The 133479-nt window shown below is 38.1% G+C and overlaps 6 protein-coding genes and 2 long non-coding RNA genes across 32 annotated transcripts; 7 read left to right on the forward strand and 1 right to left on the reverse strand.

Moving 5' to 3' along the window:
* Positions 1-13738: 13738 nt before the first annotated feature.
* Positions 13739-29662, forward strand: LOC139115944 (monocarboxylate transporter 13-like). 8 transcript variants are annotated; one of them, XM_070678402.1, is made up of 9 exons: positions 13755-14281; positions 14471-14675; positions 19848-20004; positions 21142-21327; positions 22086-22641; positions 23538-23742; positions 24194-24358; positions 26149-27982; positions 29025-29662. In XM_070678402.1, the coding sequence occupies exons 5-8, from the start codon at positions 22456-22458 to the stop codon at positions 26253-26255; spliced, it is 663 nt and encodes a 220-aa protein (XP_070534503.1). In that variant the 5' UTR covers positions 13755-14281; positions 14471-14675; positions 19848-20004; positions 21142-21327; positions 22086-22455; the 3' UTR covers positions 26256-27982; positions 29025-29662. The 8 variants fall into 8 exon arrangements, with proteins under 8 accessions (XP_070534501.1, XP_070534503.1, XP_070534507.1 ...); XM_070678399.1 differs by lacking the exons at positions 13755-14281; positions 14471-14675 and adding exons at positions 14953-15260; positions 16638-17192 and having other exon boundaries at positions 29025-29523; XM_070678400.1 differs by lacking the exon at positions 29025-29662 and having other exon boundaries at positions 13739-14281; positions 26149-28228.
* A 634-nt stretch (positions 29663-30296) lies between these two features.
* On the forward strand, positions 30297-42099 carry LOC139115942 (monocarboxylate transporter 3-like). 4 transcript variants are annotated; one of them, XM_070678394.1, is made up of 9 exons: positions 32413-33264; positions 34109-34326; positions 34780-34934; positions 35476-35648; positions 36050-36235; positions 36802-37361; positions 38832-39036; positions 40273-40437; positions 41073-42099. In XM_070678394.1, the coding sequence occupies exons 4-9, from the start codon at positions 35489-35491 to the stop codon at positions 41279-41281; spliced, it is 1485 nt and encodes a 494-aa protein (XP_070534495.1). In that variant the 5' UTR covers positions 32413-33264; positions 34109-34326; positions 34780-34934; positions 35476-35488; the 3' UTR covers positions 41282-42099. The 4 variants fall into 4 exon arrangements, with proteins under 4 accessions (XP_070534496.1, XP_070534495.1, XP_070534494.1 ...); XM_070678395.1 differs by lacking the exons at positions 32413-33264; positions 34109-34326 and adding an exon at positions 30297-30518; XM_070678393.1 differs by lacking the exon at positions 34109-34326 and having other exon boundaries at positions 32413-33260.
* A 115-nt stretch (positions 42100-42214) lies between these two features.
* Positions 42215-82509, forward strand: LOC139115940 (monocarboxylate transporter 13-like). Of its 11 annotated transcripts, none has more exons than XM_070678381.1 (8): positions 72734-72967; positions 73625-74022; positions 74782-76096; positions 76496-76681; positions 77269-77828; positions 79278-79482; positions 80692-80856; positions 81514-82509. In XM_070678381.1, the coding sequence occupies exons 3-8, from the start codon at positions 75937-75939 to the stop codon at positions 81720-81722; spliced, it is 1485 nt and encodes a 494-aa protein (XP_070534482.1). In that variant the 5' UTR covers positions 72734-72967; positions 73625-74022; positions 74782-75936; the 3' UTR covers positions 81723-82509. The 11 variants fall into 11 exon arrangements, with proteins under 11 accessions (XP_070534481.1, XP_070534482.1, XP_070534491.1 ...); XM_070678390.1 differs by having other exon boundaries at positions 73625-73867; positions 75916-76096; XM_070678387.1 differs by lacking the exon at positions 73625-74022 and having other exon boundaries at positions 74975-75015; positions 75916-76096.
* LOC139116517 (uncharacterized) lies at positions 48422-50079 on the forward strand. Its single transcript, XR_011548323.1, has 3 exons — positions 48422-49000; positions 49190-49394; positions 49919-50079. It is a non-coding gene; the product is annotated as an uncharacterized lncRNA (long non-coding RNA).
* LOC139115939 (monocarboxylate transporter 12-B-like) lies at positions 58589-69870 on the forward strand. 5 transcript variants are annotated; one of them, XM_070678375.1, is made up of 8 exons: positions 58589-59163; positions 59353-59557; positions 62269-62425; positions 63581-63766; positions 64524-65080; positions 65969-66173; positions 66626-66790; positions 68567-69870. In XM_070678375.1, exons 3-8 carry the CDS (start codon positions 62278-62280, stop codon positions 68671-68673), a joined length of 1368 nt encoding a protein of 455 aa, XP_070534476.1. In that variant the 5' UTR covers positions 58589-59163; positions 59353-59557; positions 62269-62277; the 3' UTR covers positions 68674-69870. The 5 variants fall into 5 exon arrangements, with proteins under 5 accessions (XP_070534476.1, XP_070534478.1, XP_070534480.1 ...); XM_070678377.1 differs by lacking the exon at positions 59353-59557; XM_070678379.1 differs by lacking the exon at positions 64524-65080 and having other exon boundaries at positions 58590-59163; positions 66000-66173.
* Positions 82510-85443: 2934 nt separating the features above from the next.
* On the forward strand, positions 85444-87589 carry LOC139115946 (uncharacterized). The gene is made up of 3 exons (XR_011548207.1): positions 85444-85626; positions 86246-86807; positions 87294-87589. It is a non-coding gene; the product is annotated as an uncharacterized lncRNA (long non-coding RNA).
* An 8473-nt stretch (positions 87590-96062) lies between these two features.
* On the forward strand, positions 96063-110081 carry LOC139115943 (monocarboxylate transporter 12-B-like). The gene is made up of 7 exons (XM_070678397.1): positions 96063-96386; positions 99574-99746; positions 100281-100466; positions 101538-102091; positions 107853-108057; positions 108314-108478; positions 109160-110081. The coding sequence occupies exons 2-7, from the start codon at positions 99587-99589 to the stop codon at positions 109366-109368; spliced, it is 1479 nt and encodes a 492-aa protein (XP_070534498.1). The 5' UTR covers positions 96063-96386; positions 99574-99586; the 3' UTR covers positions 109369-110081.
* Positions 110082-115145: 5064 nt separating this feature from the next.
* LOC139115947 (E3 ubiquitin-protein ligase TRIM71-like) lies at positions 115146-119588 on the reverse strand. Its single transcript, XM_070678407.1, has 2 exons — positions 119321-119588; positions 115146-118544 (listed from the first exon to the last, which is right to left on the reverse strand). Exon 2 carries the CDS (start codon positions 118499-118501, stop codon positions 116279-116281), a length of 2223 nt encoding a protein of 740 aa, XP_070534508.1. The 5' UTR covers positions 118502-118544; positions 119321-119588; the 3' UTR covers positions 115146-116278.
* Between the last annotated feature and the right edge of the window lie 13891 nt (positions 119589-133479).

Genomic DNA, 133479 nt, shown 5'->3' on the forward strand with positions numbered 1-133479 from the left:
CTTTTAGGGTTCCTGACCGTCAATTGATTAAATTTTTGTTTGTTTAGGTTAATGCAGTTAATATGAGAACTTTATCATTTTCGAGAAAATGTCTGTAGTTTTCACGAAGTAGCCATATTGATCGACTATTCGTGCTCCTTTCAGTTTGGAAGCTTGTAACTATTCGTGGTAGGGGTATCTGTGTTTCAATAATGTTTCATGTCAAAAACGAATGTCATGTATATGATAAACCAAGGTCGTTTAGCGAGGATATTCCATTTTCAAGGTGGTATCGCATTTCCACATTTCGGTATGTTCAAAATCTACCCTTTGTTGCTCTTCAAGAAAAATTTGGTTAATAGTGACACAAATTTACTCTACCTACGCCTAAAAATGGTGGCGCAGTTGATGTAACTGATCAAAATATCGCCAGTTGAGCGATGACATTCTTTCCGTCAATCCACTTGCTTTACCATCGAAACCCCTATCAGAAAATTAACAAATCTTGATGGTCATGAACTCACAACTTGTCAGTTGCAGAGCTTGAAGTAATCCATTGGTCGCATCTGTTTCAACTAATCGTCTAATGCATCTAGGTAGGCAAACGTTATTTTTCTTTCCAAGTCAAACATCGGAACATTACAATTGCAAATTAACCCAAGTGGGAATGAGCGTTCAGAGTCATACCGTAAGTTTTCAGACCGGCAGGAATTCACAGCATACGGCAGCCAGTCACCTAATGGAGAAGTAAAAGACAAAACTTCTCGGCGAAATCACAACTCAAAAAAGAATGGTTCTACAACCGAGCTAAATTGTTAGAATTTTTGTGACTGCGACCCCTCCACACAAACTGAGTCGTAAACAAAGCGTCAGTTTCTTTGTACTAGTGCTTCGAACTGTACTCAGTTTGACAGGCTAGGTGGGTTTGATAAGATGTGACATTTTTTCTTTGACGCATGAGATAAGCTGACCTTCAAGAGATTGGTTTGTTTATAAGTTGATGTATAAAGTGATAAACTCAATAAACATTATGGGAGTTCTTTTTGTACGGGAGTTTTAGTACGTTTAGCAAATACTGCGAATTGAAATGAGTTTGCAATGAAAACATAATAGGGCTTTTGGTCAGAAACTTTCTATCCACAACTAGTTTAAATAGAGCCTTTGGAACGCTACACGACTTGCAGACTTTAAAAAACTATTAAAGAGGCTAAAATTTCATTGGTAAAGCGTTGGAAAGTTTGTTGGATTTAGATCCATAGATGAGTCCATTCGATTCTTGTTGGTCAGGGGTACTTTATCTCTTCTTCCGTCCCCGCACCACCCCATAAGAACAGGATACTTTCTAAAAGTCTTAACGCATATCAAGACTTTATCGGCATCATTCGAGTGTTGGGAGGGGGAGAAAAGAAATATTTTTATTTTGACTGGGCCTCCAGACTAGACCAAACTTTAAGTGGTCGCAGCAGGTACCAAATTGTTCCATACGCTCATATTGGCATGATGTATATCATCTATTTCTATATCTCTCTATCTATCTCTCTATCTATATATCTGTCCCAAATGCACATATTGGCATGATGTATATCATCTATTTCTATATCTCTCTATCTATCTCTCTATCTATATATCTATCTAGCTATCTATCTATCTATCTATCTATCTATCTATCTATCTATCTATCTATCTATCTATAACTCTCTCTCTCTATATATATAATATATATATATATATATATATATATATATATATATATATATATATATATATATATATATATATATCATTATCATTATCATTTTATTGCCATATTATTATGCATCAAGTACACAACTTATGCCATAAATAGGCAAGGAGAAAAAAAAGAAGTTGCAAATAGTACATTTGCAATATGGAGCTAGAAATATAGCTTTACGCTAGTCAAGTCAGCCCCACTTCCTCAGTAACATATTACGCATGTTAAGCTACTGTCTGGTGAATGGTGAAAACTCTAGTATAAAGCAAGAAGGAAAAACTAATACATTGTCTGTCATACTATACGACATGCATGTACAGGGTCATTTATGCTTGTAGGTCTCATAAACACTTGGTTGAAATATTAAACTTAATTTGGACCAAGGTATTCTTGTAGAAGATGATCTTTCAGGTGTCTTATGAACTTCCACCTGGAAGTTATGAATTTGATACGATTAGGTAAAGTGTTCCATACTTTTGCACCTGTGTAGGATATTAAGGATTGACCTGCAGAAGTATATTCTAGGGAGTACTAAAGTCATGGTTGACTGTTGACGTGTATCATAGCAGTGATCTACAACTTGGAAGTATTGATAGTGGATGGAGTACATTTTGATGATGTAAATCAAAAATGAAAGTACACACAAGTAATTTGTAAAGCTTATTAACATCTAAAATACGTAGTTCATAAAACAAAGGTGAAGATGGCGCTCGGAATTCAGAAAATGTTATACATCTCATACACACTTTTTTGCGTTATGTAAATTGTTTTAGATAGGATGAAAACTTATTTCCCCATACTTCTAAGCCATACGTAATATATGGTTGGATAAATGACTTGTACAACAACAATAAAATTCTTTTTGGTACAAAAGTTCTTAATTTAAACATTATACCAGCTTTCTTCTTTATTAGTTCATTTACCTCGGTAATATGTGGTTTCCATGTAAGGTATTCATCAATAATTACCCCAACAAATGATGCTTGATGACACTGATTCAAAGGTTGATTTTTCACACTCAATTCATCGTGTAAATACACAGTTCTACGTTTTTGATGGAAAACTACATAGTTAGTCTTATTGATATTTATAGTAAGCCTATTTGCATCGCACCAACGTGTGACATTGTTTAAGTGATGTCCTACTAGTAACAGGTCAATGTGATCAATGTCTTTACGATAACTATGAAAAAGGTTTGAGTCATCTGCATGAAGCAAAAAAACGAAAAAATCAGATGAATTCGGAAGGTCATTAATATAAATAAGAAAAAGTGTGGGACCAAGTATTGACCCTGAGGAACTCCACAGGTGACAGTCAACTTGCCAGAATTGATACCATCAACACACAGATATATATATATATATATATATATATATATATATATATATATATATATATATATATATAATATATATATATATAATAATATAATATATATATATATATATATATATATATATATATATATATATATATATATATATATAATATTATATATATATATTATATATATATATAGTATCCGTTACTTACGTTTACGTTCATGCTTCCTGCAATTTTCAGACATTCAGTCAGAACTAAAGATCCTTAGCTGTACGCTCTCATTTACATTTTTGGGACGTACCATTTTTTGTTTGTAGTGGTGTTAAAATATGATAAAAAATTTTCTTTTAGTAGTGACATTTTGAACCAACTCAGAGCGTTCGGTTAACAGCTTAGATTTATCAGCATTGATAAGTGAATGTTTTCTGATATACAAAGATTACATCGCATTCTTATACTAAAGGAAGTCACTGCTCAAAAATTGACCACGACACGTCAAAGACTCGGTCCTGGTTCTTCAGAGACCAAATAAAATTTGAGAGTACTCGTTACGGAACGATTGCATATGATTTACGAACCACGTCTTTAAGGTATTGTCAGTGAGATCGATGGGAACATCTTATTGATTCCTGTTGATAAAATGGCCTTGTAACGACATCTTTGGCTTGATAGTCACCTTTTTAATATAGAATTTTCTGTACGTAATTAGGCGAAGGACAAACATTTTTAGTGCAGATACGTGTGGGACAGTATCACCAGCCTATTCTTTTATGAAAATATCGTTCTTCATTGTATTTTTCACTGACAACATTATCTTTGGCTCTATATTGCTCCATCTGATGCTGCGCTGATAGCTTTGCCCTTCGCGAAATTATTGAGTGAAAATGCTATCTTCATCCAATTACATATTTCCTTCACCACAGCTCTAATTAAAATAGTGTCCTTAACCATATTATTTACTGATAATGCTGTCCTTTAATCTTTGTAATTGACATGTTATCATTTGGCATGATGACATCAGTCAGATGTCTACAGGTGCATGGTTGAAATTACCATACACAAGCATGAAAAGTTAACTTAACTTCAAGAATCGACCATGTTTTATTTTGATTTGTACCATCTCATCAGCTGATTCTCGATTTAATATTTCGGTAGACATTGAAGTAAAATATTTTGATTCATGATTATTTTTCATTACACGTGAGCACACATGTATTTATTGACGAACTGATAGGCATAAAATAATTAATATCAAGCAAGACTCGATTACGACATAAACTCATTGCATTTAACATTTCTTGTCTGAATAGTCTAACATTACTAACTATCCGTATTAACTACTGACGTTCGAAAATTTGTTGAATGTAACACCTTGCAAATAATTTGAAAACCATGAAATTGTGTTTCAACGGGTTTTCCAGAGACAAAACAAGTACTTCATATTGCAGAAGTATTCTGGGTATAGTTAAGCACATTTTGTTGCTATCTCAGTTGCTTGTATCTATTGCATTGCAATTGAAAGTATAAACAACTGTCTTGAACAAGAAGCAAACATGTGTAATGTCACATACATGAGTACAAATCTGGAAGAGTTTGAGTTAATTTTACATATTGTGCTGAAGTTACTTGAATTCTTTGCACACGAGAGAGAGACTGTGTGTTTGTATTGCATACTTTAATATTATGTTTTTCCTATGACTGTGACTGAATAATTAATAGCAGGCTAGCCACAGACTCTGTGTATTACTCTTCATATCATTCCATCTTTTCAATGTATTATTGAAGTTTAGAAAGGAGTGGTGCCTCTCTATGGTATGACCTCATGATAAGGCTTTTGTACACAGCATACGGTCATGATTTTAATCTCTCGAACTTTTGAACATAAATTGATATGTCGGTTGAGAATGTGTAAGCTTCGCCTGTATTTCACTTGGACGATTGGAAGAAAGACGGTCAATAGCACGTTGATTGGTTCCCGCAACTGAACAGAGGCTGATTATTTTGTCTTTCAAGAAAACATGCATAATCTCAAACCTTGTTGATTTCATTGGAGTTACTGGAAACATTGCATCAACCGCCATCGCTTTATTGAATGAATTTGACCGTTTAGGTACGTACTTCAATTTCGAACCAAGAAAATCAGAGCTTAAGAAATTCTGATCGATCCAACAGAGCCGTTAACATTTGGAACGTCAAAATCTGATATCAACGTACCGTCTATAGGATTACACTGAGCACACAGGTCCATATTCATGTACAGACACCATATAGGTAAGTTTACTCCTGAATAATATGCGAATATAATCGACATCACACGTGTACCTAATCAAATCAAAATAAGATGTAGATATGGAGACACGCCCACTTCTACTTGTCCTTTGTTGCTCTCGTCAGCTGTCTGTCACTTCATTGCACGCATGCGTAGCCCATCATTCACGCAAGATTTAATAGGTTTGACGTCTACCCTTTCCGTGACGAGTTCAAAAAGGTGATAGGAGACTGGATAGGTGTGTACTGAGAACTTAGTATGCCATGCTAATAATACTTTCATGACGTATGCAAAATATTTTTGCGGGTGAATAGAATAATCAAACGAAACTTAAGATCATGGATTCAGGTCTTTATACTCTAATTAGTGGAATAACTATTCTTGGCACTGTAAATTGTTAATAGCAGATAATCATAATAATTACAAAAAATTGACTCAACGACGATATGTGTACTGTGCCATATTGTTTCGAGTGAGTACTGAGTTCATGAGAAATTAGAAACTTGCATATGGATTGCAAATGATTTGAAAAGAATAACACAAATAAATTGCAGTGACCCGATATCACCAGGCAGCCGTTTAGCCATTTCGTATTTTTGATATTTGTTTCAAAGGTTGTACAGCAATGCTATATTGATTTCTTTTCTATTAAATATTGATCTCACACCGATCCTAATATACAGTCTTTCTACATTTTCCTCTTCGACCAATATAATCGGGCTCTTTTGATGTTTCAGTGGGCTTGGATATCTTGATATCGAGCACAACCTATACTTCTACATGAACGTAACATACACTATTAGCCAAAAATTGGATGTTACCGGTAAAACACCGTTTTCATATTTTATATTATATTTTACTTGACACATCTATTGTGACGTGTTTAAAGCTTGGAAGAAATGGAAGCGGCCGAAGGAGATACCCCAGACGGTGGATGGGGATGGGTGATTGTCTTTGCATCATTCATAGGATTTGTCATCAGTGCAGGGTTAATGAATTCGTTTTAGGTGCTGTATGTAGCGTTTTTGGACGCATTTGGAGAATCAAAACCTGTTACAGGTAAGTTTCGATATGGCAATATCTAAAGCGTCTTTACCGACATAGCTCATCGTGTTATATATATATATATATATATATATATATATATATTATATATATATATATATATATATATATATATATATATATATATATATATATATATATATATATATATATATATATATAATATATATATATATATATATATATATATATATATATATATGACAAAATGTATACAATGTGCCCTCCCGTTATCACCATAATGGCTTTAATGGCAATCTCTGAACTTGGGCACAGAGAGTACGGTTACACATTGTTGAGGTTTGAAAATATGGAATATATATATATATATATATATATATATATATATATATATATATATATATATATATATATATATATATATATATATATATATATATATATATATGTATGTATGTATGTATGTATGTATGTATGTATGTTTATACGTATGTACGTACGTACGTAGAATAATAAATGCGTAATTAAAGTCGGTAAAAAATCCGGTATGCCTGGGTATTTTCGTGACTGCTGTCAGATTTCACTTTAATATTTCTATTCTATACGTATGAACCATTTGCGGCATGGATCTCAGGGATATCTGATGTCGCATTTGTAATATTGACAAGTTATGGAGTGGCCTTTTCAAAAAGATTTGGACATAGAAAAACTGTTATGGCTGCTGGTGTTTTAACATCACTAGGGATTCTTAAAAGTGGTTTACAACACATGTATACCAGTTGTACTTCACTTACGGAGTCGTAACAGGTAACATTGAATATTCATGTCTCCAAAAAGGGTACTTATGGTGTTTGCGGAATAGTTTTGCACTTTTGTACCTTGCCTTGCCTGAACATATCGGATTCAGTTACGAGTCATTTCCTGTTTAAAAATGGAAATACAATACCATTGGTTATTTTAATTCAATTTTATTTGATAGCTGAAGTTACGATTACCTGTCGTGCAGGAAGTAAATATCCCTCGCCCGCGAAATATATGTGTAATGTAGTGGACAGCTGTAAAGCAATGGTACCATTCTCGTTGTCGCTCTCAATTCAAAACAAAACGTTTATTTATCTGTTAATATTGAATTGCCTGGTTAAATTAACAAAATGGCACCATTACTAGCGAAAAAACTGAATTTAACGCGCCAGTTTATGGACACATTAACATGTTTACTTATTACAGTTACTTACTATAGCAAGATATTGCAGATTTAGTAAGACAAAAAGGAAAGATTACAATTCAAAAGAAAAACGATATCACACTCTGTCCTCTTGCCTGTCAAGGAGGGAAGTAAATGCTACGGATAATTACATTTGATGGCGTACAGAGTGCCGTTTCTTCGTTCGATCTGCTAATTAATATAAACAACTTGTTCACACCTTATTTTTGCATATATCTTGAATTATCAGTATGCCCACTTTATCAATTTGTAATAATAAACTATATAAGGCACATTATATTCACGTTGGCAATACTTTGAACCTAAATAATGCAGACTGAAGTTGTCATGTGTTTTGGCTTTATTTCGACCCTTACATAATTGCACGGTCCTTACACGTACATAAGAACGTTCAGTTATCCAAAGCCCTTGTATAAAAAGTAATGGAAGCCTCGAAACACAGAATAAATGCAGCATGCTTATGGTCACTGGTTATAAAATGACATTCACCTGTCGTCTTCGTATAGATCAGCAAAATACCATTGAAGAAGAATAGATCTGTGTATTTAACGCTGCCATAAACATGAAGTCCTGCAACGCTTAAGTAGGGCCACTACAAGAATGTGCAAGCTCATTTCAGGGAAGGAACAACTTCGCCCTTGTACTCAATAGAGTGCATGAAACACTCACGCTTGTATGAAAATTATTCAAATTTTGATTTAACGGTTGAAGATTTGCCTCACCTATTTTCGAGACAATACATTTCCTAGCGCAGTGGCACAGTTAGGCTTTAGGGAGGCGTATTACATTACACGCACAGTCAGTAATTTTCCTTGATCCTTTTGTCAGGAGACTACTTCCTGTCTTGCCGTCCTACACCGAATTTAAGAGGTAAAGGATTTTACTACCCTCGGACATTTAGTTCCTGCACATTTGCCACTTAACAATACCCCCCGGCTATTTACCACCGGACACTTACCACTCTGACTCTTTCTTGAAAATTAAGTTTACAGGACGTATGATTATCTTTATTTTCAAACAATTCAATATTTGTTTTGCCATAGCATAGACACTGTCTGTGATATTCCAAGTACATGGTAAGATTATTTGACACTCCCTTGATACATGTTCTTATTTCTTTATTTTTGATAATCATTGGCAATGGTCTTTATGTGCTCATTAACTACTTTGTATTCTTTTGTTACAGTATGTGGGCGCTTGTCCCGCTCTAATTTGTCCTATGGTGATATACGTAGTCGAATGCTCCTTTCTAATAAAATCTATAAGTTTCCATATTAATGTATGAACTGACCCGATAGTACGGGCAAAACCGTTGTGTCATTCTTCAATGGCATTGTTGGGTATTCTGTACTTGGAGTTTCATTGCAGCTCTGCATTTTAGAATCTCAATATTTTCTAGGTCTGGCGGGTGAGAGTGTTCGTTGACATATTCCCATATTAGCTAGCACCTGTTTTGACAAACTCTACCTTTGTACAACTACAAAATATCTACTGAATAAAATCTAGCAGTTCAAACGTTGATGACGACAGTTGCGCGCAAGTCACGGATCAAAGTGAGTCTTCATTGTCCCGTTTGTTTGAATTTGAAAAAGAATCAGGGTCACACACTGTTGATAGGAAGACAGATACATACATGCATTCTATAGTGAAAATATTGTCCTTCATGTACCCTACTCTGCAGTGAAAATTGTGTCATTAACCAAAATCTGCACTAATAATGTAGTCCCTTAATCTTTGTAATTGACATCTTATCATTTGGTATGATGACAGCAATCTCCCTAGATGTCTACCGGTGCATGGTGAAAATTATCTCACATTGGCATGAAAAGTGGACTTAACTTCATGAATCGTTCGTGTTTGATTTTGATTGGAATTATCTAATCAGCTTATTCACCTATTTAAAGTTTCGGTAGACATTGATGTAAAATTTGTTGATCCGTGATGAACTATTCATTACTAACAAATATGTGTGTTTATTAACGAGCAGATAGACTTAAAGTAAAAGTGTCAAGGAAATTCGATTATGACATAAACTCATTGTACTTTCTATTTCTTGTATCGGTGGTCCAAGCACTGTCCCTCTAGAGGGACTGTGGTGTAAGCAATATCAACAGTATGCCTCGACTGCCTGTGCAAATAATTGGAGAAAATTACATACGATTTGACAGGTTTTGCCAGAGAAAAAGCAAATATTATTTTCGATTTATATTGCAGAAGAATTTCAGGTATGTGTATATGAACATTTCGTTCCTCTCTCAGTTTAGCACAGCACAACTCGCCTACATAACTATTAGCGTGTAGACATGTTCTACTTGATCCTAGATATGTCGCTTTCCCGTAAAGCTGTAGTTACTTTGTAAATGTTCATGTGGCGTGGCACTTCAAGGTTCAAACGACAACAACAGTCTTTAATGAAAACGAAATTTGTGTACATTCAGGTACATGAGTACAAGGCAGAGGTGTACTTAGTTTTACATGCTGTACTGAAATTACTTGAATTCTCTGCAAAGTAGAGAGAGAGAGAGAGAGAGAGAGAGAGAGAGAGAGAGAGAGAGAGAGAGAGAGAGAGACTAGTTACAGACTCAGTATATCACTCTATTTATCATTATATTATTGACGTTTACCAGAGGGGGTGGTGCCTAACAATTACATGACCTCGTGATACGGGTTTTGTACATAGCATGAGGTCATGATTCTGATCTCTCGACTTTTTGGACATATGTTGGTATGCTGGTCGGAAATATGAAAGCTTTACCATCTGTATTCCATTTGAACGATTAGAAAACAGTCTGTTACTATCACGCTAACTTGTGGTTTTATAGGGGTGGTAAATTTCGATAAATAATATTTGTTTTTGCTAGCGACATTTTGAAACCAAATAAGAGCGTTTGTTTAACAGCGCAAGTTTATCAGTATTGATAATGAGTAGTTTTTCTGATAGACAAAGATTACATTGCTTGTTTATATTAGAGGAAGTCGGTGATACATCAAAGTCCTGGTCTTTGGTCTTTAGAGACCAAATGAACTTTGAACTTTGTTAGTTTAGTATGTTCCCAAAGTTTTGTTACGGAACGATTGCATACGCTAGAAACTTGAAAAGCTTCCACCTGAAATGCGTATTGCCTTTTATTGGTAGCGAGTATTCGACGCGCACAATGCTCATATTGGGTGCGACTTTTTCTACCTTTTAAGGCATCCGTTCTCTCTCTGTCTGCATATATCTGTCTGTCTGTCTGTCTGCCTGCCTGTATGTATGTATGTATGTATGTATGTATGTATGTATGTATGTATGTATGTATGTATGTATGTATGTATGTATGTATGTATGTATGTATGTATGTATGTATGTATGTATGTATGTATGTATGTATGTATGTATGTATGTATGTATGTATGTATGTATGTATGTATGTATGTATGTATGTATGTATGTAAATATGTAAATATGTATGTATGTATGTATGCAGTAGTATGTATGTATGTATGTATGTATGTATGTATGTATGTATGTATGTATGTACGTATGTACGCAGGGAGGCAGGGAGGCAGGTATGTAGGTAGGTAGGTAGTAGGTAGGTAGGTAGGTAGTTAGTTAGTTAGGTAAGTAGGCAGGTAGGTAAGTACGTACGTCGGTAGTCAGGTAGGTAAGTACGTAGGTAGGTAGGTGGGCATTATAAATGCATATCATCGTGAAGACTATAAGATTTCAAGTTTAGATTTCTATTCAACACCCAACATTATTCAATACGTATAAACTATTTGCAGCGTGGATCTCAGGGATATTTGAAGTCGCCTTTACGTTTTCTATAAGCTACGGAGTGGCCTTTTCAAAAAGATTTGGACACAGAAAAACTGTCATGGCTGCTGGCGTTTTAGCATCACTGGGGATTCTTACGAGTGGTTTCGCAACACATGTACACCAGTTGTACTTCACATACGGAGTCTTGACAGGTAACATCAATTCATATCTCAAAAAGGGCACTTATAGTTTTACCTCAAATAGTTATTCTCTTGTTTACCTTGCATCGCTTGAATAACAGTTTAAGCAATGACCCCCACCGCAGGCGGTTATACCCGAGATTTTGGCATAATGCGCGACATACAGAACGAACCTATAGGCGAGTGCAATATGGAGCGAATTGTATCAAACTATAGTGTAAACCTGCCTGCGGCGGGGTGTTATTGCAATTATATTATATCAACTTGTTTGTCTTTGTTGTCTTATTTGGGTATTTTCCTCACTTTAAGCCTACGGCGGGTCAAATGTTTCCAAAATATTTATATAGAATAGCAGTACATACAGTGGAGAGAAATGTTGAGTTGTAAAATTGAATTCAGAATAGAATGTGAGTTGTAAAGTTGAATTCGGAATAGAATGTTGAGTTGCAAAATTGAACTCAGAACAGTAAACTAGAAACTAGTAATTTTGGCACGGATTGGACACCATAGAACATCCTGGTCTATTAAAGTCCAAACTTTTGGGAAAGAATATCTGATATACATTATTCTGAGTAACTGCCAATTTATTACTTTATGAACGAATACAAGCTTCGTTTTAAAGAGCGGTATGTCGAGTCTCGACTCCCGATGAATCAAACTAGGATATTTCACGCTGTTGCCCTAATGCAATGATATGCGTACATCATATCAAAATGTACTGCTTAAGATTCCGTGATCATGGACCCCAACTTATTTTCATCAAAAGGAGAGTTAGAGAGCCATACTTTATCTATGTATCGAAAGTAGGACTTTGGTCTTTGCAACAAAGTGATTAGTTTTGGATTAAATTTAAATAGGTACGTTCAAATGTACCGACTGGGCTCATTTGAATATGCAGGTTTTAGCACTGCTATCAGTGGTAAAACAATATTTTAGCATCGGTGAAATAAGCTCTTGTCCAATTAGGTTGGCGCATGGCTGCACAATATAATATAATACTAGTCAATTCCTCTTGTAAAGCAAATACCAATGGCATGAGTGAATTTTGTTCTATTTCATTTTCGTAATTGAAGTTAGAGTTATATGTCATGCTGGAAGTAGATGTCCCTAACCTGATAATATCATATTTCTGGTTAAATTCAGTAAAATGACATCATGAATAGCACACCATCAAAATTGAGCGTAACGGTTTTGGACATATGGTCCTTAAGTTTACATAAATTCGGTTACTTGTATAGCTAGAAATTATACATTTAATAATACCAAGCCAAACCATATCATACAATCTTCTTTTGCTTGTTAAGGGAAGAAAGTAAATGCTATAGCTGACGTGTATTTGATGATGTACAGAGTAATTTTTCTTCCTTCATTCTCTTAATTGACGTAAACAACTTGTTCAGCTTTACGTCTATGCTTGCATCATCAGCACGCCGACTTTATTGAAACTGAATATGGCACAGCCTATTCACTTCAACATTTACTTTAAATACAAATAATGCAGATTGTGAAGTTATCATTAGTTTGGGCTTAATTTCGACCCTGCCACGAGACGTGCATATAAAAGTTTAGCTATATCCAAAACAGTTGTATAAAAGCAATATGTGCTTGTAAACACAAGATTGTAAACTTGTGCACGACCTTTTCTCGGGAGAACTTCATACCATGAATGCAACATACTTACGGTCGCTGGTTATAAGATGAAATTCAGTTATCTTCTTCGCATAGAACCATAATATGTGTGTGGATTTTATACTACCCTAGAAATAGAATCCTACTCGAGTTCAGTAGGGCCACTTAATGCATGTGCAAGCTCATTAGCGAAGCAGCCTTTTTGTCCTTGTACTCATACAGTATATATGGAACACCCATGTTTGATGAAACTAACATCACATTTAGACTTAAACCGTTAAGATTTGCTTCACAGATTTTCAATACACCACATTTCAAAGCAACGTGGCACAGGTAGGCTGTAGAGAGGAGTGTTATGTGTATTACATTAAAAAACACAGACTTCAAAGTCAGTAATTTCCCTTAAGTCAGGAAATTACTTGCTGTCTTTCCCCCCTGATAATGGCCATCCACCTCTAAATATCAATGTTTAAGTCTGTATAACAACAATAGTCACGGCTTCTCTCACATGTCTCCTACATTCTACCAATTCAGTCACATAACACCATGTTTGCGAAATACGTATATGGAAATCAATGACTGTCTACAGTTTTTTATAAAATGTAGGAGCCGGGATGGGTGTCGTTTATGTGACCTGTATTGAAATCGTCAGCATATATTTCAAGAAGCGATTTCCCATCGCTATTGGACTGGCCTCGGCGGAGCCGGTGCTGGTCAGTTTGTCTTATCAATCGCGACTCAAATGATGGTGGATCGATATGGCTGGAGGGGAATGCTTCTAATTATGTCAGCGTTCACTTTACACCTGTGTGTGGCAGGAGCCCTCATGAGACCTATAAGAGCGAGTAAGCTACCTGCAAAGCACAAATCACCTGGCAATGATTTACAAAGGTCACTGAAGGACGATGAATGCAACAAGGAAATTTGCAGCAATGAAGAAAGCGACTCAAAGGCTGAAGAATCTGCAGAATCGTATGGTATGATAAGAGTGAAGGACAAGACTGTCGATCACAAACCGAAATAAACATTTCCTCGGCGTTGTAGATCGTACCTTTTATCCATATATGACGTCACTTTGTTTCAAGAACCCGTTTTCATAACAATTTGTATTATTGGCGTTGGACAAGTGTTTGGAATCAATTCAGCTCCAATACATCTTGTAAGTATGAAGCAGACAAACGAATTTGCGTATTTTATGCTGCAATAATATTTCCTCCAACCGCAGTTACCTTGTGTTACTGATACCTTCACATACAACAAGGATTCATAACTGAAGTATGATATCTGCCTAATATATCGTAAATCTATTATGTAGCAATATTACAACTTACAATGTACTTTCCTTCAGGTGAGACGTGCTCGTGACTTTGGCATATCATACCAATTTGGCGCATACATACCGGCCGTCGTGGGATTGGTGCAGCTGATTGCACGACCATGTTTCGGTGCTGCAGGCCATATACGATGTCTTGATCCGTCGGTAACTTTTGCAGTCGCCATGCTTGTCTGTGGGATTTCGCTAATTATCAGTATTTACGCGATATCCTTTACATGTAAGTATTCGTAGACCCTTAAATTCTAACCAAATGTAAATATCATGGTCTCGAAGATTACTTTGCCGACAGAATACATGCAGCGGTAACAACACATTGTCAAAACACACATAAGGCTAATAATTTTATTTGTTCGCCCTAAGATGCGATTCGTCTGTGGTGACAACATAATTTTGAAGTTGATATGCATGCTCCATTGTGCAACATGTAGAGTGTAAGCTTATCAAGCGGGATGAGTGTGCAGCGTGCTCAGAAGGTCGATTTTCACTATTCACAACAACTTGGGGAGTCTTTTTGTATTATTTAATTTTAACGGCAAGATTCAGCCACCAAATTGGATAACAGCTTCTGAGACGCTGCACATCAGCAGAGCGGGATCTCTAGATTCCGTTGACGCAATGTCGCGTATTGCGAGATTGCGCCACATATTGCCCCGAATGCTAAAAGCTGGAATGAGCTCTCGTCCAATCATATTGGCGCATGGTAGCGTGATAAGATGCTATTTATTCTCAGTAACGCAGACGTCAAACATATGGACATGTATCGTACAAGAATTGATTCTGGAGCGTTATCCGGGTCACGTCCGTAAGTCGTATATGTTTTTGGCTTGTTATTGTAAGATACTCTATCACTGTTTTGTTACATTTGATTTCTTATTGTCGGCGTAAGTAAGTACACTGAGCCATTCTTCGACCCCGTATGCATCTTCCGGTCTGCACAGCTTGGTTAGGTCATGGACGCACACACCTGGGGTACATTCTTGGTTAGGTCGGTGTCGTTTCCTTGGAAGGTCCCTGCCCAAGTAAACACTATTGGCCAGTGAAGTAGCTGTAGAAACGCAGCTATCGGGGCATGCAGGGGTAGGCTGCATCTATGTGGTTCATCAAAGGTTAACCCTGGCCGCCACGGTTGGCTCGTAGGGAAGATGGGTCAGGGGTAAATTACTATGACCTAACTTGGGTCAGTATTTTGAACGGCAAAATACACCAGTGAGCGTAATTTAATGAAATTACCTATACTTGCATGAATTCTGATTATTGGTCATTCCCTAAATCCTTTTGTGAACAAAATCTCTGGTTCGTTTACGTATTTCAGCTGATTTTTACTTCGGCAGCGCACCTTGACTTCCATTGATATGCAAATAACGACGTCTCACGTTCAAATGCGAATAGAGTGAGACCAGGGCCGGTCAGCGAAGTTGCAGCCTGGACTGTCCACCATTCAAAGCAAAATACTTTGCTTTGCGCAGCGGCATCAATGAATAATCAGGCCATATGTTTACTTGGGCATGGACATACGTCCATGATTAGGAGCCCTAATTTGTCAACGTACCCGGATACAGAAATCCTTTGTAGCCTTCAGATTGACATGTAAAGGTCACAACTGACTCTATCAACACAAGCAGGTGCCTGTGTAGTTGCTCTCTTGGCAGCAAGCTACATGTTGACAGAGTAATTCATGTTCTTGTTGTTGGTTTGTTTGTTGTTTGTTTTTGCTTTAGGAGTTGTGTGCAATCGTGAACATTCTATAGAGTACCATAACTCGCCTTTCTTTGAAGATTGGTGTTCGCAGCGCCTTCGCCTTTTAGAAGGCCGATGGCCCGCGGTAGTCTGGTTCCCTGACCCATTTCTGCCGCTGGCTGGCGCTGCTACCATTGCCAGTGCGCTGATAATGAAAATGGGGTCCCTATTTTCCTTAGAGACCAGCGGTAGAAATGGGTCAGGGAACCAGACAAGCGGACTTGAACCTAATATATAATATGTATTGTCTGAATCCAGCGATCTGATCGGCCGAACCCGGTACATCCACCTCTAAATATTAATGTTTAAGTCTATATAACAACAATAGTCACGGCTTCTCTCACATGTCTCCTACATTCTACCAATTCAGTCACATAACACCATGTTTGCGAAATACGTATATGGAAATCAATGACTGTCTACAGTTTTTTATAAAATGTAGGAGCCGGGATGGGTGTCGTTTATGTGACCTGTATTGAAATCGTCAGCATATATTTCAAGAAGCGATTTCCCATCGCTATTGGACTGGCCTCGGCGGGAGCCGGTGCTGGTCAGTTTGTCTTATCAATCGCGACTCAAATGATGGTGGATCGATATGGCTGGAGGGGAATGCTTCTAATTATGTCAGCGTTCACTTTACACCTGTGTGTGGCAGGAGCCCTCATGAGACCTATAAGAGCGAGTAAGCTACCTGCAAAGCACAGATCACCTGACAAAGATTTACAAAGGTCGCAGAAGGACGAAGAAGGAAACAAGAAAATTTACAGCAAATGAAGAAAGCGACTGAAAGGCTGAAGAATCTGCAGAATCACATGACATGATAAGAGTGAAGGGCAAGCCTGTCGATCCCAAACCGAAAACAACATTTGCTCGGCGTTGCAAATCGTATTTTTTATCAATATACGACGTTACTTTGTTTCAAGAACCCGTTTTCATAACAATTTGTATTATTGGCGTTGGACAAGTGTTTGGAATCAATTCAGCTCCAATACATCTTGTAAGTATTAAATAGACAAACGAATTTGCGTATTTTATGCTGCAACAACATTTCCCCAACCGCAGTTACCCTGCATATCAATGGAAAACACACATAAGGCTAATAATTTTATTTGTTCGCCCTAAGATGCGATTCGTCTGTAGTGACAGCATAATTTTGAAGTTGATATGCATGCTCCATTGTGCAACATGTAGAGTGTAAGCTTATCAAGCGGGATGAGTGTGCAGCGTGCTCAGAAGGTCGATTTTCACTATTCACAACAACTTGGGGAGTCTTTTTGTATTATTTAATTTTAACGGCAAGATTCAGCCACCAAATTGGATAACAGCTTCTGAGACGCTGCACATCAGCAGAGCGGGATCTCTAGATTCCGTTGACGCAATGTCGCGTATTGCGAGATTGCGCCACATATTGCCCCGAATGCTAAAAGCTGGAATGAGCTCTCGTCCAATCATATTGGCGCATGGTAGCGTGATAAGATGCTATTTATTCTCAGTAACGCAGACGTCACAACATATCGACATGTATCGTACAAGAATTGATTCTGGAGCGTTATCCGGGTCACGTCCGTAAGTCGTATATGTTTTTGGCTTGTTATTGTAAGATACTCTATCACTGTTTTGTTACATTTGATTTCTTATTGTCGGCGTAAGTAAGTACACTGAGCCATTCTTCGACCCCGTATGCATCTTCCGGTCTGCACAGCTTGGTTAGGTCATGGACGCACACACCTGGGGTACATTCTTGGTTAGGTCGGTGTCGTTTCCTTGGAAGGTCCCTGCCAAGTAAACACTATTGGCCAGTGAAGTAGCTGTAGAAACGCAGCTATCGGGGCAGGGGTAGGCTGCATCTATGTGGTTCATCAAAGGTTAACCCTGGCCGCCACGGTTGGCTCGTAGGGAAGATGGGTCAGGGGTAAATACTATGACCTAACTTAGGTCAGTATTTGAACGGCAAAATACACCAGTGAGCGTAATTTAATGAAATTACCTATACTTGCATGAATTCTGATTATTGCTCATTCCATAAATCCTTTGTGAACAAAATCTCTGGTTCGTTTACGTATTTCAGCTGATTTTTACTTCGGCAGCGCACCTTGACTTCCATTGATATGCAAATAACGACGTCTCCACGTTCAAATGCGAATAGAGTTAGACCAGGGCCGGTCAGCGAAGTTGCAGCCTGGACTGTCCACCATTCAAAGCAAAATACTTTGCTTTGCGCAGCGGCATCAATGAATAATCAGGCCATATGTTTACTTGGGCATGGACATACGTCCATGATTAGGAGCCCTAATTTGTCAACGTACCCGGATACAGAAATCCTTTGTAGCCTTCAGATTGACATGTAAAGGTCACAACTGACTCTATCAACACAAGCAGGTGCCTGAGTGTGTAGTTGCTCTCTTGGCAGCAAGCTACATGTTGACAGAGTAATTCATGTTCTTGTTGTTGGTTTGTTTGTTGTTTGTTTTTGCTTTAGGAGTTGTGTGCAATCGTGAACATTCTATAGAGTACCGTAACTCGCCTTTCTTTGAAGATTGGTGTTCGCAGCGCCTTCGCCTTTTAGAAGGCCGATGGCCCGCGGTAGTCTGGTTCCCTGACCCATTTCTGCCGCTGGCTGCGCTGCTACCATTGGCAGTGCGCTGATAATGAAAATAGGGTCCCTATTTTCCTTAGAGACCAGCGGTAGGAATGGGTCAGGGAACCAGACAAAAAGACTTGAACCTAATATATAATATGTATTGTCTGAATCCAGCGATCTGATCGGCCGAACCCGGTACATTAAAATTGATGACAACTCAGGCGTTAAAAATGGAGTATAAAAATCTGAAAATAGGATAAGCGGGCCTTCAGTTATTACGAAAGGAGCGGACAGGAGGAAATTGAGGTCTGTCCACCATGTAAAATATGACCCTACCCTGAAGCCCCTTTCTAAAATGTGACTTGGACCCTCCCCCTCCTCCCTCGACTCCAAACTCAAACATTAGTGTATAACCTTGATAGAAATGCTGACTTTGTTATATAACAAGCGAAGGTTTTGAAGGGAAATTTACTCTAACGTTTGCTCATACTTTTAGTTTTCTTGTTCTGTGTATCAAATGCTGTTTCCTGCCCAATTCCCTATAGCATGTCAGTATGGCAAATATTCTGTTTGTCAACAAAGCCCATACACGTGTAATGAATATTGTTATTGTTGACAAATGAATTTTTGTCCGGACTTGAATTCAATTTTCAACAATAACAATGCCGACTGTACAAATATAGGATGTGTTAATCAGTTAGGAGACTGGAAAGAAATAAAGTCGCTAAATTTTATGCACATCTTTAGGGAGGGTCATCATTTTCTCGGAAACTATTAGGAGCTAAAATGTTGCTGATATATAGTGCTACATCCATACATATCAAATCATAATATGTGGAAGTCTATTGGGCAAACAATTAACAATTTCCCTACAAACGAAGCTTTACCTGTGCTTTTATATATGTTGATAATTTATGTAAATGTACTTGAAGTGGGAGGGAAAAAGTGCATATCGGTACACGAAACTTTAATTTTTTTGATTTCATTCCTTCAGTGACTTAGAGACGTACTTTTAAATGTATTTCAAACTCTCATTTTCTATTGGTTTTCCCTTCTTTACACCTGTCAAAGGTTGAAGTGATGAAGGCCACTCCTGACGGCGGATGGGGATGGATGGTTGTCTTGGCAACGTTCATGTCATGTTTCTTGTCCGCCGGAAGTGGATACGCATTCGGGGTACTCTATGTGGCGTTTTTAGGTGCATTTGGCAAATCGAAGGCAGAAACAGGTAATCCTTGTTTAGGGGCCACCTCAGCGAAGAAAAAAATGATTACCTTCAGTCGCGACATCGGGTTGATAGTGTTGGCGTCGAAAACATATCAATAATTTGTTTTGAATTTGCCACAGCATGCTCAATTCAAAGGATAGAGCTTGAGTGAGTGGAAATAAGACATAAAAATGTAAAAACAAATTATCAGACAAGAAAAATTGAATTATTCCTAGTTTGTCTATTCAAATCTAACACGTATTAGCATTTTGTAAAAGCAGAATGACAGATATTTGAAATCTCAATCAAACTTTCGATTCCTCACTGCACTTGAACTTGTTCGATTCTTTCGAGTGATACATTTTTTGACAAAATTAAATGTCCATAAGATAATATAATGTTTGATAGAGTGCCACTCTGTAGAGAGACACTCAGCTGGAAATTGTAACTCTTTTGAATTTTAAATATCGACAAATTCGAGGTGTTTTCATTTCTTAACAAAAATCCATTGTAGCCACCTGCTTTTAAATTTGATTGTGAGGGAAAATTAAAGATATATGAGATCGTCGAAACTGCGCCTACGCGACTCTCTTGTTTACAAACAATGTATTTCATGCACGATATCTAGATGTGTCACGTCAAATAGCTGCAGCATTTAAAATTTACAACGAACATTATGATAAACATGTTTCAATTTTCATCAACCGCCTATTTACCTTGGATACTGGGTTTACATTGGTCATATGGGTCACATATGACCTTTGAGCACACTTCCGACGATCCCATTCCTCCAAGTTTTCTTAAGCAAAGTATGAACTAAAGATTATACAACTTTTTGATTGCTTTAGTGAAGTTGCCTTAAAAGGTGCCTTGCTCACTCTCGACGAACTTAAGCTTGACATTTAGAAAGAACGTTTACTTCGTTACAGACTGAGTTTAGAATCTTGTAAGACCGGAAAGTACTTGGCCCATGCCGTATAGTGTTTCAATAATTCATCTTTATGTCAGCGGACGTGTTTGTATGACTCTGTGAAACCCACCTTGAGACAGGCATTAAATTCTCTCATTAACAACATATGACCCAGTTTCTTCAGGTACTGACTGCGAATAAGAGAAATATGAATTTCTCTTGAAACTTTCTACGTCATTTTTTTAAAGCTTGGATCGCTGGTATTAACGCTATCGTATCAGTGGTCACTTCGAGTTATGGCGTGGCTCTGTCCAAGAGATTCGGTCACAGAAAAATAGTCATGGCGGGAGGCGTATTGGCATCAGCTGGAGTTTGTACCAGTGCGTTCACGACACAGTTACACCAGGTTTACATCACGTTTGGCGTTATAACGGGTAAGTCTGTCTGTCTGTCTGCCGTCTCTCTGTCTGTCTCTCTGAACACTGGTGATTTTACTTAGCACCAGTGTTCATTGAGCAACTCAAAGCTCGAAGAATTCGTTTATTCACTGGCAGTGAACACTGAACGATTACATTCAAATAATAGTGTGTGTTATTTAGACGTTTCATCCGGAATTAAATGACAATTGTTTTGCGAACAATTTTGCAATGAGCAATTAGGCTAGAAAAACTCTTCAATGACGCTCTAATTGTTGTCTATTAAGCCTTCAATGATCATAGTAATCGACTAAATGCACCTCACACTTTTTGAAAACATATGAAAATCCAATCATCTCAAATTAGTTCCAATCGTATAGAAGAATAATTACAGTATAAAATTGTTAAAGGACATCTGGACCAGCGAATTTCACCGAGAAACTGACGTGGAGTAAAGTATTGATTTCCTTGTCATATTCAGTGAGCGATTAAAATCGAGAAATCTGTTCATTTGCTGTCGGTATTGATTCGCGATAAATGTGATTAAATGGTTGCGAGGGATAACAGACATCACTTTTTATACATAACAGAATCATGTTCTCCCTACATGCCGCACATCATTTTTGATGTAGACTTACATGCTCTTGTGTGGCTTATTAAGTGTTCTCACCCTGTAGAAGCAAACATTCTTGGTTTAAATCTCGCGATTCAATGATCGTGTCGGGCACGGCCAAATGTCTGTTGTATCACTAAAAAGCATCGTCTCTCACCTGTAGGAATAGGAATGGGCCTGTCATATGTACCCTGCATCGACGTTCTTGGTTTGTACTTCGACACACGTTTCTCAATTGCTTGTGGACTAGCCATGGCAGGAACCGGTGCCGGCCAGTTTGTTCTGTCGGTTGTTACAAAAGCGTTGGAGGATAAGTATGGCTGGAGAGGGACATTATTGATTTTGTCAGGCATATTTCTGCACCTCTGCCTGGCAGGAGCTGTTTTGAGACCTTTACCCGTGCACGAACCTCGCGCAATTATACAGCTGTCAATAATGAAACCACAAGCACAGCACGAGCTTTGGATTCCGTTTGTAGCAGCTCTACTGCAGACATCGATACATCAAAAGTCAAAAATGAAGAACTGACAGAAATGTCTGACGAGTCAGCAACAAGGCATGAAAGAAATGAAAAATCGTACAGAAGGTGTTTGGCATTTGCAAAATTGTACTGTCTTAATATATACGATTTACCATTATTCAAGAAACCAGTCTTTGTCGCTCTCGTGATAATTTGCGTCGGCCAGTCCTTGGCAATCGCCACAATACAAGTTCATATCGTAAGTAATCAAGAATGAGAGTTTTATTCTTGTATGTTCTCCTGTTTCCCTCGATCAGTTATTTTTGATTGCTTGTAAATGGTAAAACCTTTCCTGTAATTGTTGTCGTCAAACACAATATGCTCATAAAATCGCGATATTGTATTCTTCTTGGAGCATGAAACCCATGTACAAGCAGGAAATCTAATATCGATTTTATTGGATATTATCAGATAAAACCGCAGTGTTTGTCCCCTTTGACCATCCCGACCCCTCCCTGGAAGTTGTACACTATTATCGCCATTATCAGATATTGTCCTATAAGCCAGCATGTACTACCCGTCAAATGTGAGACTCAAACTTAGAAGCTAGGGATATTATCGACTTTTCCATCACATTATCCGTTGCAAAAGCATGTTGGACCTGTAAGGACCTCTCCTAATATTTGTGTCTGACTTCGAAGGTTGATATGACGATATTATCGATATTATCCAAAATTATACGATAAAACAGCGTGTCATCAGGTACATGTATCACTACCCAACTTTGAAGTTATTATTGGTATCTTATTAAAAGAGAGAGGCAGTGACAGATGGCCAACAAGCTATTTAATTTGATAAAAAGGGATAAACCGATGATATCTTCTAATTTCTGAGTTCTAGTCTAGCATTAGAATGATGAGGTGGCAAATGGCCCACAAAGTTTTGTATCGGGTTGTCGGAAACATCGAAATCTCAAACCGCTTATCCTAATATCTTAGACCACCTTATGTTAGACCCTAACTCAGAAACAAGTCGATGTTATCGATTTTGTCCGATATTATCCGATGAAAGAACATTTCGGGCGTTTGCAGTTACCCCCTTCTAATAATAAACTCTTACTTACAAGTCAACTTTGTTGTTTGTACCTTACTATAGGTGAGGCGTGCACGTGACTTTCATATTTCAGACGCGGAAAGTGCCTACCTGCCGGCTGTCATGGGATTGGCGCAGATCATCGGACGGCCTCTTTTCGGAACACTAGGTAACCAGAAGAAACTGACCCCAAATGTACCTTTTGCGCTCGCTTTGTTCTTGGTTGGCATCTCTATGATCGTGAGCACCTATACGAGAACCCTTGCAGGTAATCATAAATATTTATTAATTCTGCAAAATATTTGGTTATTAATCTTATACTGATTTTTTTGCAATTCTGTACTTTATCGCATGCACATGCTAGAACACCGAATCTTTGCCTCTGTGCATGAGAGCGAAACCAAAGAAAATGCAAATTATGCATACAATAAATTGATACCTTTCATGAGAGCTCAGCTAAATAACACTAGGCGACAACCTCCTTGTGGTAGAAGTCAGTGCTGTATGAAGCAGCCTTCACTGTTCCGATATAAATACAAAAAATCGATAATGTTGAATTGAACAGCTCAACACGTTTATTGGCTGTTCTCACGTCTTGCCTTCAGTACAGTGCCCAGTCTTAATTTAAATGAACATTTTCTGTCTTAGACAGAATAATTATGTTGTCAAGTATACGTTACCTCTCAGTGGTACCTGTTTGTTCTATTCCTTCATTACAGGACAATTGGTCTTCGTTGCTATCATGGGCGCTTGTGTCGGCGGCAGCGTAGTATGCGTTGCAATAGTTGTGAAGTACTTTCTCGGCAGTGAAAAGCTAGGACACGCTCTTTCGCTCCTTGTACACTTACTTGGAATATGTACATTACTGTTTGCGCCGTTTGGAGGTATTGTTTTTTATTTCTTTTGGGTCAACAGACAAAGTATGACTGTACATTAATCTTTCGGGTCAACAGACAAAGTATGACTGTACATTATGAAGAGGAAATTCTTCACACTTTAATCGTAATTATCGTTCTTCTTTAGCAGTTCTTTCTTAAGTCTCAGATCTATATTCTAAGTATTCCTTGCTGTACTCATTCATTGTTAAAGCTACGCATGCTCACGGTCACAGGTCTGAAAGTTTCAATTGACAGGAATAGATATAATCACTAATGCATGTGGGCGTGCCTCCTGCTTGTCCTATAAGAGTTTACTTCGCATATAATGCACCACTTGACCTTTCTTGTGACATTGATTCGTCTTCATTCATGGAAGCGTCAGATAACGTTAGCATGCTCATTCTCAGATAACACAGATAATTATATTTCGTGAATTTCTCTCATATTTAACGACTGAAAGGAAAAATAGTGTTGCAAAAACGATCATGCGCTATGAATGACGACAGATAAAGGACGATGCAGTGCACAAACCTAGCCGATAAACTTGTAAACTTAACAATGAACACCTACTGTACTAACTTACACCTGAACGCTGAGTTGCCCACAAATCTCTCTCTTTGTGTGACTTGGCCAAGAGGTGTGTATATAATGCTGTATTTATTTATATACACCAATTGGCGATTCTGTTTAGAGAGTATTACCACTTTATATTCAATATATAATACTTTCATCGATGTACCGTTGTATGTATACACAATTATTAGCTACGTTACCCTTTGACTAATATCAACAGTTCGGTAAAAAAATACGACGAACTTTATCTCCTATTTCCTGTAATACAGCAAGAGACAATTTGACACTTTCCCATGGAGCAAAAAATATACAGCTCAAATCACTACATTTTAAAACAATCTGCTGCCGACCAATTTAGTTTCTCGTAGCTTGATTTAATCTACACGTGATTGTATTAGCATGCATCGTCTTCACAGATGCCGTGACCATTATGTCCAGTTTGATAAACTAAAATAAGAGGGAAAAGAGCGATTGGTCTACACAATATGTACACAATATTCAGGCACTGTATCGTCAGCCTTAGTAATGCCGCGATAATCATTTGCATACAGAAACCCACAGGCATACAGATCACAGCGACAGAATTGGCTCCGTATAGTAAAGCAGCTGTGTCCCACAAATATATTATGGAATATTCATGGCAAAAAGTATGGCATGCGCAGTTTCAACTCTGCAAGAATACATTTGAGAATATCCAACAAAAAGCTTACAACTACCATCACAATATATCAAATGTAAGAGAATAATGAGGAACTCTGTCGATAATTCGCGGTCTTTTGTACAAATTGCAGGGAAAACGTCCGCCACTTTGTGAACGGTTTAGTTCTTTTATCCAAGAATTTGTACGACGATCGCCCCTAAATGTTTGTCTAGGTCGGAAAACAAAGCTTCTAAGTGTGTTTGAGAAATACTACGATGGAAATATCTGAAGAGCAACCGGGCAAACGTTTAAATTTACAAAGTTTGCTTTATTTACCATGATCAAGGTTAATTCTAAAGAGATGAGAATATCACATAAATCAAAGAAACATCTGCGTTGGTTGAACTATATAAAGCTGCGGACGCAGATATACAATAAAGAACTAATTGCCCATCACTGAAACTGCAACATTTGCTTGCGAAAGTGCCAGTGCTTACATTACTCAAATACAATCATTATGTCTATGTAAGACATCTTTAGCAGATATGATCGTATGATGAATGTGTTCTTACTCCTTTTTTAGGTTGGATCCGTGATGTCTCAAACACTTATGATGGTACTTTCTGGATGGCTGGAGTGGCTGTGTTACTGTCATCTGCGTTAGCTCTTGTACTTCCTTTGGTCGATTGACTTGTCAAGCGTAAAAACCAAAATAAGAGCTTTAAGTCGGAACAGATCGTTGAACTCAATGAACAATCAGTCTCTTCCGGAAGGGCTGCCATAGTTACTGATCAAAGACAATCAGGCAATTTAACTTAAGTTGATTAAGAACACAAGAACAAAATCTCTATCCACAAGAGTAACACTTAATACAGAATGCACATAAATGGCCCAGTAAATCGATTCATGGAATTAGAATTAGCTAAAGGTATGACATTGACTGACGTATGATGAAACTGATACGATGAATATGACAAGAAGCGGCAAATTTCTTATCCTAGCAAGCAAAATCCCGTGTAAATTTAAGTCGTTTTGTTTAAATTTGTGAAATATTTACGGGACCCAAGATAGCCTTACAAAACCCACAATTTTGCTGACCGGTGAACTGCAAACACTTCCTTTTTGAAGCAAAGTCTTCCCTTTCCGAGTCATTTGATGTCAGATGAGAACCTTATAGGCATTTGCCCGCAGAGGGGTGTTCTTATAAAAGTGGACTTTCACTTGTTCCTTACGATAGAAAGTGACACCAGTATCACTGAAAAGAGTATGCTTAGATTATGATAGCAATTAGTGAGAGATTTGTAATATGTCGCTAGTCTTTAACTTCTATTGAGCATTCCAAGTACTGTTGTTTCATACAGAGAAATGGATTATACTGATATTTAAATATTTATGACAGCTTACAGTTTCGTTAGACCTTCACCTTCGTTTATTTATGCATGCTTATACAATAGCATCGCTCAGCCGTTCTGGATGGTTTTAAAACCAAATCGATCTAAATAAGTATGTCATTGTAGTTGGTCTTGTGCCAAAGTTTGAATGAAAATACGATGAGGATGTTACAGTATTGGCTTCGGCCATCTGTGCTATACAAGTAGTCCTATGAATAATTTCCCCCTTATATTTACAACATTTATCCAGACAGCTTTTCATTCACACAAGAAACACACACCAAACTGTAATCACTTCTGATCAGTACCATAGTACCTTTGCTGATAATTGAAATATAATTCATCGTTGTTGAGGAAGTATGCAAGTCTTTATTCTTTTTATGAAAGACAGTCAGGATATCAACGCGACTTCTACTTTTTCGATCTGTAATATCCGAAAGTAAACTTGTGTTTGCGAACTGTTGTCTCCTATTCCTTTACTCTGAAGAAAAATCCGTGTTTGAAAGGAATGAACATACTTGCAATGAGTGGTCACATATTAACGCTCTGCTGAGGATTTCATTGATCTTTAAACATCACATGAACTAATATTGCTCTTAATTTTTGTCACAGGAACTATCATATTTACTTGTTAACTTCGAAACAAAAGCCATCTATTATTACATCAGTTTATTAAAGCATTCGCAGCATGGATTGCAAGCGATAAATACTGAAGTTTTTGTAACAAACTGTGTTGTTTTAACCAAACATTCGGAAATATGTAAACGTTTTGTGGTTAGAGGCGTGTTTAGCATCGGTTAACGTAGGAATTTTATAAGTGAGTCTACGACAAATATATGCCGGCTTTACTCCATGTGTACAAATTTGACTGCAAGGTGTGCAAAGAAGTCTTCTAACAGTGTTACGTTAGAAACAAACAGGTGAAGTCAGTGATTTTCTTGAAAAAAAATTATTACAAAATATAAATCTAATCACTAAGTCGGGTATAAAGAACCAAGTGTAAAAGTTTACAGGCTACATATTTCAGCTTGGACGGCACAAAGGTCCAGAAATTAGTCAGACAAGCCGATGAGTGAGCACTCCTTTGGCTTGCGGGCTTGAGGTTGGCCCGTGCAAAGTCAACAGAATAAATATAGCGAGTGAGCTTGAAGTTCTTGGAAAGTCTTGAATTAACACTGCTGAATATTGATCCCAAAGTCTTGAAGTAAACACATCAGTGAAACTATCCTCAAATGTCTGACTAAAAAACTGTGCCCCCTATTTATACTCAATGATTCTATCTAGAGAATATAAGAACACTCTAGAAGTTCTATTGATAGGCTAATTACTGCTCTAAAAATATCTTCACTTGTAGTAACCACGACTAATTGAATTTCCAGAAAGTTCTAAACACGACAAATTGAATTCAATGTCATGGATGAGAATTACCTTAAAAATGTTGCAGACTATTAATTAAACTCAGGTCATGGTTGGAGGATAATGCCTATATAACAACAGGTATAGATCATGTTTTCGAAAACCAACTCAAGAACTACAACGTTTTTGTTCACACCATGTCATAAATATATATATTATTTAAGACATGGTTTTATGTGCCCAAGAGCAGGTGACAATTTGCCCGATGCCACTAGGGCAAATTGTCTCCTGCTGCGAAGGTACAATAAACGCATGTATTCGAGCAATGATATTTGTATTTTATGTCTCTTCACAGTTAACACTATGACATATAGTTAAGTGCGTGGCATTGTCAAACAATTTTACCATTATCGATTAGCATCAAATAGATTTTAACCAAAGTCAAAATAGCAGTGCGCGCATGGATATTTTACAGCTGGCGTTAGACGTCTACCTTGACGTCGAAGGTATTTCTATTATCATACTGTAGCAGACGATCACAATGGTGAAATGACCAAGAGTAGCCAATGTCACTTAGAGAGAATTGTACCTTGCTTTTTTCACTCTGTCAACAATTCAGTGAAATAAATATCGACATTCCAAAACTGTTAAAAGACGACGCCCAGTTTATTTTTTTTATTGAAATCATGACTATTCGAATGCGATTCCTGAGAAAATCCCACCAGTTCCACAACAAAGTAATTCGGACTGCTTTTTTTTTCTGTTGGCTTCACCGAACCAGCAACTATGGACGTTTCCTACGTCAACGTAGACGTTTAATCCCTGATGTAAAAGATCCGCTCAGGTTTATGAGCCTATGTCAGAAAAAGGTAATGTTGTGATATTACCTTTGGTAATCTAGATCACGATCTCACGAAACTTATTAACAATTTACGCTGACTTATCGACATGATTTCTCTGACAGGAATAAAATTTCACGAAGCATTTATACTCAATATGGCATTTATGCCACATACAAATGTCTAAGACAGTACATGGATTTTAGGTGCCTTGAATTGTGCGAGGCCCAGGATGGGCGAATGAATTTACTTAAAGATTTTCAATGATGAAAATGTCATTTTGCTATCAAAGTTCAAAAGGGTCGAAACCTTTTTGACACTCGCGACTTTTATTTTAAATCATTAAACATGACTTCGAGCAAATCTACTGTCTTGTCTGCCTCCTACAGTTTGGCTAGGTTGCATTCTTTTCAACGTGGAAAGTATTGTACTTGCAGGGTATAAGGAGCTTTACGTTTCCTTGAAGTTATAAATTGTCCTTATAAATAAAATCGATAGAAATACAGTCATATTATTTAATTTTCAACGTACTGAATAAATTACTTCATTGTCTTTTCCCTTCTGACACACGACCTTAAATTACCCTCGACCTTCCAAGTATAAAAGGTATGGTCAAAGTTGTTTTACCTCTGTCAGAATCGGGTAGCAAACGATATATGTTGACATAAGTTATTGAGATCCGAACAGAAAAATCTGACGTGTAACCCTAGACTGCAAAGAGAAACAATGTCTGTGTCAAGTAATTGGCCTTCCCTACTCTGTTCAAGCGCCGCCATCAACATGTGGTTCGTCCCACTTTCTTCCCTCGACAAGAAAGTAAGAAGACACTCTCAATGAGAGGTTCGCAATCAGTGACTAAAGTACATACCATTCTCTTTACTGTATTATTTAATCTTATTGAAAGGTGAAAGCCTTGGATTATTGCGCTATTTTCTGACATGGTGGATCTACACAACATACGTGTTCAAGTCACGTGCGTGACTAATTTTGTGAAGGGGGAGGTCACTTTAACGAGACTTCGTTACAATTAAACTGTTACGGCAATACAGCTCCTGAACCTATGTCCATGGTCAACATACTATACATCACAGGTGACTCCTGTTTGAAATACAGCAACGCCTATCATGACGTCATAAGGTCAAGCCTGTTGGATCAGGAAACTAGAGGCCATATGGCGTTACGTCTTTTGTATAGGTCTTTGTTTTGATGACCTCAGGTACGCAAGAGCATTTACCGAGGACGTACCGATTGAGACATTGAAAGTTACGGATGAGTTCAATCGGTTTAGCTGCCCAGATGCCACTGAGCCACTCCTGTTCATTACAAGCAAAGCACCAGGTTTTGGGATAAGTGCCCGTTGATACACGGTAAGGTTCAAGGTCTACCTTCGCGTCCAAAGTTCCGGTGTACTACAATGTGATATGGTTGATCTCTAATATGTTGATTTTCTTTGTTTGAGCCAACAAATATATGCTGGTGTGCGTATGTGTATAAACGTCAAAATGTACCCACCTGGTTAAGACAGAGCTTGAATATGAGATGGTTATGCATTCCCCGTAATTAAAAATCGGTCGTTTGTGTACTTTCAAATTCAGCAAATTCAATGTAGGGAGCATGACACTATCCACATTACTAATCTTGCATTCGGTAATTGTCCGATTATCGGGTAATTCTTTACGTACGATTAAGAGGTCGAAAATGTCCCTTCATGATACAAAATCCGGGCGAAGTCGTTGTTGGAACATAACTGCATATGCCTGTGTATATGCGTGGTGACCTATTGACACAATTGTTGTTCGAGTCGTTATTCCAGCATAAAATCACATGTCACTGACATGTAACTCACCTTTGTTATGTTCATTGGCGACATCGTCATGTAAACAGTGTACAATTACACCTGCGATCGAGCAATATGAAATTGAACTTTGGCGTTCACGTTTCATTCGTCGTTTGCCTTCCATTCATTTAATTCGTTCTGTTACTCTTGTCAACTTCTGTTATGTTGTTCGAGTGTGCCGGAAGTATAAGCTGTGTCCCAAGTCGCATTTTTGTTGGAAAATAAATGTATTACGTCGATTCGTTGATCGGTTTGGTTTTTTTATATCATTGTATGGACAAATACCGACACTTTTTTGGCAGTTTGGCTCGTCAATCCAAGAATGTGTGGCATGATTAGTCCAAAAACTGTAAAGGCAATAATAGTAAGTAGATGTTTTAGCACCTTTCATAACGGGAAATTAACATGCTTACTACCTTGTGTACTGAGGCTTATGTTGCTGACATACGAGATACAAAATAATTGTCCACAACAGAGACAACATATTACGTATTGACCAAATGTTCACCAGTATATGTTACCTTTGTTCTGATTTTCTTTCGAGTTTAAGGAAATAGATCTCTAATTCTCAAATCGTCAAAGCCAATACAATATCGAAGAAACGATCAATTTATTTAATAGTCAGTGGAGGGTGTAGAAAAAGATGCCGTCTGGCAACACTAGTACTGAGTCACATATATATTACGCACATGCAAAAACCAAAATCAGATATATAATAGCTGGCCAGGGGTATATCAGGAAAGTTGTGACAGCATTTTAAAGCCCGTATACTGAAAACGGCAATTTAATATTGGAATCGTTTAAAATCATCCTAAACGCCAATCGTATTGCGTTCAGACTACTGCATTCAACCTATCTTACCATGTTACATATAGGGTTTGTGTGAACTGACATTTTCTCCAACCAAACCACACATATTTGAATTAAAAATTAATAAGTTGCGCATGATGAGTTGTTACAAATTCAAACGATTTGGATCACATGACTGAAAATTACCGGAAGAAGTAAGGATCAAAGTTACATTAAGTAAAATACAATCACGTTAACGAGCCTACGTCTCAACAGGTTGTCTTGTGAGATTACCTTTGGCAGTTCTAGATCACGATCTCGCGCGGACGTATTTACAGTTTACGCTGATCTATCAACATGATTTCTGTGGCGGGGTTAAAATTCCTAGCAGCATTTATACTCAATATGGCATTTATGCCACATACAAGTGCGTAAGACAGTATATGGATTGGAAGCGCACTGAAGCCCAGGATGGGCGAATGAAGTTACTCATAGATTTTCAATGATGAAAATGCTACTTTGCTTTCAAAGTTAAAAAAGGTAGAAACCTTTTCTACGCTCATGACTTCTATTTAAAATCATAAAACATGACTTCCTTCGAATCTGCTGTCTTGTCTACAGCCCTGTCATCGTGCAAAGTCTTGTACTTGCAGAGTATAAGGAACTTTACGTTTCCTGTAAAGATATCGTTATAAATAAAATCGATAGAAACACAATCCTATTGATCAATTTAAACGTGTTGGAGTCATAAATTCAGAGTCTTTTCGATTATGACATATGACCTTAAATTTGCCCTTGACCTTTCAAGAATTAAATAAATATTAACAGTTGTTTTACATGTCAGAATCGGGTAACAAATAATACATGTTGAAAAACGTTGTCCAAATCTTAACCTGGAAATCTGACGAGTGACCCAGAACTGAGAAGAGAAACAATGCTTGTGTCAAGAAATCAGCCACCTCTACTCTGTTCAAGCGCCCTTATCAACAAGTAGTTCGTCCCACTTTCTTATCTTGACAGGACAGTAGGTACACTCTCCCAGCGAGAAGTTCACACCCGTGTCTCTATCTGTGTCTACAGTATGTATAATTGAACAGGGGTGAAAGGTGATGACCTTGAATAATTGCGCGATTTTCTGGCATGACGGATCTTACACAACAGCTCATGAACTCATGTGCATGGTCCTTTAATCAACATACCGTACATCACATGTGACTCCCATTTGAAATGCAGCAACTCTTATCTTGACGTTATAACGCCTGGATCTGGAAACTGGAGACCATTGTGTTATTTGTATTGGTTTGTTTACATGACCTCAGCGAGATACGTACAGTACCTAAGAGCATACCGCGAGCATTGTCAATAGAACATTGACATTTCCGTATGACCTCAATATAGGTTTAGCTGCCAAGATGCAACCGAACCACTCATGTACAATACAAACAAAGCACCAGGTTGAAGGATTAGCGCCCCCTAAAACACGGTAAGTTTCAAGTTTCACTTTCGCGTCCAAAGTCGCAACGTGATATGGTTGATCTAAATTAGTTTTCTGAGGTTGAACCAACAAATGTATATGCGAAAGGTATGGGTGAAAGGTGATGACCTTGAATAATTGCGCGATTTTCTGGCATGACGGATCTCTACACAACAGCTCATGAACTCATGTGCATGGTCCTTTAATCAACATATCCGACTGTTCAAAACGTCAAAGGTGTTCCGATTTCGTCATAACATAGTTTGAATATGCGATGATTACACATGACACATCTGTCATTATTAATTTTCGGTTGTTTGTGTCCTTTTGAATGCAGTAAAATTCAATGTTGGTAGCACGACACTAGCCACCATACTTTCACTCGGTAATTGTAACTATTGTTGTGTGGTTTTCTACTCACGATTACAGAGGTAGTAAACAAAACAAAGGTACCGGAATGAAACTTCCGTTGAGTGTGGGATTCAAAATGTCTATTAATTTTTAAGAAACAGGCAATAGATTGATGTTATCAAATTAAACTTTCAAAGGCAGGGCTCATGGCTAAGCATGACTCATCGGTGTCCTGATATGACATGACATCCGGGCGGTTTCGTTGGTTGAACTCAGCTGTTAATCTGGTTCCCTGACCCATTTCTACCGCTGGCTGCGCTGCCAACGAAAACAGGGGCAGGCCATGGGCTACTGTTTCAGTCAGAATTTTGACTGCATATTAATGAGCACAGCCACCTGAAAAGATCAGGTGATCAGCACATCTGTACAGTGGCAAGCTCGGAAATTAGATGACGAAACATCGAACGTTGAAGTTGTTTGCATGGCTTCATTTTTCATCATTTCAGTAGTGTACAATTAAGCCGGAGGTTGGTATTCGCATGACTAGACCCGACAGCCCCAGCTTTCCACGTTATCGAGAGTACTTTCATGCCATGCACGTACTTTTCCGCTTCAACAGTAGTCCATTGTAATGTCACGGCGGCATATTTAGCCAACAACAGTCATCGTGACATAATTATTTTTGCAGACTGAGAAGAAAATAGTACGGCAGTGAAACAAAGGGGTAACGCAAGTATTTAAAAATATATGCGTGTAAATTTCGGAAATAGCTTTTATTGCTGTTATCATCTCACTTATTTCAAGAGGGTAGTCTGAGTGAAAAATATTGCAATTCACATCAGAGCCCTCAAAGAATAAAAGTATATATATATATATATATATATATATATATATATATATATATATATATATATATATATAATATATATAGATAGATAGATATAGATAGATAGATAGATAGATAGATAGATAGATAGATAGATTGATTGATAGATAGATAGATAGATAGATAGATTGATTGATTGATAGATAGACAGATAGATAGATATGAACAAAAAATCCGAAAATACGAAAGTGAACATAAACTTATGAAACTTAACCCTATCGAGTGAATGACCTTCATTCTTAGCCTTAGCATGTAAAATCTGCGTAACTGCGTTTTGAACTTTTCTTACAGATGAACGACTATTTATTCCATTTCAAGAACGGCATAAAAATGATGTCTGCCCAGTTGCTGTCTTACAAGTTGGAACATACAGATCAGCAATGCTAGAACTTCAAATATTGAAATGATACATCTCAGAAACATAGGAAAACTTCTGTAAAAATCAGGTGCAAAACCATTTAGTATTTTAAATGTCTGAACTGCAACAAAATAATCAATTCGAAAATAGGTAACCAATGGCGACTTGAAAGAAAAGGGCGGGAAGAAACTGTGGCATTTATCCTCAATATAACCCTACCAGCTCTTTTTTCGAACTTTGTAAAGTCGTTGTAGATTTGTCTGCGAGGTATTACCCCATACAGTACAACAATAATCAAGTACAGCACAAATGTTGCACTTTACACTAATGAAAAAATATTGATTGGGGCCAAGGGTTGCAGTTTCCTGAGAAACCCAATCCGTATCGACCGTTCTCGTTACCCTTGTTATCAATATGAGCTTACTCCCAGCTTGTCACATTCTTACTGTTGGTACCACATTTTCACTTGTGCCATTTCCTTTAGACAAGTTGGAAGGTAGGATAAACATTTTCGACCTATATTCTCGTTTTCTAAGAAATATAAGCTAAAAGAATCTTCTAGTTTTGCCGAATTAAGCGATCGTGATATTCATGCTAGTATTTTGGGAAAAATTATTTCACCCACACAGGTTTTCAAAGAAAATGGAAGAAGCCAAAGGAGAACCTCCAGACGGTGGATGGGGATGGGTGATTGTCTTTGCGTCTTTCGTGGGATTCTTCATAAGTACAGGAAATGTACATTCCTTTTCGGTACTGTACGTTGCGTTTTTGGATGCGTTTGGAGAATCAAAGGCTGTCACAGGTAAGCTTAGGGTACAGAAAAGGGCTACACATTGATTCGATGTCTCTGTTATTGTGGCTATTTGAATATGTTTGTCGCCACATTACCCTCAAATGACGAAATAATGAAAATTTCCTTGAGCATTGATATTGCCTTTGAATCTCCCATCAGAGTATAGAAATAGAAATTTCAGCATCAACTGAAGATTTTCCAAGGCTGTTGAAATTCATGTAGACTTCATTACACGCATGTGATGGTGTCACCTTGCATAGGGGGATATCACCTCATCTATCAAGTTTCTATTGAACGTCATTTTGAACAGACACGGCTATTATACAGTCTACTTAGATATCAGATATCCTTTGGATTTTAAATTGCATTTTGTACATCAATATTTTGTCATTTTTTTTCCCCACCGGCAGCATGGATCGGTGGAATCTTTACCTTAGTATTAACATTTTCCACAAGTTATGGCGTGGCTTTGGCTAAAAGATTTGGACACAGAAAAACCGTAATGGCTGCAGGCGTTTTAGCATCGGTAGGAATCCTTACCAGTGGATTCACAACAAATGTATACCAACTGTACTTCACTTTTGGAGTTTTATCAGGTAAGATAGCTCATAAATCGGCATATCCCAAAGGTTATACAGCTTTTTTGTCCTTGTTCTGACAATACACCTCGTCGTCCGTGGACTGTATACCTCTGAAAGAATCTATTTTTGTACCAGATGCCAAATAATACGTAAAATACTGTTTTGAGAATATGTATTTAAATTTATGTCTATGACAAGAATGAAAGTTGTGAAAGGCTCATCATGACAAGTTGTTACCTTTTCTTGGAACACTGAAGGATTTTAAACCGATAAAAATGTGACTGCTTCAAGCATGTATGTTACATATATTGAAAATGAAGCGCCCCATAGTTGTCAATCGAAACTTATTCACTGCTAGGTTAACAGTCTCACTGAAAACTACTATTCCACTGACACGTGACTTGAGCGAATTCACTGATTGGTTTAAATGCGTCAAAGGGTAAAATCAACGAATCTGTCAGTAAATTCTGTCAACTTTGGTCTTACTACACCTCATTGCTCTGACACGTACGTTATCACTTCGCAGCAATTCATTGCCACAGGACACTGACCCTTCTACAAATATTCTTATTTACATACAGGAGTAGGGATGGGCTTAGCTTATGTGTCCTGTTTTGAAATCGTCAGCATATATTTCAAGAAGCGATTCCCCATCGCTATTGGACTGGCTATGGCGGGGTCTGGTGCTGGTCAGTTTGTCTTATCAATCGTGACTCAATTGATGGTAGATTGGTATGGCTGGAGAGGAATGCTACTAATAATGTCAGCTTTCACTTCGCATTTGTGCCTGGCAGGGGCTCTTATGAGACCTTTGAAAACGAGTCAGCCATCACAAATATACGAGTCATCTGATAAGATCGTTAAGACATCAGAGACAGAGAGTGGATGCGTAAACACAATTCATGGCATTGAAGACAAAGACTTAAAACTTATTGGTGACGAATCTGCAGAATCAGCTTTTATGATTAAAGTGGAGAGTAAAACTGTACCTCAGAAACCGAGCAGGACACGTTCGCGACGTTTGAAGTCGTATTTATTAACCATATACGACTTCACATTGTTTAAGGAGCCTGTGTACATAATATTGTGCATCATTAGCCTTGGACAAGTCTTTGGAACCATTTCAACTACAGTGCATCTAGTAAGTATTAAACGGATAAACGGGTATAACTGTATGATTAATAGTCGCGCCAGCTGCTAACTGACTACGCACGCGCAGGTTCAATACACTTTGCGAGTAACCGGATATGGACACCGCCATGATTTTTGAGAGCTTGCATAGAAACAAATATAAACCATACAATGTATTATTTGTAAACTCGCCACTAACAAAATATATCGCTGCGATAAACCCGTAAGCATTATTCTCTACCTCGTCACTGATGCAAGATATCGTTATAAATACGCCATAAATAGAAAAAGAGTACAGTAGTGCATATGCACAAGGACACACGCTTAGAATGCTGGGACTAAACTTGCAGACGACTGCATTTACATACACAAGAACACCTTCTGTGTCATTAACAAGATGCAAAAATTGCAAGTTTTTAGACCGAAAGGTTTTCAGTTTGCGATTGGAAGTTGAGCAGTACAGTTGCTATTGCAACGACAATGATGGCACAATATGACCCTCGTTTTAACACATTGGGTTGTTACTTGTATCATGGTAAACGCAAAATGTTGTGTAGACAAATTGACATCTATGTCCAACTTTTTGTCAAATTAACAGAAAATCTATTCCTGCCAATACCTGACAAAGCGACTGCGTATGTGAACTGTGCGCACCACTGTGTGACCAAATAAACTGGATGTTTAAATTTATAGTCGACACAATATATAGCACGTAACAATAAATTCTATTTAATTCTTACTTATTACTTATCATGAATCAATGTTATTGTTGACCATGTAAACATCCACTGTGAATCTTCAGACGGAAATAAGGGAGCAGTCATTATTTACGGCCTGGGGGTCGGATAAATTGCTTTAGAAACTCCAAATTTTCGAGTAACCCCTGCCAACCATGACGTGTTTGAGTAACCCCCTCTCTGCTACAGAAATTTTGAGTGACCCCCTCAAAAATAATGGAAAAGTTAAATATCTATACAGTAAAATGGGTGGTGCTGCGACGGGCCCTGTACAGACCCTGATTAAACCCTGTGATACAGGTCTGTGTTGGAAAGAGGTTCCATTGCTGTGACAGGGGCTGATGTACAGGTCTGTATCCAGTGCTCTCATGGCATGGCTGCATACAGTGCTATGGACAAAGTGATGTGACAGGACCTTACATTTCTGCCTGTCCCAGCACTGTATATACAGGACTGTACACTGTACGTGATGTGAATACAACGTTTTAACGTTCACAAGAGTGAGATACATTTTATATCAAAATCATTTATCTATATAATGCATTTTATGCATTTCATTAATTTATTGCATCAAAACGTTGTTTCTACTATACTATGTTTATCAAGAGATCGCCAGTACTTGTTTGTACGTGCAATAGCGCATATTTGGTGCACTGCTGAAAATCTACAAGATCGCATTATGTCGCCGACGGTACAAAATGGGATCCATCACCGACCGATAACAATATCGCACTTTTCTGCAGGTAAGACGTGCTCGTGACTTTGGTATATCAGACAATATAGGCGCATATATACCGGCCGTCATGGGATTAGCACAGTTAGTTGGACGACCATCGTTCGGCGCTCTCGGTAGTATAAGATCTTTGAATCCCAGCATACCGTATGCTGTCGCCATGTTTGTATGTGCCAGCTCTCTAATTATCAGTACTTACACCAGAACCTTCACGGGTAAGTATTGTTAGAGTCACTTTCCTTCTATAAATGCAATCAGAATCGATGAATGGAAAACTTTCCCAACTCAATTGTTTGAACGAAAACATATAGATTAAAAAACAGGATGTGTGTAAATTAAACTGGATGTCCAATGTGATGTGCATTGCATCTCTTTATCAAAAACCATAGGAAATCTTTTTTTAGCATATGAACCGATTTTTTTAACATTAAAGCGATATCGAAGGACTCAAGTATCTAAGCAACGGTTGCTAAGGAAAATTTGTGAAATTCACGAAAACATGAGTTTTTGTGCATTTATTGACCCGAAGATGCAAAACAATGGCGCCAAACGAAGCAAACGCATGGTTGCCAGTCATGGAACGCGTGACCTCATAGATATGAAGATCAGCACAGCATGGTTTTGAAAAGATTCAGCTGCCTCAAAATCCCCTAAAATTTTACATAGTGATACTTGAAATACGTCTTCCCGGGTATGGATTTGGTGAGCCGCGAAAAAAAAATTATGTTATGAAATGGCAAATGTCTACTTTTTCGTACAATTTTTAATCGTATTCTTGCCATAGCTCAAAAATTATTGAGAATTTTCTAAAACGCATGGTCAACTTTATGTATCTTATTTATCTAGGCGGTGTTTACAATTCTGGCGAAATTTATTTCAACAGATGTAAAATTGACCAGCTTCAAAGCTTTTGAACATTTACACGACAGCATAAGGCGATAGTGTCTAGAAAACTATGTAAACGGTAACGGTTTTTACATGCAATAGCGCATATTTGGTGCACTGCCAGCCTTGGCAATCGCGCCCGCGATGAATCCTTCGGTAACACCTATAGGCTCTACCCCGGAACTAAAAAACCGTGATGTGTTCTACAGACTCGGTACGCTCAAGACATCAGGTGATGACGGTACAAATAAATCATGTGTACGATCGTGTATGGAAATGTGTCTACGTTTGTGTCATATTCCATTCGAATTCCGGGTTTAACCTTTTGAGATTGGTCTTTCATATTCACCCGACTCGTACATTATCTGTTCCTCTTCATTCTTTCTTTCATTTTTGGTATACAATATGTTCATATTCATTGGCCATTTCGTAATTTCAAGTCTTGCATATTATATAGTACTCTAATTACTTATGAATATTCGTCCTTAAGGGAAATGCAACTTTCCATGGCGTCACATAAACTGTAACATCAAATAGTGATGTATGAAACGTTGTTCCAAATGCAGCTCAAATAGTGTTACTCTCCATCTATGGTATATGTACTGGAGGATTCGCCGTGTACAAAACAGTTGTACTGAAGCATTTCCTTGGAAACGAGAGGATAGGTCAAGCACTGTCTATCCAACTACATGTTCAAGGAATGGCCTCACTTTTCATTGGGCCATTGGGAGGTAAACTTTAAGATTACATTATATCTATAACTGTAATTGATGAAGTTTTATTCGTTAAAAAGAAGGCCTTCTCGAAATAGGGTAAAAACCGAAATTTAAAAATCATAGATACTTTTTAAAAATCCGAAAAAAATAGGTAAAATGGTTTAAAATAGGATAGCTGGCGGTTCAAAGCACAAATCGCTTCATTTGGACAAAATACCTTCTTGGCGGGGAGAAGGACAATTAAAGTGTATTTTACAGACATACCGCGAAAAAAGTGAAAAATTACAACCGATGGAGCTTCAGAGTTAAGTTGCACAACGAAACCACAAGTATAGTAAACATTACCGCCTTTGTTTTCAATATCTACTTTAAATACCTCGTTTAATTCAACCGTAGGTACAAGCATTTTGAAAAGACAAAAATAATATAGCACTTGTTTGCCTGCCATCATGTATACATACCGGGCCGTCGTACAGACAGACAGACAGACAGACAGACAGACAGACAGACATAAGCATGTATAATAGGCGGACATTGTTACACAATTACATACACGTATTCATACATAGATTCATGGTTTTGCTATTAGCTTATAGGTGATCTAATATGATTTGTTTACTCGTACAATCTACCGTTTCTTTTCCCCATAGGATGGATGCGTGATTCTTCAGGTGTTTACGATGGCTTTTATTGGCTATCAGGTGTATGGCTGTTGCTGGCGTCTGTATTAGCTGTGTCATTGCCAGTGGTGAAAAGAAGTAGCACACATTGGTGCCATAAGGGAAACACCGAAGCACAAAACAATGTGACTTCCTCAATAAGTGAAAAACTAATCATACAATATACAACATCTGTATAGCAAAATGAGTTGCCTCTATTACCTTGATGAATCTTGATTAAAAAGCTACACTGTCTCTACGGTATTTTGCCGAACCACATAACTAAAGATTCGAAAATAGTAAAAAGTCTATATAATGGTGACAACACAACTATGAGACATATTAACATGGGTGCCTATATAAAGAGACCTTATCTTTCATTGCATAAATCCACAAGAGATGCTGACAGGCACTTCATAAAGTTAGAAACAACATGGTCGCGGAAGAGGTACCCCTCGCGCAACGTGTTTAACAGCTTACGCTGACCTATCGATATGATTTCTATGACAGGAAATTTCAAGAAGCATTTACACTTACCATGGCGTTTATGCCACATATAAATGTGTATGATAGTACATGAGTTGGAAGCCCATTGAAATGTGCGAGGCCCAGGATGACCGAATGAATTTACTTAATTTTCAATGATGAAAATGTTATTTTGATATCAAAGCTCAAAAAGGTAAAAACCTTGTTGACGTTTATGACTTACATTTTAAATCAAACATGACTTCGTTTGAATCTCTTGTCTTGTCTGCTTCCTACTGTTTGGCTAGAATGCAGCCCTGTCAACGTGCAAAGTCTTGTACTTGCTGGGTATAAGGAGCTAGACGTTTCCTTTAAATATGTCCATATAAATTAAATCGATAGAAACACAGTCCTATTAATTAATTATCAACGTGTTTGCTTGATGTATTCAGAGTCTTTTCAATTATGACATATGACCTAAAATTTGCCCTTGACCTCGCAAGAATTAAATAAATGTTGACAGTTGTTTTACCTGTCAGAATCGGGTTACAAAAATAGATGTTGAAAAACAATGTCCATATCTTAACGTGGAAATCTGACGAGTGACCCCGGACTGAGAAGAGAAACAACGCCTGTGTCAAGGAATCAGCTTTCACTACTCTGTTCAAGCGCCCTCATCAACAAGTAGTACGAATTCGTCCCACTTTCTTCTCTCGACAGGAAAGTACGTAGACTCTCCCAGCGAGAGGTTCACACCCGTGTCTCTATCTGTGTCTAACATATCTACCCTTCTCTTCACTGTACTATTGAACCCTGAGGAAAAGTGAATGCCATGGATAAGTGCGCGATTTTCTGACATGGCGGATCTCACACAACATACATGTCCATGATTTGAAAGTTAGGCCCCAGGCGTGACGGCTTTGATTCTTCGTCACAATAACCCTGACGGCCATACAGTTCCTGAACTCATGTTAATGTTCCTTCAATCAACCTACCGTGCATCACACATGACTCCTGTTTGAAATGCAGCAACTCTTCATGACGTCATGAGGCCAAGTCTGTTGGATCTGGAAACTTGAGGCCATTACGTCGTTTGTATAGGTCTTTGTTCAGATGACCTCAGCGAGGTACGTTAGAGCATTTACCGCGAACATACCTATTGAAACATTGAAATTTACGAATGACCTCCATAAGTGTGGCTGCCCAGAGGCTACTGAATCATTCCTGCACATTACAAACAAAGCATCAGGTGTTGGGATGAGCACGTTGAAAAATGATAAGGTTTAAAGTCCACGCTCGCGTCCAAAGTTTCAGTATACTGCAACTTTTTGAGGTTGACCTAATTATGTTGAAAGATTTCTGTTGTTGAAATTAAAAAAAAATTATGCGAGTGTGTATAAACGTCAATAGTGTTCTCATTTGGTTATGACAGAGTTTGAATAGGAGATGATTACACATTCCCCATTTTCGATTTTCGGTTGTTTGTCTACTTTTAAATACAGCAAAATTCAAAGTGGGAAGCACGACACTATACACAATACTTGCACTCGGTAATCACAATTATTTGTTGGTTTTCTCTGTACGATTACGGAGGTAGAAAACAAGATAAAGGTACTCGATGACACTTCCGTCAGGTGTGGGATTCAAAACGTCTATTGAATTTGAAGAAACAGATAATAGATTGACGTTACCAAATAATACTTTCGAGGGCAGAACTCGCAGCTGAGCACGACTCAGCAGTGTCCTGATATGACATTACATCCGGGCGGTTTCGTTGGTTAAACAGCTGCATATGTGAATATGTGGTGACGGTTGTTGTCCGAGTACTTACTGCAGTGTAGAATTTCACGATACTGACATTTAACCTTGGTCATACAACTTGAATGTGCACTTGCGACACCATCAAGTGAACAGTATATTACGTAGAATTAGAAGTATTCGCACAATCAAGCAATAGGAAACTGAACTTCGGAAGGTGCGAATGTGGAGGTTGGTATTCACATGACTAGACCCGACAACCTGAACTTTCCACAAACGAGAGTGCTTTCATGTTTGAACATACTTTTTAGCTTCAACAGTGGTCCACTACTATATCACGGCTGCACATTTTGCTCTCAAAGTCGTCGTGACATCATCATTTTGTTGACTGCGACACAGAATCCGAAATACAAGAATAACTTATAACACCGTATCAAGTGAAAAGCCTTCATTCTTAACCTTAGCATGAAGAAAACTACGTAACTACGCTTTGAACTGTGACAAACTTTCGATTTTTCTTACAAATGAACGAATATCTATTCCAAATGATTGAAGCACGGCATAAAAATGATCTCTGTCGAGTTGTGGTCTTAAAAGTTTCAACATATATCAGCATTGCTAAAGCTTCGAGCAATGAAATGATACATCTCGGTATTATAAGAATACCGCTGTAAATTGTCGGATGCAAGTTCATTCAGTGTTATAATTGTCTTAACTACAATAAAATAATACGGACATCGCTTGGTAGCCAATGGAGACTTGAAAGTAGATGGCGGGAAGAAATCGGTAACATATACTCCCAATATAATCCACCAGCTTGTTTTGAAGTTTGTAATATCATGCAGATTTGTCTTGGAGGTATTACCCCATACAGTACCATAATAATTAAGTACAAGAAGAAAAGTAATTATACACTAACAAAAGAATATTTGATTTTAGTCGCAGTTCCCTGAGAATACCAATCCGCACCGACAGTTTCTTACGCAAATTACCAATATGAGCTTGTCGCATTCTTACTGTTGGCACAACAATCTCACTTGTGCCATTTCCTTTGGACACGGTGGAAAGTAGGATATGCATTTTCGACCTACGTACCTCTTTTCGACGAGGTGTAAGCTAAAAGAAACCTTCATTTTTTCAACTTTTACCAAAATCAAGCGATCATGATATTCATGCTACTATTTTAGGGAAAAAAATATTTCACCCACACAGGTTTTCAAAGAAAATGGAGAGGCCAAAGGAGAACCTCCAGACGGAGGATGCGGATTGGTGATCGGTTTACGGCGTTTGTTGGATTCTTCGTAAGTACAGGAAATGTGCATTCCTGTTCGGTCCTGTATGTTGCGTTATTCTACGCGTGTGGAGTGTCAAAGGCTGTAACAGGTAAGCCTAGGACACAGAAAAAGGGCTAAACATTGATTTGATGTCTCTGTTATTCTGACTGTGTGAATATCTTTGTTTCCACAGTGCCCTCAAATGACGAAAAATGATAATTTCCTTTAGTATTGATATAACTTTTCTATCTGCCATCAATGTATAAAAATAGAAATTTATACATCAACTGAACATATTCCAAGGCTGTTGAAATTCCGGTAGACTTCATTACCCGCATGTTATGGGGTCGCCTTGCAAAGAGGGATATCACCTCATCTATCAAGTTTCTGTTGAATTGTGTAGGAAAACGAGCAATGTAGAGTTATAAGTCTGTGAAAATCTGGAAATGTACATGAATGACAGGAGAGACTAAAAATTACAATGGTTGAATTGTATAGAAAAACGAGCAATGTGGAGTTACAAGTATCTGAAAATCTGTAAATGTACATAAATGAAAGGAGAGAGACTAACCTCGAGGTTGTGAGTACGGTCAAAACTGTCTGGACCTACGCCGAGAGCTGGAAATTGGCGCGCTGAAGTCCAGGGGGTCCCTTTAAATACTCAATAGCTGGTATGCCGGGGCGCTGTTAAATGCTATGTAAATTTTGGGCGAATGTTTAGGCCAGCTGGAGACAGTGTGTCAAGTTTTTTGATCCATATTGTATTTCTAAATGTTTGCGTAGTTTGTCATCCTGTTTATTGACTTGGATGATGCCAATTATTGAAACATCACTGATACTGTGTTGATCAGAATTAAAATGTATGGCGACCGGGGTATCTTTTTTATGACGCACTGAGGAGAGGTGGTTATTGAAACGAAGTCTGAGAGATGTTTTAGTTTCCCCGACATATTGTTTATGGCAGCGTTGGCATGTGAGGAGGTATACGACGTTTTTGCTGTTGCAGCTGATGGCATTTCTGATTGTGTATGTTTTCTTGTTGACTGTGCTTTGGAACTGTGATGTATTAAGGGTATATTTGCAAATGTTGCAACCCCTCGTAGATTGACATTTGGTGAAACTGGGGCTGGATTCACCGGCGTTGTTAATATTCGAGCGGACAAGGAGGTCTTTGAGGTTCACATTGCGTCGATATGATATAATTGGCATGTTAGGGATGGCTTCTTTACATCTTGATGACTTAGTGTTGGGAGGTTCGAGGACATGATGAATTTCAAATGTATGTATGTATGTATGTATGTATGCATGCATGTATGTATGTATGTATGTATGTATGTATGTATGTATGTATGTATGTATGTATGTATGTATGTATGTATGTACGTACGTACGTACGTATGTATGTATGTATGTATGTATGTATGTATTTCCCCAGGCCGGCTCTCCTTCAGTACAAAAACAAACAGGGAGACTGTCGAATCCCACTAGTCTCGACAAATAATCCCCGTCACCCTAACTTGAAATTCATATGAAAGTCTGTCTGACTGTCTGTCTGTCTGTCTGTCTGTCTGTCTGTCTGTCTGTCTGTCTGTCTGTCTGTATGTATGTATGTATGTATGTATGTATGTATGTATGTATGTATGTATGTATGTATGTATGTATGTATGTATGTATGTATGTAAGTATGTATGTATGTATGTATGGATGGATGGATGGATGGATGGATGGATGGATGGATGGATGGATGGATGGATGGATGTATGTATGTATGTATGTATGTATGTATGTATGTATGTATGTATGTATGTATGTATGTATGTATGTATGGATGGATGGATGGATGGATGGATGGATGGATGGATGTTTGTATGTATGTATGTATGTATGTACGTATGTATGTATGTATGTATGTATGTATGTATGTATGTATGTATGTATGTATGTATGTATGTCTGTCTGTCTGTATGTGTGTATGTATGTATGTATGTATGTATGTATGTATGTATGTATGTATGTATGTATGTATGTATGTATGTATGCATGTATGTATCTATGTATGTATGTATGTATGTATTTATGTATATACGTACGTACGTATGTATAATAAATGCGTAATTAAAGTCGGAAAAAAATCCGGTATGCCTGGGTATTGTCGTGACGGCTGTCTGATTTTACCTTGAGATTTATATTTGAAACTTACTACTATTCTATACGTATGAACCATTTGAAGCATGGATATCAGGGATATTTGATGTCGCCTTCGTAATATCGACAAGTTATGGAGTGGCCTTTTCAAAAAGATTTGGACATAGAAAAACTGTTATGGCTGCTGGTGTTTTAACATCACTAGGGATCCTTACAAGTGGATTCACAACACATGTATACCAGTTGTACTTCACTTACGGAGTCTTAACAGGTAACATTGTATATTTATGTCTCCAAAAAGGGTACTTATGGTGTTTTCTGGAATAGTTTTGCACTTTTTTATCTTGCCTTGCCTGAACATATCGGATTCAGTTACGAGTCATTTCCTGTTAAAAATGGAAATACAATACCATTGGTCAATTTTAATTCGATTTTATTTTATAGCGGAAGTTGCGATTTCCTGTCGTGAAGAAAGTAAATATCCCTCGCCCGCGAGATATATGTGTGAATGTAGTGGACAGCTGTAAAGCAATGGTACCATTCTCGTTGTCGCTCCCAATTCAAAACAAAACGTTTTATTTATCTGTTAATATTATATTTCCTTGTTAAATTAACAAAAATGGCACCATTAAAGCGAAAAATATGAATTTAACGCGTCAGTTTACGGACACATTAACATTGTTTACTTATTACAGTTACTTACTATAGCAAGATGTTGTAGATTTAGTAAGACAAAAAGAAAAGATTACAATTCAAAGAAAAACGATATCACACTCTGTCCTCTTACCTGTCAAGGAGGGAAGTAAATGCTACAGCATAATTACATTTGATGGAGTACAGAGTGCCGTTTCTTCGTTCGATCTGCTCATTAACATAAACAACTTGTTCACACCTTAATTTTTCATATATCTTGAATTATCAGTATGCCCACTTTATCAATTTGTAACAATAAACTATATAAGGCACATTGTCTTCACGTTGGCAAATACTTTGAACCTAAATAATGCAGATCCTGAAGTTATCATGTGTTTTGGCTTTATTTCGACCCTTACATGATTGCACGGCCCTTATAGTACACGTGCATAAGAACGTTCAGTTATCCAAAGCCCTTGTATAAGAAAGTAATGGAAGCCTCGAAACACAGAATATATGCAGCATACTTACGGTCACTGGTTATAAGATGACATTCACTTGTCGTCTTCGTATAGATCAGCAAAATACCTTTGAAAAAGAATAGATATGTGCATTTAATGCTGCCATAAACATGAAATCCCACAACACTTATGTAGGGCCACTTCACGAATGTGCAAGATCATTATAGGGAAGAAACAACTTCGTCCTTGTACTAAATAGAATGGATGAAACACTCACGCTTGTATAAAAATTATTCAAATTTTGAGTTAAACGGTTGAAGATTTGCCTCACCGATTTTCAAGACTATACATTTCCTAGAGCAGTGGCACAATTAGGCTATAGGGTGGCGTATTACATTACACGCATAGTCAGTAATTTTCCTAGATCCCTTTGTCAGGACACTACTTCCTGTCTTGCCGTACTACACATGGCCATCCACCTCTCGAATTAATTTCATTACGTCTGTATAGCTATAATTGTCATACCTTCTCTCCTGTGATTGCTACATTCTACCAATTTAGTTACACAAAACTATGGTTTTTAAATTGTTATTAGAAAATCAATGACTGTCTACAGCTCTCTTTTTACACTCTAGGAGCAGGAATGGGTCTAGCTTATGTGACTTGTATTGGAATCGTTAGCATATATTTCAAGAAGCGATTCCCCATTGCTATTGGACTGGCCATGGCGGGATCGGGTGCAGGTCAGTTTGTTTTATCAATCGTGACTCAGTTAATGGTGGATCAATATGGCTGGAGGGGAATGCTTCTACTTATGTCAGCGTTCACTTTACACCTGTGTGTGGCAGGAGCCCTCATGCGACCCCTGGGAGCAAACAAGCCAAAGCACAGATCACCTGACACGGGTTTACAAAGGTCACAGAAGGACGAGAGTTGCAACAAGAAGATTTTCATCACTGAAGAAAATGACTCAAAGGATGAAGATTCTACGGAATCATATGAGATGATAAGAGAGACGAGCAAGACCGTGCTTCAAAAACCAAAAACAACATTTGCTCGGTGTTTTAAACCGTATTTTTTATCAATATACGACATCTCTTTGTTTCGAGAACCCGTTTTCATAACTTTTTGCATTATTGGCATTGGACAAGTCTTTGGAACCAATTCAACTGCAGTGCATCTTGTAAGTAGTAGCTACACAAACAAATTTGCTATTGTTTCATGCTGCGAAACTTTTCTTAAACTGCAGTTTCCTACGGTTACTTATACCCTCACAAAACTATAGATTAATAATTACAGAGACAAATCGTCCGAATATTGTAAATAAATTGTTTTGTCATATTATTTCTTGCAATTTTGGACTTGCTTTAAGGTAAGACGTGCCCGTGATTTTGGCATACCAGACAGTTTTGGCGCATACATACCGGCCTTCATGGGATTGGCAGAGGTAATTGGGCGACCTTGTTTCGGCGCTACAGGTCAGATACGATGTCTTGATCCGTCCATAACTTATGCAGTCGCCATGCTTGTCTGTGGGGTTTCACTAATTATCAGTATTTACGCGATATCCTTTACATGTAAGTATTCGTAGGCCCGTGCACGCTAACTAAAATATCAGTATCATGATCTTTCGGATTACTGGCCGAACTGCTTTGCCGATAGAATATAGCAGCGGTAACGACATGTTGTTCAATATAAATGAATAGAAAGGGGAAAAAGAGTGACAAACTATTTATTGCTTGTCAAGTAAAAGAATATTGCAAATGTAGTGTCATTGTTCCGCTATTTTGTCAACATAGGCCTAGACGTATGTAAATTACGAATGAAGAGACACATTCCCTCCGTACGTATTCTCCGTGATTTCTATTGAACCGTCATAAGACATCATTAAATAGCCTTGTTACCTTCTATTCGAATTACCAACAAAGGACAACTTCACTGAGATTGCAAATTCCTTTCCATTTCCTCTCTTCTTATCGAGTTTCCCCAAAAAGGTTGCTACTTCAAATGTAGCAAGAAAGGAACGACAGCACAGCTTTGACTTTATACCTTGCATTGCTTACATGTTTTTTTTGTTATTTTTCTTATCTTCGTAACGTAGCTCAGGTCATCTTGCTTGCCGTTTACGGTATATGTAATGGAGGATACTCTGTGTTCAGGCCAATTGTGATAAAGCACTTCCTTGGAGACGAGAGAGTAGGGCAAGCGATGTGTTTACTCGTCCATTTTCTTGGAATACTTTCTCTCTTCATCGGGCCGTTGGGAGGTAAAGTTTGCAGACGAGTGGCACGATAATTTAAACGATGAAGCATGCTATGAATGACGCCATGCATGCTTAGCGTTTATTTTTAAATTATAAACACATTTGACGACTGCTTTAAGTCTTCCTTGCTTTAGCAACTGATGCATTATCCCAGAGATGATGCAGCTATTTAATAATATTAATCTAGGTTAACCGACTGTTAAGCATTTGACTTAAGTTTGTTGTAATGGCTCAAGTTATCATCTAGTTCCCAGTCAACCGATGCCTCATGTAAATCAGTTTCTCTATACCAATTTTAAAGTATTTTCTTAAGGAATTATGCGCCTCGACAGTGAAAGACTTGCACTTTCGCTCAAACTTTCCAAAATGAAACTTTCGACCATTCTCTTAGGAAATCCAAAATCAAAATTAGTTTGGAACCAGAGAAACTCGTCAAATTTAACGATATTTGAAATTCAAAAGGGCCTGTTATCCTTGTGTCAAGTTAGTGGCTCCAGTACATCATCGCATTGTATACAAACTTCTGCTGATTACTTACACAGCCTTGAATTGACAAGCTCCAAAGTATCTCAGGAATTTAATAACACCTTGAGCCTCATCACTAGTTCTTCGGTCATCTAATAAATGTCTTCTGCAAAACCTAGATGGAATTTGACGACCTATGGTCGCCGTTCCTTCCCTTCGGCAGCTCCTGTCCTTTTGAACTATTTACCCCTGGACATAAAAACCTCTCCTAATGTCAACATTTTCAAAAGACGCTTAAAAACCTATATATTCCAGAGAGCATTTGCATTATAACTCTAAGCGCCACTGAGCACTGTTTAACTTTGGATATTTGGCGTTATATAAATTTGTTAGATAGATAGATAGATAGATAGATAGATAGATAGATAGATAGATAGATAGATAGATAGATAGATAGATAGATAGATAGATGAGGAAAATAAAATTCCGTATTTTGGCAAACTAAGACGGCGATAACTAGATTTATCCAATGAGCTTCGAAATAAGCCCCTACAAGCAGTAAACGAGTAAACGAAAAGCACATTGTAAAAGTCTGAGAGTGCGAATAATATGCCAGACCATAAACACGAAGTGCCTTCTCACAAGCATCCTGATCATGTGATTATGACGGCTCTAAATAGAGAACCTGCTGAAAGAGTTTTCCTGAGAAACCAAAATATTATCATCATATTAAAATTTCCGTTCTAATGCAATTTGTTGTAGATATTCTTGTATTACAGAAAATACGTGAAGGGACCGGTCTTTCTTTAAGAATGACGTGTTAGCCTTCCTCCAGAACATGTAATCTTTTTGCAAATAATTGTATACCGGGATGTTAATGTCAATTAGAACAATACATATAATTTCTTGACTTATACATGCCATACATTAACACTTTTTTCTCCCTGTAGGTTGGATGCGCGATTCTTCAGATATATACGATGGGTTTTATTGGTTGTCAGGATCATTGTTGTTGCTCTGATCCGTGTTAGCAGCTTTCCTTCCCATCAACTAAAGAAACTTGGCAAACTTGGATGTCGCCAGGAAAAGGCGAAAGCGGAAGACAATGACATAGGATCGAAACCCGAATCAACGAACCTAACATTCAATACTCCATAAACTCTATACAGAATGCACGTAAACAGCCGAGTAATATCGATACATGGAACAATAGCGTCACAGGGAAATATTATGGTTTCATTGCCAGACATAAGGGGAATAACGCAAAAAACTACGCGATTAAAAAGACAGGAATTTTAGTTACATCGAATTTAAGAGATAAAGGGATTTTACTACCCTCGGACATTTAGTTCCCGCACATTTGCCACATAACAATTAACCCCCCCCCCCCCGGCTATTTACCACCGGACACTTACCACTCTGACTCTTTCTTGAAAATTAAGTTTACAGGACGTATGATTATCTTTATTTTCAAACAATTCAATATTTGTTTTGCCATAGCATAGACACTGTCTGTGATATTCCAAGTACATGGTAAGATTATTTGACACTCCCTTGAGACATTTAATATTGATAATCATTAGCAATGGTCTTTATGTGCTCATTAACTACTTTGTATTCTTTTGTTACAGTATGTGGGCGCTTGTCCCGCTCTAATTTGTGCTATGGTGATATACGTAGTCGAATGCTCCTTTCTAATAAAATCTATGGATTTCCATATTAATGGTTAACTGACCCGATAGCACGAGAAAAACCGTTGTGCCATTCTTCAAAGGCATTGCTGGGCATTCTGTGCTTGGAGTTTCATTGCAGCTCTGCATTTTAGAATCTCAATATTTTCTAGGTCTGCCGGGTGACAGTGTTCGTTGACACATTCCCATATATCGTTATTAGCTGGCACCTGTTTTGACATCGTCCGCTCGCACGGCTCGTTAGCCAGACAGGAGTCTTCCACTAACCACGCCGTGCGGGATACCCCCACTATTTTGCGTTAAGGAGTTTGATGGAATTAGAAAATCAGGCGGACCAATCAGAGCACGCCTTACACTCAAAGAGAAAACCACGCCTACCTTCCAAACGCCGACCACTGCACCGTTTGTGCACAGCTTTTCTCTCGATTGCTTACTGGTTTACTAGACTTGGTTCAAGTGCGTGATTGTGAACATGTGAGTTGTGTGATCGTCTGGAATGCAATGATCTGTGTTCTGTTTTCATGTGAAATGTGTGAGTAGGATTATGTGAACGCGTGAGTGGGGTGAACGCGATACAGGGGAGTTTTACCCGGCACAAACTAATTCACTACTGCTATAGCTGCACAGACTAAATAAAAACGCGTTCGATCGCTACCAAATTTTACACGAGGAACTTTTCAAATCATTTTATTTTTTGAAAATTCACCGACTTGAACCAAGTCTCTGGTTTACCTTCGTCCTGTGACACCCTAATGGCTAAAACGGAAATTTAAGAGTGGGAAGGCAATCTTGCCCGAGTTTAATACAGGATTTGATTGTCATGCATGGGGAAATCTTACTGCATGGTGCGGATAAAGTTACGGGCGATTTTCTCGTCATACAGAGAGGTGGCGAAAAGTTCCGTTACAGTGATCGTGGGTTACGAAATGTATGGCTGTAATGCTTTGTATCGTGTGAAGCGTTAGATATCTCCCAAAGAAAAAAAAAATCGACGAATAAATATGGCGATAGTGCAGAAGATGACTTTGAAAAAACTGACGCTTGTATGAAAAATTCACCGATGAGTCTATAGCTGTGATGAATGTGTCAATTTTTTTTGAACAACACCCAAACAAAATCCGGTTCTTTGATTTCCAGTTCTAGCATATTTCACAAAGTCTTAGTCCATGTTTCGAGCCATGCTTCCAGTTGTTTCTCCCGCGGCGTGTCTATGTTCTGTTCTGGTAAATCCTGTTCATCGTCTCACAATGTTTACAATTTTCCAAAGATATGAACAACAGAATAGCTGCCGGCCGCGCCAGTTGACAGGACCACAATGTCTGAACAACGTCTGAGTAATGGGTTTATCATGAAATGTTGAGGTCAAAATTGGAGGAGTGGTTTAACAGATTTACTTCGGCGGGTAGAACTTTTCTATTTCGCGCCACGATCTTTTGAGTTTGGCGGGTTGATGTTTTCACCTTTAGTTGAGCGACAGCTGGGAATATCTTGCGGTACGACGCGCTGGCGGCTGGGCCTTTGTTTTAGCGTTTTGAACACATCAGTTATTTCAGCAGTAGATTTCAGTAGCATGAAATGTAAACAGTGACCACGAATACTTGTAAATGTAACACCGAGAAAAAAGTGGGAAAAGACCTATACTACTACATTCGTAGTAACCGATTATCTGATTGGCTATTTACTGGTCACATACAGTCGTGTGGTGGCGCTTTAAAAACACGATTTAGGGGGTCTATCAGCCAAGGTCTGATTTCGGGAAGCATCCAGCTGCCCGGAGCGGAGACCTTGGCAAGCGAAGATGCTGTTTTGATTGTTAAGGTAGCCTTCGTATATCAGCTGACTTTTTCCTCTAGTATTTCTGACAAACTCTACCTTTGTTCGAGTACAAAATGTCTACAGCATAAAATCTGCCAGTTAATGCTTTGATGACGACAGTTGCGCATAAGTCACGGATCAATGTGAGTCTTCATTGTGCCACGTTTGTTTGAATTAGAATATGAATGAGGGTCACAAACTATTGATAGGAAGATCGGTACATACATGCATTCTATACTGAAAATATTGCCCTTCAGGTACCCTACTCTGCAGTGACAATTGTGTCATTAACCAAAATCTGCACTAATAATGTAGTCCCTTAATCTTTGTAATTGACATCTTATCATTTGGTATGATGACAGCAATCTCCCTAGATGTCTACCGGTGCATGGTGAAAATTATCTCACATTGGCATGAAAAGTGGACTTAACTTCATGAATCGTTCGTGTTTGATTTTGATTGGAATTATCTAATCAGCTTATTCACCTATTTAAAGTTTCGGTAGACATTGATGTAAAATTTGTTGATCCGTGATGAACTATTCATTACTAACAAACGTGTATTTATTCACGAGCAGATAGACTTAATTAAGGAAATTCGATTATGACATAAACTCATTGTACTTTCTATTTCTTGTATCGGTGGTCCAAGCACTGTCCCTCTAGAGGGACTGTGGTGTAAGCAATATCAACAGTATGCCTCGACTGCCTGTGCAAATAATTGGAGAAAATTACATACGATTTGACAGGTTTTGCCAGAGAAAAAGCAAATATTATTTTCGATTTATATTGCAGAAGAATTTCAGGTATGTGTATATGAACATTTCGTTCCTCTCTCAGTTTAGCACAGCACAACTCGCCTATTAAAATCACTTAATAAACATACATAACTATGAGCGTGTAGACATGTTCTACTTGATCCTAGATATGTCGCTTTCCCGTAAAGCTGTAGTTACTTTGTAAATGTTCATGTGGCGTGGCACTTCAAGGTAAAGCACAACAACAGTCTTTAATGACAACGAAATTTGTGTACATTTACGTATATGAGTACAAGGCAGAGGTGTACTTAGTTTTACATGGTGTACTGAAGTTACTTGAATTCTTTGCAAAGTAGAGAGAGAGAGAGAGAGAGAGAGAGAGAGAGAGAGAGAGAGAGAGAGAGAGACTAGTTACAGACTCAGTATATCACTCTATTTATCATTATATTATTGACGTTTACCAGAGGGGGTGGTGCCTAACAATTACATGACCTCGTGATACGGGTTTTGTACATAGCATGAGGTCATGATTCTGATCTCTCGACTTTTTGGACATATGTTGGTATGCTGGTCGGAAATATGAAAGCTTTACCATCTGTATTCCATTTGAACGATTAGAAAACAGTCTGTTACTATCATGCTAACTTGTGGTTTTATAGGGGTGGTAAATTTCGATAAATAATATTTGTTTTGCTAGCGACATTTTGAAACCAAATAAGAGCGTTTGTTTAACAGCGCAAGTTTATCAGTATTGATAATGAGTAGTTTTTCTGATAGACAAAGATTACATTGCTTGTTTATATTAGAGGAAGTCGGTGATACATCAAAGTCCTGGTCTTTGGTCTTTAGAGACCAAATGAACTTTGAACTTTGTTAGTTTAGTATGTTCCCAAAAGTTTTGTTACGGAACGATTGCATACGCTAGAAACTTGAAAAGCTTCCACCTGAAATGCGTATTGCCTTTTATTGGTAGCGAGTATTCGACGCGCACAATGCTCATATTGGGTGCGACTTTTTCTACCTTTTAAGGCATCCGTTCTCTCTCTGTCTGCATATATCTGTCTGCCTGTATGTATGTATGTATGTATGTATGTATGTATGTATGTATGTAGTATGTATGTATGTATGTATGTATGTATGTATGTATGTATGTATGTATGTATGTATGTAAATATGTATGTATGTATGTATGTATGTATGTATGTATGTATGTATGTATGTATGTATGTATGTATGTATGTATGTATGTATGTATGTAGGCAGGTAGGCAGGGAGGCAGGGAGGCAGGTATGTATGTATGTAGGTATGTATGTAGATAGATAGGTAGGTAGGTAGGTAGGTAGGTAGGTAGGCAGGTAGGTAAGTAGGCAGATAGGTAAGTACGTAGGTAGGTAGGTGGGCATTATAAATGCATATCATCGTGAAGACTATAAGATTTCAAGTTTAGATTTCTATTCAACACCCAACATTATTCAATACGTATAAACTATTTGCAGCGTGGATCTCAGGGATATTTGAAGTCGCCTTTACGTTTTCTATAAGCTACGGAGTGGCCTTTTCAAAAAGATTTGGACACAGAAAAACTGTCATGGCTGCTGGCGTTTTAGCATCACTGGGGATTCTTACGAGTGGTTTCGCAACACATGTACACCAGTTGTACTTCACATACGGAGTCTTGACAGGTAACATCAATTCATATTTCAAAAAGGGTACTTATGGTTTAAGCTCAATTATTTATGCTCTTGTTTACCTTGCATTGCTTGAATAACAGTTTAAGCAATAACCTCCACCGCAGGCGGTTATAGCCGAGATTTTGGTATAATGCGTGATATATAGCACGAGCCGATAGTGTAGTGCTATATGGAGGGAATTGTACTAAAATCGAGTGTAAACCTACCGGCTGGGGTTATTGCTATCAACTTGTTTGTCTTTGTTGTCTTATTTGGGTATTTTCGTCACTTCAAGCCTACGGCGCGCCAAATGTTTTCAAAATATTTATATAGAATAGCAGTACATACAGTGGAGAGAAATGTTGAGTTGTAAAATTGAATTCGGAATAGAATGTGAGTTGCAAAATTGAACTCAGAACAGTAAACTAGAAACTAGTAATTTTGGCACGGATTGGACACCATAGAACATCCTGGTCTATTAAAGTCCAAACTTTTGGGAAAGAATATCTGATATACATTATTCTGAGTAACTGCCAATTTATTACTGTATGAACGAATACAAGGTTCGTTTTAAAGAGCGGTATGACGAGTCTCGACTCCCGCTAAATCAAACAAGGATATTTCACGCTGTTGCCCTAATGCAATGATATGCGTACATCATATCAAAATGTACTGCTTAAGATTCCGTGATCATGGACCCCAACTTATTTTCATCAAAAGGAGAGTTAGAGAGCCATACTTTATCTGAGTCTTGCAATTCGGACTGGGCAATTTTCGAATATGCTGGTTTATGGGCCCGTTTTAGCACTGCTATCAGTGGTAAAACAATATTTTAGCATCGGTGAAATAAGCTCTTGTCCAATTAGGTTGGCGCATGGCTGCACAATATAATATAATACTAGTCAATTCCTCTTGTAAAGCAAATACCAATGGCATGAGTGAATTTTGTTCTATTTCATTTTCGTAATTGAAGTTAGAGTTATATGTCATGCTGGAAGTAGATGTCCCTAACCTGATAATATCATATTTCTGGTTAAATTCAGTAAAATGACATCATAAATAGTACACCATCAAAATTGAGCGTAACGGTTTTGGACATATATTTACATAAATTCGGTTACTTGTATAGCTAGAAATTATACATTTAATAATACCAAGCCAAACCATATCATACAATCTTCTTTTGCTTGTTAAGGGAAGAAAGTAAATGCTATAGCTGACGTGTATTTGATGATGTACAGAGTAATTTTTCTTCCTTCATTCTCTTAATTGACGTAAACAACTTGTTCAGCTTTACGTCTATGCTTGCATCATCAGCACGCCGACTTTATTGAAACTGAATATGGCACAGCCTATTCACTTCAACATTTACTTTAAATACAAATAATGCAGATTGTGAAGTTATCATTAGTTTGGGCTTAATTTCGACCCTGCCACGAGACGTGAATATAAAAGTTCAGCTATTTCCAAATCAGTTGTATAAAAAGCAATATGTGCCTGTTAACGCAAGATTGTAAACTTCTGCACGACTTTTTCCGGGAGAACTTCATATACCATGAATGCAACATACGGTCGCTGGTCATAAGATGAAATTCAGTTATCTTCTTCGCATAGAACCATAATATATGTGTGGATTTTATACTACCCTAAAAATAGAATCCTACTCGAGTTCAGTAGGCCCACTGCATGTATATGCAAGCCCATTAGGGAAGCAGCTATTTCACCTTACACTCATACAGTACATATGAAACACCCATGTTTGACAAAACAAACATGACATTTAGAGTTAAACCGTTTAAGATTTGCTTCACAGATTTTCAATACACCACATTATTATACACCAAATCAACGTGGCACAGTTAGGCTGTAGAGAGGAGTGTTATGTGTATTTCATTAAAAGCACAGACTTCAAAGTCAGTAATTTTCCTTAAGTCAGGAAATTACTTGCTGTCTTTCCCCCCTGATAATGGCCATCCACCTCTAAATATCAATGTTTAAGTCTGTATAACAACAATAGTCACGGCTTCTCTCACATGTCTCCTACATTCTACCAATTCAGTCACATAACACCATGTTTGCGAAATACGTATATGGAAATCAATGACTGTCTACAGTTTTTTATAAAATGTAGGAGCCGGGATGGGTGTCGTTTATGTGACCTGTATTGAAATCGTCAGCATATATTTCAAGAAGCGATTTCCCATCGCTATTGGACTGGCCTCGGCGGGAGCCGGTGCTGGTCAGTTTGTCTTATCAATCGCGACTCAAATGATGGTGGATCGATATGGCTGGAGGGGAATGCTTCTAATTATGTCAGCGTTCACTTTACACCTGTGTGTGGCAGGAGCCCTCATGAGACCTATAAGAGCGAGTAAGCTACCTGCAAAGCACAAATCACCTGGCAATGATTTACAAAGGTCACTGAAGGACGATGAATGCAACAAGGAAATTTGCAGCAATGAAGAAAGCGACTCAAAGGCTGAAGAATCTGCAGAATCACATGACATGATAAGAGTGAAGGACAAGACTGTCGATCACAAACCGAAATAAACATTTCCTCGGCGTTGTAGATCGTACCTTTTATCCATATATGACGTCACTTTGTTTCAAGAACCCGTTTTCATAACAATTTGTATTATTGGCGTTGGACAAGTGTTTGGAATCAATTCAGCTCCAATACATCTTGTAAGTATGAAGCAGACAAACGAATTTGCGTATTTTATGCTGCAATAATATTTCCTCCAACCGCAGTTACCTTGTGTTACTGATACCTTCACATACAACAAGGATTCATAACTGAAGTATGATATCTGCCTAATATATCGTAAATCTATTATGTAGCAATATTACAACTTACAATGTACTTTCCTTCAGGTGAGACGTGCTCGTGACTTTGGCATATCATACCAATTTGGCGCATACATACCGGCCGTCGTGGGATTGGTGCAGCTGATTGCACGACCATGTTTCGGTGCTGCAGGCCATATACGATGTCTTGATCCGTCGGTAACTTTTGCAGTCGCCATGCTTGTCTGTGGGATTTCGCTAATTATCAGTATTTACGCGATATCCTTTACATGTAAGTATTCGTAGACCCTTAAATTCTAACCAAATGTAAATATCATGGTCTCGAAGATTACTTTGCCGACAGAATACATGCAGCGGTAACAACACATTGTCAAAACACACATAAGGCTAATAATTTTATTTGTTCGCCCTAAGATGCGATTCGTCTGTGGTGACAACATAATTTTGAAGTTGATATGCATGCTCCATTGTGCAACATGTAGAGTGTAAGCTTATCAAGCGGGATGAGTGTGCAGCGTGCTCAGAAGGTCGATTTTCACTATTCACAACAACTTGGGGAGTCTTTTTGTATTATTTAATTTTAACGGCAAGATTCAGCCACCAAATTGGATAACAGCTTCTGAGACGCTGCACATCAGCAGAGCGGGATCTCTAGATTCCGTTGACGCAATGTCGCATTGCGTATTGCGAGATTGCACCACATATTGCCCCGAATACTAAAAGCTGGAATGAGCTCTCGTCCAATCATATTGGCGCATGGTAGCGTGATAAGATGCTATTTATTCTCAGTAACGCAGACGTCGAAACATATCGACATGTATCGTACAAGAATTGATTCTGGAGCGTTATCCGGGTCACGTCCGTAAGTCGTATATGTTTTTGGCTTGTTATTGTAAGATACTCTATCACTGTTTTGTTACATTTGATTTCTTATTGTCGGCGTAAGTAAGTACACTGAGCCATTCTTCGACCCGTATGCATCTTCCGGTCTGCACAGCTTGGTTAGGTCATGGACGCACACACCTGGGTACATTCTTGGTTAGGTCGGTGTCGTTTCCTTGGAAGGTCCCTGCCTAAGTAAACACTATTGGCCAGTGAAGTAGCTGTAGAAACGCAGCTATCGGGGCAGGGGTAGGCTGCATCTATGTGGTTCATCAAAGGTTAACCCTGGCCGCCACGGTTGGCTCGTAGGGAAGATGGGTCAGGGGTAAATTACTATGACCTAACTTGGGTCAGTATTTTGAACGGCAAAATACACCAGTGAGCGTAATTTAATGAAATTACCTATACTTGCATGAATTCTGATTATTGGTCATTCCCTAAATCCTTTTGTGAACAAAATCTCTGGTTCGTTTACGTATTTCAGCTGATTTTTACTTCGGCAGCGCACCTTGACTTCCATTGATATGCAAATAACGACGTCTCACGTTCAAATGCGAATAGAGTGAGACCAGGGCCGGTCAGCGAAGTTGCAGCCTGGACTGTCCACCATTCAAAGCAAAATACTTTGCTTTGCGCAGCGGCATCAATGCATTATCAGGCCATATGTTTACTTGGGCATGGACATACGTTCATGATTGGGAGCCCTAACTTGTCAACGTACCCGGATACAGATAACCTTAGTAGCCTTCAGATTGACATGTAAAGGTCACAACTGACTCTATCAACACAAGCAGGTGCCTGTGTAGTTGCTCTCTTGGCAGCAAGCTACATGTTGACAGAGTAATTCATGTTCTTGTTGTTGGTTTATTTGTTGTTTGTTTTTGCTTTAAGAGATGTGTGCAATCGTGAACATGCTATAGAGTACCGTAACTCGCCTTTCTTTGAAGATTGGTGTTTGCAGCGCCTTCGCCTTTCAGAAGGCCGATGGCCCCGCAGTAGTCTGGTTCCCTGACCCATTTCTGCCGCTGGCTGCGCTGCTACCATTGGCAGTGCGCTGATAATGAAAATAGGGTCCCTATTTTCCTTAGAGACCAGCGGTAGGAATGGGTCAGGGAACCAGACAAAAAGACTTGAACCTAATATATAATATGTATTGTCTGAATCCAGCGATCTGATCGGCCGAACCCGGTACATTAAAATTGATGACAACTCAGGCGTTAAAAATGGAGTATAAAAATCTGAAAATAGGATAAGCGGGCCTTCAGTTATTACGAAAGGAGTGGGCAGGAGTAAATTGAGGTCTGTCCACCATGTAAAATGTGACCCTCCCCTGATGCCCCTTCAAGTTTCTAAAATATGACCCTACCCTGAAGCCCCTTTCTAAAATGTGACTTGGACCCTCCCCCTCCTCCCTCGACTCCAAACTCAAACATTAGTGTATAACCTTGATAGAAATGCTGACTTTGTTATATAACAAGCGAAGGTTTTGAAGGGAAATTTACTCTAACGTTTGCTCATACTTTTAGTTTTCTTGTTCTGTGTATCAAATGCTGTTTCCTGCCCAATTCCCTATAGCATGTCAGTATGGCAAATATTCTGTTTGTCAACAAAGCCCATACACGTGTAATGAATATTGTTATTGTTGACAAATGAATTTTTGTCCGGACTTGAATTCAATTTTCAACAATAACAATGCCGACTGTACAAATATAGGATGTGTTAATCAGTTAGGAGACTGGAAAGAAATAAAGTCGCTAAATTTTATGCACATCTTTAGGGAGGGTCATCATTTTCTCGGAAACTATTAGGAGCTAAAATGTTGCTGATATATAGTGCTACATCCATACATATCAAATCATAATATGTGGAAGTCTATTGGGCAAACTATAACAATTTACCTACAAACTTAGCTTTACCTGTGCTTTTATATAATGTTGATAATTTATGTAAATGTACTTGAAGTGGGAGGTAAAAAGTGCATATTGGTACACGAAACCTTATTTTTTTGATTTCATTCCTTCAGTGACTTAGAGACGTACTTTTAAATGTATTTCAAACTCTCATTTTCTATTGGTTTTCCCTTCTTTACACCTGTCAAAGGTTGAAGTGATGAAGGCCACTCCTGACGGCGGATGGGGATGGATGGTTGTCTTGGCAACGTTCATGTCATGTTTCTTGTCCGCCGGAAGTGGATACGCATTCGGGGTACTCTATGTGGCGTTTTTAGGTGCATTTGGCAAATCGAAGGCAGAAACAGGTAATCCTTGTTTAGGGGCCACCTCAGCGAAGAAAAAAATGATTACCTTCAGTCGCGACATCGGGTTGATAGTGTTGGCGTCGAAAACATATCAATAATTTGTTTTGAATTTGCCACAGCATGCTCAATTCAAAGGATAGAGCTTGAGTGAGTGGAAATAAGACATAAAAATGTAAAAACAAATTATCAGACAAGAAAAATTGAATTATTCCTAGTTTGTCTATTCAAATCTAACACGTATTAGCATTTTGTAAAAGCAGAATGACAGATATTTGAAATCTCAATCAAACTTTCGATTCCTCACTGCACTTGAACTTGTTCGATTCTTTCGAGTGATACATTTTTTGACAAAATTAAATGTCCATCTTCATGTTTTTATTTGAAAAGTAGATAATATAATGTTTGATAGAGTGCCACTCTGTAGAGAGACACTCAGCTGGAAATGGTAACTCTTTTGAATTTTAAATATCGACAAATTCGAGGTGTTTTCATTTCCCTAACAAAAATCCATTGTAGCTACCTGCTTTTAAATTTTGATTGTGAGGGAAAATTACAGATATATGAGATCGTCGAAACTGCGCCTACGCGACTCTCTTGTTTACAAACAATGTATTTCATGCACGATATCTAGATGTGTCACGTCAAATAGCTGCAGCATTTAAAATTTACAACGAACATTATGATAAACATGTTTCAATTTTCATCAACCGCCTATTTACCTTGGATACTGGGTTTACATTGGTCATATGGGTCACATATGACCTTTGAGCACACTTCCGACGATCCCATTCCTCCAAGTTTTCTTAAGCAAAGTATGAACTAAAGATTATACAACTTTTTGATTGCTTTAGTGAAGTTGCCTTAAAAGGTGCCTTGCTCACTCTCGACGAACTTGACATTTAGAAAGAACGTTTACTTCGTTACAGACTGAGTTTAGAATCTTGTAAGACTGGAAAGTACTTGGCCCGTACCGTATAGTGTTTCAATAATTCATCTTTATGTCAGCGGACGTGTTTGTATGACTCTGTGAAACCCACCTTGAGACAGGCATTAAATTCTCTCATTAACAACATATGACCCAGTTTCTTCAGGTACTGACTGCGAATAAGAGAAATATGAATTTCTCTTGAAACTTTCTACGTCATTTTTTTAAAGCTTGGATCGCTGGTATTAACGCTATCGTATCAGTGGTCACTTCGAGTTATGGCGTGGCTCTGTCCAAGAGATTCGGTCACAGAAAAATAGTCATGGCGGGAGGCGTATTGGCATCAGCTGGAGTTTGTACCAGTGCGTTCACGACACAGTTACACCAGGTTTACATCACGTTTGGCGTTATAACGGGTAAGTCTGTCTGTCTGTCTGCCGGTCTCTCTGTCTGTCTCTCTGAACACTGGTGATTTTACTTAGCACCAGTGTTCATTGAGCAACTCAAAGCTCGAAGAATTCGTTTATTCACTGGCAGTGAACACTGAACGATTACATTCAAATAATAAGTGTGTTATTTAGACGTTTCATCCGGAATTAAATGACAATTGTTTTGCGAACAATTTTGCAATGAGCAATTAGGCTAGAAAAACTCTTCAATGACGCTCTAATTGTTGTCTATTAAGCCTTCAATGATCATAGTAATCGACTAAATGCACCTCACACTTTTTGAAAACATATGAAAATCCAATCATCTCAAATTAGTTCCAATCGTATAGAAGAATAATTACAGTATAAAATTGTTAAAGGACATCTGGACCAGCGAATTTCACCGAGAAACTGACGTGGAGTAAAGTATTGATTTCCTTGTCATATTCAGTGAGCGATTAAAATCGAGAAATCTGTTCATTTGCTGTCGGTATTGATTCGCGATAAATGTGATTAAATGAATGCAAGGGATAACAGACGTCACTTCTTATACATAACAGAATCGTGTTCTCCCTACATGCGCACATCATTTTTGACGTAGACTTACAGGCTCTTGTGTGGCTTATTAAGTGTTCTCTACCTGTAGAAGCAAACATTCTTGGTTTAAATCTCGCGATTCAATGATCGTGCCGGGCACGGCCAAATGTCTGTTGTATCACTAAAAAGCATCGTCTCTCACCTGTAGGAATAGGAATGGGCCTGTCATATGTACCCTGCATCGACGTTCTTGGTTTGTACTTCGACACACGTTTCTCAATTGCTTGTGGACTAGCCATGGCAGGAACCGGTGCCGGCCAGTTTGTTCTGTCGGTTGTTACACAAGCGTTGGAGGATAAGTATGGCTGGAGAGGGACATTATTGATTTTGTCAGGCATATTTCTGCACCTCTGCCTGGCAGGAGCTGTTTTGAGACCTTTACCCGTGCACGAACCTCGCGCAATTTATACAGCTGTCAATAATGAAACCACAAGCACAGCACGAGCTTTGGATTCCGTTTGTAGCAGCTCTACTGCAGATATCGATACATCAAAAGTCAAAAATGAAGAACTGACAGAAATGTCTGACGAGTCAGCAACAAGGCATGAAAGAAATGAAAAATCGTACAGAAGGTGTTTGGCATTTGCAAAATTGTACTGTCTTAATATATACGATTTACCATTATTCAAGAAACCAGTCTTTGTCGCTCTCGTGATAATTTGCGTCGGCCAGTCCTTGGCAATCGCCACAATACAAGTTCATATCGTAAGTAATCAAGAATGAGAGTTTTATTCTTGTATGTTCTCCTGTTTCCCTCGATCAGTTATTTTTGATTGCTTGTAAATGGTAAAACCTTTCCTGTAATTGTCGTCAAACACAATATGCTCATAAAATCGCGATATTGTATTCTGGAGCATGAAACCCATGTACTAGCAGGAAAACTACTATCAATTTTATTGGATATTATCAGATAAAACCGCAGTGTCTGTCTCCCTTGACCATCACGACCCCTCCCTGGAAGTTGTACACTATTATCGCCATTATCAGATATTGTCCTATAAGCCAGCATGTACTACCCGTCAAATGTGAGACTCAAACTTAGAAGCTAGGGATATTATCGACTTTTCCATCACATTATCCGTTGCAAAAGCATGTTGGACCTGTAAGGACCTCTCCTAATATTTGTGTCTGACTTCGAAGGTTGATATGACGATATTATCGATATTATCCAAAATTATACGATAAAACAGCGTGTCATCAGGTACATGTATCACTACCCAACTTTGAAGTTATTATAGGTATCTTATTAAAAGAGAGAGGCAGTGACAAATGGCCAACAAGCTATTTAATTTGATAAAAAGGGATAAACCGATGATATCTTCTAATTTCTGAGTTCTAGTCTAGCATTAGAATGATGAGGTGGCAAATGGCCCACAAAGTTTTGTATCGGGTTGTCGGAAACATCAAAATCTCAAACCGCTTATCCATAATCTTAGACCACCTTATGTTAGACCCTAACTCAGAAACAAGTCGATGTTATCGATTTTGTCCGATATTATCCGATGAAAGAACATTTCGGGCGTTTGCAGTTACCCCCTTCTAATAATAAACTCTTACTTACAAGTCAACTTTGTTGTTTGTACCTTACTATAGGTGAGGCGTGCACGTGACTTTCATATTTCAGACGCGGAAAGTGCCTACCTGCCGGCTGTCATGGGATTGGCGCAGATCATCGGACGGCCTCTTTTCGGAACACTAGGTAACCAGAAGAAACTGACCCCAAATGTACCTTTTGCGCTCGCTTTGTTCTTGGTTGGCATCTCTATGATCGTGAGCACCTATACGAGAACCCTTGCAGGTAATCATAAATATTTATTAATTCTGCAAAATATTTGGTATTAATCTCATACTGATTTTTTTTTTGCAATTCTGTACTTTATCGCATGCACATGCTAGAACACCGAATCTTTGCCTCTGTGCATGAGCGAAACCAAAGAAAATGCAAATTATGCATACAATAAATTGATACCTTTCATGAGAGCTCAGCTAAATAACGCTAGGCGACAACCTTCTTGTGGTAGAAGTCAGTGCTGTATGAAGCAGCCTTCACTGTTCCGATATAAATACAAAAAAATCCATAATGTTGAATTGAATAGCTCAACACGTTTATTGGCTGTTCTCACGTCTTGCCTTCAGTACAGTGCCCAGTCTTAATTTAAATGAACATTTTCTGTCTTAGACAGAATAATTATGTTGTCAAGTATACGTTACCTCTCAGTGGTACCTGTTTGTTCTATTCCTTCATTACAGGACAATTGGTCTTCGTTGCTATCATGGGCGCTTGTGTCGGCGGCAGCGTAGTATGCGTTGCAATAGTTGTGAAGTACTTTCTCGGCAGTGAAAAGCTAGGACACGCTCTTTCGCTCCTTGTACACTTACTTGGAATATGTACATTACTGTTTGCGCCGTTTGGAGGTATTGTTTTTTATTTCTTTTGGGTCAACAGACAAAGTATGACTGTACATTATGAAGAGGAAATTCTTCACACTTTAATCGTAATTATCGTTCTTCTTTAGCAGTTCTTTCTTAAGTCTCAGATCTATATTCTAAGTATTCCTTGCTGTACTCATTCATTGTTAAAGCTACGCATGCTCACGGTCACAGGTCTGAAAGTTTCAATTGACAGGAATAGATATAATCACTAATGCATGTGGGCGTGCCTCCTGCTTGTCCTATAAGAGTTTACTTCGCATATAATGCACCACTTGACCTTTCTTGTGACATTGATTCGTCTTCATTCATGGAAGCGTCAGATAACGTTAGCATGCTCATTCTCAGATAACACAGATAATTATATTTCGTGAATTTCTCTCATATTTAACGACTGAAAGGAAAAATAGTGTTGCAAAAACGATCATGCGCTATGAATGACGACAGATAAAGGACGATGCAGTGCACAAACCTAGCCGATAAACTTGTAAACTTAACAATGAACACCTACTGTACTAACTTACACCTGAACGCTGAGTTGCCCACAAATCTCTCTCTTTGTGTGACTTGGCCAAGAGGTGTGTATATAATGCTGTATTTATTTATATACACCAATTGGCGATTCTGTTTAGAGTCTCAGAGTATTACCACTTTATATTCAATATAATCATCGATGTACCGTTGTATGTATACACAATTATTAGCTACGTTACCCTTTGACTAATATCAACAGTTCGGTAAAAAATGTGATCATAGACGAACTTTATCTCCTATTTCCTGTAATACAGCAAGGACACTTCCAATGGAGCAAAAAATATACAGCTCAAATCACTACATTTGAAAAACAATCTGCTGCCGACCAATTTAGTTTCTCGTAGCTTGATTTAATCTACACGTGATTGTATTAGCATGCATCGTCTTCACAGATGCCGTGACCATTATGTCCAGTTTGATAAACTAAAAAAGAGGAAAAGAGCGATTGACCTACACAATATGTACACAATATTCAGGCACTGTATCGTCAGCCTTAGTAATGCCGCGATAATCATTTGCATACAGAAACCCACAGGCATACAGATCACAGCGACAGAATTGGCTCCGTATAGTAAAGCAGCTGTGTCCCACAAATATATTATGGAATATTCATGGCAAAAAGTATGGCATGCGCAGTTTCAACTCTGCAAGAATACATTTGAGAATATCCAACAAAAAGCTTACAACTACCATCACAATATATCAAATGTAAGAGAATAATGAGGAACTCTGTCGATAATTCGCGGTCTTTTGTACAAATTGCAGGGAAAACGTCCGCCACTTTGTGAACGGTTTAGTTCTTTTATCCAAGAATTTGTACGACGATCGCCCCTAAATGTTTGTCTAGGTCGGAAAACAAAGCTTCTAAGTGTGTTTGAGAAATACTACGATGGAAATATCTGAAGAGCAACCGAGCAAACGTTTAACTTTACTTTACAAAGTTTGCTATATTTACCATGAACAAGATTAATTCGTTTAAAGAGATGAGAATATCACATAAATCAAAGAAACATCTGCGTTGGTTGAACTATATAAAGCTGCGGACGCAGATATACAATAAAGAACTAATTGCCCATCACTGAAACTGCAACATTTGCTTGCGAAAGTGCCAGTGCTTACATCACTCAAATACAATCATTATGTCTATGTAAACATCTTTAGGATATATCGTATAGAATGTTTCAGCATTATGATCGTATGATGAATGTGTTCTTACTCCTTTTTTAGGTTGGATCCGTGATGTCTCAAACACTTATGATGGTACTTTCTGGATGGCTGGAGTGGCTGTGTTACTGTCATCTGCGTTAGCTCTTGTACTTCCTTTGGTCGATTGACTTGTCAAGCGTAAAAACCAAAATAAGAGCTTTAAGTCGGAACAGATCGTTGAACTCAATGAACAATCAGTCTCTTCCGGAAGGGCTGCCATAGTTACTGATCAAAGACAATCAGGCAATTTAACTTAAGTTGATTAAGAACACAAGAACAAAATCTCTATCCACAAGAGTAACACTTAATACAGAATGCACATAAATGGCCCAGTAAATCGATTCATGGAATTAGAATTAGCTAAAGGTATGACATTGACTGACGTATGATGAAACTGATACGATGAATATGACAAGAAGCGGCAAATTTCTATTCTAGCAAGCAAAATCCTCGGTAAATTTAAGTCGTTTTGTTTAAATTTGTGAAATATTTACGGGACCCAAGATAGCCTTACAAAACCCACAATTTTGCTGACCGGTGAACTGCAAACACTTCCTTTTTGAAGCAAAGTCTTCCCTTTCCGAGTCATTTGATGTCAGATGAGAACCTTATAGGCATTTGCCCGCAGAGGGGTGTTCTTATAAAAGTGGACTTTCACTTGTTCCTTACGATAGAAAGTGACACCAATATCACTGAAAAGAGTATGCTTAGATTATGATAGCAATTAGTGAGAGATTTGTAATATGTCGCTAGTCTTTAACTTCTATTGAGCATTCCTGTTGTTTCATACAGAGAAATGGATTATACTGATATTTATATATTTATGACAGCTTACAGTTTCGTTAGACCTTCACCTTCGTTTATCTATGCATGCCTATACAATAGCATCGCTCCGCCGTTCTGGATGGTTTTAAAAACAAATCGATCTAAATATGTATGTCATCGTAGTTGGTCTTGTGCCAAGTTTGAATGAGAATACGATGAGGAGTTACAGTATTGGCTTCGGCCATCTGTGCTCTACAAGTGGTCCTATGAATAATATTCCCCTTGTATTTACAACATTTACGCTCCTTTATTCCGCTCGAATTGCAAACATTGACAATATAAAATTATCCAGACAGCTTTACATTCACACAAGAAACACACACAAAAATGTAATCACTTCTGATCAGTACCATAGTACTTTTGCTGATCATTGAAATATAATTCTTCGTTGTTGAGGAAGTATGTAAGTCTTTATTCTTTTTATGAAAAGCATTCGGGATATCAACGCGATTTCTACTTTTTCGATCCGTAATATCCGAAATAAAACTTGTGTTTGCGAACAGTTGTCTCCTCTTTCTTTCTTTGAAGCAAAATCCGTGTGTAAAAGAAATGAACATATTTGCAATAAGTGATCACATCTTAACGCTCTGCTGAGGATTTGGTCGATCTTTAAACATCACACAAAATAATATTGCTCCTAATTTTTGTCACAGGAACTATCAGATTTACTTGTTAACTTCGAAACAAAAGCCATTCTATTATTGCGTCACTTTATTAAAGCATTCGCAGCATGGATTGCAAGGGATAAATACTGAAGTTTTTGTAACAAACTGTATTGTTTTAACCAAACATTCGGAAATATTAAACGTTTTGTGGCTGGAGCCGTGTTTAGCATCGGTTAGCGTAGGAATTTTATAAGTGAGTCTACGACAAATATATGCCGGCTTTACTCCATGTGTACAAATTTGGACGATAGCATTGACTGCAAGGTGTGCAAAGAAGTCTTCTAACAGTGTTACGTTAGAAACAAACAGGTGAAGTCAGTGATTTTCTTGAAAATAAAATTTATTACAAAATATAAATCTAATCACTAAGTCGGGTATAAAGAACCAAGTGTAAAAGTTTACAGGCTACATATTTCAGCTTGGACGGCACAAAGGTCCAGAAATTAGTCAGACAAGCCGATGAGTGAGCACTCCTTTGGCTTGCGGGCTTGAGGTTGGCCCGTGCAAAGTCAACAGAATAAATATAGCGAGTGGAGTGTGAAGTCTTGGAATTAACACTGCTGAATATTGATCCCAAAGTCTTGAAGTAAACACATCAGTGAAACTATCCTCAAATGTCTATCTAAAAAACTGTGCCCTATTTATACTCAATGATTCTATCTGGAGATTTTAAGAACAATCCAGAACTTCTATTGATATGCTAATTACTGCTCTAAAATATCTTAGCTTGTAGTAAACACGACTAATCGAATTTCAAGAAAGTTCTAAACACGACAAATTGAATTTAAGGTCATGGAGGAGAATTACCTTAAGAATATTCCAGACTATTAATTAAACTCAGCTCATGGTTGGGGGAAATGATCTATACAACAACAGGTAGGCCTATAGATAATGTTTTCGAAAACCAACTCAAGAACTACAATGTATTTGTTCAGACCATGTCATAAATGTATATATTATTTAAGACATGGTTTTATGTGCCCAAGAGCAGGTGACAATTTGCCTGATGCCACTAGGGCAAATTGTCTCCTGCTGCGAAGGTACAATAAACGCATGTATTCGAGCAATGATATTTGTATTTTATGTCTCTTCACAGTTAACACTATGACATATAGTTAAATGCGTGGCATTGTCAAACAATTTTACCATTATCGATTAGCATCAAATAGATTTTAACGAAAGTCAAAATAGCAGTGCGCGCATGGATATTTTACAGCTGGCGTTAAACGTCTACCTTGACGTCGAAGGTATTTCTATTATCATACTGTAGCAGACGATCACAATGGTGAAATGACCAAGAGTAGCCAATGTCACTTAGAGAGAATTGTACCTTGCTTTTTTCACTCTGTCAACAATTCAGTGAAATAAATATCGACATTCCAAAACTGTTAAAAGACGACGCCCAGTTTATTTTTTTTATTGAAATCATGACTATTCGAATGCGATTCCGGCGAAAATCCCACCAGTTCCACAACAAAGTAATTCGACTGCTTTTTTTTTCTGTTGGCTTCACCGAACCAGCAACTATGGACGTTTCCTACGTCAACGTAAACGCTTAATCCCTGATGTAAAAGATCCGCTCAGGTTTATGAGCCTATGTCAGAAAAAGGTAATGTTGTGATATTACCTTTGGTAATCTAGATCACGATCTCACGAAACTTATTAAACATTTTACGCTGACTTATCGACATGATTTCTCTGACAGGAATAAAATTTCACGAAGCATTTATACTCAATATGGCATTTATGCCACATACAAATGTCTAAGACAGTACATGGATTTTAGGTGCCTTGAATTGTGCGAGGCCCAGGATGGGCGAATGAATTTACTTAAAGATTTTCAATGATGAAAATGTCATTTTGCTATCAAAGTTCAAAAGGGTTGAAACCTTTTGACACTCGTGACTTTTATTTTAAATCATTAAACATGGCTTCGAGCAAATCTACTGTCTTGTCTGCCTCCTACAGTTTGGCTAGGTTGCATTCTTTTCAACGTGCAAAGTCTTGTACTTGCAGGGTATAAGGATCTTTACATTTCCTTGAAGTTATAAATGTCCTTATAAATAAAATCGATAGAAATACAGTCATATCATTTAATTTTAAACGTATTGAAGAAATTACTTCATTGTCTTTTGCCTTCTGACACATGACCTTAAATTTCCCTTGACCTTCCAAGTGTAAAATGTATGGTCAAAGTTCTTTTACCTCTGTCAGAATCGGGTAGCAAACGATATATGTTGACATAAGTTATCGAGATCTTAACAGAAAAATCTGACGTGTAACCCTGGACTGCAAAGAAAAACTACGTTTGTGTCAAGTAATTGGCCTTCCCTACTCTGCTCAAGCGCCGCCATCAACATGTGGTTCGTCCCACTTTCTTCCCTCGACAAGAAAGTAAGAAGACACTCTCAATGAGAGGTTCACAATCAGTGACTAAAGTACGTACCATTCTCTTTACTGTATTATCTAATCTTACTGAAAGTTGAAAGCCTTGAATTATTGCGCTATTTTCTGACATGGTGGATCTTCCACAACATACGTGTTCAAGTCACGTGCGTGACTAATTTTGTGAAGGGGGAGGTCACTTTAACGAGACTTCGTTACAATTAAACTGTTACGGCAATACAGCTCCTGAACCTATGTCCATGGTCAACATACTATACATCACAGGTGACTCCTGTTTGAAATACAGCAACTCCTACGATGACGTCATAAGGTCAAGCCTGTTGGATCAGGAAACTTGAGGCCATATGGCGTTACGTCGTTTGTATAGGTCTTTGTTTGGATGACCTCAGGGACGGAGGACGTACTGATTGAGACATTGAAAGTTACGGATGAGTTCAATCGGTTTAGCTGCCCAGATGCCACTGAACCCCTCCTGTTCATTACAAGCAAAGCACCAGGTTTTGGGATAAGTGTCCGTTGATACACGGTAAGGTTCAAGGTCTACCTTCGCGTCCTAAGTTCGGTGTACTACAATGTGATATGGTTGATCTCTAATATGTTGATTTTCTTTGTTTGAGCCAACAAATATATGCTGGTGTGCGTATGTGTATAAACGTCAAAATGTACCCACCTGGTTAAGACAGAGCTTGAATATGAGATGGTTATGCATTCCCCGTAATTAAAAATCGGTCGTTTGTGTACTTTCAAATTCAGCAAATTCAATGTAGGGAGCATGACGCTATCCACATTACTAATCTTGCATTCGGTAATTGTCCGATTATCGGGTAATTCTTTACGTACGATTAAGAGGTCGAAAATGATAAAATAACTAGGTACCCGGATAAAAAAATCCGCCAGGTGTGGGGTTAGAACGTCTATTTATTTTGAAGAAACAGACGCATGTCCCTTCATGATACAAAATCCGGGCGAAGTCGTTGTTGGAACATAACTGCATATGCCTGTGTATATGCGTGGTGACCTATTGACACAATTGTTGTTCGAGTCGTTATTCCAGCATAAAATCACATGTCACTGACATGTAACTCACCTTTGTTATGTTCATTGGCGACATCGTCCATTGTCGACATCGAGGTATACTCTCCCAGCGAGAGGTTCACACCCGTGTCTCTATCTGTGTCTACAGTATGCATAATTGAACAGGGGTGAAAGGTGAAGACCTTGAATAATTGCGCGATTTTCTGGCATGACGGATCTTACACAACAGCTCATGAACTCATGTGCATGGTCCTTCAATCAACATAACGTACATCACATGTGACTCCCATTTGAAATGCAGCAACTCTTACCTTGACGTTATAACGCCTGGATCTGGAAACTGGAGGCCATTGCGTCATTTGTATAGGTTTGTTTACATGACCTCAGCGAGGTACGTAAGAGCATACCGCGAGCATAGCGACTTAATAGAACATTGAAATTTCCGTATGAGCTCAATATAGGTTTAGCTGCCCAGATACAACCGAACCACTCATGTATACTACAAACAAAGCACCAGGTTGAAGGATTAACGCCCCCTGAAACACGGTAAGTTTCATGTTCCACGTACGCGTCCAAAGTCGCAACGTGATATGGTTGATCTAAGTTGGTTTTCTGAGGTTGAACCAACAAATGTATGCGACTGTTCAAACGTCAAAGGTGTTCCGATTTCGTCATAACATAGTTTGAATATGCGATGATTACACATGACACATCTGTCATTATTAATTTTCGGTTGTTTGTGTCCTTTTGAATGCAGTAAAATTCAATGTTGGTAGCACGACACTATAGCCACCATACTTGCACTCGGTAATCACCACTGTTTTGTGGTTTTCTACTCACGATTACAGAGGTAGTAAACAAAACAAAGGTACCGAAATGAAACTTCCGTTGGGTGTGGGATTCAAAATGTCTATTAATGTTTAAGAAACAGGCAATAGATTGATGTTATCAAATTAAACTTTCAAAGGCAGGGCTCATGGCTAAGCATGACTCATCGGTGTCCTGATATGACATGACATCCGGGCGGTTTCGTTGGTTGAACTCAGCTGTTAAACTGGTTCCCTGACCCATTTCTACCGCTGGCTGCGCTGCCAACGAAAACAGGGGCAGGGCATGGGCTACCGTTTCAGTCAGAATTTTGACTGCATATTAATGAGCACAGTCACCTGGAAAGATCAGGTGATCAGCACATCTGTACAGTGGCAAGCTCTGAAATTAGACGACGAAACATCGAACGTTGAAGTTGTTTGCATGGCTTCATTTTTCAACATGTCAGCAGTGTACAATTAAGCCTAATATTCGCAGGCAATAGGACTTCGGAGGGTGCGAATGCGGAAGTTGGTATTCGCATGACCAGACCCGACAGCCCCAGCTTTCCACGTTATCGAGAGTACTTTCATGCCATGCACGTACTTTTCCGCTTCAACAGTAGTCCATTGTAATGTCACGGCGGCATATTTAGCCAACAACAGTCATCGTGACATAATTATTTTTGCAGACTGAGAAGAAAATAGTACGGCAGTGAAACAAAGGGGTAACGCAAGTATTTAAAAATATATGCGTGTAAATTTCGGAAATAGCTTTTATTATTGTTATCATTTCACTTTATGTCAAGATGGTAGTTTGAGTGAAAAATATCGCAATTTACATCAGAGCCTTCAAAGTCCAAAAATACGAAAGTTAACATTAACTTATGAAATCCTATCGAGTGAAGGGCCTTCATTCTTAGCCGTAGGGAACTGCCTTTTTGAAGCATGGCATGCGCATAAGAATTATGTCTGCCCAGTTGCTGTCTTAAAAGTTGGAACATACAGATCAGCAATGCTAGAACTTCAGATATTGAAATGATACATCTCAGAAACATAGGAAGACTTCTGTAAAAATCAGGTGCAAACCATTTAGTATTTTAAATGTCTGAACTGCAACAAAATAATCAATTCGAAAATCAAAAGGTAACCAATGTCGACTTCAAAGAAGAGGGCGGGAAGAAACTGTGGCATTTATCCCCGATATAACCCATACTAGCTCTTTTTTGAACTTTGTAAAGTCGTTGTAGATTTGTCTTCGAGGTATTACCCCATACAGTACAACAATAATCAAGTACAGAACAAATGTTGCACTTTATACTAATGAAAGAATATTGATTGGGGCCAAGGGTTGCAGTTTCCTGAGAAACCCAATCCGTATCGACCGTTCTCGTTACACAAGTTATCAATATGAGCTTACTCCAATCTTGTCGCATTCTTACTGTTGGTACCATATTTTCACTTGTGCCATTTCCTTTATACACGGTGGAAAGTAGGATATACATTTTCGACCTACCTTCCCGTTTTTTAAGAAATATAAGCTAAAAGAATCTTCAGTTTTTTTCTAGTTTTGCCAAAATCAAGCGATCGTGATATTCATGCATTGCTACTATTTTGGGAAAAATTATTTCAGTCACACAGGTTTTCAAAGAAAATGGAAGAAGCCAAAGGAGAACCTCCAGACGGAGGATGGGGATGGGCGATTGTCTTTGCGGCGTTCTTGGGATTCTTCATAAGTACAGGAAATGTACATTCCTTTTCGGTCCTATATGTTGCGTTTTTGGATGCGTTTGGAGAATCAAAGGCTGTCACTGGTAAGCGTAGGATACAGAAAAGGGCTACACATTGATTCGATGTCTCTGTTATTGTGGCCATGTGAATATCTTTGTCGCGACATTACCCTCAAATGACGAAATAATGATAATTTCCTTGAACATTGATATAACCTTTGAATCTCCCATCAGAATAGAGAAATACAAATTTCAGCACCAACTGAACATTTTTCAAGGCTGTTGAAATTCATGTAGACTTCATTCCTGCAGGTGATGGTGTCACCTTGCATAGGGGATATCACCTCATCTATCAAGTTTCCATTGACCGTCATTTTGAACAGTCAAGGTTATTATACAGTCTACTTAGATATCAGATTTCCTTTGGATTTTAAATTACATCTTGTAAATCAATATTTTGTCAATATTTTTTCGTACCGGCAGCATGGATCGGTGGAATCTTTACCTTAGTCTTAACATTTTCCACAAGTTATGGCGTGGCTATGGCTAAAAGATTTGGACACAGAAAAACCGTAATGGCTGCAGGCGTTTTAGCATCGGTAGGAATTCTTACTAGTGGCTTCACAACAAATGTATACCAACTGTACTTCACTTTTGGAGTTTTAACAGGTAAGATAGTTCATAAATCCACATATCCCAAAGGTTGTACAGCTTTATGGACATATTTTCCGTCACTTTTGTCTTTGTTCTGACAATACACCTCATCATCATTGGAGTGTATGCCTCTGATAGAATATATTTTTGTGCCAGATGTTAAATAATACGTAAAATGATGTTTTTAGAATCTGTATTTAAAATTATGTCTATAACAAGACTAAAAGTTTTGAAAGGCTTATAATGACAAGTTCTTACCTTTTCTTCGAACACTGAAGGGTTTAAATCCGATAAAAATGTAACTGCTTCAAGCATATATGCTACATATATTAAAAATCAAGCGCACTATAGTAGTCAATCGAAACTTATTCCCCGCTTGGCTAACAGTCTAACTGAAAACTGCTATTCAACCGAAACGTGACCAGAGCCAATTCACTGTATGGATTTAATGCGTCAAAGAGTAAACTCAAATAATTTGTCAGTCAAATTTGTCAACTTTGGTCGTACTACACCTGATTGCTCTGACACGTACGTTATCACTTCGCAGCAATTCATTGCCACAGGACACTGAACCTTCTACAAATAATCTAATTTACACGCAGGAATAGGGATGAGCCTAGCTTATGTGGTCTGTTTTGAAATCGTCAGCATATATTTCAAGAAACGATTCCCCATCGCTATTGGACTGGCTATGGCGGGGTCTGGTGCTGGTCAGTTTGTCTTATCAGTCATGACTCAATTGATGGTAGATTGGTATGGCTGGAGAGGAATGCTACTAATAATGTCAGCTTTTACTTCGCATTTGTGCCTGTCAGGGGCTCTTATGAGACCTTTGAAAACGAATCAGCCATCACAAATATACGAGTCACCTGATAAGATCGTTAAGACATCAGAGACAGAGAGTGGATGCGTAAACACAATTCATGGCATTGAAGACAAAGACTTAAAACTTATTGGTGACGAATCTGCAGAATCAGTTTTTATGGTTCAATTGGAGAGCAAACCTGTACCTCAGAAACCGAGCAGGACACGTTCGCGACGTTTGAAGTCGTATTTAATAACCATATATGACTTTACATTGTTTAAGGAGCCTGTGTACATAATAGTGTGCATCATTGGCATTGGACAAGTTTTTGGAACCATTTCAACTACAGTGCATCTAGTAAGTATTAAACGGATAAACGAGTATAACTATACGATTAATAGTCGCGCCAGCTGCTAACTGACTACGCACGCGCAGGTTCAATACACTTTGCCAATTGCGAGTAACCGAATATGGACGCCGCCATGGTTTTCGAGTGCTTGTAGGCCTATAGAAAGAAATACGAACCATACAATGTATTATTTGTTAACTCGCCACTAACAAAATATTTCGCTGCAATTAACCCATAAGCATTTTTCTCTACCTCTTCATTGATACACGATATCGTAATAAATACGCCGTAAAAATAGAAAAAAAAAGGAGAAAACTGTTACAGTAGTGCATATGCACAAGAACACACGCTTAGAATGCTGGGACTAAACTTGCAGACGAATACGTTTACATATACAAGAACACCTTTTGTGTCATTAACAAGATGCAAAAATTGCAAATTTTTAGACCGAAAGGTTTTCAGTTTGCGATTGGATGTTGAGCAGTACAGTTGCTATGGCAATGACAATGCTGGCACAATATGACCCTTATTAACACATTGGGTTATGACTTGTATTGTGGTAAACGCAAAATGTTATGTACAAAAATTGACATCTATGTCCAACTTTTTGTCAGATTAACAGAAAATCTATTTCTGCCAATACCTGGCTGTGTGAACTGTGCGCACCGGTGTGTGACCAAATATACTGGATGTTTAAATTAATTGTTGACACAATAATGTACATATCACGTAACAATAAATTCTGTTTCATTATTTCTTATTACTTATCATGAATCAATACTATTGTTGACCATGTAAACATCGACTGCGAATCTTCAGGTGGAAATAATGTCTTATCTTAACCCCTGGCGCGAAACCAAAGGCTTAGCCCCATATGATATGATGCAAAACATTTTATGAACCTTACTTTCTTTTCTTACTTATATCTTTGGATAAAAACCCTTCATCAAAAATAGAAAATTGCTGAATGCTATCCAATACTGTAGTATCTTCAACTTATCACGAGACCGAGACTTTGATAGTCAATGTTCTAGTCTGTTTAAATTCTCCTCTGATCTACCACTTGTAGGGGCTTACTTTAGACCTGTTCGAGTAAGAAAACTGTTCACTCTCCTAGAAATTGTATTTTTCCCATAGAGTTATTATAAGGATGGGGGCAATTTTGAATTTCAAATGTGTAAAGTTTAGGTAATTTGGCACTCTTGTACAAAATTTTGCGTGGCAACCGCTTATTTTTATTCTTGATTTTGCAAGAGAATGGTTCACATTTCTTCGTGGAAGGTTTGAGGGACATTTAAGTCTTTTCCCTTTCGAGGCGCATACTACCTTAAGATGTTGTCACGTGTCTTGTGATGCGAGAAAGTGTCACGCTGAAAATCTACAAGATCGCATGATGTCGCCTACGGTACGAAATGGGATCCATCACCGACCGATAACAATATCGCACTTTTCTGCAGGTAAGACGTGCTCGTGACTTTGGTATATCAGACAATATAGGCGCATATATACCGGCCGTCATGGGATTGGCACAGTTAGTTGGACGACCATCGTTCGGCGCTCTTGGTAGTATAGGATCTTTCAATCCCTGCATACCGTATGCTGTCACCTTGTTTGTATGTGCCAGCTCCCTAATTATCAGTACTTACACCAGAACCTTCACGGGTAAGTATTTTTGGAGTCACTTCCTTTCAATAAATGCAACCAGAATTGGTGAATGGAAAACTTTCCCAACTCAATTGTTGGAACGAAAACATAGAATAAAGAACAGGATGTAAAAGTAAATCTGGATATGCATATCTCCTTATCAAAAACATACGAAATCTTTTTTCAGCATATTAGCCGATGTTTTTAATGTTAAAGCGATACCGAAGGACTCAAGTATCTAGGCAACGGTTGCTAAGGCAAATTTGTCAAAACATGACTTTTTGTGTATTTATTGACCCGAAGAGGCAAAACAACAAACCGAGCAAACACATGGTTGCCAGTCATGGAACGAATGACGTCATATATATGAAGATTAGCACACCATGGTTTTGAAAAGATTCAGCTACCTCAAAATCCCCTAAAATTTTACATAGTGATACCTGACATACTTCTTCCCGGGCATGGATTTTGTGAGCCGTGAATGAAAATTATGTTTTGAAATTTCAAATGTCCACTTCGTAATTTCGTAAAATTTTTAATCGTATTCTTGCCATAGCTCAAAAATTGTCGAGAATTTTCTTAAACGCATGGTCAACTTTACGTATCTGATTTATCTAGGCGGTGTTTACAATTCTGCCGAAATTTACTTCAACAGATATAAAATTGACCAGCTTTTAAGCTTTTGAACATTTACACAACAGCAAAAGGCGATAGTTTCTAGCAAACTATGTAAACGGTAACGATTTTCACGTGCAATAGGGCATATTTTGTGCACCGCCAGTCTTGGCAATCGCGCTCGCGTTGAATCCTTCAGTAACATCAAAATGGTTCTTCCCCGGAACTAAAAAATCGTGATGTGTTCTATAGACTCGGTACGCCCAAGACATCAGGTGATGACGGTACGAATAAACCCTGTGGACGATCGCGTATGGAAATATGTCCGCGTTTGTGTCATATTCCATTCGAATTTCGGGTTTAACCTATTGAGATTGGTCTTTCATATTCACCCGACTCGTACATTATCTGTTCCTGCTCATTCTTTCTTTTATTTTTGGTATACAGTATGTTCATATTCATTGGCCATTTCGTAATTTCAAGTCTTGCATATTATATAGTACTACTCTAATTACTTATGAATATTCGTCCTTAAGGAAAATGCAACTTTCCATGACGTCACATTCACTGTAACATCAAATAGTGATGTATGAAACGTTGTTCCAAATGCAGCTCAAATAGTGTTACTCTCCATATATGGTATATGTACTGGAGGATTCGCCGTGTACAAAACAGTTGTACTGAAACATTTCCTTGGAAACGAGAGGATTGGTCAAGGAATATCAATCCTACTACATGTTCAAGGAATGGCTTCACTCTTCATTGGGCCATTGGGAGGTAAACCTTAAGATTACAATTATCTGTAACTGTAATTGATAAAGTTTTATTCGTTAAAAAGAAGGCCTTCTCGAAATAGGGTAAAAACCAAAATTTGATAAAATCATAAATACTTCTTAAAAATCAGAAAAAAAAATTGGTAGAATGGTTTAAAATTGGATAGTTGGTGGTTCAAAGCACAAATCGCTTTATTTGGACAAATAACTTTTTGGCAGGGAGAAGGACAATTACAGTGTATTTTACAGACATACCGATAAAAACATGAAAAATTACAACCGATGGAGCTTCAGAGTTAAATTGCACAACAAAACCACAAGTATAATAAACATTACTGCCTTCATTTTTAATATCTACTTTAAATACCTCGATTAATTCAACCGTAGGTACACGCATTTTGAAAAGACAAGCAAAATAAATATAGCACTTGTTTGCCAGCCATCATACATACAAACGGGCCGACGTACAGACAGACAGACAGACAGACAGACAGACAGACAGACAGACAGACAGACGCATGTAAGGATGGACACTAGGCGGACATTATTACACAGTTGCATACACGTATTCATATATAGATTCATGGTTTTGCTGTAAGCTTACAGGTGATCTAATATGATTTGTTTACTCTTACAATTTACCGTCTCCTTTTCCCCATAGGATGGATGCGCGATTCTTTGGGAGTTTACGATGGATTTTATTGGCTATCAGGGGTATGTTTGCTGCTTGCATCTGTGTTAGCTGTGTTATTGCCAGTGGTGAAAAGAAGTAGCACACATCGGTGCCATAAGGGAAACGTCGAAGTGCAAAACAATGTGACTTCCTCAATAAGTGAAAAACTCATCATACAATATACAACAACCGTATAGCAAAATGATTTGCCTCTATGACCTTGATGAATCACGGTTAAAAAGCTACACTGTCTCTACGGTATTTTGCCGAACCACATAACTAAAGATAAGACAATTATAAAAAGTCTATATAATGGTGACAACACAACTATGAGGCAAATAAACATGGGTGCCTATATTAAGAGACCTTATCTTTCATTGCATAAATCCACAAGAGATGCTGACAGGCACTTCATAAAGTAGAAACACAATGGTCGCGGAAGAGGTACATCTCACGCAACGTTCTTACAACTTACGCTGACCTATCGATATGATTTCTATGACAGGATTAAAATTTCAATGAAGCATTTACACTCACCATGGCGTTTATGCCACACACAAATGTGTAAGACAGTACATGGATTGGAAGCCCTTTGAATTGTGGCGAGGCCCAGGATGAGCCAATGAATTTACTTAATTTTCAATGATGAAACTGTTATTTTGATATCAAAGCTCAAAAAGGTTGAAACCTTGACGTTTATGTCTTACATTTTGAATCATAAAACATGACTTTGTTTGAATCTATTGTTATGTCTGCTTCCTACTGTTTGGCTAGAATGCAGCTCTGTCAACGTGCAAAGTCTTGTACTTGCTGGTTATAAAGAGTTTGATGTTTCTTTCTATGTGTCCATATAAATTAAATTGATAGAAACACAGTCCTATTAATGAATTTTCAACGTATTTGAGTGATAAGTTCAGAGTCTTTTCAATTATGACATATGACCTCAAATTTGACCTTGCAAGAATTAAATGAATGTTAACAGTTGTTTTACCTATTAGAATCGGGTAACGAACTATATGTTGAAAAACGTTGTCGAAATATTAACATAGAAATATAATGCGTGACCCCGGACTGAGAAGAGAAACAACGCCTGTGTCAAGGAATCAGCCTTCCCTACTCTGCTCAAGCGCCCTCATCAACAAGTAGTTCGTCCAACTTTCTTCTCTCGACAAGGAAGTAAGAAGACTGTCCCAGTGAGAGGCTCACAACCGTGTCTCTATCTGTGTCTAAAGTATCTACCCTTCTCTTCACTGTACTATTGAACCCTGAGAAAATGTGAATGCCCAGGATAAGTGCGCGATTTTCTGATATGGCGGATCTCACACAACATACATGTCCATGATTTGAAAGTCACAGGCGTGACGGTTTTTGATTCTTTGAAGAGGTAGGTCACTTGAACGAGACTTCGTCACAACAACCCTGACGGCCATACAGTTCCTGAACTCATGTTAATGGTCCTTCAATCAACCTACCGTGCATCACACATGACTCCTGTTTGAAATGCAGCAACTCTTCTTGACGTCATGAGGCCAAGCCTGTTTGATCTGAAAATTTGAGGCCATTACATCGTTTGTATAGGTCTTTGTTCAGATGACCTCAGCGAGGTACGTTAGAGCATTTACCGCGAACATACCTATTGAAACATTGAAATTTACGAATGACCTCCATAAGTTTAGCTGCCCAGATGCTATGAACCATTCCTGCACATTACAATAAAGCATCAGGTGTTGGGAAGAGCACGTTAAAAATGATAAGGTTTAAAGTCCACGTTCGCGTCCAAAATTTCAGTATACTGCAACGTAATATGGTTGACCTAATTATGTTGAAAGATTCCTGTGGTTGAAATTAAGAAAAAATACACAATTCAATGTTGGAAGCACGACGCTATCCACAATCCCTTGCACTCGGTAATCACAATTATTGGTTGGTTTTCTCTGTACGATTACGGAGGTAGAAAACAAGATAAAGGTACTCGATGACACTTCCGTCAGGTGTGGGATTCAAAACGTCTATTGAATTTGAAGAAACAGATAATAGATTGACGTTACCAAATAATACTTTCGAGGGCAGAACTCGCAGCTGAGCACGACTCAGCAGTGTCCTGATATGACATTACATCCGGGCGGTTTCGTTGGTTAAACAGCTGCATATGTGAATATGTGGTGACGGTTGTTGTCCGAGTACTTACTGCAGTGTAGAATTTCACGATACTGACATTTACCCTTGGTCATACAACTTTGAAATGTGCATTAGCGACACTACCATGTCAACAGTGTATAATTACGTAGAATTAGAAGTATTCGTATAATCAAGCAATTATTGTAAGCTGAACTTCAGGAGGTGCGAATGCGGAGGTTAGTATTCGCATGACTAGACCCGACAGCCTGAACTTTCCACAAACGAGAGTGCTTTCATGCTTTGGGCGTACTTTTTCCGCGACTTTAACAGTGGTCCAAAGCTCTCTCAGTCGTCGTGACATCATCATTTTGTTGACTGCGACACAGAATCCAAATACGATTACTTATGACACCTTATCGAGTGAAAAGCCTTCATTCTTAACCTTAGCATGAAGAAAACTACGTAACTACGCTTTGAACTGTGACAAACTTTCGATTTTTCTTACAAATGAACGAATATCTATTCCAAATGATTGAAGCACGGCATAAAAATGATCTCTGTCGAGTTGCAGTCTTAAAAGTTTAAACATAAAAATAGGCATTGCTAGAGCTTCGAGCAATGAAATGATACATCTCGGTATTATAAGAATACCGCTGTAAATTGTCGGATGCAAGTTCATTCAGTGTTATAATTGTCTTAACTACAATAAAAGAATACGGATATCGCTTGGTAGCCGCTAGCCAATGGAGACTTGAAAGAAGACAGCGGGAAGAAACCTGTAACATATACTCCCAATATAACTTACCAGCTCTTTTTTGAAGTTTGTAATGTCAGGCATATTTGTCTCCGAGGTATTACCCCATACAGTACAACAATAATCAAGGGCAAAAAGAAAAGTAATTATACACTAACAAAAAATATTTAATTAGGCCAAAGGTCGCAGTTTCCTGAGAATCCCAATCCGCACCGACAGTTCCTTACACAAATTATCAATATGAGCTTACTCCAAGCTTGTCGCATTCCTACAGTTGGTACCATAATCTCACTTGTGCCATTTCCTTTGGACACGATGGAAAGTAGGATATACATTTTCGACCGAGTAAGTACCTGTTTTAGACGAGAAATAAGCTAAAAGAAACCTTCATTTTTTCAACTTTTGCCAAAATCAAGCGATCATGATATTCATGCTGCTATTTGGGGAAAAATTATTTCACCCTCACACGTTTTCAAAGAAAATGGAAGAAGCCACAGAAGAACCTCCAGACGGAGGATGGGGATGGGTGATTTTCTTTGCGGCGTTCGTGGGATTCTTCATAAGTACAGGAAATGTGCATTCCTTTTCGGTCCTGTACGTTGCGTTTTTTGATGCGTTCGGAGAATCAAAGGCTGTCACAGGTAAGCTTAGGATACAGAAAAGGGCTAAACATTGATTCGATGTCACTGTTATTCGGGCTGTGTGAATATCTTTTTTGCCACAGTGCCCTCAAATGACGAAATCATGATAATTTCCTGTAGCATTGATATAACTTTTCTATCTGCAGTCAGTGAATAGAAATAGAAATTTCAGCATCAACTGAACATTTTGCAAAGGCTGTTACAATTCATGTAAACTTCATTACCCGCTTGTGATGGTGTCACCTTGAATAGGGGGATATCACCTTATCTATGTGTCAAGTTTCTATTGAACGTCATTTTGAACAGTCAAGGCTACTGTACAGTCAGATATCAGATTTCATTCGGATTTTAAATTACATCTTGTACATCAATATTTTGTCGATTTTTTTTGGCTATTGCCAGCATGGATCGGCGGAATCTTTACCTTAGTCTTAACATTGTCCTCAAGCTATGGTGTGGCTTTGGCTAAAAGATTTGGACACAGAAAAACCGTAATGGTTGCAGGCGTTTTAGCATCGGTAGGAATCTTTACGAGTGGATTCACAACAAGTATATATCAACTGTACTTCACTTTTGGAGTTTTATCAGGTAAGATTGTTCATAAATGTTCATATTCCAAAGGATATTCCCTCTCTTGTTTAGGTATAGCTTTATGGTCATATTCTCTATTTTGTTCTTGTTAAGATGATACACCTCATCGTCAGTAGATATGCCTTTAAAAGAAGTGATTTATGGCTCTGATGTCAAATAATACGTGGAAATGTTGTTTTTAAAATCTGTATTGTTTAAAATTTATTGTCTTTTCGACAAGAATATTGTTGCGAAAGGCTCATAATTGACCTGTGACCTCAATCGTGTCGTCAAGTTCTTCCTTTTCTTGGGAAACTGAAGGCTTTAAATCCAAGAAAAATGAAATTGCTTCAATCATGGATACTACATATATTGAAAATAACGCGCCCTATAGTTTTCAATCGAAACTTATTCCCTGCTTGGCTAACTGAAAACTACCATTCCACCGAAATGTGACCTGAGCCCATTCACTGTATGGTTTTAATTCGTCAAAGGATAAAACCAAAGAATTTGTCAGGGAATTCTGTCAACTTTGATCGCACTTCATCTGATTGCTCTTACACGTACGTTATCACTTCGCAGCAATTCATTGCCACACGACACTGAACCTTCTACAAACAATCTATTTTACATGCAGGAATAGGGATGGGCCTACCTTTTGTGGTCTGTTTTGAAATCGTCAGCATATATTTCAAGAAGCGATTCCCCATCGCTATTGGACTGGCCATGGCGGGGTCTGGTGCCGGTCAGTTTGTCTTATCAATCGTGACTCAATTGATGGTAGATCGGTACGGCTGGAGAGGAATGCTGCTAATAATGTCAGCTTTCACTTCGCATTTGTGCCTGGCAGGGGCTCTTATGAGACCTTTGAAAACGACTCAGCCAACACAAATATACGAGTCACCTGATAAGCTCGTTCAAAGATCAAAGGCAGACAGTGGATGCGTATAAACATAATTCATGGCATTAAAGACAAAGACTTAAAACTTATTGGTGACGAATCTGCAGAATCAGCTTTTATGATTAAAGTGGAGAGTAAAACTGTACCTCAGAAACCGAACAGGACACGTTCGCGACGTTTGAAGTCATATTTATTAACCATATATGACTTCACATTGTTTAAGGAGCCTGTGTTCATAATAGTGTGTATCATTGGCATCGGGTAAATCTTTGGAACCACTTCAACTACAGTGCATCTAGTAAGTATTAAACAGATAAAAGACTTTAGCTATATGACTAATAGTCGCGCTGGCTGCTAACTGACTACTGACGCGCAGGTTCAATACACTTTACGAGTAATCGGATATGTCCTTGACCAAATTCATGGACTCTGCCATGTTTTTTGAATGCGTGTAAAGAAACAAATACGAAACATGCAATGTATTAGTTCATCTTTCGCCACTAATAAAATATATCGCTGCTATTAATAGTATGCATTATTCTCTACCTCGTCATTGATACAAGATGTCGTTATGATTGAGCCGAAAAAATAGAAAAAGAGAGTCAATTGGTGTATATATGCACAAGGAAACACGCTTAAAGTGCTCAGACTGAACTACGTTAAGCTGTTGTCATATGTCTCGTGATACGAGAAAGTATCACGCCGGAAAACCACAAGATGCAACAACGTCGCCGCCGGTACGGAATGGGATCCATCATAGTAACAATATCAAACTTTTCTGCAGGTAAGACGTGCTCGTGACTTTGGTATATCAGACAATATGGGCGCATATATACCAGCCGTCATGGGATTGGCACAGTTAGTTGGACGACCGTCGTTCGGCGCTCTCGGTAGTATAGGATCTTTCAATCACTGCATACCGTATGCTGTCACCATGTTTGTATGTGCCAGCTCCCTAATTATCAGTACTTACACCAGAATCTTCACGGGTAAGTATTTTTGGAGTCACATCCCTTCAATGAATGCATCCAGAATTGGTAAATGGAAAACTTTCTCAACTCAATTGTTGGAAAGAAAACATAGATTAAAGAACAGGATGTGAAAATAAAACTAGACGGATGTCCGATGTGATACTTTGTGTCTCCTTTTAAAACGACATATGAATCTTTTTCAGCATATAAGCGATTTTCTTTAATAATGTCAAGGCGATACCGAAGGATGCAAGTATCTAGAAACGGTTGTTTAGGGAAAATTTGTCAAATCTACGAAAATATGAGTTTTATGCATTTATTGACCCGAGGATGCAAAACAATGCCACCAAAACCGAGCAGACGCATGGTTGCCGGTCATGGAGCGCGTGACGCCATAGATATATAGATTAGCACACCATGTTTTTGAAAACATTCATCTACTTGTATACTCCAAATTTGCTCAAAATCCCCTGAAATCTTACGTAGTGATACTTGACATACTCTTCACAGTCCCGGGCATGGAATTGGAATTGGTTTAACCTCATTTATATCGGTGGTGTCTACAATGCTGCACACATTTATTTCAACAGATGAAAAACTGGCCAACTTTAAAGCTTTTTTTTAACATTTAGACAACAGCAGAAGGCAATGGTGCCCAGAAAACTGTGCATTTGGAACGATGCCAGCCTTGGCAATCGCACACGTTGAATCCTTCGGTGTCGTCTTAATGGTTCTACTCCGGAACTAAAAGGACGCGATGTGTTATATGGAATCGGTACACCCAAGACATCACATGATGACGGTACAAACAATCCATGTGTTTGCCTCACTAGAGGGTGCCGTCTATGACAGTTTGCCTCTCAGAGACGCGTCTCTGTAAAGCCAAAGGTCATAGACGGCGCCCTCTGGAGAGGCAAACTATGTGTACGATCCTGTATAGAAATGTGTCCGCGTTTTTGCCATGTTCCATTCGAATTCCGGGTTTAACCTATTGAGACTGGTCTTTCATAATTACCTGACATGTACATTATCTGTTTCTGTTCATTCTTTCTTTCATTATTGGTATACGATATCTTTAAAGTCGTTGGTCATTTCGTAATTTGAAGTCTTGCATATTATATATTATTACCCTTATCACTTATGAATGTTCGTCCTTAAGGGAAATGCAACTTTCCATGACGTCACATAGACTGTAACATCAAATAGTGATGTATGAAACGTTGTTCCAAATGCATCTCAAATAGTGTTACTCTCCATATATGGTATATTTAATGGAGGAGGAGTCGTGTACAAAACAGTCGTACTGAAGCATTTCTTTGGAAACGAGAGGATAGGTCAAGGAATGTCTATCCTACTACATGTTCAAGGAATAGCTGCACTCTTCATTGGGCCATTTGGAGGTAAACCTTAAAAACAATTATATCTGTAATTTTAAATGATAATGTTTTATTCGTAAAAGAAGGCATAGGGTAAAAAACAAAATTTGACAAAATCGTATGATACTATTTAAAAATAAAAAATAGGGTTAAATGGTTTTAAGTAGGATAGCTAGGGGTCCGGGAGCACAAATTACTTTATTTGGCCAAATCACCTTTTGGCAGGAAGCACAATAAAATTTTATTTTACGGACATACCACCAAAAATAGGAAAAATTACAGTTAATGTAGAATCATGTTGCACAACCAAACCACAATAATAATAATAATAATAAGCATTACTGCTTTCGTATTTAATATCTACTTAAATACATCAATTAATTCAACAGTAGGTATATGCATTTTGAAAAGACAAGCAAAATAAATATAGCACTTGTTTGCCTGTCATCATATATACATACTGGCGTGCACACAGACAGACAGACATATGGAAGGATTGACGCCAGGCGGACAATGTTACACAATTGCGTACACATACTCATAGATCCATGTTTTTGTTGTAAGCTTACAGGTGAGTTGCCAATCGTCCTAGTAATACTACTCCATAGGCACTAGTACAACCAAACTTCAGAATTATCAGCCTGATCTAATATGATTTGTTTACTCGTACAATGGTTCTACTCCGGAAATAAAAGGGCGCGATGCGTACGGCGTTCTACATACTCTGTACGCCCAAATAATCACGTGATGCCGGTACAAACAAACCCACATGTGTACTGAACGCGTATGGAAATACACGTACGTCTGTGCGCGTTTGCGCACATTGCTTTGTTTGTACCGTGGTCGATTCGAATTCCGGGTTTGGCCTATTGACAACCTCCTTTTCCCCATAGGATGGATACGCGATTCCTCGGGTGTTTACGATGCATTTTATTGGCTATCAGGTGTATGGCTGTTGCTGGCGTCTGTGTTAGCTGTGTCATTGCCAGTGGTGAAAAGAAGTAGCACACATTGGTGCCATAAGGGAAACGCCGAAGCGCAAAACGATGTGACTTCCTCAAAAAGTGAAAAACTAATCATACAATATACAACAACCGTATAGCAAAATGAGTTGCCTCTATTACCTTGATGAATCTTGATTAAAAAGCTACACTGTGTCCATGGCATTTCGCCGAACCACCGAAAAAAAGTCTATATAATAGAGACAACACAATTATGAGCAAATAAACATGGGTGCCTATATTAAGAGACCTTATCTTTCATTGCATAAATCCTCAAGGAACGCTGACAGGGACTTCATAAAGTTAGAAATAGCATGGTCGCGGAAGAGGTAGCCTGTTCCTGCGAGCATTGTAATAAAGGGAAGGTTGCTTCACACATCACCTAACCCGACTTGTATGAGCTTTAATGTGTTTGGTGTCTATATTGTATTTTGACAGTTAGTGTGAAAATTAACAAATAAGTTGTTACATTTAAAATAAACCATGGCGAGACATGATAACAGACAAATCTTCTTTAATTGACTTAACATTACGATATCAGGAAGATCATACATAGTGTCAGTTTACTAGTCTACCATTCGCTGGTATTTCCTGAACACGATTGGCGATGACTCCACTTTTAAAGAGTGTAGACAGTGGACACTGCGTTCACGCACAGAGTAATATCAGAGTGGCAACAGCTATTGTTTAAGGCGTGAAGCGGTTACGTAAGCAATCCATGTTTGCCTCGCCTCACGAAGCTCTTGGCTCTCTTTCCGAAGAGTGCCGACCATGCACCCTTCGGTAATTTTCGGATTTTCACCAATTTTTAAGCGAAAGTATGTTCGACAAAGCTTGTGTTGTTGTTGTTGTGTGGTGCTGATCGGAATTGATGTGCTGGCGAAAACGGGAGTGTTTTGAGCTTCAGGAAAGTGGGTTTTACCGTTTTAAAAATTCCTCTAATATTTTTATGAATATATAATGAGTGTGTTTGAACCAATTTGAAAGTCTTTTATCGATACTGTCTGGTTTTACTCAATGGTTTACGGTCAGTCATACCGTCTTTTACACGTGCGCCAAGAAAGGACATGTTTATGAAACTGCTGGCGTGTTATGTTTTGATTGGCGTGAGGCAGTGTTTCTGGCCTGAGAGCTCACAAAGTAACTATGGTTGCTACGCGACTGGCAGTACGATGCCATCTCGTCGTATGTTTCGCATAATCTCGTGTAATTATCAACCACAAACCAAGCCTCCAAAAAGTTTAACACCTTTGAAGCTCATTTTAATATGAAAAGCCAATAGTCTACCGAGACGACCATGGAACAAAAAACAGCAAGTGTTGCCACTCTGTTTATGTTACTCTGTGGTTCACGTTACGTTCGTCCTTTGCCTTCCACATGTTAGGATCTATTCATTCTGTTGTTTTCGTTAACTTCTGATGTGTTATTAACTTGTGCCGAAAGTGTAATGTGTATCCCATGTCGCGATTCTTTTTGGAAATAAATTGATTCATTGATTGGTTGATTATTTTATTATCGTTAGTATAATCCCCGAACAGATATTAAAAATTGTTACACTTTTCCTGCACATGCATCAGCGATATAGACCTTAAAAGTTGCAGTCTACTGACGTTAATACAAGACGGCTGTATTAGGCTTTCAGATAAAGCTGTTCTGTCTTCCACAATCACGTGTATTCCTCCCTGCAATCTTCCGATATTTCTCCCGATATAAAAAGTGCCTCATTGTCATGGGAACATATAGAAGGCTAGCCTTGAATTCTCTTTGATGATTTCCAACTCTGACCGAGTCTCGTCTTCGGTAGAACTGAAAATTTGTGTCCTATTAGTCCTCTACCCCAGTATCTCTGCTGTTTGATCTGGATGTACTGACACGCCAAAAGGTAATCGAATTCTCCTATACCCATGTGCCTTTATTATCGTGACTTTTCACGTTTAAAATCTTCAGCGTAGATCCGGTTATGTGGACACCACTTCCTAGTATCTTATCACTTTAACCTCATAAGGCCCTCATCTTTACAACCATTTTCAGTATTAGACAGCGAAGCCACTGCAGTGAACTGCAATAAAACTGCTTACACTAATTAGTTTCAGCTGTAGCCAGCTGGCAAAGTCGACAACATTAACGGAGTTCGATGACACAAGATCGGCTTTAACTCTGCATGTGGGCAGTCACCGTGGCCACTTTAGTGTTGATCAAGGCTACTTGATACAGACAGAAATTCTGCTTGTATAAAGACAAAACAGACCCTGCCAAGGGTTGTAAATGAGAGCTAACGATTGGCACCCCGTGTTAAAAATTGAGACACAAGATACCACTTCCATTCATGAAAGCCTCTACTCGATAATTAGTTTATTGAGGCACCACATAAGCTCACTGCTATAGCATCAAGTAAAATTGTATGTCCCATGCAGACAGTCTGTCTGGGTAAGTTGAAATAAACAAGATTTGTACATGAACCAGTGCATGGTAATGTTACATTGTATCTTAATCTTGAACACAGGGCGCCAATTGTAAACTCTCATTTACAACCCCAGACAGAGCTAGTAACAGAAACTGCCCAGTTATAACATATTAAACGCCAATCTGCCAGCTTGCTACAGCTGAAACTAATAACTAAGCAGTTTTATTGCAGTTCACCGCAGTAGCTTCGCTGTCTAATACTGAAGATGGTTGTAGTTGCACGGTAGCATTGTGGATGTTTACCACCTTAAAACAACTGGACGATTTTATTAAACCACCATGTTAAGTTGATTCAATAAATGTTCTTATATATGCGTACTTACTCCTCACTTTGATTTAGTGGTCTGCATGCTGTTAATTTTCTGTCGGAGCGATATTTTTGAAGGTATAGCTTAAAAGGCTTATTAACAATGAGGATCCAGCAGCCACTATCAATTATAAACTCGTGTTTAAGGTATACTGTCACCTGTTCCAATTTTGCCACAGTTACCATGGAAAGAGAAAATCTAACCAATCACAGATTTTAAGCGGATGGCCGCTTTTTAAAAACAGCGCCCTCACATGGGCATTTTGAATACCAAGGAATGCATATTTGACAATATATGGGCACATTCAGATTACAGGTGACTGTATACTTTAGGCCTTTTCACGGACAAAATCAAATAATAAATCATAAATAGAACGTTTTAACACAAGTTCACCCGTTCCTACTTCCAGTATATGAAACCCATTCTCATTCTTTTGATTAAGGGAGTGTTAAAAATTTACTTCCAGGGGCGGCTGGAGGATTTTATTTTTCCTGGTGATTTTTTTCCACGCCCCTCCGGTAAATTATGAATAAAATCCATGGTCCGCCCTCTTGTTTCCTGGTTTTTTTTCCATGGCCCCCTACAAATATATATATATATATATATATATATAAATATATATATATATATATATATATATATATATATATATATATATATATATTATATATATATATATTATGTGTGTGTGTGTGTGTGTGTGTGTGTGTGTGTGTGTGTGTGTGTGTGTGTGTGTGTGTCACATTATTGGGGAAGCTTGTAATGAACAAATCAGGCTCTAAATTTCTGAAGAAAACTTGAGTATGAAACATGAATACTTTTTTCGATGATCCATTTTATAGACCTTTTCTTGATTATTTTGACGATAACTTTGTCCCAGATGCTGTTATATCAGTGGTCTATATCAAACACTTTGGTTGTAAACGTTGCCTAGTCGTTTTTGATATTACATTCTAGTAGCAAGTACTCAGAGGAAGAAATAATATACGAATGATATATAAAACAGGGTGTGTTCACTGACTAGACAAGTCTCACTGTTTTCAGAAGTGCTCTGCCATAGGTCGAAATGAATTAAAAACGTGGCAAATGTTTGACTGTGGCAGATACAGACTTTTAAGGTCGAGGACTACCCAATACCAAGAATGAATGCTGTCATTGTATCACCGCTTTATATAGCAAGTGTAATTCCCTTCGGTAAAGTCCTTCCAGCTATATATGCCAAACTGTGAAAGCTCCTTAGATATGCAAATTATAAAAAAGCTGGCCTGAATATGCGAAATGACTTTTGTTATAACCTGGTAAAATCATCAAGGTACATAGCATGTTTTGCCAACTTTGATCAAGTAAATTCAAGTATATGTCCCTAATTAGGAAATTTCATTAAATATGCAAATTAAGAATTAACTGAAATGTTCTCATAAAATATGCAAATTAGGACTTTGCTGAAGTAAGATTGTTAAATGACTTTCAATAATGTTGTATTACTGTATCTTCAATATGTACATAGCAAGTTTCATTAACTTTGGTCAAGTCAATTCAGATATATTTCTGTAATTAGGAAAGTTCATTAAATATGCAAATAAGGAATTGGCTGAAGTAAAACTCTTTAATGACTTTCAATAATGTTATATCATAGTATCTTCAATGTACGTAGCAAGTTTCATCGATTTTGGTCAAGTCAATTCAGTTATGTATCGATATCGCTAATTAGGAAAGTTTATTAAATGTGCAAATTAGAAATTGGCTGAAGAAAAAATGCCTAATGACTTTAAATAATGTTAAATCATTGTATCTTCAATATGCATACCAAGTTTCGTCAATTTTGATCGAGTCAATTTAGATAATATATCCCTAGTTAGAAAGTTCATCAAACATGCAAATTAGCAATTTTCTTTCATGTCACCCCTTATGTCTTTCACGGCTGAAAAATGTGTGAACACGTGAGCGAAAAAAATGGTGACAAACTGCTGAGTCAGCACTTTTGCATTAGTGATTTTTTTTTCAAAGAAAAACATACAATTATGATTCTCTTTAAAATTCAAGCACAGTAACATTGTATTTGTGTTTTATTCTCCAATAAAGCACCTTTCAGTGAATCATTTGTGAAAGTTCTATGAATTTGACAATATTCCTAGTATGTTTTCTGACATGTATGCAATCCTATGCAATTACTAATTTTGCATAGCCCATGAGTAGTCTTCTGCCTTATGCCAAGAACAATCGCTTTTTGCATCAAGCCAGTCATTTTACACTTTCATTCTGGGGTACCTTTTAACAGTGCAATTTGTGTAAATAAACATGACTACAAACTGATACACATGATGCACACAAAGACAAGCACATAATTCAGTTAGAAATTGTCGGAGCACATAATTGGCAAAGTGATATCTATCTTTGAAGTTAAAGATACACAATTTGCAGGTCCCAAGACATTTATGGAAAGTGAGATGTAACAAGCATAAGTGCAGCATACATTTACATCTGATGATGCTGAACAACTTGCAGACTCACGGTGAAAATTGGGGAAACCCAACTAGTTTTTTTTAATCTTTTTTTTCAAATTTGGTTGCCATTAAACAGTGGCTGCCACTGAAAGCAACAATCCAGAGGAATATTTCAGAACTTTGTTGAACAGACACCTTATCCATAACATGGATTTACACAATGTACATGTTATATTTCAATGTTCATAAATGCAGATACCCTAGATACGTCAAAGTTTACAATTTGTCAGCAATACATTTTTTTCAAAGTTGACAGAGCATGTATATTTCACATTTTTTTACAAACTTTAATACAGTCATGATGTACATGTTTTCTGATTGACAGGAAACAAAACATGTTAAGTATTGATGGACATGATTTTCTGGATGCACATACAGAATTATTGGAAAATCAAACCTTTCTATACGTAGGAGCTTGCAAATTTGTAAATTTTTCAGCAGATATTTTTTGACAGCCATGCATAATTTTGTAGATCAGGACTTCTTGGCAAACATTTAATTGATGTAATTTTTCTTAGCCCCCCTAAAAGTTTGTGGTATTTTTGTGTGCCCCCCCTAATTTTTCTAAGGGAAAATGGGTGCCCCCCCCCCGGAAGTAAACTCTGAACATTCCCTAAATGAGTGTAATTTAACGCACGGCATATCCTCTTTAATTTATTTCGAGGTAAAATAAAAATCAGCTGGCCTTAAAAGGATCATTTTTTAGCTTTGCCTTAATCAGGGAAACATAGACGTCGACAAGTTCTTTATAAAACACCAGACGAACAATAGAAAACTGACGATGACAAAACATGCGCGCCTTCGTGATAAGAAGAAGGGAAGCCCTTCAGGCATGTTGACGTTGATGACCCGAAATCAAGCGTGCAAGATTTTGATTCTCTACGTTACTTGAATGAGCTTGAGATTTATTTACAATGGCAGCCTGACAGCTTTCTAGGCCATTGTCTTTCTATCAATAGATCCAGACAATTTCCTGCATGACAAGGTTCTTAAATGAAAGCAATAAGCTTACTATCATGTGATCATGACGTCGTTTGACCCCGTAAACTTGAGGTCATACTTGTGACGGCCAGCTGTGTTCAATAATCTGGTCGAGAGTAAGGAACCTTAGCACATTTACCACTAACTTTGCAACAGGGTGATACATTGATTATTACAGACGGGCTGATAGCAGGTATTGCTGTTCAGATGCCGTGAGCAACGCTTTAACCAAAACGTCGGATCGAGGATAGTGGCCAAGGCCTCTGACATGTGGTAAGTCTCAACGTCCATGCTAGCGTACGACATTTCTTTTCCAATGACGTGACTTATTGACCTATATACGTCAAATGTGTTCTAGTTTTGTCTTAACAGAGTTTGAATATGCGGTGATTACCATTATCCTGTTGTCTATTCTTCCATTTTTGATGTACTTAAACAAAATTGTATTGCAGCGCTGTTGTGGCTTATCGATCGCGCTCAGGTCAAGGGTCGTCGCCAGAGAACGATATCACAGCTGTGTAAGTATATTATATCATCTACGACAACGGTAGAGAGCCAGTTGAAGGAACTGCGTTTCCGAATGGCACCTCTGTCATGAGTGGGAAGGGAGTTTATGAGACGGAATGGCTGTGGATTTTGAACAACAAACTACATGTTACATAATTTTACTTTTGAAAGCTCATAATTTCAATGACTTTTGTACCTCATACCATGACCGAACATCCGGGCATTGTCGTTGGTTGAATGCACCAGCTTTGAATGTGTGTGGTGATCTGATTATGATAGCATGATTTTTGACTGACTCGTGACTGCATGTGCAGTGTTTAAGTACATGTTTACTTTCATATGAGTCCATTTAAAGAAAATTCTTTGTTTGCCGTCCTTGGATTTTTAAAAACCTACCAGCCAGCAAGGGAAAGAACAAACACAGATAACGAACGCAATTGTATTAACATAAGCTCCATTTAATTTTTAGCTCACGTGTGTAAACACGTGGGCTATTGTCATAGCGATGTCTGTCTGTCTGTCCGTGTGTGTGTGTGTGTTAGTGTGTGTGTGTGTGTGTGTGTCTGTCTGTCTGTCTGTTTACACGATAACTCAAAAACGCCTGAACAGATTCAAGTCAGATTTGGTACACAGGTACCATATGCTACTTGCAAGAACTGATTAGATTTTGGTTAGTGTGGCTTGCATATTAATGAAGTTATGCAATATCATTTTTTTTCCGTACAATGGTTTCCCTATGGAGACGGTAATGACAGTGTAGACATATATCAAGAAATACTGCACAAAATTTCATGAAACTTTTCACAGATGACAATCTAAGAACATTATGATGATGCTGTGAGTGTCATGTCAATTACCTTCTCATTTGCATATTTAATGAACTTTTGTTATTAGTGAGATAACTCTGAAATTACTGCACCAAACTTGATGATACTTGCAACAAATATTGATCTGACATATATCTAATTATACTTAGAAGCATTGGGTAGTGTCAAGTTAATAAATAGGTCATTTGCATATTTTATGAAGTTTTGTAATTAGTCATATAACTCCGATATAACTTCACCAAATGTGATGAAATCTGCTGCAGATACTGATCCGACTGATATCTAACTGTAGTGTAAAGCATTCAGTAGTGTGAAATTAATTAAGGGTTCATTTGCATATTTAATGAACTTTGTAATTAGGTATATAACTCTGAAATTACGGCACCAAAGTATTTGAATTTGGGTACAGATATTGTTTTGATAAATATCTAATTGTACTGAGAAGCATTTGGCAGTGTCAAGTTAACAAATAGGTCATTTGCATATTTTATGAAGTTTTGTAATTAGTGATATAACTCCAAAATAACTGCACCAAATGTGATGAAATCTGTTGCAGATACTGATCCGACAGATATCTAATTGTGGTGTAGAGCATTTACTTGTGTGAAGTTATTTAAGGGTTTATTTGCATATTAAATGAACTTTGTAATTAGTGATATTACTCCAAAATTACAGCGTTAAATTTGATGAAACTTGCTACAGATGTTGATCTGATAAATATCCAATTGTACTGAGAAGCATTGAACAATGTCAAGTTAATAATTAGCTCATTTGCATATTTCATGAAGTTTTATAATTAGTCATATAACTTAGAAATAACTGCATCTAATGTGATGAAAACTGCTGCATATACTAATCTGACAGATATCTAACTGTGTTGTAAAGCATTTAGTAGTAAGTGTAAAGTTAATTAAGGGTTCATTTGCATATTTAATAAACCTTGTTATTAGTATATAGCTCTGAAATAACGGCACCAAATTTTGTAAAACGTGCTACAGATATTGATTTGATAAATATTTAATTGTGCTATGAATCATTGAACAGTGTCAAGTTAATGTAGGGTTTATTTGCATATTTAATGAACTTTGTTATTAGTGACATTACTCTAAAATTACTGCATTGAATTAAATAAAACGTGCTACAAATGTTGATCTGATGGATATCTAATTGTCCCATGAAGCATTAAGCAGTGTCATTTTAATTAACAGCTCATTTGCATATTAAATAAAGTTTTGTAATTAGTGATTAAAATCTGAGAGTACTGTGCGATGCTGAAAAAGACCTGCTTTTTTAGTGATAACATATATCTTATTGTTCTGTGAAGCGTACTACTATTAATGAACCTGTTGTAAAACACGTGAGTATATTCAGTTTATATCTGGTTTATTTGGTTTCTTACTATAGGAAAGTAATATTTTTATTTGTAATAGTGGTAACATTGTGTTTGTTTTCTTAAATTTCCCTGGAAACCTACCATCATGCGGACAGCAAACACAGAATCTTATTCGGAGCGCCTGACTACAACGCTCACACAACCTTTAAAATACACATCACACATAATGATGTCAACGGCATAAAATGGCGCCTGATTGACACGATCACGTGATAAACACACAAGAAACGTAAGGTGTTATCAACACACATGTCTGCGCCATACCTACAGTTTCACTTGCCTTTGGAAACACGGTTGCTTTTGAGTGGTAATTAAAGAGGTTCTACGTCGTTAGTATAAACGAATCTGTTGTGCCGTTGGAAGGCGTAAATCATATTAGTCTTTCACGTTTGCAAAGTTCCATTATGACATACATACGGGTACATTCCTAGTCAGCCTAAGCAGTGTGAGTGTGAACGCTACTCAAGCACCGGAGACGGAAAATACAAGGTCGGTATACTTTTCACGTTAATCGAGGCTTTACTAACGTTTCCTTGACGACGCGTCGGCGTCAGACAGTTAATGGCGGCGACCATTTAAGTCTTTCTCAAATCGCATTGTAGGTCAGTGCATTACATAGACTTTGAACACACTGAGTACTGACAGACTTAAGCATATATATACTCATTGTGTTCAAGATCGTGAAACACATTCTAGTGATTTATTTAAAAAGCACGTTATTTCATCCACACAGATTTTTGAGAGAAATGAAAGCAGCCAGAGGAGAACCTCCTGACGGTGGATGGGGATGGGTGGTTGTCCTGGCGTCATTTATCGGATTTGTGATAACTGCGGGAAACGTGCACGCCTTTTCGGTTATGTATGTCGCGTTATTGGATGCATTTGGAGAATCAAAGGCGGTCACAGGTAAGACGAGGATGGAAAATTAGCACCATGGTGCAATCTTCGAACAGACATTCCCTCAATCACCTCTCTACTCTGCTTCTCTCTAACGGTGTGAATATTTTTATGATCACACTTGCCGCCAAACAACCCGACGAAGATAGTTCCAGGACTTGAAATCTGGAATTGACTTGCATATACACAAATTTCAGTATCAACTTAACGTTTCAGAAAGTGGTTGAATTCCATAAAAGAAAAAAATAACACCCCTCCCCCCCCCCCCCCCGCAAAAAAACCCCAACAACATCAATCTACATATCATGTCATGGCGTCGGCTTCCATCGGGAAGAGCGCCCCTAGTGGCGAAAGCTTAAAATCCTTGAATTACCGCATGGTCTTATGGTAACTCGAAACCGACGTATTCTTTTTGACGTTTTGCAACACTGATTAGTGCGCAAGAATAAAATTAAAACAACTTTGTCAGATTGATGTATGAGTAAATATAGCCGACGAATATCGAAACATCATTACATTGTAAATTGTTTTCTTCATTTCCAGCATGGGTCGGTGGTATTTTTTCTTTAGTCCTTACATTGTCCACAAGTTATGGCGTGGCTTTGGCTAAAAGATTTGGACACAGAAAAACCGTAATGGCTGCAGGCATTTTAGCATCGGTAGGAATTCTTACGAGTGGATTCACAACAAGTATATACCAGGTGTACTTCACTTTTGGAATTTTATCAGGTAAGATTCGTCAATGTCTATTCCATGCATTGTACGCTTTAACTATTGGGGATAAGGGACAGCATGTAGAGATTTTCCTGCTCATATTGCCCTGGTTCTAATTATCAACCTGAGAAATGAATGAGTGGATTGTATACCTGATTGTTTAACACTACCCTCCAATTCTGTCCTATTGGTTATTGTACCCTATATTGACCCGATATTTACGGTATAACTTTGTAACAGATGATTAATTAAAATAGTTCTGTAGCTTTTTAGCTCATATTTGGTATGTATATAAATACCAAAAAGAGCTCATATGGTGAGTCGGTGGCGTCTGTATGTATGTATGTATGTATGTATGTATGTATGTATGTATGTATGTATGTATGTATGTATGTATGTATGTATGTATGTATGTATGTATGTATGTATGTATGTATGTATGTATGTATGTATGTATGTATGTGGGTATGTATGTGGGTATGTATGTCCGTCACACGCAAAAGCTCCCATACTGCAAAAGCTACCATCTCAGTATTTGGTGTACAGGTAGATGCAGGGGTTGAGATGTGACGTTGTACAAATGAACACGTCAGTGTCAAAAATGTGCAAATGAGGTAAGAAAAGGGGAAATCTTGCAAATGTGCAGGAGTGGTGGCATGCTAGTGACTGAAACAGGCTACTCCACTGACCTTGAGTCATTTCCTGTCATTGTTTGTGAACTGTTACATATTAACAGACCTGCTCCAACCAGAGGGACGAGCTGTTTCTGCTATGCATGTTGCTAAAGTTGACCTCCAGTACCTAAAATTTCAGACCTTAGTTACTTTTGTCATTCTTGTTTTTCTGGTTTAAATATTTCTTGTCGTTTTTCTGGTTGTACTGTGCAGAAATCATTGTCATAACATCAGCGTAGATTTTTCCTGCACTGAACAGATAGAAACAACATTTATTTTTGATCTTTGGTACCCATACTGGTATGTACCAATTCTGATCAAATGTGAGCCACACCGTATAATTGCGGTATTTTTTCAAAATTCATTGCCTCCGTGACGCTGAACCTTCTACAATAATATCTTTTAAATACAGGAATAGGGATGGGCATCTCATATGTAACCTGTATCGAGATCGTCAGTATATACTTCAAGAAGCGATTCCCTATTGCTATTGGACTGGCCATGGCGGGAACCGGTGCTGGTCAGTTTGTCCTTTCAATAGTGACTCAAATGCTGGTGGATCTGTACGGTTGGAGGGGAATGTTACTTTTTATGTCAGCTGTTACTGCGCATTTGTGCGTGGCAGGGGCTCTTCTAAGACCTTTGGAAAGGACTCGGCCACATGAGACATACAGGTTACCTGACAAGGGCAGGTCAAGATCAGATACAGACGATAATTTCACTAAAAGCAACCAGAGCATGAACGAAAATAATTTAAATTTTGTTATTAACGAGTCTGTAGATACAGCTCGTATGGTTCATGAAAAAGCTTATCTTCGAAAACCGAACAGGACACGTATTGGTCATTATAAGTCGTATTTACAAGCTATATATGACTACACATTGTTCAAGATTCCCGTATTCACACTAATTTGCATTATTGGCATCGGACAAGCTTTTGGAACCACCGCAACTTCGGTACATCTCGTAAGTATAAGCAGATAAACGAGTGCAGTTATTCGGTTATGCGAATTATATTTCTAAAGTTCGCTATTTCCCACTTATCACAAGATGCACGAGGTTGAGACATTGGTATTCCAGTTAGTCACAAATTATTTATAAACTGATGAAATTTTGTTGTATGTTTTGTTACATATGTATTGTTTAAGGCAGTATGTGCCTCGAAAGTGAAATACTTAAACTTCTGCTCAAACTTTCCTCACGCAAATTTTCGACCATTCTCTTAAAAATTAAGAATAAAAAATCAGGGATCACCATGCGAAATTTGATACAAGGGAGACAAATTACCTAGAATTGATTCCTGTTATTTGAAATGTACAATAACTGTCATTCCTATATTAAACTAAGGGGAAAAGTAAAATTATCGTAAAAAAGACTATTTAAACTTTTTCTTACACGAAGATCTTTAAAATGAGCACTCACAAGTGGTAGATCAGAATATAATTGATAACATTTGAAAGACCGAATATCTGTCCCTGAGGTGGGTTCTACCTAAGGTAGATTGAGGTTCTGGGTATTAGTCCAGTCAATCTACGAGATTTTGGCACGTAACCCACCACAAATTGCAACAGAATTTTTTCTTCAGAATGCATTTTAGTTGGGTACCCAGAACAATATATTAAAAGTTTACTCGAATCCACCTTGGGGAAATATGTCTAATTTGCATAAATCAAATATGGCTGCCAGCCATCCAACAAAATAACATAATTGGCCATATATCACATATTAAACATGCTATTTCAGTGATTTCAAAGTCTGACACCAGTTATTTGGCTCAGGGAATCATTTTGGAGGTATAGTGTTTCATATAGGCACTTCATTAATTTGCATAATTCCAATATGGCGGCCAACATTCCTACAAAAGACATTTTCGGTCATATACCACATATTAAACAAGCTCTTTCAGTAATTTTAAAGTTAAAAGTATATTTCTTAGGCATGGACAAACAATTTTCGAGATGCAATGATTTGCATAGGTAATTTGTTAATTTGCATAAATCCAATATGGTGGCCTACATACCTACAAAAGACATTTTCTTTCATATACCACGTATTAACCCTTTGGGCGCCAAGGTCTATTTTTGTCAACTTTAATATGTAACAGGTCTGACCTGAGAGCGAGCGCAGCGTAGGTTATTGATGTAATTGATGTTTCAGGCGATAGCATGCTAATTTCTGTGTTTGATGCATGATGCATATTTGGACATTGAGGTTGAATTGCTGTCAATTGTTTTCTAGAATAACATTTATAGATTATAGCAATTTAACTCGGAAATGCCAAGTTCACAAACGAAAATTATTTAAAACTGGTAAATTACATGATTCCGATCAGTGTATTGTAACAGGGGTGGGAACAGAGGCAGTCTAATGTAAAACACACATGTTGATATTCCCATCCGGTAGCTCTCAAGCACACGATTTTTAATTCTCGTGTGAGTTGACCGTTCGTTCTCGCGATAGTTGGCTTGTTTCAAAATGGCAGCGCCAAGTGATGACCGAACCGGGCTTTCAAAAGTGATCGAAAATAGTCATTTTGAACCAAATTTCACACTTTCTTTGGAATACAGAGATTCTTTTGTCGGAAATACACATTGTCGAGTAGGATTTGTGGTAGATGATATCTTTAATTTCACGCAATCCGTGTAAAAGTATTCAAAATGGCCGCCTCCATGGATTAGTGCTCTCTTTTCAAACTCGTAGGTATATAGAGATTCCATTCTAATTTTCGTGTACACGCGTTAGTCTTAATGCTCGCTTCGCGAGCGGCCTTTGGCCGCTCTCGCTGCGCTCGCTATAAAATGTACCACAGTCATTTTTTCTGCCTTTTGCCCAAATTTTGATAATAAAATGTAGCTGATGAAAAATATATCCATTTGGTCAAAAATTATGAAAAAACGTACAGAAAAGTTCGCAGAAATTGGTAAAATTTTGCATAAAAATTTTTGTATAAAATATTACAGTAGTCAAAGGGTTAAACAAGCCATTTCTGTGATTTCAAAGTAAAAGTATATTTCTTTGGCATGGACAAACAATTTTCGAGATGCAATGATTTGCATACTTAGGTATTTCGTTAATTTGCGTAAATCCAATAGGATGCCAACATACATACAAAAGACATTTTCTGTCATATACCACGTATTAACCCTTGAGCGCCAAAGTCTAGTGTAGTCAACTATATAAAATGTATCACAGTCAATTTTTCTGCCTTTGCCAAAATGTTGAAAAAAATTTGGCTGCTCGAAAATGATATCCATTTGGTCAAAAATTATGAAAAAAACGTACAGAAAAGTTTGCAGAAATTGGTAAATTTTGCATTAAAATTTTGGTGTAAAAAATTACAGCAGTCAAAGGGTTAAACAAGCTATTTCTGTGATTTTAAAGTTAAAAGTATATTTCTTTGGCATGGACAAATGATTTTTAGGTGCAATGATTTGCGTTGGCATTTCGTTAATTTGCATAAATCCAATAGGGCGGCCAATATACCTACAAAGACATTTTCTGTCATATATATATCATTGAATTGAATGATCTATTTCAGCCATTTTGAAGTTTAAATATATTTCTTGAGCATGAAGAAACACCTTTTGCGGTTGAATGTTTTTAAAAGACACTTTGATAATTTTCAGGAAATAAATATGGCAGCCAAATTAATGCCAAAATAGTTTCTTATATAAATAAGGTTCTGGTAGAGTTTTTAGCAATAGCAATGTCAAGAAAAAACTGTTAAGAGGGCACTGCACCAAATGGAGCGTATTCTGCTCAAAATAATTTTTTTGCAAATATTCGTCCAATTTGATTAATTTGTGAACCCAGATTAAAAATTGGTTAGGCTCACATTTTAGCTTGGCAAGCAGTCGTAAGTTGCATGATATAGAAGGGGTAATTCATGCAAAATTTATGCAAATCACCCGATTTTCTGCTTCCTTTTATCTGGATTTCAAGATTTGCAAAGAATATAACTCTAGTCTGGCTAGGTCAAATTTTCTGAAATTTTCACATTGTGTTTTAAATGCTATATAACAAACAACTATTTTGTTTGGCAATAAAATTCTGATGCTAAAAATGTCAGACTCTTAAAAACTTGATCAACACATAAACTCACAAAAAATTGAAAATTGCATGCTTAGGAAAGACTTAAAATTAATTCAAACAACTCATCAGCCCAACAGAATCTAACTTTTACACGATACAATCATGTACATCTGGAAAATGACACTTGGAAAAATGACTCAAGATGTACTTGTTTGTATTGTGTAATAGTTTGATTATGTTTTTTGATTAATTGTAAGTCTTTGCTAAAGCATGCAGTTTTCAGATTGTTTTGAGTCTGTGTCCATAAAGTTTTCTTTTGAATCTGACATTGTTTTCAATAGTGCTAAGTTTCAATTTGTGTGTATTATGGCATTTTTTTGTTTTGGTCAAATAATTTTTTTCTGTTTTTAGCTTTGTTGTGTTTATTGTATTTCTGCTGTTATGTGTAATGACTTCTTGCCTCTCATCTAGGGGATCTTATAAAGATGCACCCATCCACAAGAAGGAGGGTCAGTCTAAATTAAAAACTAAAGATTTTGAACACGTCTTTTTTTAACAGTAAACATAACAGATTACATGTTTGACACTGTACAGTGTTAAACACCCATACAAATTGCGAAAATGCCGTACACAGATAAATCAATGTTACATTCAGAAAGAGAATATATTATTTAGAAGACTAACAATCATTACCAGTCGTCATATATAGAAAAATTAGAATTTTAAAAATACCTTAATCATACGGTGTCGCTCAAATTTGATCAGAATTGGTACATACCAAAAATCAACAATAAGTGATGTTTCTATCTGTTCATCGTGGGAAAATTCTACGTTGATGTTATGACAATGATTTCTGCACAACCAGAAAAACAACAAGAAATATTTAAACCAGAAAAACAAGAATGACAAAGTAAATAACGTCTGAACTTTAGGTACTGGAGGTCAACTTTAGCAACATGCATAGCAGAGAATGTTTCAACCATGGATGTACAAAAATAGACATCCATGGTTTGAGCAGGTCTGTTAATATGTCACAGCTTATAAACAATCACAGGAAAGGAATAATAAGCTGTTTCAGTTACTGCCAAATAGGTACCCTGCATACAAATAGGTTAAAGGTCAAAAACCTCTTGCTCAGATGTGTGCGCTGTTTCAGTTATTGCCACCACTCCTGCACATTTGCAGGATTTCCCCTTTTCTGACCTCATTTGCATATTTTTGACACTGAAACAACGTCACATCTCAACCCCTGCATCTACCTGTACACCAAATACTGAGATGGTAGCTTTGGCGGTATGGGAGCCTTTGCGTGTGACGGACATACATCCGCACATACATACCTACATACAGACATACAGACATACAGACGCCATAGACTCACCATATAAGCTCTTTTTGGTATTTATATCAATACCAAATATGAGCTAAAAATGAATGTCGAAGGACTTAACAGTTTCTTCTTGATAGTTTCCTAGTGCTAAACACTATACCAAACCCTTATTTATATTAGAAGCTATTAAGCCATGGGGCATTAATATGGCAGCCATATTTAATTTATGCAAATTATCAAAGGTTCTTTGTAAAAATTGAACCACTAAAAGTATTTCTTCATACCCAAGAAAAATATTAAAAGTCAAAAATCACTGAAATAGCTTGTTTAATGCGTGGTATATGACCGACAATGTCCTTTGTAGGAATCTTGGCCACCATATTGGATTTATGCAAATTAACAAATTACCTATGCAAATCATTGCATCTCGAAAATCATTTGTCCATGCCAAAGAAATATACTTTTAACTTTAAAATCACTGAAATAGCTTGTTTAATACGTGGTATATGACCGAAAATGTCTTTTGTAGGAATGTTGGCCGCCATATTGGAATTATGCAAATTAATGAAGTGCCTATATGAAACATTATACCTCTAAAATGATTCTCTGAGCCTAATAACTAGTGTCAGACTTTGAAATCACTGAAATAGCTTGTTTAATATATGATATATGGCCAATTATGTTATTTTGTCGGATGGTTGGCCGCCATATTTGATTTATGCAAATTAGTCATATTTCCCCAAGGTGGATTCGAGTAAACTTTTGATATGTTGATCTGGGTACCTCTTTGAAATGCATTCTGAAGAAAAAAATTCTGTTGCAATTTGTGGTGGGTCTAACCCTATTTTGACTGGACTGTATAGATATAATGGACCCTCAAACTTTTCCAATTCTTTTCTGATCTACCTCTTGTGGGGTTCATATTAAAGCTCTGGGTGTAAGGAAAGTTTTTTCCGTCTCAGTTTTTCAAAAATCGAAAATTTTATTTTTCTCCATAGAGTTAACACAGGGATGGAGGCCACTTTGAAATTTCAAATATCGGTAAATCTCGGGTAATTTGCTTCTCCAGTACCAAAATTTGCACGGTGATCCTGACTTTTATTCTTGATTTTGAACTTTAAAGATCCCGATGAAATTTTGATCAAAAGTTTAAGTCTTTCACTTTCGATACGCATACTTCCTCAAGTGTCTCTTGTTATTTTTTCTGAGGCCTAGAACTCTCAAGGCACGGTGGTATGTATTTTGATTGGAGACGATACTATGTTGAAAAAAATGTTATGGAAGAGTTCGTGAAGTATATTGTGACACGGAACTTTATCAATTATCCGCATATAACATATCTGACAATATTGCGGTTTCCTCCAGGTAAGACGCGCCCGTGATTTTGGTATATCGGACAACATAGGCGCATATATACCAGCCGTCATGGGATTGGCACAGTTAGTAGGACGACCGTCGTTCGGCGCTCTGGGCTATGTAAGGTCCCTTAATCCGTGCATAACGTATGGTATTGCAATGTTCGTCTGTGGCACTTCCCTAATCGTCAGTACATACTTGAGAACCTTCATTGGTAAGTACTTTAGGATCAATTCCCTCCATAAGTCCAATACTTGTTTCAAATACAGTCTCGCTAACATAATTTGTTGCCATGGTATGTTGAACTACAATACTTCAAGTTCAACGTGTAGTCCGTAATTCAAACGCACATTGTATTATCTGAATAAAGAATGAATGCTCATCTTACAAAAATATGCTGCACTCAATGTCACCATATGGTACATCAAAACAGTTATGGTTTTTGATGATTCCCTTTGTTCCAAATGCAGCTCAAATAACCATACTCTCCATGTACGGTGTATGTGGTGGAGGATACATCGTGTACAAATCAGTTGTACTGAAGCACTTCCTTGGAAACGAGAGGATAGGTCAAGGAATGTCAATTCTACTACATGTTCAAGGAATAGCTTCACTCTTCATTGGGCCACTGGGAGGTAAACCTTACAACATCTGTAACTTTAAATGCTACATTCATACTTTTGTTAAATAAAATATGATCAACAATATATGTGTTGCCGTTCACATGTCTTCAGGAAATAGGGTAGGTCAACCCGAAAACCCTTTTTGATTTTTTCATGCATTGGGGCGTGACCGATCAAAGCTTTAAGGGTTTAAGCATGGTAGGTTGGATTTCCGGAAACGCTCATGTCGTTTATATGACCCAAAACATTTTGCCGTTCTTCTCGCTAAAGTCTGTTGAACGGCAGAATATTAGCCTTGCGATGTGCGATATTGCTGTTGACAAATAAATGCCACTCCTGACTGAATTCAATTGTCCACAATAACATTGGAAATTGCATAACAGATTATCCAAGAGTCACCGATATTTGAAATTCAAAATGGCCACCATCCCTGTGTTAACTCTATAGAGAAAAACTAAATTTTCGATTTTCGAAAACCTACGAAGGTGCAAAATTTTCTGACACAAAGGGCAGTTCAAATGAACACCCACAAGAGGTAGATCGGAAAAGAATTGGAACAGTTCGAGAGTCAGAATATTGTTCCCCAAGGTGCATTCTACCTAAAGAGACACTTCTAAATAACATAGTTCAACTTCAAAATTACCGGATGGTATCTTTTCTTATTTACACACATACATTCTCTTCTCCCCATAGGATGGATGCGCGATTCTTCAGGTGTTTACCATGGATTTTATTGGCTGTCGGGAGTATGGCTTTTGTTTGCATCCCTGTTAGCTTTTCTACTTCCAATAATTGATCGAATCAGCAAACGAGGATGTCGTGGAGGAAACCCTGAAGAGCAAGACGAGGTGACTTCATCTGAAAGTGACAAGTTCATCACAGAATACATAACAACTGTATAGTAAACTAATGGGTTGCATAGGCTTGGCAAAGTATGGTTTGAATCACCATTCTAATTGGTCTGTGTCCATGTCTACTGACCTTGCGAGAGAAGGATAGTGCAATCGAATATGATGTTACAGTTGATGTGTGCAACCGTGAGACACAGTAAAAAGCTTGATGTTTTAGCGCTTACTGACACTTCACAAAGTTATTCAAGCACTTACTGACACTTCACAAAGTTATTCAAGACTTACAAGCAACGCATCATGTTTCCGCAAGCAGCTATGCAAATGTGAAATGATTAAAAAGCGCACACTTGTTGAGTTTTAGCAGGATATTGAAAACTGGCTCAATGCCAACAAGAGAAATGAATATAATTACGATATAAACATAGGGGAAAGTGTTCATACACCATGTCATGATATATGAAGCCAAGACTTGATACTTGTAAAAGAATAAAATCATGTTATTTAATGACAAAAATTGACGATGATGCTGCTATTAAAGACTGTACACAGAAGACTCAGTTTCAATATCTGGTTAGACATTCATGTTTTCCTTTCCAATCATTCCATGCATGCTATTATTTCAGTGATTTTGTCCCCTTCTTGTTTGTTGTTATCAACGTGTGCCGGAAGTACAATCCGTGGCCAATATTGCAATCTTCTAGGGAAATGAATGCATAATATTTACATGTAGCACAATAAATCTGTATTTTTATTTGATTGATTGACAGGTTGAATATTTGATTGTTTTATTGTCAAGATTGTGGATTATCAGCATTGAGGGACTAGTCCACCTGTGGAATTGGTTGAAATTAAAAAACTGTAATGTCAAACCTTTATTTGATTTTTAACTGTATCGTGGAGTTGCTGAAATTACAAGGGGGTTTAATCTCTGTTTCATAGTCTATAAATGCCAAGTTAGATGAATGTGGCACACAATGATAATCCCGTTTTCATGTTAAGCATAATGAAGCCAGTAATGACACATCGATTCTCCCTCCCTCCCTCTGTCTGTCTCTATGTCAGTCTGTCTCTGTCTTTCTGCCTGTCACACACACACAACACATACATACACACACACGTGAGTGACAGGATTTTTATCCCGCTAATCATGAAGTATGTTTCTCTAGAAAGGTGCGTGAGGCGGCTTCTATAGGTCAGGTCAGAAAGCCAAAAGGTCCTGCACTCGAAACAAGGTTCTGTAAAAAGCTGTAACTCAGTGGCTTCGTCGTGCCAGACATGTAAGGAAAGCATCTGTAAGATTTACGCGAAACCAAGTATTAAGCAAATCTACCGATGGTGTTTGGTACTACTTTAAATTCTCGGTAACGAAATATTTTGAACTCTACCAAAATTTGGACTTACCGAAAGAGTATACTTGCTGAAGAAGTTTTGTAAGTTCACTTTATGCCGATGTCTTGGTCGTTGCTACGTTCAAGCCTTAGGCCACACTTGTGGACTACGTAGTACGATGTTATTTGAATACTATGTGTTGTCCAACTATTTCAAAAATGAATTTTATAAGAATAAAATATAGATATAGGAGGTTGCAGATTTTTGAAATAACAAGACGGTTGACTTGTTACCGTACAACAGCACATAAACAGAGCATACGTAGCAGAGGTTTTAAAGTTTGATTGATAATACTTTGAAAGAATTATGGAATTACGCCCCCTGAATGGCAATTACAAGTGGTGCTTTTTCGACGAGAATATTTGATGTACCATAGCGACGACATGATAGTAGACATTTTTCGATAACTTTGAGTCGTGAAAATTTGCTGTAGTGATAAGTGCCCGTAAATTGTATCGTGCTGTGAGAAATGTCTGTTGCTTTTACAAACTTGCCGGCAGCTGCTGGCATCTACACGGTCTACCCGGGTTAGCCATTCTATTTTATATGCAAATTTTGACCCCGTTGCCTACTTGTTAAAGGTCACCGGAGGAACTTTTCAAATATAACCTCACATCGACACGACTAGAGATAACAGTAACATCAATAAACTCAACAGCTAGAAATTTTGTCGTTTAAAATAAACCCTTCAACCTGCTTGATTCAGTACTTTGACGATTTTAACTTAAATTATTTACAATCAACCTTTGACCTATATTACAATATTTGTGTATCGAATTCCTCCAGCGCCAACAAAGTTAATGAATTTAAAACCAATCTGCTGTCGAGGCTCGCATGCTTTACATTAAAATAGTATTTTTTTCACGAAATTTTGCTCAAAGTGCAGATCGAATGTATTTTACCGAGACAATTTAAAAATTACAATTCTATTTATGATATTATATTTATTATTAGTTAGGGTACAGCATCAATATAAATTTGTGAGTATACTTGGCACGAAAACGGCACTCAGATTGTCGCATAAGTTCAAAAAGCGAAATTCGTTCGTTTACGGGGAGGGGTTTGACCCCATTCAATTAGTGAACTTCACTTCCCCATTTTTATTTTGTGAACACAAGTTCTTTGTGGGTAAAAATAAACAAAAACAAATTTTATAGTAGCTGTTTCCATCTCGTTCGTGTCCAAAACACATTAACATTGTATTCTTAACCTTTCATTCATCAAAATATTAAGATAAAAAGTATCAATTTTTAAATGTGCCATAAGCGTCTGGCCATTTCACTCTTACTCTGTTGACGTAACGGCACTTTATACCGCAGTCTTCTCGAGATACACAATACAGCAGGAAAAATGACTCTATTTGGTAAACAAGTTGCTGGCCTAAAGCAATTCTTCGATAATGACTACGAAAAGTTTGTGGAAGCCGACATGTTTTTACGTCAGGGCGACTTGTCAACAACAGAAAATAAGCACAGAGATACACAGGAAGATTGGAAAAGGGTATAAAAGTTTGTCACTGGAGAGTTGAAACAATGTGTGAATGACTATGGCGAGAAGAAAAGAAACAAGAAGAAAAGGAAAGTCATAAAATGCAAAAAAGAGGAAGTAAGATAAAGTTACACTTCTATGTGGTAAAACGCCCCTTTAGTACTAAACTTTGATCGATTATTTGACATTGTAATGTAGCAAGAGAGATAAATGTTTTTCGTAGGTATAGCAAAGTGCTACATTGTACTCCTAGGCAGACATCAACATTTCACACTTTTGAACTTTCGTTTCTTTGGAGGGAGTTTTGATCTAAACGAAGGAATTTATGAAGGAACTTATGCGACATTCTAAAACGGTCCCTAAGTCAACAGAGTTGCAGGGAGTCAAGACTTATATTTCGACAAGCTGTTGTCTATGTTATTGAAGATGAGGCCAAAAAATAAATTGTGCGGAATTTTTTTCCAAAATATTTTATTGTTAAATATGCATTTTTAGGGGCTCAGAGCGGTCAAACACTGGCCACAACATTTCCAGAAAAATTTATCATATATATAAAAGGAAAAAAACATCAAAAGACACCTCGTTCAGGCAAAAATCAAATACCAAGTAACGAATGCGTGATTTTACGGGTTCTTTCTTTCTTTTTTTTTAATTCCGTGTTAACGTAGCTCTAAAAGTTTTAGGGTCGGCAGGTAAAAAATAGGGCTGGTTGGGTTATCGGAACAACACAGCTTTTTTTGTTCGGCCTAATAATCAAAAGATAATAGTCGAATATTAGAAAACCACCAACGGGTATGTGCCGACCAAATGGGTCACTCTTTCACGAAAAAATATCTTAAACATGGGGCGATTTTTCATCCGAAAACCCTATAACAAAGCAAATGTCCCACGCTTTAGGAACACCTTCATATTTAATGGAATAATGGTGGAAATTCTTAAAATCCCTAACAATGGCTCATATTTTTGGAATGTATATCGGTAGATATTTTCAACTCGGTTGGCACCCACCCCTATATGAAAATATCAAGAGTACACCCCCTCCCCCGAGCATGTAAACTGGTTGGTCAAAGATGCTTTTTGGAAACAAACAGTAGTCAACACTTTCAAGCTTCACGGCAGCTGTGACAAAAATAACCGTCTACAAGTCAGACGACGGCGTCGTATTCAATACAACAATATATATCTAGCAACGAGACTTCTTTTCGTTAGCGAACGAAGATCATAAAATAAATAATTCCAGCAAATAAAAGCACACCTTTGATTGTTTCAAGCTCTGTATGCAAAGAATGGCCTGGGGGTATATTATGCTCACGAACAAAACGAATCTGACCTGACGGGTAGCGTACTATTGATAACAAACGGTGTCTGGTTTCTAAGTGTGAATGCTCCTCCGCAATCATAAAGCCAGCATTCAACTGTGCCATGAATCAGCCCCGGGAATCACCCAGAACCGTTTCTGTTGAATTCTGACCCATTGACATCGTGACGGTTTGTGACAACTTTACACGTCATCAGAATATTTCAAATAGAACTTACGCGTTCCTGCTTACACTGGTGCCGTATGTCCGCACCAGACCCAGTAGCCTTTCACATTATCAATGGTTTCGGCCAGGGTGGTTTTGAAACAATATTAAATGTAACGTCATCTAGAAATGGAATGGAGGTATGCAAATATAAAATCCGAAATGAAATGTCAGATATTGGAACGTGATAAGAAATCTACATGATGCCAGCAATCTGACCACCCCTGTATACATTTACTGACCTAACCCTTACAAGATGAGAAAGAAGCTATAAAATTCCCAACTTACATACTTAAAGGGATATTGTCGTCGGAACTAAGCTCAAAGGTCGTATGGGACCCATACGACCAATGGCAACACTGTATCCAAGATACTATGGTGATTGATGAAAGTAAAAACATGTCTGTCATAATCTACATCATATAATTTAAATGTTGCAGCTATGATGATAAGGTGCATCTAGATATCGTGCACGAAATACATTGTTTGTAAACAAGAAACTCGCACAGGCGCAGTTCCGAGGACTGTTTCCCTCTAAATAGTACACACGAAACTGACAGAGTTAAACCTTTAATGATATCTGCCTCCATGAAACTCCAACCTGTGTCGTTAAAAATCAAGAATATTAAAATTGAGTCGCCGTGATATTAAACATTTCCAAATTTTTGCTTGAGAAAAAATGAGGCAAGATTTACCGATATTTGAAACGGCCTCTACAACTAAATGAGGATTGAAGGGAAATATTATTTGATTTTCTCAGAAACAAGAGTTTCAAAATATTTATCAGCTTTACATTTAACGCGATCGGAACTAATTTGGGATAATTGGATTTTCGTATTTTGCTAATTTCTCAAAAGAGTTAGATGCCCTATAGCTGAATGTTGCAATTTCGCAAATTACCCATAAAATAATAAAAACAAGTGTGTAATAGAAAAAGAAAAGCTGATGAGATAACATTTGCAGATTAAACAGACATTACTTCACCATCCAATAATCCAAGATTAGTTCCAATCGTGTTATTTTCAATGTCAATTCAGGCAGCAGATCAGCATGGTGTACTTTTTTTCTATCAGTCCATCATCCAACGGGCGTTAGCCCAATTACAGCTTGAGGTATACACATAACTCAGTAACCCCCAAATGGAGCACTGAGGAGTAAAGTGCCTTGCTCAGGGGCACAACACCGTGCTAGAGTCTTGAAGTCGCCGTCCTCCGACAGTGAGACCATTACTCTGGACCTAGCGGGTCCTGAACCGGATCTCAAACTCACCATCCTCTGATAGTGAGTCCGTTACCCTAACCACTGGTCCACGGTGCCTCCTTAAACAAGTAAAAGCTTGAGAATCCTAGTAGTTTTCCTTGCTTATTAACGTTGTCATTGGTGATATTACGCATTTTTCGCTTACTATCCCGCAATTCCAATGAAATGGAAATACATTATACTCTATTATCTCTCAGCGATTTGATTGAAGTTCATCTGCGCATTGACTGAGCAGATTACGACTCGAGATCACTATTGAACAACAACCTCGTTAAAATTTGTATCTCGCATGGACCCGTTAAAACTAGAAAACAGTTAATGAGACAGTGTGAACAATATTGAGGCGCTTTCAGTGAACGACCTTGACGTCTGTTTGGTCACAATGAAATGTTTTAGTGCTATTCACGGTTTCACAGCCGGCGTCAAGAGAACTCACCATCATTAACAAACATATAGAGTATTTTTTCCGACAAATTTGAGAATTCTTCCTACATTTCCCTTCTTTATTTGTAGAGGCACATATACATGTTGCCAAAATGCTGCGGAATGTTGTTTGTTTACTGTAAACGCTGCAGGATTTATTCATGAAATTTATCAGAAACAAAAATTTAATGATTTCTCGCACTACAGAGGACGTCGACGCGCCTTCAAAATCTTCAAAATGGAAAAACAATTCGCCATGCGTCGCTAAGTGATCATATTGATGAATTCATCGAATGAAACAGTTTCCTGACAATCTGTGAAGACTAAAATTGATAAACTAAGCACACGATAAATGAAATAGCTATAAAATTAAAATCTTCTTTTCAAGAAAAATGTCGTAATAATTTCCGACAATCATAACGTGACGATAGACAACATGTCTATGACTGAACCAAGCGTATGGTAGCATTATTAATAACGTAAAAATTTACATTATTAACACAAATATATTGTCCTGCTCATGGTTGTGATATTCAGTCCTTACGTCACATCGGCTTGATCACATTATTGTAAATGAACTAAATTCCATTCACCGTTACGGGTTAATTAGTATTTTTGACTATCTGAAGATCAAGCACGTATTCTGCGAAAATAGGAATCTAGAGAAAATTGATCAAAAATTGACCATCCATTTCTACAATATTGTATTCTTCAAAGTTTAGATGCACATGAAATGAATCATGACACATTTCTCTCGTGTAAACATAGAAAATTACTACACAAATTAACATTGTTTATTTCCGGGAAAGAGCGGGCTCAGAGTTTCACTTATAGGTATGGCCTGACGTAGGGAGCCCTCTTTCTTTCTTCTTCGTTTATTATGAAAACACATTTATACATCCTGCTCCATTATCAGTGACGAACACTTCACACAGGGAGTCCTTTGTGACCGTCACTCCTATTGGCCGCAGCAGACCATCAGCGTGGCTGTTGATATCACATATAAACTGACCATCTTTGGAAAGTTTTTGTACTCTATTCAGATCACTGTCGCAAACATAGATGTTATCATACACATCAACGGCCACGCCTCTGGGGTTTGAGAGACGAACCCCGTGATTCCCGTCAAATATTTCCGAGATGACTTTACCGTCCGGATCCAACAGTTGTAGTCGTCTGTTATAATAATCCGACACGATGACTCGGCTGTGGCTGTCCACAGCCATGTACTCTGGATGGTCAAACTGTCCAAGCTCACTGCCATGGGTGCCCACGGACGAAATCATCTCCGTGGTATCTTTAGAGTACAAGTTGACACAGTGTCCACGACTGTCGGCCACATAGATTTTATTTTTTGACGTATTGACTGCGACACCACACGGGATCTTCAGCTCGTTTTTTCCGAACGTGGAACGTATCGATGCATTCTCGTTGCGTACAATTACTTTGCCTTTATTGAGAGCGCCCGCGTCGACCGTGATGAAGAAAAGATTTTCATCGACGCAAACATCACGCGGGAAAAATGGTTCCCTGTACTCGATAAACTCACCGGTACTGCCTCCACTTTGCTTACTTCTTTTGAATACCTGTACCCTATGGTTGCGGTGATCTGCCACTGCTACATCGCCCTCTGTGGTTATTGCTACGCCATACGGCAGATCGAGCTCCCCTAACCCTGACCCTTGCCTGGAAAACGCTCTCATAAGTCGCCATGGCAAGGCATCGAATTGATACGGAGATTCTTTGAGGTGTTTTTCTCCAAGCTTTATCGATAACTGATGCGGACCACATGAACGGGGAATCACCCGAACGCCCAGGCTTTCATCATTCTTATCACGGTTCAACTGAACAATATCTAGATTCGACTTTTTGCTCATCGAATCAACAAGTTCTACGGAGACTGCGTTCTGTTGACCTTCAATCTTTGAATCAACCTTATCGATCGGAATCAGGAAAGTCTCTCCTACTCTTACGGAGTGCGGTACTTCTGTTTCGCTGACCATGATCTTTGGTTTTTCAGTGGAAACTTTCCCGTAACTACCTAGTTCGCCCTGGAGAGTGATGTCCTCAGGAGCAAAAAGGAGAAAGTCGTCTGGCACTTCCCGCCTCCAAGTTTTGGCGGTCTTTAGGTTTTCGAGCTGCATTGTGATTTCCGTGAAGGGAGATAAAAGCTGCGCCCTACTGCCGTGGTTGATCAAAGTATTCATGATCTTGCTCGTAAGTTTCATGTGATCTTCTTTTTTCTGGAGTTGATCGATGTCGCCAGTCAAAATAGTCTTTGCATCATTGTACCTGCGATCGATCAGGGCCAACATTCTCTTCTCTTTATCTCTGATCTCTCTTTGCAGTCTGTCCAGCGTCTCCTCTGTGTGTTTTCTTATCGCTTCTTTCGTCTCGTTGTACCTCAAATCAAAAGTTGCCGCGTATTGCATCTGCCTTGTCTTGGAATTTTCGGCGTCGTCCTGTATCTTCTGGACGTCGGCCAACTTTGATTCCAAGACTTTCTTAAACTCGTCGGACGCGTCTTTCAACTCAACGAAGGCGTGTTGTAGGCTCTCGTGTCTGATGTAGGTACATGTAATACAAATGGGAACACTGCAGGTCTTGCAAAACAGTTTGATCGGCTCTTCTTCGTGGGTGTAGCACATGGTTTCGACACTTCTCGGAGACTGTCGCTCTTTCTCGTCTCCGTCTCCGGTGAAAGTGTGCACGCTGTGTTTTCGGTGGCACCGAACGGCACATCCATCACACAAGTGATGTTTGCAGTCATTGCACGTGTTGCTCGTGTATCCAGAAGTACAGTCCTTGCAGCGGCCCTCCCCGGAGACTCGCCGTGCCTCGGCGATGTTAAAAACGATATCGGCAGCCGCATGCTGTTTAAGATCATCGCTGGGTATGTCGAATTTCTCATCGCAAATCCCGCATTTCAACTCCCCGGAGCTTTCAGAAATCGCAGAGCATATCTCGCAGCACATGTGGAGGCAGGGAAGCAGCTTACGCCCGCCATCCTCGCGAGTTGTCGCACAGACTCCGCACGTGATGAGAGAACGTTCTACGTCATCGATGATGGCGGCGTCTTGCGCTCCAGAATTTATTTCCATTTCAAACAAATTTCGATGTTGGTATAAAAGTTAATTTGCAGATCTGTGAATCGACAACAATAATTGAAAGTTACATACATGTATAGTTGCAGCTTGAATACAGTAGGATTTCTCTCGTTACCATTTTAGTTTCACATCCGTGTAGGCGATGCGGGTTTTTATAGCTTAATCTAACATCTCAAAGGACATAGTGAGGAAGGGAGTTGCTTAGTAACCGGAAAACCTCGATTTACAACATGGTGAGAGAAGCAAGTTATTACTACTGTTTTTGTTTCAATCTTTTAAGTTGGATAGGTCACAAGCTGGTGGCGATTGTGAAAAGGAGAACGCCAATAAACTAATTCGCCTTCCTACACCGAACTCTTTAATATGCTGTCCAAGGTGTATTGAAACGTTAGTTTATGTGCTGCCTATATCGCTTAAGTTTCAGGTTATAAGTATTCTGTTAAAACTGTCGATACGAAAACATCAAATAAAGTGTTAACTAACTGTTGGAACTTTAAAAGCAATTTTTGATTGATTAACAGATGCGCCAAAGTGATTAAAAACAGCAAGTATTATAGCAAATCTTGTCTACAGAAAGGGATTTTAGTCTAACCAGGCGAGTATTCATTATTCGTGTAGCCAAATTAATATTTTGCCTCATGGTCGAGTTTGTATTATTTTAACAAACTCATAAGTTGAATAGTGACACAGTATTGTAGAAGTGAATTTTGAATCTGACATCTGTTTCCGTAGAGAATTCACAGGCAAATAGTTGCGACATTGCCATTGCAAAATTGTGAGTGGAGAATGACTACTCTTTTCACACTAACCCACCTTAGCTATCATGTGCCTGTAGTCAGCTCACGGCAGAGGTACTGTACCTCGCTATGTTAACAGTGTTCAACTATAAACAAGTGCAAGTCACTTCTGAATGTCGCCTAACCTCCTGCCGATACGGCTTTTATTACCTAGTCTCCTTGACAACCGGTCCGTCGCTCACACATGATCAGATGTGGGGGTAGTGCTAAACGTTATGCTATTGTTCACCAGTACTTTTGTCCTGTCGCTTTAAACGTTACGTCATAGACAGTGTAGTTTTACCAATGCACCTGCACCCGTGTACAGCCTGTGGACAGACCGTGATTCACGACACCACAGCATTTATTAGCGCATGTCAAATTTTATGTCGATTTCCGAAAGGGCTGAATATTTAAAAAAATGCTACATACGGAATAGCCTAAAAGGCCCCATTGACCTCGCTTTCACTGTCGCTCACATTTGACAACAATATCTCTATGAGAAACCTTTACGACCATAAGCATCAATATTCATTATTACACCATTACAAAAGACAGTGTTTGTGTAACATGATTCAGCAAAGATTCACTCATTCATTCTTTCTAACGTTGCCTGTATTGCGTTAAATTAACACTATACAGCTCTCAGTCAACGCAGACGTGATCTGGGGAGCACTCAGGGTGATCCTTGCAAAGGTAAATTACTGTGCCCTATCGTGTGGTGAATTAAAAGCTCCGGTTCATTAATTCACTATAGGGCACATTTACCTTCGCAAGGATCACCCTGAGTGCCCCCTAATCATGTCTGCTTTGACTGAGAGTTCTACATTAATGAACGGGCGCTTTTAACAGATCTCATCTTGCATCTTCTGTCAACCTCTGTTCGGAATAACCAAACTGTCGCGTACATCAATGGGCGTATAACAATCATCATCGAATAAATGAGTGTAATCTATGAATGACTTACCATTTTGATTCACACCATTTTGCCAATGTCAGTCGATTAAACAGTCACGATTTTCATGGTTGTACTCAAGACTTATCACACGATTTAACTTGCGAGTCAACACAGTGACCCTTTATCAATATTTAGGGTTGAACCATTTGATATACGGGTGAGGGGAACTGGAGAAAATTGTCGCAATTGATAATTTTCTTTTGAACCAACATGCCCCTCCCATCCAATGTTACTATTAATCACCTTTTTGAGATCTTGTTTAGGTAAAGTAAGTTTTGTCAGGTTGAAAGCAACAATTCAAAATAGTGATACAGTCACGGAATAATTAAGCTTTCTAACATTTAATGTTACTATAACAATCTAACATTTAATGTTAACATAACAGTCAAAATCCATCTAAAACAAGTCAGCATTGCAGTTTTTAAAAGAAATAATGATGATTTCCTTGAAGATTCAGAATTTAAGGCTACAAGTATAACAATATATTGTCAGTAGTTTAATCAAGTTCCAGTAATTAAAATTATCACATTCCAGTATATGTATGAAAAGATACATAATAAAGAAACTATGGTACTGGCAATAGTAAACCTTATCATTACTAAACATACACGACAAATTTCTACATTGTAAAATTTTCTCTGTTATGTCTTTGCTAGGTTGGAAGTGAGTATCGCTGTGACACTTGGCAAAATTTTCTTCTTGCGGGTAAAGGCGAAAAAATGATTTAACGCATTAATCGTAAAAGAGTTCACCCGCCTTCAAAGTACAAACATTGCGGCTACTGCATATTAAGAAAACAATTCTACTGCATAACTAGTATCTCTTTCTTCTGTTCGTATAGTGTGCTGCATATCTTATCAAATTGATTGATATTCGACACGGCGTGAACGTCTTAAAGAGTTAGACTAGCATGTAATCTGCATTTTTCAACGCGTAGCGAGTATTATATAATAATACTTGATGACGAGCGTTACAGGCGTATGTGATTAGGATTATATATTTAAGTCTGTGAGGGCGTCGTCATAAAAATAAACAATCTTCGAAGTAAACGTAAGTAAATTTGGAAAGGGGCAGGCGTATGCATGCCGTGCAATATCCGAAAGATTATCATTTGAAAAAATTGGAACGCGAAAAAGGTATACTAAGTCGCATCCTGAGCGACCACGTCGGCTATGATGTGCTGGTCCATTCCTCAGTTACAGCGTACGTCAGTGTTGTAGATATCCGTATAGTACGTTTTATTAGGTCGACTAATTATTTGTCTAACGAATCTGAGAGCGACACAGTTGAAGTGACAAAGGTGACATTAGCTCTTTTCAAAAACGGAGCAGAGGGAGCGGGAACAAGTCTGAATAAAGCATATCCATCGTGCAGTATCTATCAGCCTATATTTGTGTGTTACCTGTTCAGAAAAGGTCAGTTCTTTGGCCCTTACTATACCGCGCGTATCACAATATACCAAAGTGCTCTAGGTGAAGAGTTTGACACAATTCGCTCCACTATCAACGACAACGATTTTTGATGGTGGACCACTTTGAATGGCAATGCCAATGGGAGACACTATATGGCCAGGCTCTACGATGTCGCATATGAAACAGCACGATTTATCAAACATTGAAACGCATATTTTCTGGGCATCGCACACGTATATGTTGTCCTTCTCATCGACTGCAACACCTCTTGGCTGAAGGATTTTATCGCCTGAAATTTCCGTCAGGTACATGCCATCTGCGTCAAAAATTTGAACACGTCTATTGTGGTAATCAGAAACGATGACTCTCTTCTGGCTATCTACAGCTATGAATTCTGGGTAATTGAAATATCCGTTTCCGCTCCCCATTCTTCCGAACGATTTCTTAAAGCGGAGGTCACTCGTCGAGTATATGTTTATGTGATTAGTCCTGCTATCGGCGACGTATAACTCATCACGGATTTCATTGACAGCAATACCATGAGGTTTTTTGAGATCTTCGGATGAAGTAATGACAGTTCTGGCACTGCCACTTTTGTTTTCTCACTATAATTTTGCCATTATATTTGTTGTTGTTTGTATCACCTGAAATGAAGATCATGCCATCTTCTGTTGTGACAACATCTCGAGGCATGACATCCTCTTCAATAATTTCAGGATGCATTCCTTCAGTACAGCCGACTTTAAAAATGCTGATCCTGTTGTTGTAATAATCCGCTACTGCTACATCTCCATCATCAGGACCCTATAACACGCCACACGGCCCTTCGAGCTCCCCTAGCCCCGCACCTTTCCTACCATAAGATTCTGAACAGAACCACGGAGAGACGCTGATATGTAACGGGGAGTCGGATATATTGACATCGCTAATTTTGGCACTCAATCTGAAATCGCCTGCGCTTTCAGGTTGTATAATAACGATATGTATTGTCTCAGTATTTAAATTATCACAAGGTATGGCCTTTAATTGCGAAGTACGCGCACCAGGATCTATTAGAGTTACAGACAGCTCTTCGGATTCTTTCACTTCGACGTCATCTCCATTACAAAGACGCAGGCCCACCTCGAAACAGCGGCCAATTTTGCAATCCTGGCCGGAAAGACCGGTTGTGATGATTTTCGCAGACGACGGTAAGGCCGCGTTTCGGCCGAACACACCAAGCGAACCGTGAATGTTAACGTTGTCTCGGGTGAATTCCGAAAGTTTTGGTACACTAAGCTTAGATGCTATACCAGTCTCTTTAATGAGGTGCTCGGTAGTTTCCGTAACCTCTGCTAGCGGTAGTAACATGTGCGTTGTCCCCATATTTGGTTAACGTTGACAGAAAGGCGATGGTGTATTTGATGTGGTTTATACTTTTATCTATGTCAATAGTATTATCATCACAGCTTCCTTCAATTTCATCACATTTCTCCTTCAGTAATTCCAACAGACTTTTTTCCATATTTTTTACGCCTTTTATCAATTTCGAAACTGTATCGTCTGCATGGCGTTTAATTTCTTCTTGCATTTCATTGTATTTTGCTATTGTTGATCGCTTGTGCTCTTGCACCCTATATCTATGTGTTTCTAGCTCTTTCCGTTTATGTGTCAGTTGTATCAATGCGTCCGCCATTTTTTCTTTAGCGAGTGGGGCGGCATCATCATCAAACAAATCTCTGAATGTGTGCCCTCTATGTTTGATGTTGAAACAAGTTTGACATATCAGTGCCTTGCAATTTTCACAGTACATTTCTACACGGTTCTTCATGTGCAGTGAGCATTTGATATCGCGACAGTAGTCACGACGTTCCTCGATAGCTTCACATGTGTGATCATCCCCTTTATGATCGTCACAGAGTGAACAAATTTTGCGTTCACAAATTTTACATTCTGAAGTGAGGGCATAGCAATAGCTGCAAAAAAAACTTTAATTCAAATCCCGAGGCCCTGCAATTCTGAACAATTGAAGCCGCAACGTTTGTCTTGAGATTTTTAAGTCAAAATACCGGGAGATGTCGTCAGCGCATGTTTTGCAGCTCAAGCTATCTCCTTTATGGCGACTGCAACAGGAATGGAGACACGGTAACATTTTAATAGCATTTCCTTGGCACTGCTTCTCACAAACGGTGCAATATCCAAGCCCAGGACATAAATCATTTGCAGTATGCCCACTGTCAGTGATTCCCGCCATTTCAAAAAAAATTAAAAAAGATTCAACCGAGCGTAATAAGTAATTCGGATACTACAATTGACATAAACGAGAAAAACTTCTGACCTTTCCCTTTCGAAATCAAGGATGAAAATTACGGTTCTTTGTGCAAAATTTAATACTAAAGAAACAAAAATACTCACTATTTACCTGTATTAACTCTATCGGAAAATAGAAAATTCTCGATTTCATGGGAAAGCGTTATTTACTGATGAGCTACAAAATAGCAAAGTGGGCTATGATCCACAAGTGGTAGACCAAAATGTATCGTAGAAGTTTAAGAAGTTGAATATCTGTCCCCGACGCTACTATAAATCTTTCCAATTCTGAGAAAATCAAGACTGTTCTGGGAATGTAATACTACCCATTTTGCACTAAATGGCAGTATGCCTCTTCTATACCTATATATCACGCAAGCTCTGTCTAAAATCTAAAGAAAGGAAATGCATGTCTTAACTCGCAACGAACGAGAGCGCAGTATCGTCGAAATAAATCATTGATTCTAGAAAATCTGAATAACGTTAACGTCTTGAATCACGGTGGGGCGGTAATTAAATGAAGAAAACGTTCCAATAATCTACGTCATATATCTATCCAGGATTGAAGCTGAGCACAAATGGAGAACCATACAGCACGACGCGGTGCACATGGAAACCGTCTTCTACGTAATATTCGAATTTATTCACATCTAGTTCGATGGGTTTCGAGGACCTGTGAAAAAAATAAGATGTTTATATCATGAACAAAATAAAATAAATGGTGGATCAAACCCAGACCCAATCAAATACATTCATCGACATAAATATTCTCTCGCCTGCTATTGTATGTATATCACACATCATCTCAACTGATTGCAAACAGTGTTTTTGTTGTAATGACATATCTCGGAAAATATAGTTAGGTTTATATGCAGTAACATAGACACGGATAAAGCCACAACTGAACGATAGTAGCACTATTTCATCTCCCTGCACACCAAGGCGTGGACTCTCTACACGGTTCAGTGTGCAAAACAGGTATAAGGGCGCGAAGCAGGCGACAGAAGTTGCAACTTACTGAAAATGATCTGACGGCAACGATGCCCTCAGGGCAGTTCAGAGCGGCGTAAACATGTGCACAACATCCATGACGTCACTAAGGAACAGTATGTCTGCCCTGAGGGTGGCTCAAATATTGCTGCCCCAAGGAAGATTGGCAGACAGGATAAGAAATGTAAGTCTGCCCTGAGGGCAGCTCAGATATATCACTGCTCTCAGAGCAGATTGGTAGATATACTGTAAGGATAGGAAATGTATGTCTGCCCTGAGGGCAGCTGAGACATATTGCTGCCCTCAGAGCAGACATGTATTTCCAAACCTATCAGCCAATCTGCCATTAAATATCTGAGTTGCCCTCAGGGCAGACATACAATTCCTCAGTGACGTCATTGAATGTTGTGCACATGTTTATTTTGCTCTGAGCTGCCCCACGCGTGCTGCCCTTAGGGCAGCGCTGCCCTCAGGTCATTTTTCAGTCGCAACTCTGCCGCCTGCGGGCGAATCTCTCTCACAGCCCCTCGTCTGCAGCTGTATCGTAAACCATACGGTGATGCGGTCTTTCTAGCAAGCGAGGCTCACTCAGCCAGCCGGGTTTAGCGTAGCGAGAATAAGTGTGAATTTTACGAACAAGTCTGCGCAAGGTGAACATGCTCTTTTATGACCGTTTTAAAAAATTACTACAAGCAAGTCCTCAAGTCTAAGTTCTCTACATAGCTAAATACATCTCACGACTTATATAATTACAAAAGTTATCACGTGGTAATTTTCCCGCCAGTCTTTGATAGTTCTGAAGATTAAATAAGATCACACCATGTAATATCCTATTCTCGATTGTTCTCATTGAATTCTTAACCAATAATTAATAATTAAACTATCACACTATCTCTTATCACACTATCTCTACACGACATAACCTACCAGAGGAAGCCCAGTATACATACTTTGTTTATTTAATTACTCATCCAACAGGCGAACCCAATAAGTAAATAATAAATGTCGGGTCAAACCTAGACCCGATTAAATACATTTGTTGCGCTCGTAATTAGGGGAATTACGAGTTTATGTACCAGACTGGATTGTAATGCTTTCAGTAACTGAAGCTGACACACAACGATGTAGATTGTAACACAACCTTGTACTTTATTGCAAGATGGCGACCGTATCGTTCACAGTCCTAGCTCTGATTTCAAGTGCTCTAGTCTAAGTTCTCTACAAAGCTAAATATATCTCACGACTTATATAATTGCAAAAGTTATTATGTGGTAATTTTCCCGCCAGTCTTTGATAGTTTCTTAAGATTAAATAAGATCACACCATGGAATATAATATTTAATATTTAATATTTAATTCTTAAAAAACGCACTCCACAAACGTCTCAGTGCACTGAACACAAGTATTTAAAAGATACAAAACAGCTACAAACTCAAACAACTACAATTACGAGTAAAACTTGGTAAAAAGATTGGTCTTCAAACAACGTTTAAAAGAAGTAACATTTCTAGCACAACGAATTTCTGAAGGCAGTGCATTCCACAGCAAAGGGGCACATACCGAAAAAGCTCTCTGACCGTAGGACTTATTAAAATATCCGCGAGGAGGAGTTAAACGCAATTTCTCAGAAGATCGCAGATTTCTTGACGGTACGTACAGATCAATTAAATCGGTCAGATAAAGCGGTGCATCACCTCTAACAATCTTAAAAGTAGTCAATAAAATTTTGAATTGTATACGAGCTTTCACAGGTAACCAGTGTAAATCAATGAAAACAGGGGTGATGTGGTCATATTTGCGTGTACCTGTGACGAGACGGGCTGCTGCATTTTGAAAGACTGCAGACGGATCAGCTGGTCATTTGAGATGCCATAGAGTAGACTGTTACAATAGTCGAGTCTAGAGGTAACGAATGCATGAATGAGTTTCTCAGTAGTGGGCTTGTCGAGTAATTTACGAATTTTACCGATTCTTGATAAAGAGAAATATGCGTTCCTACAAAGTTGACTGATACGTTCACACATAAAGCCATCCCTCTTGAGAATAACACCAAGATTCCGAACGAAAGGAGAGGGAGTGATGTTAAGTTCACCAATCCTGAGGTTATTCAGTTCTGCCATATCGTGTTTCAAGCGTGATGAAAAATAAATAACTTCGGTCTTGTTATCGTTCAGCACCAGCATGTTACTTCTCATCCATCCGCGAATATCATCAACACAAATTTCAACACCGGCGCTAACATCTTCAGATTTATTGCAGATAATGTACATCTGTTCTCGATTGTTCTCATTGAATTCTTAACCAATAATTAATTAAACTATCACACTATCTCTTATCTACTTCTCGTACGATCTGAGTCAATGACCTTCACACGCCTTGGCCATGTGAGGGACGCTTCGAGATAAAATCTCTACAGGCAGGGGCGTACACTCTTCCACCTTTTTAGTAACCAGCGTCCTCGCTGATCAAATCGAGTGACGAAGTATGGCGAATAGCTGACAATTACAATCTTCTTAAAATTAAGAAAATACATTAATTGTAAGGCGGTGTGGTTAAAATACGCATGCATCACATATGGAGTGTCATCATTCGTGCACCTAGAAAATTACAGACTAACATTAACGCATCTAAAATACTTACAAAATACTAATAAAATCACTAAATATACATCCAATTACAAACTCAAAGTTCAACTACTCTACATAAAATACAAGAAAATCGACTAAAATCATTCGAAAATTGTGCCATATATCAATGATAATTTTCTTTAATTTGTTTGAAAGGGGAGTGAACTGGAAGGTGGTGGACATTGAGAAGGATGACGTAATTTTGCTTGGTGTATTCTGATATCACGGTCAAAGGTTTAGGGTAACCATAGTAACGACCGATAGGCATCACTAGACTGTAGCAAATAGCAACTTCTGTGCCAAAATGCGGGGCTCTTTCTATCTCCAAAAATCTTCATAAAACATAAAACAACAAAAGCAAAACATCGACACAAAACATCATCAAACAACTTCAAAAACTCCAAAAATAAACGCGATAAACCGCAATATCGCTTCATCTCCAAAAGCCCAATTTCTCAGGCAATTCGGGCAAATCTAGGGATCATTGTATCACTTACGGATCACTAGCAATGGCATTCGTAGCCAACTGAGGGGGGATAAACAACCAAACATCCAAAACTCCTATACACTTACCTCTTCAACAAGAACATAACTTCAACACTTCATTAAAAAACAAAAATAAAACAACACTTCAAAGAAAGCAAGAAAGACGCCTCATTTGCATACATGTCCAGAGTATTATCCTAATAAAAGGGTGGTTTCCAAAATACCAGAAAATACAATCAACAAAACTGAAAAGTCATGCATCTTGTACGTTGTCGTCGCACTTTATGGGTGGGTGTATTCCGAAATTCTGCTTCTTATGATTGTCAGTTCATTCGTCACGTAATCAGTCCGTGTATTGCAAAGCCGACTGGAAGGTGAACCACAAGCATCGCTGACGTTGGCTGGTCGAACTTGTTCTAGGTTACACACATTTCAAACTTCTTCAGCCATTTCTGTAGACAAACATTCTCTCGTCAGGTGTATGTTCGAGACATGACGTTATCACAACATTAATAATGTCACATTGCCTACCTCGGACGTCCATGTCTGCAAGCCGCCCTCGTCTCTCTGGTCATAGTTCACCTCCATCCGCTGCGGTGCATCTTCGATCAACCGCTACATATCACCATACAGTCGCCCGTGCTGCTGGTTCAATGGTTCTTCAGCTCGTACACGCCCCTCGTTGACTCCACCACCAGATCTACCACCAGACCTCAGAATCCTACATTCGTGCTGCTTCAGTATACTCCGGATTCTCCATCAATTTGTCGCGCTCGTTCTTAGGGGAATTACAAGTCGAGGTACCAGTCTGGATCGTAGTGCTTTCAGTAACTGAAGCTGACTCACCAAGATGTAGATTGTAACACAACCTTGCACTTTATCGCAAGATGGCGACCATATCGTTCACCGTCTCAGCTCTGATCGCAAGTCCCCTAGTCTAAGTTCTCTACAAAATTAAATACATCTAAAGACTTACATAATTACAAAAGTTATCACGAGGTTATTTTCCCGCCATTATTTGATAGTTTTTAGGATTAAATAGGATCACACCATGAAATATCCCGTTCTCGATTGTTCTCATTGAATTCTTAATCAATAATTAATTAAACTATCACACTATCTCTTATCTACTTCTCTTACGATCTGAGTCAATGACCTTCACACGCCTTGGCCACGTGAGGGACGCTTCGAGATAAAATCTCTAAAGAAAGGGGCGTTACACATTCATCGACATAAATAGCTTCTCGCCTGCCTTTGTATGTGTATCATACATCATCCCACGACAAACAATTTTAAATATGACGTACGTATACCCACTACCCCAATAGAGCAATGTCGAGTAAAGTACTTGCTCAGGGGCACAACACCGTGCTGGAATCTTGAAATCACCATCCTTTGAAAGTGAGTGCGTTACTTGGACCTGCCGGTGTCGAACTCGCCATCCTCCGATGTACCTTTTTAGAATCTGCATATGATGGACATGCTAAACTTACTCCAACATGAACCTCGCAGAGCAACGGTGGAATTTCGGGCGTCCGTACAGACAAGGGTATTCCATCACTGACCGATTTGTATATATGTAGACCTATTTCCTTAATAATCCCCCACAGTGATCCACGGTACATCTCTCATGGTGTGGTACATGGTAACGTTGACATTTTTCTTTCCCTCTCCCACACCAACAAAACTTACACACTAATTCTTGATAGAAATATCAAACAATCGGTAGAGCTGGGGCTCTGCAATGTTCAATTTGTTTTCAAAGATGTGTTGTATATTGTGAGTGACCCAATCGTACGTTGCTATTGGATAGAAAGTAAGCCTTGCATACTTTAGACAATGTCGCGATGTACGTGTTGTGGTAATATCAGGCCACGGCAATATGTAATAAATTAAGATTGCAATCAGATACCCTTCAATTTCATCCATCCCACAGTCAACAACTTTAAATATGTCAGTTTGATAAACAGGTATGAAAGCTGTTAAAATTGTTTGTTTGCCGTCCTTGGATTTTTAAAAAACCTACCAGCCAGCCAGGGGAAAACCAAACATATGGCGATGTACGTGTGGTACATATCAGGCCATGGCAATATGTAATAAATTAAGATTGCAATCAGATACGCTTCAAGTTCATCCATCCTACGGTAAACAACTCTAAATATGTCAGTTTGATAAACAGATATGATATCTGTTACGGCCGTTTAAAGAAAATTTTTTGTTTGCCGTCCTTGGATTTTTAAAAACTTACCAGCTAGCCAGGGGAAAACCAAAACATAGAAAAAAACACATGAATTAACATAAGCTTAATTTTAAGTTGGTTTCACTGCATGAAAACCCAATAATTCAGATAAATTCACATTAATGAGTTGCCTGTATTATAGTATAATACACGTGAATTCACATGAATCCACGTGAATACAGGCTTGCTGAATACAAAAAATGGATTCTTGACTGTATTCATCTGTATATGCACTCTTCAGCTAAAATACAGGCAATAATCCATGTTAATACAGTAAGTATTATAGGGTTTTCATGCAGTGTTTCTTTCTGAAAAATAATATTTTTATTTGTTATAACGTTAACATTGTGTTTGTTTTCTTAATTTTCTCTGAAAACCTACGGACGGAAAACAAATAATTGTATTTTAAAGCGCCTAACCTAGCAAAAACGAGGCTTTACAAGACATAAGAAGATCGACTCTACAGGAAACGTCGAAGGATAGGTTTTGCAACGAATAACAAGAAGGACAGGTTTTGCAATAAATAACAAGCAAATCTCATATTCGAAATTAGTCGCTCATTCGATTTATTTTATGGTTGCTATTACATTATATAAAATTACGCTTGTGTGATTGCAGTTTCTCGCAACAAATGCAGATAAGATTTTGTATTTCATTAACCTTTGCTAAGCTTTAAAGTGTGTACACAAAGGCGGGGCACATCATGTTACGTTGCGAAATCTTGAATTAAAAAGTGCGCGACTTTCTTAATGGAGCCTTTAAGCTATGCTCTCTCATTATCGGGTAACAGAAATGGGACTCATAAAACAAAGTTAATGATTAAAGAATATATAATTACCTCGAGTTTACAGTTACTTGAAAATCACAATCATGACCACTATACCATGTCTCCAATCTCTTAAAGAAAAGTAAAGTTTCGTGGTTACTCAAAATTCGATTCATTTTTATGTATCCACTATAGACAAAATTCAGAAAGTTGAGTGTCAACAAAACTGCCCCCTTCGGCACATTCTACCTTAAACAACAAATGGAAGACAAACAAAAGGTGTAAAATAAAACCAAGAATTCACCTCAACTCACCTCCTGCAGGACAGGATAATTGAATCTAATTTGCAAAGACCGATCGTAAGCTTTGGAGATGGGGATATAAAACCTTCATGAAAATCGGAAAGGTTTTACAACCGTTACGATTTCCTGAAATGCGGCAGAGAATGTTTAAGGTTATATGTGACTGGCGAAAAAATATAACCATGGTACTTTTTTACCTTGGGAAAAAATTAATTGAAGACTCTCTTGATCTTCAGTGGCAATTTTTCGCAAAACGCATGAAAAATGGTCTCAACATAACTTTCAAAGTTTGGTTACAACGATTGGTACAAGATGGCAGCCCAACACTAGAGAGAGAAAATACACTGCTGGAAAATTCCAAAACGCGTACTTTAATACGTGCTAATCTGTATTTTTACACAGTTTTCCTACTTCTTTAGGATATTCAAATTGTTATACCCTATTTTAAAATCGATCGACTTCAATGGCAGCACGGAATTGGGCAGATTTTGTGACTGATTTTTAAAACCCGGGCAAGCGTAGAATATTGTGAAAATTTCTTTTGTTTAGGGCGTGACAGATAATATATCCACATTTCATGAAACAACAAAATGGGACTTTGCTATGCATATTGACAGAATGATAGCCACCAAAATGAATGCTTGGTGACATGAGGATAGTCTTGTAGTCAAAGCAAGAAGTGAGAGGTGATTCGACAAAATCTTGAGTTGATAAGTCTTGCAAATTCACTGGCATATCGTACGGTACATTGGTGCTTTAACGGGGTCTCCAGGACCATAGGGTTTCACGTTACATACGTAATCGCTTACGGAAAAAGGGCTGAAAACCGAAACCAAAACAAAACAAAACAAAACAAAAAACACGTTTACGTGGTTGCTTACCGGTTCGAATTGTTGTACCTCCAAGCTTTATTGAGACTGTAATACAAAAGTCCTCACCACAGAAGGCAGCATATGCAACGTGTGTACGTTTCCAATTGAATACCCATGAGTGACTAACAGGGGATGGCAACGTCTCTGGTCAGACAAAAACTTTATAGCATGCTATAACTGTCGACAATTATTTATAGGATTTGCGCCGTTTCTAACATATGTAAGACAACCTGCCATTGTGTTCCACGTCTATTGCCGTGCATATCTAAGTTACCAACCTGCACATGTATCTATGACTTGTAATACGTGGACTCTGCACTTCTCGACATTAGCAGGAGACTGGACGCCTTCTTTTTTGAGTAAAACGCCCCTGTGTTCGCCCCTGTGTTGAAACACATATCTGCCTGGCGGATTGATATAGCACTTTTACACTTCTAGAATGACAAAACAACCCTTTCTTTTTCGGGTGCCCTACAGTTTCTCAAAACGGGTCATATTAATCCCTTTGTTACAAAAAATATTTTTCTGCGTTCTTTTCATGAACTGTAACGGATAATAATTTTGTTTTAAAAAGCTATAAGTTTTGATAACATTTTCAGAATCCTTTTTGATAAAGCATCTTCTTATTCTTCTCCCGGAGGTAAGTTGAAATGTAAAACATCAGCTATGCCAATACGGTGCATTTCCACACAATATGCAGTATCATTGTGGACAAATAAAAATAGTCCGGATACGGTATTATTGGCAGGACATTACCCGGACTCAGGCTATGATGTCAAGTTGAACATTAACCACATGATATTGATCTTTGGCTGTAGAATAAAACGCTTCACTTGCCAGACTGAAAAAATACCGAAAAGACTTACAGCTACTGGAGCTTTACGAAAACGAAAGGTGTGATTTGGAATCATAAATGTTTTTTGGTTCAATAGAATCACAGACAATAGCAGGGAACTGCTGTCTATTATAGAACCACACAGTATCGGAGTATTGCAATATCTCTTAGATAGTCGATCAAAGGCCGCGGTGTGAGGCCGAAGGCCGGACAATCCGTGACAAATCCAGGCTGCAACAACGAAATTTCAATAAAGGAACTTGAAAATAGGTTTTTTGTTACTTTTTATGGTAAGCTTAAATATGTCGCATATTGAAATATAACACTATATCTATTTTCTACTTCCAATATCAATTTATCAGTTCGAAATAAGCATAATATGGACTTGGTTCGGTTCTGTGATTTGTGAACGTTTGAGTG

Source organism: Ptychodera flava, chromosome 17 (genome assembly GCF_041260155.1).
Source record: "Ptychodera flava strain L36383 chromosome 17, AS_Pfla_20210202, whole genome shotgun sequence".
NCBI classification, from domain to species: Eukaryota; Metazoa; Hemichordata; class Enteropneusta; family Ptychoderidae; genus Ptychodera; species Ptychodera flava.

Bases quoted from the DNA above. Each gene is read 5' to 3' on its own strand.
- LOC139115944 (XM_070678399.1), top strand. From the start codon at position 17,013: ATGATAAGAGTGAAGGGCAAGCCTGTCGATCCCAAACCGAAAACAACA. The intron at 17,193-19,847 runs GTAAGTATTAAA...CACCTGTCAAAG, and splicing joins ATTCAGCTCCAATACATCTT to GTTGAAGTGATGAAGGCCAC. The intron at 21,328-22,085 runs GTAAGTCTGTCT...TCTCACCTGTAG, and splicing joins CACGTTTGGCGTTATAACGG to GAATAGGAATGGGCCTGTCA.
- LOC139115942 (XM_070678395.1), top strand. From the start codon at position 35,489: ATGGAAGAAGCCAAAGGAGAACCTCCAGACGGTGGATGGGGATGGGTG. The intron at 35,649-36,049 runs GTAAGCTTAGGG...CCCCACCGGCAG, and splicing joins AGAATCAAAGGCTGTCACAG to CATGGATCGGTGGAATCTTT. The intron at 37,362-38,831 runs GTAAGTATTAAA...ACTTTTCTGCAG, and splicing joins TTTCAACTACAGTGCATCTA to GTAAGACGTGCTCGTGACTT.
- LOC139115940 (XM_070678380.1), top strand. The intron at 76,097-76,495 runs GTAAGCGTAGGA...TCGTACCGGCAG, and splicing joins AGAATCAAAGGCTGTCACTG to CATGGATCGGTGGAATCTTT. The intron at 77,829-79,277 runs GTAAGTATTAAA...ACTTTTCTGCAG, and splicing joins TTTCAACTACAGTGCATCTA to GTAAGACGTGCTCGTGACTT.
- LOC139115939 (XM_070678375.1), top strand. From the start codon at position 62,278: ATGAAGGCCACTCCTGACGGCGGATGGGGATGGATGGTTGTCTTGGCA. The intron at 65,081-65,968 runs GTAAGTAATCAA...ACCTTACTATAG, and splicing joins CCACAATACAAGTTCATATC to GTGAGGCGTGCACGTGACTT. The intron at 66,791-68,566 runs GTATTGTTTTTT...CTCCTTTTTTAG, and splicing joins ACTGTTTGCGCCGTTTGGAG to GTTGGATCCGTGATGTCTCA.
- LOC139115943 (XM_070678397.1), top strand. From the start codon at position 99,587: ATGAAAGCAGCCAGAGGAGAACCTCCTGACGGTGGATGGGGATGGGTG. The intron at 100,467-101,537 runs GTAAGATTCGTC...TTTTAAATACAG, and splicing joins CACTTTTGGAATTTTATCAG to GAATAGGGATGGGCATCTCA. The intron at 108,479-109,159 runs GTAAACCTTACA...TTCTCCCCATAG, and splicing joins CTTCATTGGGCCACTGGGAG to GATGGATGCGCGATTCTTCA.
- LOC139115947 (XM_070678407.1), bottom strand. From the start codon at position 118,501: ATGGAAATAAATTCTGGAGCGCAAGACGCCGCCATCATCGATGACGTA.